The 144,179-nt window shown below is 37.5% G+C and overlaps 4 protein-coding genes, 1 long non-coding RNA gene and 1 pseudogene across 8 annotated transcripts; 4 read left to right on the top strand and 2 right to left on the bottom strand.

The window, feature by feature from the left end:
* The first annotated feature begins 44,459 nt into the window (after positions 1 to 44,459).
* On the top strand, positions 44,460 to 48,133 carry LOC113354447 (protein Brevis radix-like 2). The gene is made up of 7 exons (XM_026597775.1): positions 44,460 to 44,819; positions 44,968 to 45,027; positions 45,124 to 45,271; positions 45,457 to 45,833; positions 47,004 to 47,139; positions 47,404 to 47,792; positions 47,908 to 48,133. Exons 3-7 carry the CDS (start codon positions 45,134 to 45,136, stop codon positions 47,984 to 47,986), a joined length of 1,119 nt encoding a protein of 372 aa, XP_026453560.1. The 5' UTR covers positions 44,460 to 44,819; positions 44,968 to 45,027; positions 45,124 to 45,133; the 3' UTR covers positions 47,987 to 48,133.
* Positions 48,134 to 68,325: 20,192 nt separating this feature from the next.
* Positions 68,326 to 74,632, top strand: LOC113350342. Of its 3 annotated transcripts, none has more exons than XM_026594453.1 (10): positions 68,326 to 68,743; positions 69,674 to 69,717; positions 70,245 to 70,479; positions 70,966 to 71,104; positions 71,195 to 71,772; positions 72,063 to 72,393; positions 72,721 to 72,979; positions 73,146 to 73,235; positions 73,342 to 73,794; positions 74,112 to 74,632. In XM_026594453.1, exons 1-10 carry the CDS (start codon positions 68,530 to 68,532, stop codon positions 74,445 to 74,447), a joined length of 2,679 nt encoding a protein of 892 aa, XP_026450238.1. In that variant the 5' UTR covers positions 68,326 to 68,529; the 3' UTR covers positions 74,448 to 74,632. The 3 variants fall into 3 exon arrangements, with proteins under 3 accessions (XP_026450238.1, XP_026450240.1, XP_026450239.1); XM_026594455.1 differs by having other exon boundaries at positions 70,272 to 70,479; positions 74,112 to 74,510; XM_026594454.1 differs by having other exon boundaries at positions 70,972 to 71,104; positions 74,112 to 74,510.
* LOC113350343 (protein RKD5-like) lies at positions 74,574 to 76,402 on the bottom strand. 2 transcript variants are annotated; one of them, XM_026594456.1, is made up of 6 exons: positions 75,905 to 76,402; positions 75,699 to 75,798; positions 75,453 to 75,607; positions 75,248 to 75,358; positions 75,006 to 75,155; positions 74,574 to 74,917 (listed from the first exon to the last, which is right to left on the bottom strand). In XM_026594456.1, the coding sequence occupies exons 3-6, from the start codon at positions 75,504 to 75,506 to the stop codon at positions 74,735 to 74,737; spliced, it is 498 nt and encodes a 165-aa protein (XP_026450241.1). In that variant the 5' UTR covers positions 75,507 to 75,607; positions 75,699 to 75,798; positions 75,905 to 76,402; the 3' UTR covers positions 74,574 to 74,734. The 2 variants fall into 2 exon arrangements, with proteins under 2 accessions (XP_026450241.1, XP_026450242.1); XM_026594457.1 differs by having other exon boundaries at positions 75,248 to 75,349.
* A 273-nt stretch (positions 76,403 to 76,675) lies between these two features.
* Positions 76,676 to 113,378, top strand: LOC113350341 (annotated as a pseudogene).
* A 1,431-nt stretch (positions 113,379 to 114,809) lies between these two features.
* On the bottom strand, positions 114,810 to 115,163 carry LOC113352668 (cyclin-dependent kinase 12-like). Its single transcript, XM_026596465.1, has one exon. It carries the CDS (start codon positions 115,161 to 115,163, stop codon positions 114,810 to 114,812), a length of 354 nt encoding a protein of 117 aa, XP_026452250.1.
* Positions 115,164 to 116,419: 1,256 nt separating this feature from the next.
* Positions 116,420 to 117,277, top strand: LOC113354445. Its single transcript, XR_003361882.1, has 2 exons — positions 116,420 to 116,711; positions 116,868 to 117,277. It is a non-coding gene; the product is annotated as an uncharacterized LOC113354445 (long non-coding RNA).
* The last annotated feature ends 26,902 nt before the right edge of the window (positions 117,278 to 144,179 follow it).

The raw sequence follows: 144,179 nt of genomic DNA, 5'->3' as shown, positions 1-144,179 counted from the left end.
CTTCAATAAAGGTTTTAATTGAAGATTTTCTTGAAGGACCTCTTTGTTCAAGAAATCGAAAAATCTTTGTGTTAGACTCAACTTCTAAATCAGATTTTGAGTGTATGGAGGTTTCTTCCGCGAGAGCTGTAGATTCACATCCAACAGACGTATTCAAGAAGTCGACACAAAGAGATTTATCTTCCATAGAATCTTTAGAAGCAATAGCTGACAGGGGATGTTTATCACATCTAACGCTCCTCTTTATAAAATCCTTGATCCTTTTTGTTAACAACGGTTTATTGAAACGATAACCAGATGAACAACACTCATCAGCCCAAGATAAGTTAAAGGATTTACTTGTCTCGGAAACAGCGTTGAAAGCAAAGGTTTGAACAGAATTTAGATCACGAATTGTCACCTGTCCATAGGAGGTATTCGTGGAAGGATTGTTGAGGTTGTTTCCTCCATTGATGGCATGTTTCTTAGAAACGTATCTCTTGTCTTCAAATACAGTTTCTAAAATATACCAGGCTTCTTTAGACTTAGTGCAAGTAGCCACATAGTACTGAATATCTGGGGTAACGGCCTGTATGATAGCATTTAATCCAAAAGAGTTTTGCATTCCAACAAGAGATTATTCAGGATTATAACTACCAACATTCTTTGGTATAGATACATCGTCTTTTGTATTAACCGGAGGATTATAGCCTTTAACAATACATACCCAGGTTTGATAATCACATGCTTGAAGATAAGCACACACTGCAACTTTCCATGTTGAGTAGTTTGAGCCATCAAAGACTGGTGGTACGTTAATAGAGATAGCACCTTTGTCCAAGAGTCAGACCGCTACAAGCACGGACTTTTTAGGTCTTAAACGTGCTTGCCTGCTCTGTACCAATTAAAAAAGCGGAGGTCTAATAACACCACCCAATAATTCGCTTAGCAATATGTATGGACTAACTCCGAAATACTTTGCTAGAGAATCAACTAGACAGTAAGACTCAATCTAGATAAAATTATCTGAAGGATTTAATATCTCTCTCTTGTTTTTCATATTACTCAAGCTAATAGAAATCTGCTAGTCCTAATCAACCACAAGAAATACTTGGACGGTACCAAAGACCGATGTCCAAAGATCAATCAATATCAATCAACAACCAAAGGTTGGATTTCCAGTTGATGATCACGAACGCACAACTTGTATTATTTCAATTATATAATATATAATGCGGTAAAGAAGTAACACAGACACCAGAAGTTTTGTTAACGAACCGCAAATGCAGAAAATCCTCGGGACCTAGTCCAGATTGAATACACATTGTATTAAGCCGCTATAGTCATTAGCCTACTCCAAGCTAACTTCGGACTGGACTATATTTGAAACCCAATCAGTCTCCCACCGATCCAAGGTACAGTTGTACTCCTACGCCTCTGATCCCAGCAGGATACTGTGCACTTGATTCCCTTAGCTGATCTTACCCACAACCAAGAGTTGCTGCAACCCAAAATCGCAGACTTGATAATAAACAAATCTATCTCACACAGAAAAGTCTATCAAAGGATAAATTTGTCTCCCACAGATAAACCCTAGGTTTTGTTCTGTCTTAAGATACGAAATTAAGGTGAACAGGAACCAATTAATAATCCGATCTTATATTCCCGAAGAACATCCTAGATTAATCAATCACCTCTCTACAATCCTTCCTGACTACACAGGCAGTTTGTCGAGGAATCACAAACAGTGAGACGAAGATGTTTGTGACTTCTTTATCTTGCCTATCGGAGAACTCTCACGATATCAAGCCAATCAATCGATTGTACTCGTACGATAGAAGATGCAAGATCAGATCACATAACTACGATAAAAGTAGCATCGGTCTGGCTTTACAATCCCAATGAAGTCTTTAAGTCGTTAACCTGGTTTTAGAGAAGAAAACCAAAGGTTAAAGGAGAATCGACTCTAGCGAGCGCACTAGTATCACACAGATGCGTGGGTATTAGTTTTGCACAATGCTAGATGTCTCCTTTATATAGCCTTCAAATCATGGTTTTTCCTTAGTTAGAAAGCAATCCATATTCACCGTTAGATGAAAATCTGATTTAGATTCAAGCTAATATTTCTCAACCGTTAGATCGAAAACTTAGCTTGTCACACACACTTGGGTCGACGTTTACTGGGTTTGTGAAAACCATGCCCAAACGTGTACGTGTATGTTGGTTCAACATAGTAACCTAAAAGGTTAACCATATGAGCATTTCATATTAACCTTGTTCTTCTTCACCATAACTAGTTCAATTGACTCAAATGAACTAGATAAAGAGTTGTTCAATTGCTATGAGATCTTATGTAACTACACAAGACACAATTGAAACAAAGCTTTCGATTCGATTGAATCGGCTCATGAACTTTATAGCCACGGTTTGCATAAAGCATTCCATAGTAATTTAAGTTTCATGTTCAGAGCACATCTTTAGATCATAATCACTTAAGCTCACAAACAAGTTCGTGGACTTAAGACAACCAGTGGAGTTTTCCAAACTCATCAGAAAATCTCGGTAAAGCGACTTTCGCCAGTTCGCGGAATAGGTTCGCGGACTGAGTTCGTGGACTAACACGTAAACGAGTTTTTGGAAAATACCAACAGAAATTCTCGGTACGAAATCAGTTCGCGGACTTGGCAAAGCCAATTCCTCTGGTTTCTCTCAATCAACAAAGTTTGAAAACTTCGGATTAAGGAATACATAGTTATGTAATCTAAACTCTCATTCCAATCATAGAGACATTCTTAGAGGACGTTATATAGCTGTTATTCATAGACTGTTTCGCGTCAGAGCAATTCTCAAAGTAATTGAAACTTTTCATGACTTTCGTCACTAGGTGAAGATAAACTTGATCAAAGCGAAACACTTTACCAACACATGATTTCGAGATATAGATAGGCGAGATATAATCGGCTCGAAATATCAAATGTGTATGATCCAGTCTATATAGCATACGACTTTTGTCTCATAAGAAGTAGGAGATAGAAGTGATAGACTTTTGAGTGATAGATAGGTTCAAGTCTCCACATACCTTTTTGTTGATGAAGTTCCACGGTTCCTTGAGTAGATCTTCGTCGTTGTATGATGAATCGCCATGAAGTCCTTGAGTTCAACTACACTTTTCTATACTAGTCCGAGACTTAGCTATGTAGGCTAGAAATCAAGACTCATAGTTTTGATCACTAACATTGACAAACATGCTTGAAATAGCAACGATTGTACTCGTACGATATCAAGCCAATCAATCGATTGTACTCGTACAATAGAAGATGCAAGATCATATCACATAACTATGATAAAAATAGTATCGGTCTGGCTTCACAATCTCAATGAAGTCTTTAAGTCGTTAACCTGGTTTTAGAGAAGAAAACCAAAGGTTAAAGGAGAGTCGACTCTAGCGAGCGCACTAGTATCACACAGACGTGTGGGGATTAGTTTTGCACAATGCTAGATGTTTCCTTTATATAGCCTTCAAATTAGGGTTTTTCCTTAGTTTGGAAGCAATCCATATTCACCGTTAGATGAAAACCTGATTTAGATTCAAGCTAATATTTCTCAACCGTTAGATCGAAAACTTAGCTTGTCACACACACTTGGGTAGATGTTTACAGGGTTTGTGAAAACCATGCCCAAACGTGTATGTGTATGTTGGTTCAACATAGTAACCCAAAAGGTTAACCATATGAGCATTTCATATTAACCTTGTTCTTCTTCACTATAACTAGTTCATTTGACTCAAATGAACTAGTTAAAGAGTTGTTCAATTGTTATGAGATCTTATGTAACTACACAAGACACAATTGAAACAAAGATGATTTGATTCGATTGAATCGACTCATGAAATTTATAGCCACGTTTTGCATAAAGCATTCCTTAGTAATTTAAGTTTCATGTTCAGAGCACATCTTTAGATCATAACCACTTAAGATCACAAACAAGTTTGCGGACTTAAGACAACCGGTGGAGTTTTCCAAACTTAGCAGAAAATCTCGGCAAAGATACTTTTGCCAGTTCGCGGACTAGGTTCGCGGACTGAGTTCGCGGACTAACACGCAAACGAGGTTTGGGAAATCCCAGCAGAAATTCTCGGTACGGGAACTTCCGTCAGTTCGCGGACTTGGCAAAGCCAATTCCTCCGGTTTCTCTTAATCAACAAAGTTCGAAAACTTCGGATTAAGAAATACATGGTTATGTAATCTAAACTCTCATTCCAATTATTGAGATATTCTCAGAGGACGTTATATAGTTGTTATTCACAGACCGTTTCGCGTCAGAGCAATTCTCAAAGTAATTGAAACTTTTCATGACTTTCGTCACTAGGTGAAGATAAACTTGATCAAAGCGAAACGCTTTACCAACACATGATTTCGAGATGTAGATAGGCGAGATATACTCGTCTCGAAATATCAAATGTGTATGATCCAGTCTATATTGCATACGAATTTTGTCTCATAAGAAGTAGGAGATAGATGAGATATACTTTTGAGTGATAGATAAGTTCAAGTCTCCACATACCTTTTTGTTGACGAAGTTCCGCGGTTCCTTGAGTAGATCTTCGTCGTTGTATGATGAATCGCCATGAAGTCCTTGAGCACAACTGCACTTTTCTATCCTAGTCCGAGACTTAGCTATGTAGGCTATAAATCAAGACTCATAGTTTTGATCACTAACATTGACAAACATGCTTGATATAGCAACGCGTGCTTTGGGTGTAAAGCAACTTTGTTCATCTAATAAGTATTTAGGTCTTCCAGTCCTTCTAGGAAAGTCTAAAACAAGTACTTTTAGCTCTATTCAGGAATCTTTTGGAAACATGCTTCAAGGGTGGAGTTCCAAAACTCTTAATCAAGTTGCTAGAACCACCTTGGTTAAATCATTGTTGAACTCCATTCGTGCACATTACATGAGTCATTTCAGGATTCCTAAACATACCCCTGAAAAAACTTGATAATATCCAAAGAAAATTTTGGTGCGGTCACATAAACAATATAGATCTTAATATAATTGCTTGGAATTCTTTATATGCCTCTAAGAATGAGGGGGGATTGGCTTTTAGGAATCTAGAGAAATTCAATAATTCTCTAATAGTTAAATTTCCTTGTAGGTTGTGTACAGAGAAAAATAAAACTTGGGATCAAATCATGAAATCAAAATACTCTCCATACTGCGATTTTTTTGCATCTTCAGGAAAAGCATAATAGCTCTTCATGAATCTAGAAAGGGATATAAATGCGTCTAGAATATGTTAGGAAATTTCAAAAATGGGATGTTAGATGTGGAACAAAAATTTTGGTCTGGTATGATAAGTGGGATAAATGGCTAGACATTCCTCCCACTCCTAATGCCTCTTTCCCCGAACCAGCAAGAGTAGTGCATGTTTCTGATCTAATTCTTAAAAACCTGAGAAGATGGAATGCTCCTATAATAGAAGCTTTATTTCCAAGTCACATAGCAGATCTTATTCTAAAAATGCACTTAATTCAACATGGAGAAGATAAATTAATTTGGGAACCTAATAGAATGGGGGAATTCTTTGTAAAATCTAACATACGAAGCTTTAACCACTGAGACCTATTTAAGGAATCAGAACAACCAAAAAATTCCAAATTCCATTTGAAAACAATTATGGAAATCAAAAGCTCCTCATAAGATTAAGCTCTTAATTTGGAAATTCATCAAAACAAATGTTCCTATTAGAGAAAAACTGAGCCACTATAAACAAGATATCGAAACAATTTGTCTGAGATGCCTTAGAGACAAGAGACTTTACAATATATGTTTATCCACTGTGATGATGTTAGATCCATCTGGCTAGCTATGAACGTGAATATTGCTAACACACAAGCTCATCACACATATATTATCTTTTGGATTACAAGTTGGTTCACTAATACTGAGAACTTTGATAATGGAAGCAGAAATCTACGGGTCCTAATAATCATGATAATTGCTTGGTTTCTCTGGAAGAATAGGTGCCTAAAAGCTTTTGAAAATAAAAATCAAAACATCTGATTTACAATTAAACCCATCCAGAGCATGGTGCTTCAATGCTCAGCTGAACCTCAACATCAACACATAACATGCACAAAACTTTGGGTTCTTCCAAAGGATAATCAATTGAAAATCAATATAGATGCTTCCTCTGACCATGTTATTAATAATTTTGGTGTTGGACTAATCATTCGAGACTCGGCAGGTTCATGTTGGGGCATCATAGGCAGATACTTCTATGATGGATTAGATGCAGAGCAATAAGAATGCTTGGCCATGAAAGAAGCAATATTGTGGGCCAAAGAAATGGAGTTAGACAACTTAACTTTTGAAGGAGACAGTCAAAACGTAGTTAACTCTATCAAGAATGTCGCGCCATCTGTACATCGGATGAACCAAAGGATTGTAGAAGAAATATGGCATCTTCTTGAATCCATTTCATTTTTTAGTGTGAATCATGTTAAAAGAACAACAAACAATGTAGCTCATGTAATAGCAAAAAGAAACTAAAACTGACAGATCCTCTTTTGATTTTTGGTGTAACATCCCAGATATGTTTATTAAAATAACTAGGGATGATTGGTCTGTCAATCAGAAATTATGTAAGTTAACTCAAGGAACAAATCTGTTCTTCGCATTTAAAAAAAAAAAAACCTCTTATACAAATATGCTAGTTGTTAGTATCACAAAACAACTAAGATGATGCTGTTGAAAAAATAAAAATGCCAACATACTCCTCCAGTTCTCATTTTGGCTGTCAGATAAAAACATTTAAGATAAACAAGTTTAGGCACATAATTAGCTTGGATTTAAATTTTCAAAAAACAGAAAATACAAAACAAAAGAAGCTTTGACGATTGACCATATCACTGTATACAAACTAATCCTCCTCCTATTTGCATTCAATTACTTTCGTTAATTCAACCGTAAATCTTTTATGTTTTAGAAAACAAAATGAAGCAAAGAGAGGAGACGTGTCATTTTTCAAATTTGCCAACTTGGTGGTACCTTTATGCTGGTAAGCATCAAATGAATAATGTGGGACAAGAAGCCTCGACCAACTGCGTAAAAAACTATGCAAAAAAAAAAAGAAATCTATTTTAAGGCATATTCATTTTTTTGAGGCATACTCATTCATTATATTATTTAGGGTGGGTTTATAAACGGTGTCTAAAGGTAGTGTAATTACCTATATATCCCTAAATAATTTCAATTTGTCATAGTTCCCTTATCCTCAAAAACGTAAAATTAAAAATCAAAATAAACTTTAAACTTAAACATCTAGGACTCCAATTCAATAAAGAAACTAATCAAACAAAGGAAACACACGAATCGAAGTGATCAATGTTGGAATGCGAAATCCAAATCTCAATTGCTCTTAGATGTATTTTAGAATGTATGCGTAACAAACCCATATTGTTTTTGATTGATTTTATTTTGTTTGATCGGTAGAATATGATTTCAAAGATGAAATTAGGATTTTCAGAAGATCAGTTCGGATGATCTTGCAGTATCAATTTTGAGCCGAACTTAGTGTATGATTTAGAGAAACACTATGTTAGGCTAATGCGACTTTACAATATTTTCATCCGAACCTCAATTTTCCAGTCGAACCTCAATTTTTCAAGCCGAACCTAGTTGATGATTCAGTTTCTGAGTGAAGTTCGGCTGATAACTTTTGAGCCGAACCTCTGTTTTTTTGAAATTATACCTAGGTTCGGCTGACAACAAAAGTTATCAGCGAATTGTTCATCTGGTCAGCAGATCTGGTTTTAAAAATTCAATTTTTTGGTAGATTCAACTTATAAAAGGAAATTAAACCTCGATAGAAGTTTACCTCTAATTTGAATCACACATTTTGGTCACTTCTAATCACTAAAATCTCAAAAGTCAAAATCCAAGCTTTTTCTCTTCACTTCTTCTTCTTCCTCTCAAAAATCCCAACTCTCTCACATAAATTTGATTTTTCTACTAATTCACCACTAATAATTTAATATTTAATCAATCCTTAAAATTCATAATTAATCAATTTTAATCATAATCATTTACAACAATTATATAAGGGCAGTTATGCCATTATCAAAAATAATGGATGAGGGGTGATGCTGTTTTTTGACATTATCTAGTATGCCTCAAAATAGGTTTCAAGAAAAAACTGCTGGACACAGTACATATGGGCCCTTGCTAAACTCCTGAAGGCGGAGCCCACTGGGACCACAAATTCTATAAACTTGTAAAAGCCGGGTTTTTTTCGCCGTTTTTGTTGCCATTCGTGTAGAAGTAGAACTGCTAAATTTGGGATGGGATCTACTGAAGTTTGTGATTCGATTCCCCTACGAGTGACTTGGGGTAAGTTTGTGTTCATTAGTCCCATCCCATGTAAGCACCAAATCATCTTCGTACATACATACATCATGTCCGTTCACCAGACAAGTCTGGCAGAGCCTCATTCCAATTCCATCCAATGATCTCAAAGGTGTACTACCACAAACAATTTTACTGAGAAAACCAAACCAGCTCAAAGCGTTAATATAGTAAATCTATTTAGGTGACGTTTGGAGAGATGAAAAGTTAAAAGACTGTCCTGTTTTCTTTCTTCACCTCCACGTACCTTGTAGCAATTAATTACATAAAGCGGGACTGAGATCTATTCAGTCTTGCAATGGGATTATCGGAGAAGGATAATTCTTTGATTCCATTCCGCTATGAGTATCTTAGACTTAGGTAGGAATTTGATATGACCAGAGATTTAGCACTATATGGACAATCAAAGATTTCACCAAAGAGGTTTGGATGTACATTTCTATCATTAGAACAAAAAAAAATGAATAAAAGTGATGGCGGCAATGTTTTCTATTACATGGTCTTAGTATGAATTTTGACGGATTGGCACTAGAAAAAACAACACAAAATTGGTTAAAAAGACCAAAATCAATAATTTTTGGATGAAAAAGACATGTAAAATTTTGATACTGTTTAAATGGACGAGAATGTAAAAATAGTCAGGATGTAAACAGTTTTATCCTACCCATTTTCAAATACTTTTTCTTATTTTTAATTTACATCAGGATGCATCCAGTTTCATCCTTGCTAGTTTTTAAGTTAATTAAGTCAGGATGAATCCAGTTGCATCCCTGTTAGTTTTTTGGTGTCCATTTCACCCATACAAATTTTTACTCGTCCATTTAAACTACTATGTTTTAAATATATTTGGACAAATGACCCAATTTCCAAAAAAAAACAATAGCCCAAAACTTACGACAACAACGCTACAAATTAGCAAGTAGCTATCGAGCACGAGTGTCGTAATCAGTTTCGAAGGAAATTCAGATTCAGGACCCGAGCACAAAAGAATTATCACTAAACATACTTTCTTGACCCAACAGCACCATCGGTTCGTACTTCCACCACCGCTCAAAATCTCACACTTCCGCCACCACCAAAACCAAGGCATCATTTTCAAAATCGGAAAATGGGTCATTTATCCAAATATTTTTAAATCACGGTTCAAATGGACGGGTAAAAAATAGTTTGGGTGAAATGGCAAAAGAAAAATAGTAAGGATGAAACTGATTTCATCCTAGCTTAAATTTAAAAAATGACAAGGATGAAACTGGATACATCCTGTTTAAATTAAAAATAAGAAAAAATATTTGAAAATAGGCACGATGAAATTGATTACATCCTGTCTATTTTTACATTTTTGGTCATTCAAACAGTATCAAAATTTAACTGTCCATTTCACCAGGAATTGTTGACTTTGATCTTTTTAACCATTTTATGTTTCAAAATCTGTTCAAGTGGGCCCCAACAAAGACAATAAAGAGGCAAGACAGATAGAGAGGGGGGCGAGCCGGCCCAGTTCCTCTCTCATGGCTTGATATTAGTCATTGTCTATGGGCCATCGTTTGATGCACAAGATAATCAGAGGGAAATGGGCAAGTCTTTTTTTAGCGCAATGACTAATCTCAAGCCAATTTTTTTTTTATGATAGGAAGGAAGATATACCGGAGGAAATGGATATCATATACAAATAGTCTACCAAAGGTGGGGAAAGAAAAAAACATAAAGCAACTAGAATACGTTGTTCCGGCGTAGGACTGTATTAAAAAAATTAACGTGTATCACCATGCGCAAACTAAGGCTCCAGCAGCTTCAACTAAATTGTTTCCGGTCTATCTCTATACAATATAATTTCCAAGAACACCCACAGCACAACTACTGATTGGATTAAAAGGTGGATTACGGAAGCTAATTTGAGCCATCTGCAAGGAAAAATATCCACCATAATTTTGTTCATTTGGAAGTACAAATGCTCGGTAATTTTTGAGAAAATCCACCCAAATCCAGTCAGCTTAATAGAACAAATAAAAAGTCTATTAAATTCAATCCCGTTCGATACCCCTCTCTGAGAACAATGGTTTATTATATTGAATCTGTTAAAGAAGAAATACAGAGAAGGAGTGATACTTATAGTATCAGTTACAGAAACAAGAAAGTAAATACAGCTACGAATGAGCTGTCACAGTACAGCTGTCTCAATATTACAGGTTTAAAAATAACAACTATAACTAACTGACTAAGCTAACTGTCTGAGTTGTAACCTGAGATGGATACTGAGCTGGAGACTTTCTTGTTCTTACAGTCCCCCTCAAACTGAACATTGTCAAAGTGTAAAAGTTTGTCTTGCAATCTGATGAGCAATTGTTTAGATAACCCCTTGGTAAATAAGTCAGAAATATTATGTAATGAAGGGACATATCTAACTATCAGAAAACCAATCATAACCAAACTTCTGACATAGTGATATTCCAACTCTACATGTTTGGTTCTAGCATGACAAATTGGATTTGCAGCTAGACAACCTGCACCAATATTATCACAGAACATAGTGCAAGGGTATCTGATAGGAGCTCCTAATTCATCCATGATATAAGAAATCCATCTAATCTCAGAAGCGGCTACACATAATTCCGTGTATTCAGCTTCAGTAGAAGAATGAGACTGAGTAGGATGTTTTTTTGAAGACCAAGCAACCAGATTCTGACCAAGAAACACAGTAACCAGTAGTAGATTTTCTTGAATCTGGAAAACCTGCCCAATCGCTATCTGTAAAGGAAGTTATGGTATAACAATCCCCTCCAACAAGAGTTATTCCAGTACCCAAAGAACCTTTGATAAATCTCAAAATCCTCTTAGCAAGTTGCAAATGTACATCAGTAGATTGATGCATGAATTGAGCAACATAGTTTACAGCAAAACTCACATCAGACCCGGTAAGTGTGAGATATTGCAGAGCACCTACAAGACTTCTGTAATAAGAAGGATTCTCAAGTAAAGTTCCATCATATAAAGAAGCTCTTCTTCCTTGAGCAACAGGGGATTTGTAGGGTTTACACTCCAGCATATCAAACTTTTTGAGTAACTCAATAGAATATTTGCTTTGAGTAAGAAGTAAAGAATTTGTTGAAGTATCTATTTTAGCCTCAATACCCAGAAAATATGATAGAGTACCTAAGTCCTTCATAGAAAATTGAGTCTTCAAGGATAAAATAAACGAATCCAAATTATTTTCAGTGTTGCCCACCACAATTATATAATCAACATAGACTAGTAAAATCATTTTGACACCTGACTTGTTGAAGAAGAACATTGAGTGATCACGGGCTGATTGAGTAAAACCATAGGATAAAAGATAACCACTAAATTTATAAAACCAAGCCATGGGGGCTTGCTTTAACCCATAAAGAGATTTCTTCAGATGACATACATGAGAAGGAAACTCAAATCCTGGAGGGTATTCCATGTAAATATCCTCAGTAAGAGTACCATGCAAGAAATCATTTGATACATCTAATTGTCTCATGATCCATTTATGTTGTAAAGAAAGACTTAACACACATCTAATGGTTGTAGCCTTAACCACAGGACTAAAAGTATCTTCATAATCCACACCATCAACTTGATAATAACCTTTAGCCACTAATCTTGCTTTAAATCTTTCTAAAGTACCATCAGCTTTCAGTTTTGTCTTATAGACCCACCTACATCCAAGGACATTCATACCAGGTTGATATGGTACATGCTCATAAGTGTTATTCTCATACAAAGCAGTGTGTTCATTTTTCATTGCATGAACCCATTGTGGAAGTTTAGAAGCTTGTTGAAAAGTTTTAGGCTCTTCTAAATATTCTAGAATAGCATTGAAGGAAACATGGATTGGATATTTAATGTGACTATGAGCTACAAAATTTGAGTCTAGAAGTTTGGATTTATTGATGCCAGACTTAGACCTTGTATATATTCTAGTGGAAGCAACACCAGTAGCATTTGTATCAGCAAATAAAGGAAAAAGTGTAGAGATGGATACCTGAGCCGTGGAAGAAGTAGTGATGAGATTACCAGAAGTAGAAGTATCTTCAGTGATAAGCAATGATAATGAATTAGAAGTATCAGATGTTGGAGATGTAGAAGTATCAGTCAAACCATCTTCAGTATGCACAGATTCTGAAATTGTCAATTGATATCCAGTAGAAGTATTATATTGAAAAACAAGTTCATTGAAGATGACATGAACAGTTGTGCGAACCTTATAAGTGTATGGATCATAGCACCTATACCCTTTATGATAGGGACTATATCCTAGAAATACACAAGGAGTTGATTTATGACTCAACTTGTCTTTTCTGTTATGTGCAATGTCGGGAAAACACAGACAACCAAAGACTTTCAGAAAATCATAGTTGGGAAGCTTGCCAAATAAGATTTCATAAGGGCATTTATAATCTAAAAGTTTTGCTGGTGTCCTATTTATAAGATAAGAAGCTGTTAAGAAGGAGTCCAACCAAAATCTCTTTGGAAGGGAAGCTATAAAAGACAAAGTATTGCCCATTTCTATAATATGTATGTGTTTTCTCTCTCTAGCTCCATTCTGCTGATGAACATTAGGACAAGAAATTCTCACAGAAATACCATTTGGGTCAAGAAAAGATTTAAAAACCCCTTTAACCAACTCATAAGCACCATCAGTTTGAAATTCTTTAATTGTTGAATCCAACAGTTTTTCCATTGATTGCTTGAAAAGTTTGAAACAAGACAGACTATCATTCTTACATTTCACTGGATAAATCCAAGTAAACTTGATGTAGTCATCTACAAACAAAATGTAGTACCTATATCCTAGAGTAGACTGAATAGAAGCTGGTCCCTAATTATCACAATGGATCAAAGCCAAAGGTTTATTAGAACTAGAACTGAAAATTCTAAAAGGTAAACATACACTTTTTCCCATCTGACAAGAACCACAAACAGAATCAAATTTCTTGTTGGTGAGTCTGATTATTGCAGAGGATTCAAGTTTCTTAAGAATTTTTGGAGCTGGATGGCCTAACCTTTAATGCCAGATGTCTGGAGTTGCCAAAATGGATGTAAAAGAAAATTTATGAACTGACTGAAGAAGCTTCCTTGTTGATGCTTGTAGTGGATATAAGTTGTTCTGCATCAGTCCTCTAGCTAAAACTTTCTTACTGTGAATTGACTTTATTTCATACCCCCAGGGAAAGAATTCAAAAGAGCATTGATTATCGGCGGTAAATTTTGCAATTGAAAGAAGATTATGCTTGATACTTAGCACAAAAAGAACCTTATCCAACACAAAAGAGTTTGAACTAGTAGTAGGAAGTAATGTAAAAGAACCAGTTAATGAGATTGGTAGTAACTTACCATTACCAATCATAACCTGCTCTTCACCAGTGAATTCCTCTTTTGCAGTGAGGATAGAAGAGTCATTAGTCATATGAATGGTAGCACCTGAGTCAAGGATCCATACAGGACCAACATCATTTGAACTCCAGTGACCTGTTGAAGTAGAACATTCACCAACACCACAAGAAGAAGCATGTGTAGCAACAGTCCATGGATTAAAAGCTGGAGTTGAAAGTTCCATTCCAACAAAGGCTTTTTGAACTGCTAGAGTAGATTGCTTTTTGTTTGTAGAATACCTAAATCGATATCTACTAGCAAAGTGTCCCAACTTGTTGCATATTTGACATGAAATAGATGAATAGTCTACTCTCTGATGTGGATTGAGTTCACCTCTTGGTAATGTGGTACCACCATTACTAGGAGCAGAAGAATGATTGCCAGAGCCTCTGTAAGTTGGTGAGGTGTGTGAATTGCTTGGGGAGGAAGAAGAACTTCCAGTTGAGTGGTGAGAATTAACAAATTTTCTCACAAAGAAAGCAGAATTAGTTGAATCTATGATTAGAGGAGAGTAAGATTCTTGATCTTGATATTTAAGCCATTGTTCATGATTGATGAGTCTAGCTCTAAGTTCAGACAATGTTTACATAACTAAATCTTCATCAATAACCGGTTCACCACTTTCAGCCAAAGAATCAGAAATAAACTTGATTTGTTGAAGAAACTCAAAGATAGAACTGTTACCTCTCTTGATTGTATGGAGCTGAGATCTCAATTGAGATTTTCTTGCAAAAAACTGTTGAGTAAAGATTCTTGAAAGATGATCCCATTTTTCCTTAGCAGTAGTCTTTCCAAGCAATTCAGAAGCAAGACAAGGTAAACCCGTAGCATTGATGCAAGAACTTACAAATTGATCCATCGATCGCCATTCAAGAAACTGCGGATTAAGTGCTTGAAGATTGTTCTGCATCAAAAATTGAGGCGATTGAAGAATAGATCCATCTACAAGACCATATAAGTTGGTACTGATCAAGATTGATGATAGTTGATCTCTCCAAACAAGAAAATTGGATCCATCGAGTTTTGTTGAAACAAAATTTGATATGTTTTGAAACGGAAGTTGTGGACAATGAAAAAGAGATTGAAATTGTGGTGGTTGTGGTGAAATTTGAGATTGTTGTTGTTGATTCATCAAAGGCGAACCAGTAAGAGGTGGAAAACCAAATGAATGTAGGTTGTTGTTGTTTGGATTTGGTGGTTGTGCAGCGGAGGAAGAAGAATTGGTGGTGGTTCTAGGCATGATTGCTCAAGAACAAGGTTGTAAGGATCGATTTAATCAGATTTTAGTGTTGGAAGTTGAAATTGCACTCTTATTATCTGATGCCATATGAGAACGGTGGTTTATTGTATTGAATCTGTTAAAGAAGAAATACAGAGAATGAGTGATACTTATAGTATCAGTTACAGAAACAAGAAAGTAAATACATCTATGAATGAGTTGTCACAATACAGCTGTCTCAATATTACAGGTTTAGAAATAACAACTGTAACTAACTGACTAAGCTAACTGTCTGAGCTGTAACCTGAGCTGGATACTGAGATGGAGACTTTCTTGTTCTTACACCCTCAAAGCAAAAAGCAGACTCATAAAAAAACACCAATTACCAATTCTTGGTCAAATATAAATTCGGATTGGATAGTTTTCGTTGATGCTTCTTATGAGAAAGATAACTCTTCAATGGGATACGCTTTTATCCTTTACTCTGCTGATGAGGAGACCTTTGCATATATCGGCGGCCTCAGAGTGGGAAACGTCAGCCTTCCACGCAGAAGCAAAGGCCCTTCTAAAGGCGGTTACATGGTTAAAAGAAAATATTTTATCAAGTGTGATCATCGTAACAGATTGCAAAGCTCTAGCCGATAGCTTAAACAAAGTTCAATCAGATTCTTCGTGGGCGGCGGAAAATACCTTGCAGGATATAAGGATCAAATTGGGCGACCTTCCGCAAGATAAAGTGAAGTATATAAGAAGAAACAACAATAATGCAGTGGACTACATTGCTAAGGAAGCACGGATTAAAAGACTACAACATATGTCGGAAAATTTATCTAACAAGGTTCAAAAATCTAGCATTGATTCTAGTATCTTTGATAAAAATGATCTTGTAAATCTATTGTACTATATTTGCTAGTTTTAATATATATCTTTTCCATCAAAAAAAATTGTTTCCGGTCTTTGAATTTCTAATTCTCTTCAAAATTACAATAATTCGTTTCTTAGCATATTTTTGCTTTTAATCTAGTCGGTTATGTACTCAACGAGTAGGAGTACTTGAGAATCAGATATATGATCAGTCGTTCGCATATGGTGGTCGACATGAACAAAAATGGAACACCACACGATTTGGCATTTTACTTTGGTGAGACTCGGATCTTAAATCACATCCAAAGAATCACAGCGTCAGCATAGTAAAACGATTTAAGTTTCCTAGTTGAGAAGATGAAAAAATATATAAATGGCAACATTTGAGCTATTGTTGGAAGTTAAACCAATATATGGTGATTTGGTTCGTGGATCAACATATGATGTTGATCCAGTCCAAGTGGATCAACTACTGCAGTTGACGCAGTCAAGTTGGATCAACACACGATGTTGACACACTGTGCGATATTTGAAAGTTCTGGTTAACTAGAAGAGCAAGTTTTGTCGGTTGCTTGTTTTAGAGTTTTACTATGTTTAGAGTTTCTTTGTGTTTCTAGAAGTGTGCTTTATTTAGAGTTTGATTTTATTAGGTAAGTACTTTGAGTGATCATCAAGTTTGTGAGACTATAAGTAGGTTGTTAAGCCATGAGTTAATGTACATCGAATTTTATTATCAATGTAGTCGTGTTTTTGCTTCCGCGTGTGCTCTCCTCTCTCTTTCTCGATCCTACACGTGATATAACTATTTGGTTTAAGAGAGGAAATAATACCAAATTTGATTATCAATGTATTCGTTGCATAACTATTGTGATGGAAGGAGTTTAAGCTCAAACATGTTAAGCTTAATGGTGATTGAAGAGTTTGTGGCAGAAACTTGGAAATCTTACAAAGTGTGGCAGACTTTGTGTTAGTTATTGCTTGTGGAAGAAGCGTAACAAGATAAAGATTGTGAGAGAATATTGAAAAGAAAAGAAGCGTGAAGGTTTCGTAACAATAAGCGTGATTGGAACAAAGAAGCAAAGAAGAAAAGAGAAAAAGAAACAATCGTAAGGTTGTGAAGAAAGAGAAAAGAATAGAAGAGAAGTAATCACCAGAAGGGTGATGAGAGAGTGAAGAGAAGAGACATCACAAGGGTGTGATCGTGAGAAGTGAAGCAATCCCAGTGGGGATTTGACTAGAGAAGTGAAGAAAACATCACCACCCAACATACCTTGTCATTCTAAGTTTCTGAATTCGATCAACTTCATCAAACTATACCAGTCCTTCTTGACTGCAATACCAACTTTGATCTTCTCTTGCGTCTATTTCGAATCCATGACTTAACCCTTCGAATCAACCACTCACCCAAAGCTCCTCCAAACTTCAAAAAATCAAATCTGCTCTCTGCAACTCCTCTGCAAGATACTGTCACACTTCTTTGCTGTTACAACTCTTTTCTCACGCCCCTGTTACAACTGTGACATTTGCTTCTATTACGCATTGTAGCAATTCATCAGTAACACTTAACTGTGACATTGTTTTGTCACACTTCTGTTCACCTGTAACAGTTCTCCTGTAATGGTTAAGTAACAATCTTTCAATAACACTTTCCTTTTTGTTATTTTTATTTTTATTTTTTTTAACGCCGGTTTTTACCTGATCTTAGGGTTGTGAAACCCTAAAGCTCTAGCAAACGTCGCCCCATAACTGAGCAACCACCACCTGCCGTACACCTTCGATAAACACCAACTCCATTACTGGCATTAACAACAGCATCACCACAACGTTGTTATACTCTTCTCTTCATCAGATACTCCTTCTATCAATCACGACATTATCAGTGTCTCATCATCACAATCATGCTCGAGTTCTTTACTTATGATCATCATCGCTGCCGAGAAATCTTCCATTCAATGGAAACAGCTTCGTTAATGGCAGCAACAACCTTTTTTTTAATCTAACACGGGCTCGAGCTTTCCCTGTCAACAATAGGAGCAACCATTCTCTTTGCAACTCATCACTGGCAACAACTCAAACTCCATCACCAAGCTCGTTAATTAAGCTCAAACTGACCAGACTAGTCAGTTAACCTTGGGTTGCAACCAACATATCCCTGTAAACCAGTGGAACCAGTTCTCACCCGATTTTTAGGTCGTCTTGAAAAAACTAAATCGCCAGCAACATCGCACTATTAACTGGCAGCAAATCTTCCTCGCAGTCTACTTACTTTCTTGCTGTCGTACACAGCCTCAAATATATATTACTGCAGCAATCTTCGTCAGCAACAATTTTCGTCTGTCTTTTTTTTTTTTCGAACCTTCTCTGCAACATTATGCAGCAGACTCCACGGCTTTCTTCGTCTTCATCTTCACGTGATAACCCTAACCCTAACGACTTATTTAACTCATCTCGGTTCTCTTCTCATATTAACAGCAATCACCACCTTCCATCAAAGGAATTCAATGGCATCAAGCTAGTTTCAGTCCCTGTTCACCATCTGAGATACATCTCTTCAGCTCAACTACGTACAGCAACACGACTTTGACAAGTCTTCTTTCCCAGTATTCTCTTTCAGGTTAATTAGTCATAACGTCAATCTTCTTTTGCAGCCTTCTTGTTCCGGAAAAAACTCAACTACGTATAGAAATATCAACGTCTCTCTTCTCCACGTAAAACTCCTTATTGCAGCACCAAACAACGATTTTCTCTTAAATCCTAAAACAAAAAACAATAAAACTTCTGTAACTTTCTCCAACTCTTTCTCCTTCTCCTCTCCCCTCCTCTCACCTTGCTCTGATACCAAATGTAAGATCGAGCAAGAGAGAGGAGAGCACAAACGCGGAAGCATAAAACGACTACATTGATAATCAAATTTAGCGTATAATTCTTATGGCTGAATACCCTACTTATAGTCTCATAAACTTGACAATCACTCAAACGATTTTCCTAATAAAACCAAACTCTAAATAAAACATACATTCCTAACATAAAACAAACTCTAAATAGAATTCTTCTATAACTCTCTAGAACTCAAAATACCATATCTTGGTTTAACTTGCAACAACTATCAAATAAATCATTAAAGATGTACGAGTTGAAACACAAAATTGCCTTGGATTCGAATTTTCAAAAGAACTATGCGATCAACCACATCAAACACTATACACAAATTAATCATGCAATTTCAAGCACGGGCACGGCCCTAGTTAATTCTGCAATAACTGTTTTTCTATTTTCTTTAAATAACAGTGTCACAGTAACTTTGATAGGACCTTCGTGTAGGTGATCAGCAAATGAGCTGCTTATTTAAGTAAAAAATGGAAAATCTGAGTTCGTTCGGGGGAAGAAACTGTAGACTCGCCCAATATTAGCATCATCAATCAAATGGTCGGGTGAAGTTAGTTTAACAGCATTCCGTCCCTTTTGCCCGTCTTTTTGACACACTAGTCAACAGCACTTCAAATGGTCAACAGCACTTCCATCTCTTCTGTCCGTCTTTTTGACGATTTGTCCTTAATTTAAGCAAAGAAACACAGACGAATTATTGTCATGAAGAACCTTCACTGCCTGTCAAATCATCGCATCATAATAACTTCCAGGTGACGTTTAAAGAGAGGAAAGTTAAAAGAGTGTCCGCTTCATTTGTCACTTTTCCTCTGTTCACTTTTCCATTTTATTATAGCCACTATAGTGGTATAAAACCACCCACTACATCCAATGGTGTAGAAAATGAATTAAAACTAAGTAAAGATGCGCAAACAAATATACAAAGATATACATGGTTCGGTATGATTACCTACGTCCACGGGGTGAAAGGATGAATGTTATTATTTCTTTTCTTTGATTACAAGGTGTTCTCTCCTTCTCAAATGCTGTAACTCTCAAATGTAGTGTCTTGTTTCTCTGTCTTTCAACCTCCCTCTCTCTCCCGACCAGTCCTTGTATTTATAGACCAAGGTCGAAATACAACAGAATTACAGTGTTGGTCACATTACATTAGTTTAGTTGTTCCCTATCGGGCCTATGTTGGCGCTCGCCCATCTTTCTGGTATGGCCGATAGAGTCTTGGTCTTTGATAGTTCTTCACCCGAGGCCGAGTCATGATCGTCTGGTTGACACGATGTCGCCCTTCTTTCTTATCGTCCCATTATTTTTGACCAGCTTCCTTTGTCTGACCGAGTGCTTTCTGATCGTCCGCCCTACTTGTCATAGGATAAGGGTCACGTCCCATCCGACAACTGTAGGGCCATCACGTCCGACCCACGTGACACCTCGCTCTTTGTGTTATTTGGTTCTATCCTGTGCTTCGCCGCTCTTTCCACTTTGGTGTATCGTAGCTTAGGATCTTGCCACCTACACCTTGGATTATTTACACCTACATTTATGCCCCTTCTTTCGTTCGTGTGCTTGGCACGAGGGAAAGAAAATCGTTTCATCTTCCCACGTCCTTGAGCATGCCGAGAATTCCGCCATGCAGTTCCCCACTAAACATCCCTTTATGACTTGTAACCGCTGCTGTCGGTCAAGACACTTCATCCTATAAATATCTCCCTTTATGTTCTCTTTCCTCTATTCGCCATTTACAGAGAAACCAAGCGCTGCTCTTTCTTATTCTTCACCTTCCTTCCTTGCCGACGCCATTAACTCCGGTGACCTTCTTATCTTATTAGTTTTCATCTTCGATGTTTCTATTGGTGAGGTTTGCGACAGTCGTGGTTGGTTCCTCTTTTTACTTCTCTCTTCATCAGAATTCATATTTCTCTGTTTGCTCTCTGCCATGGCTACTTCTTCTCCGTCAATGACTGGAAAAAGGTGCGTGAGTGATACCTTCTCCGAGAGCGATGTTGTTTCTCTTGATTCCTTATTTTGGCTTGAGAGTCCTTTCCATCACGATTATCGTGCTATAAATTCCCTTTTTCCTGATGATTCTACCTCTTTTCATGTAGGCTGACAAGAGAATCTCCAAAGACTTGTCTGATGATGAGTTTATTGAACCGTTGAAGGAAGAATTCGGTCTTCAAAAATATGAAGTGACCCTAGTCTCGGGCCAAACGGGTGTGTTGAAGAAGACCGATGTCGATAAGCATGAGCAGTCGTCCGAGTCATCGTCACTCGTGGGCAGTTAGAACTTGGCCTTAGTTTTCCTCTATACAACCCTGCCAGCCCTTTCTACTATGAGGTATTGTCGCAGCTTCGTCCGTATCGGGCCTTGACTCAGTGGAACGGCAACACTTTCCGTATGATGAATGAGTGGAGTGATCGAGGCGAGGGTCATGGATCTACGGCCGGTCGACCTATAAGCCTGGAGACGCTCCCGATTACACTTCTGCCAATTTTATCGTGAACTATCGGAGCGGGACAGCTACCAATGGCGACCTTGCTGGTTTTGCTGCTATCCCTCATCGTCAGAAATCTACGCCCGAGGGTGTTGACAGAGTGATGCTAGATGTTGATCCCCTTGGTAAAGGTTCCAACAAGCGTGCTCTGCACACCAATGACCCATACTAGGACTGAGTTCCACTTCTTGTTCGCGGCCAAATTTTGCATGGTAGCTTTCCTCCTCCTCAATTTCCTGCAGAGCCTTATCCATTCTGGGTGATTAACGATGATAAGGTATATTGTTTTCTCTCCATTTTCTTTGATTCCTACTGTATCGGCTTGGGGTACTGATTACTTTCTTGTCGTAGGTTAAGCCTCAGGGCGAGTCTACCAAGGAGGCTGCTATTTCCAAGAAGAGGAGTGCTGGCACAAGGGTCGAAGAAGATCAGGGGAAGGTAACAAACATATAGCTTTTATTCTAAGTACATGTACTTGCCCCTATTTTTTGACTGCACGTGTTCTGACACTGAACCTTGTGCAGAAGTTCCATAGGCGCGAGGATGAAGATGTTGGGGGGGTCCGATACTCGTGGTGGTGAAGGTTCGGCCCCAAGGCGTAATCCTTCTCGGGGGAAGGTAGCGGCAAAGGGCGTGGCACTGAAAAGTTCAAACATTGTGATCGATATCCCCGATCAAGATGATGAGGGCGATATATTTGGGGACGATCCTCTGCTTGATGAGGATGCCGACGGGTCACAAGGAAGCGGAGGTTTATGAGGATACTGTTGTTGTGACTCCTGACGTGCAATCTGGTGCTCAGGGGCCGACCCTAACATCACTCCAAAGGTTTCCCCACATGGTTGTTGGATCTTCATCGGGTGTTCAGACATCCTTTACCATATCGGGACCCGAACTCTGCGGAGTTTGGTTCCTATACTGATGAGCAGATGATTGCTGTCGTGCCCCTGTATCGTGATATCGCGCCGGTCTTTGATAATGTGGTAAGTGATTTGTTTGCAATTTTCTTTTTGATGTTATCGGGCCCTACTAACTTGCCTTGGGATGGAATCTGTAGTCGTTGAACCGGTCGAGGTTAGAGGCTGCTCTTCGCCGACAAGAGATTAGGGATTTGGAGGCTGCTCTTCAGCAGAAGAAGAAACGATCCCGTGATCTGGAGATCAAACTCGCCGATAAGCAAGGTACATTGTTTACAATAGTTGTGTTTATTGAGTTCTTCGTGCCAATATCCTGAGTCAAGTACTATTCTTCTAGCCGAAATATCTAGCATAGATTTAAACGTTGCTTCGGAGTATAGGCTTATAAAGAGAAAGTGGGATATCGAGAAAGATCTTGTGGAGAATCTTCGAAAACGAATTTCTATTAAGGATGGGAAGATAAACCGTCAGGAGGCCGATATCCAACAACTTCAAGAAGAGTTGGACAAATATCGCCTGTGTGAGTATGTTCCCGAAGAGATAGATAACTTACGAGCTCGCCTGGGCATCTTTCAAAGACTTTCTGCTGAGAAAACGTTACTGGCCGATAATCTAGAAAGTCAGAATGGCTCCCTGAAGCTTCAAAATCGAGATATTCACGAGGATTGGCGACGAATTTTGAGGGAAAACGATGTGGCCGAGCAGTTCAACCGAGATCTTCTTGAAATGACTAAGAGTTTCGACAAACTGTCCAGTGACCTAGAGTGGACCCAAGCCCAATTATAAATACTACAGGGGTCTTATAACCATAAGAGGGCCGAGTGGAGTGATCACAAGAAATATTGCCCCTCGAATGAGTTCAACAAACAGTACTATAATGAGTTAACCTTGAAGCTTTCCAAGGCCGAAGACGGGTTGGCCAAGTCCGTGGAGTCGTTAAAATTTGTATTTCCAATTCTTTCAGGTCTCTAGAGAGCATGCTGGGGCGACCTTGGGACTTAGCTAGTTTGTTGCTTTTACTTAGTATTCTGCCATTTTCCGTGTTTAATGTGTTGATGATGTTTTGTTGCATCCGAGCAAGGTCGTGTCAAGGATCTGGAGCGAGATGTGCAAAATCTCAGGCAGGAAGTGGAGAAGTGGAATAAGGCCGAAGGTGATGTGAAGGTTAAGCTCCACGCTGCCGAGGCAAGGTCCCAGCAGCTTTCTCAGCAAATTGAGGAAGAGAGAACTGCTCATGAGAACGAGCTTGCTGAGGCGATCACCGCTGGTGTGAACGATTACATTGATCAGAAGCGTCGGGAGGTCACTCAGAGGAGGGGAGGGGCTGGTGTTGTTCCACCCAGGGGTTGATCGTGTCTTTTGTAGTGTTGCGCCACTAATTCGCCCTTTGTCTTGGGTTGTAATTCGTTTGAATACTTGACCCATTTTTCTTTTAACAACTTCTTTGAATGGGGTGCTGCATCGCCGAGCTTATTTTTTTCCTTGACAATTTCTTCTTTTATCAATGTGTTGACGTTGTTTGGTTTTATGATTACTATCTTGTTGTTTGTGTTCCATACTTGCATTTTATGTCACACGTATTAGTATTAATGCCTTTTCTGTCGAACACACTCAACAAGGAGGGTCATTGGGCCCGATGCCATGTCCCAGCCGAGGTATCTCATCACTATCTTTTATATTCAGTGGAAGGGTAGTAGTCGTCCTAGTTCTAGGCCCGATAATCTCGAGTGGTTATCAACCAACCAACTCGGGCAAGTGGTCACGGCCACCTACGATGGGGGTAACCTTTCAAATGTAAGTAGGTTACCTAGCTGAGAAGAAATTGTATCTTAACAACATTTGGTAACTGTCTTCCAACCACCATTACCCTTAGGCTACCTCGGCACTTGCACACTGCCACTTCCCCGAGTATCAAATAGCCAGTCGACTGTAAGTCACCTCGGCACTTCCACACTGGCTTTGTCCTGAGTACGAATGACCATTCGAGTGTAAGTCACCTCGACACTTCCTCACTGGCTTTGCCCCGAGTACGAATGACCATTCGAGTGTAAGTCACCTCGGCACTTCCTCACTGTCTTTGCCCCGAGTACGAATGACCATTGGTCGCTTATTTCATATTTCCTACCCCTCGCGGTTTTAAATAAATGAATGACAAGTATGTTTACTTGTTTTCCTCGAACCCCTCATGGGTAATAGAGCTTCAGATGTTGAGCGTTCCACGATTTTAACTCGGGTTTGTCGTCTGGATTGAGTAATCGATAAGCTCCCTCGCCCGCTTTAGACACGATTGTGTATGGTCCTCCCCAATTTACCGCTAATTTACTGCCCTTTTTATCACGTTCCCAATCAAATAGATATTTCAACACTAACTGTCCCCGTTGAAACTCTCTTGGTCGAACTCGTTTATTGTATTCTCGTTGTAGTCTCCTTTGGTAGTTCTCCTTTTTTTGTAACACCATCTCCCTTGTTTCCTCCAAATCATCTAGCTTGGCCAATATTAGATCTGCCAATATGTTTCGCCTCCAGGCTTCGGTTCTTGTGGTGGGTATCATCGCTTCAGTTGGTAGTATCACTTCAGTTCCATAGGTTAGCATGAAAGGTGATAGCCTAGTTTCTTCCCTTCGAGTAGTTCGATAGGCCCATAAGACGTTGTAGAGTTCTTCGCACCAATCACCATATTCCCCATCCAATTTTTTCTTCATATTTTCGGCGATGGTTTTGTTTGTGATCTCGACCTGCCCATTGCTTTGACGATATATGGGGGTAGCCTTTCTTTTTCTGATGTTGTAGGTGTTAAATAGTAGATCGATGTTCTCCCCCTGGAGTTGTTTTCCATTATCCGAGACGATGGTCGTCGGTACTCCGAAACGACATATGATGTTCTCCCAAATGAACCTGAAGACGTCCTTATCACGGATATGACTTAATGGTGCCGCCTCCACCCATTTAATGAAGTAATTCGTTGCTACGATCAAGCATTTTCTCTGCCCCGATCCCACATGTAGTGGTCCCACGATATCGATCCCCACTTGGCGAAGGGCCAAGGGCTTACCACCGAGTTTAGAATTACTGATGGCGCATGTATCTTCTTACCAAACTGTTGGCATTCTTCACAAGCTTGTGCATTTGTTTTGCATCACCATTCATATACATCCAGAAGTATCCCATTATTTTTCTCTTGCTGACAGACTTCGTCCCGAGCTGTGATTTACGGTTTCTACATAGTGTAGTTCATTCAAGATTGTATGTCCTTCCTCCTTGCTTAAGCATCTTAAGAGTGGTCCCGGGTACGATTTCCTGTATAGAATTCCATCCCTCAGTTCATAAGCGGCCGATTTTGTTTTGATCTTGTTGATCTCGGGTCGTCCCTTGGGTAACTCGCCTGTATCCAAGTACGAATGAATCGTCTTTCTCCAATCTCCGTCTGGATACCTATAGGCCGTGTTGATAGCCACGTCAATGTGTACCTCGGGCATCTCTGGTACGGATGAGGTGAGGAGTCTCATGACACGAATACCCTCCACACTTGGGTCCGTGAGCTGGGATGCAATGTATGATAATGCGTCCGAGTGTCGATTGTTTTTTCTGCATATGTGGCGAAATTTGATGCTGGGGATCTGGTCGATGTAGAATTGGGCGAGCTCCCAGTACTTTTGCAAAATCCGGTCGTGGATGGCGTATTTGCCCGTAATTTGTCGGATCACCAACTGCGAGTCACTAGTTTTTCTTGCATCTTGTAGGCCCATCTCGACGATTAGCCTCAGGGGGTGAATCGCTGCTTCATATTCGGTGACGTTGATTGTTGCTTTGACTTCCAGTCTGAACGAATGGACTATTTTTCGTCCCTTCGGCGTGGTAAAGACTATTCCAAGTCCTGATCCATCTTTGTTCGACGCTCCATCGACGAATACTTCCCAACGTGTTGGGCTACTTGCTTCAAGTAAGTCGGCCAGATCTTCCCGATCTTCCTCCATTTCGGGTATATCCTCGACCTCATCTTCGTCGCTTAATGGAAAATCCGCCAAGAAATATGCCACTACTTGTTCCTTCGCTGTTGTACTCATTTCGTAGAAAACATTGAACTGTTTAATTTGCGCCCCCCATTTGGAGATCCTTCCATATCGACCTGCATTGTCCAGTACCGCCTCAATAGGTGATTTTGTGAGCACGCGGATCCGATGGTCTTGGAAATACGTCCTTAGCTTCAGGGTGGCGAAAGCTAGCGCTAAAAACATCTGTTCCATCCTTGTATAATTTTTCTCGGCCGGACTTAATGTTTTGCTGATGAAGTAAACAGGCTTTTCCTCGTTCCCTTCATTTCGAACTAAGACTGCACTGATAGCATATGAATTTGCTCCGAGGTATAATGTAAGGACCTCTGATGGCTCGGGTCTTTCTAATACTAGAAGACTTGCAAGATGTAGCTTAATATTCTGAAACGCCTCCTCACAGGCGTCCGTCTATTTGAATTTCTCTCCCTTTTTAAGGGTGCTAAAAAAACCTTGCATTTTTCGGACGACCGAGATATGAATCGCCCCAATGCTGCTATGCTTCCACTAGTAGAAAATGGGGGTTTAGCTACCCACATCCGAGACCCTCATTAATGGTAGTTGGACATCGGACCACACATAGCGGTCTCTGATATAATAAAAAACCGGACCATATCCGAGAGCCTACTAAGCCGTCTCAGAATAACAAATTTTATTTACCCTTGTATTCCTCTTGGAACTCCGATTCAGAGACCATTAGGCATACGCTTCAGTTATGTATGATGAACGGCTGGAGATGTATAAGATTTGAGCCATCGATTGAGATGAGATGGATGGCTGGATCGGGAAGAAGATACCTCGTTATTATCGAGGATAAAGATGTCTTCTCCTTCTGTCTGCGCCTCATCTTTCTCCTCTTCACACTCACTACTCAGTACTCCCTCTCATTCATCTCTTCTCCAACGTCAGCTCGTCCTTCCCTCTCCCTCCAACCACAACGGTCTACCTTCACAGCAATCATCAATATACCGCATCCATGAACAACACCAACACCGATCTTCAGCACACAAACTACACCGATCTTGTTCTTATTCTTCTTTTGGTTTATTTACCAAACAGAAAATAAAATCACCAAATTCCATGAACAAGAATTCATGTCTATATCCCCTAAATCAAAACTCTAATTTCATATGAAAATCTACATTATTTACAGAGGAAACCAATAGATCTCAAATTATGTTTAGATTTGGAATGAAATTAGGGATTTGATTTGGGGGTTTTCTTAGGGTTTCACTAAATTGTGTTGATTTGGTATCAAAATTCTTGGGATTGGGTTTGATTCTGCAAACGAAAGCATTTAATTAGGGTTTTATTTCCTTCATCTACAACTACCAAAACCGTATCTTCGTTTTTTATCATCACAATCAGAAAACCCTTACTTTCTCCCTCGAAAATCAACAGGTATAAACCTTAATTTTTCCCATTTCTCACCTGTCACTACTAACATTCTCTAAATTTTTCACTCTACTATCTATTTTTAGAGATCTAAACTTTAGATATGATTAATTTGTGGTTTTTATTTGCAGATTGTTTAAGAGTTTAAACAATTTTAGATTTTTCTTACAAGATGAGAAGAAAACAACCCCTTTACTTTTCAAATCTAGGGTTTTAATTCTCTTTATTTTGAGGATTTTGATATTTTTGGGGATTTCTTTGTGTTTAGTATTGAGTTCGACTCTGAAGTTAATAAACAGATACCCATTTCTATTTATGCAATTTATTTGTTTGATGAAATGACAAATAGAGTTTTTATGAGTATCTAATATCTTGAAGTTTTGTGTTTTTTTGCTGGATGTATAGGCAAATGCACAGGAGAAAGGATTAGTTGTTGAATTCGGAGTCACTGTGTAAGTATGATTATGGAAGAGGAGCATCTGGTGGTTATTCAACTCGAAAAAATTGATGCAGGAGAGGACAACATGAGGAGTTCCAAGGGTTTGGTAATATCCTTTGCACACTTGTCTTATGCTTGTTTACTTGATTTTTCAATTGATTTGATGTTGTTATATTGGAGATGAGTATCATTATATTGGAGATGAGTATCATTATGCTAGATTATTCGGAGTCACTGTGTAAGTATGATTATGGAAGAGAGCATCTGGTGGTTATTCAACTCCAAAAAATTGATGCAGGAGAGGACTGATTTGATGGTTTTCCAAAAGTTGTTGCAATAGTGGTAAAGAATAGGTTCTTTTCAGACTTGTGAAGGAAATGGAATTTTAGATTTAATAAAAATATACATACAAGTATTAACAATGGGAGAGAGGTACTGGGACTAAGGATTTGGCCGAATTCACTACACAGGGTTCATTCATATATTCTTTGACAATTTAAAACTCAATAAAATTAACTTGGACTCTGATTTTGCCAAGATTGATTCTCAAAACATCGATTCTAAGTCCTAAGCATGATGTATCAAAACACCTAATCTAAGCATACATCATCAAATTAAATAACAACCAATTAATTCAAATCATATTTCAATTTTAAATTAATGCAAAAGTCATAAAATAGAATAAAATAAATTTACCCGTGTATGAAATTCACCCTCCTCCGTCGTCCCAGTGTTGGGTTTAGCTCATCATGATAAAAACACGCTCAAAATATTTATTTATTTCTCAAATGGTGTTTACAATGGAGAGAAAAGGAGAAAATGGTGTAAAACTGTAATCTGCGACGCACAAAAAGCGTCACAGAATGAACGATAAAACACAAGTGCTGCTGTTTAGACTGCACTGCGACCCACGACTGTGCGTCTTAGACACTGTTGATAAACGACTGTCCTTGCGAGTCTGTTCTTCGTGTTCTTGGTGTTCTTCACCAGCAGCAGCAGCACCAGAAACAGAGTTTCATCAACTCTTGGTTTCTGCTTCTCTGGACCTCCTCTCGACCCCAAACTCTCGACACCCTTCTCCTCAACCCCAACAGCCTATTTATACTCAACAAGTCGACCAAATCTTTGTAATAACTTCAATATAATCCGGCAGTGAAGAGAATATTTCCGATATATTTTTTTATTCTTCTGACTTGTTACGGGATTTGTTTCCTGGTTTATCTCTGTCACGCGTCTTATCTGAGCTGTAGAATTTGTTTCCAACCAATACAGTCGACCCATGCACGTATCTTCCATCCAAAAATTCCGAGAATAGAATATCTTCCATGTTTTGCATCCCACGATTATCCAGCCCAAATAACTCGATTTGAACACCCATACCATCCCTGTTAGGCTATAACAGGTCCAACCCAATGAAAACTAGCCGTTGAATCTCCTTATATCACGTCCAAAATTTGCTTCAACAATTACGCAGGTGAAGAACTATTTTTCCCGCCAAAACTCGGTTCGAATGGGGAAGAAACTGGTAGCCCCCTATCCAGAGTAGGGGTGCGAATAGCAGCTGCCTTGGGGGTGACCTGGGGGTGCCCCTTAGTAATTAGGTTACCCCTTATCCAAAAGCGAGAGTTCGAATAACACTTGTCCTCCGGGTGCCAAAATCAACTTTTCGAGCCGAATTTTCCAAAAATGTTTATTTCCTAAAAATACATAAAAACACAATATTAGTACAAAAATAGAGTTCCAACAATACGGACATTGAGGACAAATTAGACACAAAAATGTGTCTATCAAATACCCCCAAACTTATTATTTGCTAGTCCTCGAGCAAAACTAATAAAAAATAAATAAAACCGAGTTAATCTCGGGAGGGTTTACCAGAGGTGTGCCCACAAAACCATTACTCCAGACCCTAGCTATCTATGCAGAACCTTGGAAGGCACTAAAGAATCTCCTTGGTTGGCATACTTATTGACTACAAGAGGAAGTACCCTGATGCGAAATTCCAATTGTTGTACACGAGTTTGCACTCAAGCATACTAAAATTCATATAAAGTGACAGAGCTCTACTCAGATATTTGCACTATGGAAATCATATTCGGAGTCAAACTAATCATATGGATAGAAAAAGGAGATGGAAATAGAAAAATGTAGATGGTTTTGATGTTAACCAAATGATCGATGTTTCACATATCTGTCTGAAGGCCACTGCCAGAATGAACCTATCCTAATGGGCTCAGATACCGGTCTAAATAATATCAACACAACTGGCATATACAAGGGAACCAGTGGTCAATAACTTAAATCTAGATCAACAAACTGGCAAATACAAGGGAACCAGCAGTTGACTACATAGAACAATAACCATTTTTTTTTGATAACTTAACGGCATGAATAGATTTTTTTGATCTAAGCGGATGCTTCTTGTCAGCAGATGACACGATAGTTCCCAAGGGTCCTGCATTCCACGCTTGCTTAGGCGACGGAAACATGGAGAACACACACATATTGCTATCCAAGTGTTAATACTTATTCCGATTGGTCTAACTGGTCCGTTTTTTTTTAGTAACTCACTCACTCTAATTCACCCTAGCAGTGGTAACAACTTGAATCGTGTGCCCCACCTAATCACTTAGAGAAACATAGTTTAAAAAGAAAAGAAAAAAAATGAAAAGGACTCAACGAGATATGGTGCAACTATCATGTTATTTCTAACACCTGAGCTCTGTGCTTTTATGAATAGACTCTATATATGTTTCCATCTAATCAGATTGGTTCCTCAACTCCTACAACCAAGATGCTTCCATCCACTTAGATTAATTAGTGCAATCCTGAATACGTATAAATCTCTAGGCTCTGGAGCGTATTTATTTATTGCAACTAAAAGATTTTCCCATACCCCCAGACTTAAATCTAGCATTGTCCTCAATGTTCTAAAGATGAAACTAAAAGCATGAACAAGGAGAAACTGTTACCATTTGAAGCGAAAGAGTTAAGGAAAGATATTACCGTGTTGCATGAGCATGGGATACCTCCAAATAAGTGCTAAGTTTAAAGTCTTCAGCCAGACATAGGAAAGGATTAGTCAACTCGAACCATAAAGTAACAGTCGAATAACTGTGGGTCTTCAAAACTAAATAGAGCTGACCAAAGTAAACTGCAATGAACAAAGAAAGTGAACAAGACTAGCATGCCCTTACTTAGTTTCCTGATTAAGAAATTTATATCGAACCGTGGTTCAGGTTCAGGTTCTATGAAAGGGTCTAAATAGAAAATTTTCATTGGCTGTGTTTCTTCATAGATGGGATCTGAATCATTAGGTCCTAGAGTCTGGAAAAACTCAAATATGATATTAGAAGCGCACAATAATAACCTAAATAACTGAGGATCCTCTAAGTCAATAAGATTTGACTTACAAAATTGACCACAATGAGAGTAGTGGTCACTCTTAAGCAAATGTGTCGATTATAATTTCCTAAAGCATTTAGGTTTAGTCTCACAACTTAATATTCGACACATTTGAAATATAAACGTTCCCACATTTGGAAGAAAACTATTTGGTGGGAAAACAAAGTCAATCTGGGTATCATAGCCTGGGAAAACCACATCAACCAGAGGATGGGTTTCTAACGACTGAACTTCTTCCGGGACATCATTAGGTTCGGGAAAACAAGTATGAAGGTAATCTTGTAAAATGGTCGAGGCATAGAAATCAAGTCCAAAATGAGGGATCTCTGTAAGAGCTAAAGGTATGGCACAAGGAGAATGATAATCACCGCCAAACTTAGATTTTTGGGTATCTATACATAGACTAGGTACAATTTCCTTAATTTCTAGATCATTGGAATCCTGAAAATAGTCAATTGATTCTTCGAGGTTATACTCAAGTGACGCATCCTCACTCATATTTAATAGCTCTACGAGTTTATCATCTTCTAAGACTAGTGTTTCTAAATCGCTAGATTCTAAAACAGTTTTCTCAGGGTAAACTCTTTCCTCTAAATCATTATCGTCTTTGTAAACAGGAAATACTATATCGTCTAAAACGTGGGTATCTCTAGTCAAATCCTCGTCCTTTTGAATAGGTGAATAATTATTAAAATTATTTGGATTTGAACTAGAAATAATATTATCATTAAAGAGCTCATTGGGAGTAACAGATTCCTCATCACTATGCCTATATATTTCAGATTCTTCATCAATACTATCCTCATCACAGTCCTCATTATAATAACATGAAAAAGGTCGAACCTCATCAAAACAAGTAGTGTTACCAATTCTAACCTCGTCATCTTGATTATGTGAATAAAAACTATCCTTATTTTCGAGGGTGGTATTGGAAAAAGTACACTGGAAATTAAGACTATCCTTAGCAAGTTTTTCCATAATCCTATTTTTATTCTCAGTAAATTGCTTGAGAGCCTCTTCTAGAGACGTCGCAGTAGACTGCTCTATGGGCTCTTTCGGACGCAGAGTATTATAAGTTTTTTCCACTGTTTCATTAAAACTCTTGAGAGCCTCGTCTAGAGAAGGAATAGGAACTGAAGGATCATAAAAAAGACTACTTTTGATTGTATCATCTAAAGACGAAGAACTAGTATTATAATCTTCTTGCTCGTATGACTGATGCACGTGTGGATAGTAATTGGGCTCACCTTGGTATGAACCATAACCTTGAAAAGGTTGGCGTCCCCAGCCACTATTCACACTATGGTCATAAAAAGGATGATGTCCATATTCAAATTCAGGTCGATACTCATTGTATTGGCTTCTGTCATACCAGTTCGACATTCTTAACTACAAGGGAATTCTATACAATCACAAACAAGGCTGACTCGAACAAATCAAACCTACTGATTTCTAGCAAACAAAAAGCATGATGGCTCCACTTAGATTGTTTATAGACCAGCTTCTAATCCTTCGAAAGGGAATTCGTTACAATTTAATCAAACCCCTCTGGAATCAATCCGAGTCAAAGTAAGTTGAATTGAGGCGAGGGAAGCTCAGTGGAGCTTTGATACCCAAGGCCTCACCGCTATCACAAGGAGGCGCAGTCACGCATTCAACTCACAGAAACCATCATGAACTTCAAAGTATGCTAAAAGAGTAACCAATATTTTTCGAACGACTTTCCTACTAATCTCGTTACCCTATAGGTCTCGTTCTAGTCAAAATTTTAAGCTTGGGTTCGCGTTAGGTTTCGTTTTCCTAAGGCGGGCAAGAAGGGAGCGGTGATGAAATCCGAACCCTTATCTTGTATTGGCCAGGCCTTTCCCTTTACTAGGAATTTAAAAACAGTCCAAATTCGTCCTCAATCAATGAATCACCTTAAGGAATACAGTAACTCGCTTACAGGAGATTCGTGAGTGTTTCGATGGACTTACCTCCCGTACCAGATGGGGGATGAACCGTTGAAGTCGACTCGGGCCACGACTCCTATGTCATGTACGAACCCGAGGGGCCGAGACGATATAGAAATCGTCGTCCTTCCCTGCATACAATTTATATATAATTATTTTTTTAATTAATAATACCCTTCCGTAGGGTATGAAAAATAATGTCCCAAAATTTAAATTCCAAATCCATAAAAAAAAAGTGCAAAAGAAAAAATAAAGTCTAAGAAAAAATAAAAGTCTAAAAAAATTAAAAAAAAATACAAATATCGCTCTTTTTTTTCTTTTTTTTTTTGCTTTGTCTTTTTTCCTTCTCTTTTAGCTTTAAGCTTTGATTCCAAGGTCTTGAGTATCCAACTTCAAACCTGTAATACAAAGACATACCAAAGAGACATAAAAAGATCAAATGGAATAATAAAAAAAATAATAATAACCTAAAAATTCTACCTAAACACAAATCCGCGTCGGCGGCGCCAAAATGATTTGATGGTTTTCCAAAAGTTGTTGTGATAGTGGTAAATAATAGGTTCTTTTCAGACTTGTGAAGGAAATAGAATTTTTAGATTTAATAAAAATATATATACAAAAATATTAAACGACTGTCCTTGCGAGTCTGTTGATAAACGACTGTCATTGCGAGTCTGTTCTTCGTGTTCTTGGTGTTCTTCACCAGCAGCAGCAGCAAAAACAGAGTTTCATCAACTCTTGATTTCTGCTTCTCTGGACCTCCTCTCGACCCCAAACTCTCGACACCCTTCTCCTCAACCCTAGCAACCTATTTATACTCAACAGGTCGACCAAACCTTTGTAATAACTTCAATATAATCCGGCAGTGAAGAGAATATTTCCGATATATTTTTTTTATTCTTCTGACTTGTTACGGGATTTGTTTCCTGGTTTATCTCTTTCACGCGTCTTCTCTGAGCTGTAGAATTTGTTTCCAACCAATACAGTCGACCCATGCACGTATCTTCCATCCAAAAATTCCGAGAATAGAATATCTTCCCTGTTTTGAGAATATCTTCCCTGTTTTGCATCCCACGATTATCCTTCCCAAATAACTCGATTCGAACACCCATACCATCCCTGTTAGGCTATAACAGGTCTAACCCAATGAAAACTAGCCCTTGAATCTTCTTATATCACGTCCAAAATTTGCCTCAACAATTACGAAGGTGAAGAACTATTTTTCCCGCCAAAACTCGGTTCAAATGGGGAAGAAACTGGTAGCCACCTATCCAGAGTAGGGGTGCGAATAGCAGCTGCCTTGGGGGTGACCTGGGGGTGCCCCTTAGTAATTAGGTTACCCCTTATCCAAAAGCGAGAGTCCGAATAACACTTGTCCTCCGGGTGCCAAAATCAACTTTTCGAGCCTAATTTTCCAAAAATGTTTATTTCCTAAAAATACATAAAAACACAATATTAGTACAAAAATAGAGTTCCAACAATACGGACATTGAGGACAAATTAGACACAAAAATGTGTATATCAAGGACAACATGAGGAGTTCCAAGGGTTTGGTAATATCCTTTGCACACTTGTCTTATGTTTGTTTACTTGATTTGTCAATTGCTTTGATGTTGTTATATTGGAGATGAGTATCATTATAATAGATTAGTACTAATGCAATATATTTGGAAGATAATTTTGTTTTATGGGACTGTGTTAATGGTGGAGTGGTTTAGTTCTGTCCTTTTCACTTCATACCCTACAGGATGGTGTGATTGTTATAGAATAAGTTTGATAGACAAAAGCTGCACACTTCTTACACTCGATATAATTCGTGATTAGTCCATGTTCCGTATTCCAAGGCCTGGTGTAATTTTGGTGGTGATATTGTTTATGAAGATCTTTAAAGTGATTATAGACAAAAAGATTTTATGGGTTTGCATAATGTCCAGTTATGACAAAGAATATGAAGAGTATGATAATACTTTTTTATATTTTTATTGAAGAGATCTTATTTGTAGATCCATAAAGCACTTTAGGCATCAGTAATGAATATGTTTGGAAGAAAACACGAGTCTGTTTATAATCTTTATGAGTTTCCAGAAATATGTTTTTTTTCCATTTGTTTGTGAGTTTGAAATTATCTTGTCTAATGTTGAATGTCTATTTCCAGACCATCAAGACGTTTACTGCAAGGAGGAAAATCGCAAAAGATAAGGATGTCGAGACAATTGATCAGATTAGTGTTTGTTAGCATCAATGAGAATACAAGGAGATATGCAATAAAAGTACATGGTGAATATATTAGAACCTTGCACCTGAATTATGCAATTAGCATCAATGAGAATACAAGGAGGTGGCAATACTGGAAATGGTTGTGCTGCTCGCCTGGGTATGATCCGCAACTAAAGATATGATATTACTTTATTTTACTTATACCCCCATCTGAGTTCGAAACTAAGGTCTTATGCTGGTATGATTCCTGTGAGTGAAAGCATATAACTTATTTTTGATTTGTGAAATCTAAAGTTTGATAATAATAAATGAGTCCACTTACAATATTTATGACCAGTGTTTACATGCACGTCAACCATCCACCACGCCTTTGCTCCACAACCACCTGCCTTCTTACTTAGAGTGATAGCAAGACGTGAACAGGCTACTGATCCCCATAATATTGCCGAGCGAGTAAGACCGGATTTTATACCAAAACAATAAGCATTTTCTAACTGTTAATTCTTTAGTTTTTGGGTTTGTTTCTTTTTTCTATTTTAACACTCTCCTTTGCGTGTTATACGTACTTGTAGAGTTGGCTGAGCTTCAAGATCGGGGTTGGTCCGACTACATGGGGTTGGTCCTGCTACATGTTCCAAAGCACTATTCGTAAGTTGGTGTTGCACTTATATTCTGTTCGTAAGTTGTTCTGGTATAGTAAAAGCTAAATCCGGTGTGGTTCCTCTGAACTGCAGGACAATAAAGATGCGAGACATGTTAAAACACATGTGGTTGCACTCAAGGAAAAAGACTTCTCGGAGGGTCTATGGTCACAATAATCTTGATAATGGGCTGGCTTGTTAATTCCCATCCCTATGCCTCTTGAGGGTGTTATCATTATTGGAGAGGAAACAATTGTTTATTGTAGTGCCGGCGTATCTAAAGAAATCCCGACTAGACCTGTAAGTTACTAAAAACACCTGCTGATTTGCATCCTAAGCTCTAGCTGGCAGATGGATATTTACACGCTTCTTTCATTTATTGATCTTTTTAATCTGCTTTTGAAGTCGATTACAAGGGACTACAGAAGTGTTGATGCATATAGCTCTTGTTTCTTACTCAGTGGTTATGCAGGTCTTCTTCACTTACTTGTGATTACCCATGAAAAAGAAAGTTGACTGATCTTTCTAACTTGGACAGTCTTAAACGCTAAAATTAGTGACAGGGAAAAAGCTAAGCTCACTGCATAACATTTTCGAGGTTTTTTGAGAATTATTCTCAATTCCTGTAACTGTCATGTAGCTCATTTGGACATAACTTGTCCTGTAGCTCATCTGGTAATGTTGCTTTCTAATACATGGGACCAGCCATTGATCCAAATCTTCCATGGTGATTACTATGGAAGTTTAGTTCTAAAGCCTTGACTTACTTACACCGTACATGTTTTATTTTGATGTTTTTGTTTCATGTTAATCCTGAAAGTATCTTTAGAATGGTAATGCAAGTTTTAACTCTTTTGTGCTGTAGCTTTGAGTGAACTTTCCCGATACCTGATAATTCCACTGGTGGAAATCATGTAGCTCCCCCTGCGAAGATGTGAGTTGACAACATACCCTGAACCTCCTTTTATGATTTTGATACTTATATGGGTCAGATAGCATGCCGAATCTTGGGTTATAATCTGCACCTCTTATATTCCATTATATATATATGTAACATGTTGGATGTTGATACGGGTTTTAACATTATTCCCATGTGATGCTGTTAATCTCCAAAAAATAAAACACACAGAGTTTATGAACTGAACGAAGTCCTTGTACTGTTGTTGATTTGCTTTGCAGGAACGACTATCTTTGTTGATTTTCTATGCTCTACTTGATATCATTCATGAAGAATTGGCTAAGTCCATCGTCATCGGAGGAACTGAACCTGTCGTTTTTTTGTTTAACATTTTGTTGGTAGCACTAGCTAGCTAGCTTGGACATGTATTATTCTGAATCAGAATCATCATTTTTGTATAATTCTAAACCCAATGGAAATGAATGAATGAATATGGAATTCTCAGTTCGAGTTTAAATTTGAATTTCAGGTTGAGTTCCACTTAAGTTAAATTTGGCTTGACTGACTTGACTTGACTGACTTGGATTGACTGACTTGGCTTGACTTGACTGACTATGACTTTAGTGGAGTTCAATTTGACTTGACTATGACTTGACTTCAATTCAGTTTGATTTGACTATGGCTTGACTTCAATTCAATTTGACTTGACTTTGCAGTCAGATCATTTCAGATTCAGCCATTCAGGCATTTCAGCAAATATGAATCTATTCTTTTTTATATTATAATATAAATCTGAGACCCACGGCTGAGAGTCTGCATCTCGGCACACTTAAAATCAGTCGTTATTCTGAAACGCACGGCTGAGAGTCGCCAAAAAAAAACACGCTTTATCAGCGACCCTATCAGAGACTTTTGGGTCTGGTCGTGTAACTCGTATATATGACCTGTCCTGACGGTCGCGGAATTGTTGTTTTCCACTAGTGTTCTGTTCAGCTTTTGTACGTGTTTTATTATGGCTGGTGACGGCATCTCGAGGATGGATCTGACTTTCTCGGGATCTGCTTCTATCCCCTTTGGAGTGATGATATATCCCAAAAATTTGCCCGATGTGACCCAAAAATCGTACTTGGTCGGTTTAACTTTCATTTTATATTCTCTCATCGTCCGGAAAATTTTCTCAACAGGTCTCAGATGTGATTCTTGACTAGGAGACTTTTTACTAGCATATCGTCGACATAGACCTCGATGGTGTTGTGGATCTGGTCTTCAAACATGTCGCCCACCAACATTTGATATGTGGCGCCTACATTTTTCAGCCCAAACGGCATCTTGGTGTAGCAGTATAGGCCCCTTGGTGTGAATAATGAGGTGTGTTCTTGATCCTTGGGGGCCAGCGGGATCTGGTTATACCCCGCGTATCCGTCCATCAACGTTAGTGCCTCGTACCCCACTATAGATTCCACCAGTTAATCGATGCTTGAAAGAGGGAAACTATCATTCGGACAAGCTTTGTTCAGGTCGCTGAAATCGCTGCAGATTCTGACTCCTTCGTTTCTCTTTGGTACCACGACCATGTTAGATATCCACTGTGGATAGTGTGATTTCCTAATTATTCCCGATTCCTGTAACTTATTTAACTCCTTCTCGACGGCCGTCTGTAATTCTGGCGCGACTCGCCTCATCTTTTGTCGGACTGGTTTGAAGCTTGGGTCGATCTTTAAATGGTGACATCATACCTCCGGGTCTATGCCCTCCATATCGTACACGCTCCATGCGAACGCGTCCATGTTCTCCTTTGCACCGCCACGATCTTGTTTATTTGCTCGTCTAATAGTAACGACCTAATCCTCACTATCCTTGGTTCTTCTACAGTTCCCAAATTAATCCCCCGAGTAGGTTCTACGACCGAGAAGTTTGGTTTTGGTTCCTTCATCGGTGTCGTCTCCTTTAATTGCTATGAAGGTTCGCTTCCTTGTGTTTCGTATGCCATGACCGCCTGCGAAATAACTTTTTCCAAGTCCTCTGCCGCTTTGACTTCTTTAGCCTTGTTCTTCTCTCTCCTTTGTCGTGCTCTCCGCTCCTCATTTATTTGTGCATCAACCTGCATGCACTGTCGGGCTGTCTGTGAATCGCCTACGACCTCGGCAATTCCCTTGTACGTTGGAAATCACAGCCTTTGATGATAGGCTGAGGCCACTCCTTTGATTCCAGCGATCCACGGTCTCCCGATAATTGCTTCATAGGGCGAGGCGACATCGACCACACAGAATGTAGTCAATGTGTCTAGGTAACCACCTTCGTCCGATACCCTTAGGGTTACTTCTCCCTTTGGGATGGTTACTGTCCCATTAAAGCCGTAGATACGATATGTTGATGAGACGAGTATATCATCTGATAGCTTCATCCTCTTGAACGTATCATAGAAGAGTACTTCGACTGAGCTCCCACTATCTACCAGTATCCTTCTTACCCGCCATTCCTCAATCAGCAGGGTGATGACCAAGGGATCACTGTGAGCCTGGCTGTTCATTGGGACATCCTGAGCCGAGAAAAAGATAGGTTGCACCATCCAAGGTTCCATCGGCAAAGTCTTTGCTACACTGAAAATTTCTTTCCCATTATGGTCCCTTTGTGGATTCTAGACATGATCTCAGGGTTCAGATTGTTCTCTTGAGTGGCTGAATGCGAAATCGTGTTGACAAACTGAGTGGATCTGTCTATTCGGACCTGATGGACAGGTGCATCGGACGTAGCGGTTGCCTGGGCTGGGTATCGGACGAATTGTCTCGGTGACCATCTCGAATAAGGTGTTGCACGATGTCTTTTACTTGTCGGCAGTTATTTGTAGAGTGGCCTCGATACTGATGATAATGGCAATACTCCGGGTGATCCTTGGTTTCCTCGAACTGTATCCCTCTTGATGCTGGGTATATGATGTCATTCCTTTTTTCGACCTCTTTGAAGATTTCTTCTAGTGGAGCATTCAAAGGAGTGTATGTTCTCGCCTCGTGCCTCGGCCTCTTTCCTTTGGCTACCCATTCCTTCTTCCCATTTCCTCGTGTAAGTGGGCTCGGTCTCTTCTCGGGTCGTCTTTGAACGTCGTCTGATGTCGACTTGGGTGCTTCGCTAGCCGCTTGCACTCCCCTATCCCTTTATTCCTCCTGAATTTCTTCTAGGGCGATGAAATTCTCTTGCATTTTCCTCATTTCTTTCAATGTCTGTGATTTTTCAGTAAACATGGATATCCAGATGGGGTCCGACCTCCCTAATGCGTTTTCGAACCCGAATATCTGCTGGTCGACTGGTACTTTCCCAATTTCTGTGCACAAATTTCTCCATCGATCGGTCAACGACCTGAGTGGTTCTCTAAACCGTCGGGCCAAGATGAATAACCTGTTGACCCTGGGCCGAGGTCTGCTGTTGTGCATGTAAGTTTCGAGGAAGGCTTCGACTAGAGTCTCATAACTGTCGATTGTTCCTAGTGGGAGATTATAGAACCACTTCCTTGCCTCGCCCTCCAGTCTTGAGGGAAGAATTTACACATTACCACCTCATGGTTCTTCCATTGGATTAGGTACATAGTGTACATCTTCAAATGCTGGACTGCGTCTCCCGTACCGTCGAACCTAGATGGAAATATGGGGAGCGTGCACTTGGGTGGGAAGGCCCTTAGTTCTAGCTCTTGGGTGAAAGGGGTCCTCTCCGCCTCGCTTATGACCTCGGCTAGCTTATCTTCTTTGCCGCTTCCTGACAGCTTCCTTATCTTTTCTTCTAACTCCCTTAGCTTGGCTTCGGTTGCATTGTCGGCCCTTGTGTCTCTCTGTTGATGATTCCTCCCGTGCCCTTCGTCTTCTGTTGATGAATCCTCGGGTGGACCGTACCCTCGGATAGGTGGTGTCGAGGGTTGTCCTGATCGGCCGGAATTTCTCGGTCCTGTCGTTGGTGGTACTCGCCCGGCTCGGCCTTGGTGACTCGATGTCCCTCGGATGGAAGACCCTCTCGACCTCGACCTCAAGTTCCGTAGCTGATAGTTCTCAAACTCTAAAGCTAGGTTCCTCTGCTGAAGATCCCTTAAAGCCGCCTCTTGCCTTCTTTGACTTTCTAGAATTGCGAGTAGCGTTGGATCCGTACTCTCATGGCTAGAGTGACCATTTGGATGGCCTAAATGAGCAGGGGTGGCACCGTCATCATTGGTAGGGGAGGTGGTACTGTAAGGGGTATCTGGGTCGATGTCGATGGATCGACTCCGATAGTTGTTTCTCGTCCTAACTGTACTTGCCTAAGTCGTTCTTGCTATCGTCCGAGTGCTTCTTGATACTCAACTTGTCGCCTGGTGTTTCGTCTCTGGGCATGCAGGATTAGCGCCTCATCATCATCTTTTGTGTCTGATGCGGTGAGTCCATCTATTTGATCATCCATCCTATGAGTTGAGACGATTCGCTTCAGAGGTGAGGGGTCATCCTCTTGTCCCAGATCGATTCCCTCATCCACAGTCGGCATACCCCTTACAGCTGCTCGTGATTCCTCAGGTGGAGGATGCCCATCACTTCCCTGCCTCGGCCCCGTTACTCCTCCTTGCATGCTACTTCCGGTGATCGTGCAATTCCTCATAGTTCTCCCCATCCCTAACGTGCTAGTCATCGGACACAATATGTTGTAAGTCCGAGAGTCGTCCCTACCTACGTTAGCAAAAACAGACAACACCTTACTTTGACCTGTTTTTGAAAAGTTTTTCTAGTACGTACGGTTTTAAAGGAAAAAGGTGACTGACACCAAAACTAAGTTTCAAAAGTACGATTCCCTCTACTCTATCATGCTGACCTCGCCAGTCTGCCCTGTTTTGACTCTAAGTGTTTTTTTAGACGGGTATCATGCTACGTCGCTTTCAAGGTTGCACGACGTTGCTTTCAGTACCACGACTCTGCATTAACTACAATTTGTCCTACATTCCCTAGACTCCAAATCATTAACTCCTAGTTCTTTTCGAGTAAAAGATCCAAATTCGTACTTTTTATGAGGTCAGCACACCACGTCAAAATTTGGATCAAAACTTATGAACTTCCTTGGAACTACACAGGGATGTCTTCCCTGAATTCCTTGGGTTCTTTCGCCGGCGACTGATAATCTCGCCGTGCTATTGTTTTGGCATTTTCACAAGCCAACATGGAACCTCAAGCAACTTCAACCACACATCGAAGGTGTTATTTGGGATTTATAGAGGCATTCCGTTGTTGAACTCGTATGACGAAAACTAAGATTGAAATACGGAGATAAGTGAGAAAACTAATACGAAAACGGAGATTGAAACATGAAAACAGACTCGCCTCCGAACATGACTAGTCGATCCGTTATCAGGATCCTTCACTGGCCTCGACCAAATGCTAACAACGTATTTGGGAGCTCTTGAAGGATTCCCTATCAACTCGACTGCTCTGAATTGACCCAACTAAAAATACTTGCTAACGACACGACTTCAACAATGAAAACTCAACCATATCAACAAACTTCAAAACTAAACAAACATAAACAGACCTCACCAAACAGAGCTCATCCCATAACATCAACTAACACACAAGGTGTTCTTAGGAGTTTTTGGATCGTCTTTGTTGGCACACGCAACCAAGGGATCCGAAGAACTTAGACGTTCCCCTTAGTCGGCGCCAGAATGTAGTGGCATAAAACCACACACTACATCCAATGGTGTAGAAGATGAATTAAAACTAAGTAAAGATGCACAAAGAAACATAAACACAAAGATATACGTGGTTCGGTATGATTACCTACGTCCACGGGGCGAAAGGATGAATGTTATTATTTCTTTTCTTTGATTACAAGGTGTTCTCTCCTTCTCAAATGATGTAACTCTCAAACTCTCAAATGTAGTGTCTTGTTTCTCTCTCTTTCAACCTCCCTCTCTCTCGACCAGCCCTTGTATTTACAGGTCAAGGTCGAAATACAACAGAATTACAATGTTGGTCACATTACATCAGTTTAGTTGTTCCCTATCGGGCCTGTGTTGGCGCTCGCCCATTTTTCTGGTATGGGTGATAAAGTCTTGGTCTTTGATAGTTCTTCACCCGAGACCGAGTCTTGATCGTGTGGTGGACACGATGTCTCCCTTCTTTCTTATCGTTCCATTGTTTGACCAGCTTCCTTTGTCTGACCGAGTGCTTTCTGATCGTCCGTCCGACTTGTCAGAGGATAAGGATCACGTCCCATCCGACAACTGTAGGACCGTCACGTCATATCCACGTGACACCTCGCTCTTTGCGCTATTTGATTCAATCCTATGTTTGGACGCTCTTTCCTCTTCGGTGTATCATAGCTTAGGATCCTACAATCACATAAAGTGGAACTGGGATCTATGGAGGTGTCATGGCTGATTAGAGAAGATATTCTTTGATTCCATTCCGCCACAAGATGGTTGGAGAGAAATGCACATGACTTAAATTGTCATCTTAGTCTAGTTGTCAAAACATCAAGAATAACAATAAAAACCAACCACATCGCTATACAGAAATTAATCATGCAATTTGCATTCAAGCACCTTATTTAATTTCTGCAATAACTCTTTTACAAAAGAAGAAAATGAAGCAGGAGAAGAGAAGTGCCATTTTTAAAAATTTTCCCAACTTGATGGACCTTTATGTACGTGAACAGCAAATGGGAACTTAGAAAAAAATGTTACATCGGCCCCTTCGTACTTATGAATGATGCAACTATGAATGATGCAACTGATCGGTACCAAATGAAAACTATTTCCAAATAAAACCATAAAACTACCAATGATTTCATCACTTCGAGTCACGACTAGTTTTCAGTTTACCCCGAAAATGGATGCTACTATTTCTTCCAGTAAGTCCCATCCATTTCGAGGCATTTAGGTCTTGAATGGGATTCATGAATCTCCTAATTAGACACCTTAATCATGTTTAAAGAAAAAAAAATCCAAGTAAATGCAAAGAAAAAGAGAAAAAAATAACTGAAAAAAATGAAAAGGTGTAAAATATACCATGTCCCTATCAGGGAACACAAGTGCCTATCAAACTGCGCCGGTTGCTCAATCATTGCTCTCGAGTGACACTTTCACCCGTACTTCCACCACCCCATAAAATCTCACTTTCGCCACCATCGCCACCACCAAAGCATCATTTTCAAAACCTTTCCAAGAGTGCCCCACAGACCCACAATTCCATCGAAAGGACAATAAAGGGAGACAAAACAGATAGAGAGGAGGGGCCAGCAGCCCCCAGCTCTCACTTCTCTCCATGGACAAATAATTAGGCAGCTCGACTTCCAAAAACACTGTAAAACAAAGCGAGACTGTGAGAGTGTATTTTGATATTCATTTCTTACTCAAATACTGCCTGGCTCTCCCAATAAAATAAAATAAAAAGGTTAAAAAAGCCTTCTTGATCGGGGGCTCAAGCCCTAGCTTAACTTGTTTCCACCATTACCTCCTCTCTGTCTCTTACTGTTATACAGTATACAGTAAGTCTCTTCAGTATCAAGCCTTCTTTAAAAAAAATTCTTGGTTTTTGTTTAATCTGAAGATGAAGAAGAGGCATTCAAGAGTCTGACTGACTGCATTAACACAGCAACAACTGCAGTAGGAGTAAAGGGTTTTGTTCAGAAAACTGTTCTGTGGGGTGGGGTGTTGAAATTCGAGGTTTGGTTAATTAATTTTTTTTATCTTGGAAATAATTTTGTATCCATATTTAGTTGAATCTAATTAAATGAGGTTTTAAATTTTATTTCATTTCTTCCACTAGTAGATCTCTTTTTTACTCGGTTTTTTTTTTCATTGGGTTTTTCAGTGAACTGTCAATTTTGAAGATTTTTGAAGTTGCCCCAGTTCTTGTTTTGCTTGTATAAAGGTTTGATTCTTGAGATTTTGATTGATTTTGATATTGTTTTGAGGATTTCATGGATCTATTGGTCTGAAAGTTGTTGACTGTTGTTTTTGTTGACAGATTGTTGAGGATGTTGACTTGTATAGCTTGTTCAAAACAACAGCTGCCTGGTGGTGGTACTGGATCAACAACACTTCATGAACAAGAGGATGACGATACAACCGAAACGCCGAGAACTAAACAAGCTGTTAAAACACTCAGTGCTCAAGTAAGTGCTGTTTAAGTGTTTGTGTTTTGTTCTTCTTGTCAATTAGAATGATTGTTGGGTGTCGTTTGAATGTAATTTTCGCTGTTGACGGTTTATTGTTCGGGTGGGTTAGAACAATTTTGCAATTTTGAAATGAATGATTGGTGTTATAGTTTGTGATAAGAGATTGGGGTTTTCAATTTTAGATCAAGGACATTGCGTTGAAGGCGTCGGGGGCGTATAAAAACTGCAAACCTTGTTCTGGGTCCTCGAATCAACATGTGAACTATGCAGATTCTGATAATGGTTCTGCTTCTGAGAGGCTTCATGGAACGTATCGTCGTCCAGGAAGTGGAAGCTCAAGTTCTACACCTAGGCAGTGGGGTAAAGAAATGGAAGCAAGGTTGAAGGGGCTTTCGAGTGGAGAAGGAACTCCACCTTCGAGGAGTGGGAGGACGGAGTCGATTGTGTTAATGGACGAGGAAGAGCCTAAGGAATGGGTTGCGCAAGTCGAGCCTGGTGTTCTTATTACCTTTGTTTCTATGCCTGAGGGAGGGAACGATCTCAAGAGAATACGCTTCAGGTACTTTTCTCTCTCAAATATAAGTTCGCATTCATCCCCCTTGCCATTAGCTCATACAATCATTGTAGAGGCATGCACGGTCTATATATCAAATTCACCTTCCGCACTTGGTAGTCCCGAAACTTCACAAAAAGGATAAGGTCACTATTCAAACAATGTTCCAGCCTCTAGGCTTTATGGTTCCATATGAACTCCCCATATGGATTATCATTTTTCGTAATTGGATTTTACTTGTGCTTTACTATGAGCCTTTATAACCTTAGATGCCTATCGAATATGTTCAGAACATGGACAGTTTATCCGTTTGTGGGTAACCAGCAACCAAATGTCTAGTTTGGTTATAACTTGTGACTTGGAAATTGTTTGTATTTCAATGACTAATATATGGGTTGACTTAATACTAGACTGGTCCTGATTGCAAGCATCGTCAAATGTTAGAAAACATATGCCTCTGTCCTGTATTTGATTTGTTAAGCATCGTCAAATATAAGAAAATGTATGCATGTGTCCTGTATTTTATTTACTAAATAAACCTCAACGTCTGTATCTTTGGCTAAAACCTTCAATAACCTATGTTGTTAAATTTTCTTAATAAAAAGTCTTGCCCGATAAGAAGTTCGATGGCTCCGAGGTAATTCTTCATTTCTACTCCAAGGTCCCAAATTCCAGTTAGATTCCAAACAGCTTGATGCTAAAAATAGAAAGATGGATTCAACCTTTGCTAGTGTCAATTGTTCTCTTTAATCTCTTTTGTTTCATTTACTTGTCCCCAAATGTTTTCCTGATTCGTTTGCGTAACTATAATGAACTCAAATGGTATCTTGGGAAAACTCTGTACTGTCTTCAAAAGAGAAAATCTAATTCGTCTCTAGATGAGTGGTGATCTTCTAGTTCCTAGATAAAGACAGAATCATTGGTCACCTTTCAAACATAACTTCCAGTAAATTGATATTCGTAGAAAAACTCACAGATCATGTCAGATGGAAGTTAGATAACATGGTCCATCTATTGGGAACATTTGAATTGGTGTTCTGAACAATGAGCAGGGGATTCCATTATTTGCAAGTGATCAATTAGAAGTTTGTGCCTTTAATTTTGTTAAAACTTCGAGGATTTGGCTATGTGGTGTACTTTTGAGTGCTAAACTAACATTTTATTTTGTTTTGTTAGTCGAGAGATGTTTAATAAATGGCAAGCTCAAAGGTGGTGGTCTGAGAACTATGATAAAGTAATGGAGCTATACAACGTTCAGAAGTTCAACCGAGAGTCAGTACCTCATGCAACCCCACCAAGGTCTGAAGATGAGGTAAGCACCTGTCAGTCTTGCTAGTAATTAATCAATTTACTCAGGGTTCACACAGATATGTACTCACATGGTAATGGTCGGCTTATGTTGGAGGATTTACCTCCTCGGCTGTGACAATGCAAATCCTCACAACAATCACATTGCTCTAAAATTTTCCTGTCAGAAATTAGTTGAATAATTGTATGCGGTGATTTGGGATTCATGAATGAATATGCGTCTTGGTACATTTGTTTACATGTTGAAATTCGCTTTTCCTTCATACAGAGCTCAAAGGTTGAATCAGCTGAAGATAGTCCAGTGACACCACCGTTAAGCAAAGAACGTCCCCCTAGAAATTTCCATCATTTAGCTAGCGGGAAGGGTCATTCGCCATCTGATTCACTTGATCACCAACCCATGCATTCACGCCATTACCAAGACTCAGCTCTCAATTCAACTCCAAAAGTGTCGAATATAAGCTGTTCAAAGACTGAAACATCTTCCATTGATGGCTCTGCGAGAACAAGTTCAGAGGCTGATCGTTCAGGGGAACTTTCTATGAGCAATGCAAGTGATATGGAGAGTGAGTGGGTTGAACAAGATGAACCAGGGGTCTACATTACCATCAGAGCCTTACCAGGTGGCCTTAGGGAGCTCAGACGCGTAAGGTTCAGGTAAATGAATTGCCGTTATCCATCACTAGTATTCTTGACCAAACTCGAGTTACAGTCAATTCATTGTTTAAGTTCCATACGTCTGCTAACTTCGTTTTCTACTTGTTTTGTGTAGCCGAGAAAAGTTCGGTGAGATGCACGCGAGGCTATGGTGGGAAGAGAACCGCGCGAGAATACATGAGCAATACTTATGACAAGTTAACAAGGACTCTCTAATAGTAACTGTAATTTGTGATTCAAGGCACCACAAATTCGTTTCAATTTTTTTATATTTTTGGGTCGGTATTGTGTAGATCATCATATTAATAATCGACAAAGACATTTAACATGGTTAATTTTATTAACTCTTACGCAGAAGTTCCTTTCTATTTTTGTTCAATCGAAAAGGTTAAGATTTTATTATAGTAAAAACATAAGTAACATATTTACATACTCGACTTGAATCCAACATTACCGGGCCTAAATACTTGGGCTTAGTTCGGTGTAGTCGTGCTTTTCATAAAAGCGCTTTTCTGGTGTGCCTGGATTATGTTGTGCTGTGTGAGAAAAGCAGTTGAACATTTCGTAAATAAATTAAAGGTGAAGCTGACTAAAAAAACGATCAAGTTGTGTTTGGTAATATATCAGATTCAAACCGTTGATGTTATAAATTAGGGATTCTAATTCAGAAGGGTGTTGCTAGGATTCCTACCAATTTCTTGTAGTTTGGATTTTTTTTCAAAATAAAGATTAATTTTTTACCACTATTACTATATTATGTCTGTAAAATCGATTAATCAATCTCCTCTTACGGTAAAAAGATTATTACTATATTGTTGTTAGCAAAGATTATTTTAGTTGCACATTTTTTATTATAAATATAATTTTCAAACAAAATATCAAACTAAAATTATTTAACATTTGCTATAGTTTTTATTGTTGATAATTAAAACAAAAGTTTATTTGAAAATAAAAAATTATAATCTTTAAAGAATAAAATATGAGATTTTTTTTTTGTAGGAATTACCTATAAATCCTATTATAATGGTATTAGTTAGTGGCAGGTCCACCCACTACAGCCCAATAACCGGAGGTCCTTTTTTTTATAAAAAGGAAAATTATGGACCCATGTTTTCAACAGGTCCTCGCACAGTGTGAATTTCGGTCGAAATACTAATAATATCCTTAATATGTATGAATATAAGAAAACTTCTTATCATAACCTTCTTTTCATTTCTCTCTGATCATTTTTCGTCTCGAAGGAGCTCTGGCAACTAATGTTTTATTGAGATCATGTGATTTTGCGAAATCAAGCTTCGATTGATTGTAACCTGTAAGTTGATTTACCTATTATTGATCTTTAATTCAGGTTTCTTCTTGATTCAATCTTAATCTGAGATCCAAATCTCTTGATTCCTTGGAGAGAAATTAAGAATTAAGATTTTTGGGTTGCGGAAAAAGGAATTGAACTCGGTTTTTTGTGTGTTTACGATCTTTATTCTTGATTCATTAATTTTTTTACTTCAATTTTTATAAAAATACTTCAGATCTAGATACATAATCATGTTTTAGGTTCATTTCATTAGTAGATCTGATTTTTTTAGTTTCATTTTGTTGGCCTTTGGTTTGTTTTTAGTTTGCTTTTATGTATTAATCATCAGTACGTATATGATGTACTGGTGGTTTTTGATGAAAATAGTCCAGATCTAGTTATAAAATCATGTTTTACGTTCGTTTCATTTGTAGATCTGATATTTTAGTTTCATTTTGTTGGCTTTTGGTTTTGTTTCTGTTTGGTTTTGTGTATTAACCATCAGTACGTATATGACGTACTGATTTTCTGTGTTTATTGTGCATCTATATGTTTTGCTTGTGTATTAACCATCAGTACGTATATGACGTACTGTTTTTATGAATCTTAATCGTAATTATTCGATTTTTTGATTAGATTATGATGTTTTTAGCTTATTTGAACTCTCAATTTGATTTTCTTGTTATTTTCGTTCTTTATTTTCTCAAAATCATGCTTGTTTATTGTTTCAGGGGTATTATCTAGCAGTACATAGGTCCATACTAATACAAACTACTTTTGATTCTGTTTTATTCTTAGTTTTATCATTTGTTGTTGTTTGATCCATAAGTACATATCTTCCATACTGAAATAATACTCTTTCGATTCTGTTTTTTTATAGATTCATTCCATACAGTTGTTTTTTAGTTCATGAATCAGTAGTACATATGTGGCATACTGATACAAACTGCTTTTTGATTATGTTTTATTCTTAGTTTTATCACTTGTTGTTGTTTCATCCATAAGTACATATATGCGATACTGAAATAAGACTCTCTCAATTTAGTTATTTTTCGTCATGGAGTTGTTTTAGACAGTGAATTAACAGTACATATATTGAATACTGAAAAAATTGCTCTTTGAATTTGTTTTATACATAGATTTTAGTCAGTTAATTCTTATGATTTTGGCAGTACATATATGGAATACCGAAATAAAACTGAACCATCGTTAGGTAGTATTATTCTTGATGTTGAATTACTTGTACTGTTCATTTTTGTCTGTTATTCATATATGGATTGTTGTTGTCTTTTAATTGTTACATTTTGGTCACATTTACAGGTTCAATATGTCTGATGTTAAGAGTGTTGTCACTTTTGGGAGGAAGTGGTCCAATGGGAGTGGAGCACTAGAGATATCCTGTTTTTTTAACTTGTAAGCAGTGTAGCAAATATGTACTCAAATTATGTAAGTAGTGTAGCGGATATGTACTCAAATTATGTAAGCAGTGCAGCGGATATGTACTCGAATTTCGTAAACAGTGTAGCAGATATGTACTCGATATAATGAGCATGTAGACACACACGTTTGGTAGTCAGGGTATTGTGGTCATTTCCATGTTTTAATTAATTTTGAACCTTCAGATAAAAGAAAATTCTGGTTGGACCCTACTATAAATATCCCCATGGGCTTAGGACCAAACAAGAAATTTTCCTTTTTTTTTATTGTATTTAAATTTAATGGTAACTTTTGTCATTTATAAAATAAAATTGGGATAAAAATAGATAAATCAAGCATTAAAATTAGGTGGAACAAAGCTTATGCTTTTGTACTTTTAAAAGCTCCTTCTTCCAAGCTTTTCAAAGTTGAGGAATCTTTGGAAGTGCTTTTTACTTTACTTTTCCAAACATAGTAAAAAGAAAAGAAAAAAAAAAAAGAAAAAACTCGAACCCAACCATATTGTTTTCTCGATTCTACCACCATTTTTTCTCACCATGACCCTGTTGTTTCTTTCTTTCCAGGCCCGACTTTCTTTTCCATCTTCTTGTCGTTATTTTAAAACTAGTTCCTTCACATTTTCCTTGTGGGAGCCATGTAATGTTAAATCTTGAGATAGTAACTCCATGTCTCTTGAATATATAGAATGCTGGAGAACAGAGGATCTCGTCTTCTCTATTGTTGCATATAGGATGTAAGTTGTTGTAGATATGTTATATCGTGTTGGCACAATGTTTTGCAACATTGACCTCACGTACAAACACCTGCACTCTAGGGGAATAGCTGATTACAAGACCCTTAACTGAATGTCTAGTGGAAATCGGCATATTAAAACAAAATTTCAGTGTTGATTAAAATACCCTTAACTAGATGTTTAATTAAAAAAATTTCAACTGAAAAGAACATTATAAGTTGAAACAACTTTAAAACTATTTAAATTATAATACGAAAGAATATAATGGCATTTTTACTTTTATAGCATCGCTCGGTCAAACTTACAAATTTTGGTATATCAAGCTTGTAGTCAAATTTAGTTGATCAAAACTACATCTTGATTCAAAGTCTATTAAGGTCAGCCACGGACTTGGAATAGAGCATGGAAGTAGTATCATAATTCACAATTCGACATTGAAAAACAACGGAGACGTCTACATCAACAAAAGTATGTAAATATTGACTATTATATTCATATTATCTACCATTTTGTCTACTGAGACAAATCGTATGACTTTATTATTATGACGACCATTGTAAAGAAGAATTCAAGCAATATAGAACTTGATCTACTGCGACATTATACTCCAACTTATGCTTATCGGTTCCAGAACAACTTAACTACCGTTCTCTGGCTAATCACTTGGTGCACACCGTGTATTTCAACTAATATACGGTTGCATATTTCTTCTTTGTGATTCAAGGAAAACTTCTCTATATAAGAATGAGCTCTTTACCTAACCCAGTTTTCCCCGGTGTTGCATCTTTTATTAACTACTACTCCATCCACTACTCAAACAACACATATCTAATTTCCTATAATCATTAACTAATGAATCTCGAATAAGGTTTTTCTTTCTTGCTGTATCGAGCCTTGAACTCAGCGGATTGCCGCCACTAAGTTTTTACCCTATCTGATTGACTTCATACCTCTACAAGTATGACATTATTTGACCCAGCTGAAAAATTGTTCATAATTAAAGCTTGGCATAATAAAACCCATCATGAAGCGTCTAAGCTGAACGGATTTCACGTGGAACATTTTGGAGGAGGGTATGGAATCAATTTTTGCGAAATTACAAAAAATGCAAAGGTAAGATCTCTGCTACAAAATAGGCACCAAGTTAACCAAAAATGAAATAGTTGATTATGTAGGCATACGAGATAGGATTTACATCCGTAACACTTTTACGATGTTGGTTGCAGAATTTATAAGTAATTTTTGATTATTTTTATGTAAACTAAATTATTGTTGTTTCACTTAAATACTAAAAAAGTTAGTTGGTGTTGTGTTTTTATAGGATAGGCTCTCAAAAAGATACTATTGTACTCCGAGGAAAAAGGAAAGCTATGGATTCATGAAGTCAAAAACTCAAAGATTAACTCGGACTATATGTCATTCAATGATTGGACGAAGAGTCTACTGAAGATTGAGACTTATGGTATCTTTGATTAGATTTTGCGGATAATCACTACGTGATGTCATAAGACACAACTCGTCCACTAGGGTCGTTAGTGGTTAAAAGGCTTATTGCACAATTACGTATAACCGCACAACGTTTTGCAACAACCTAGTGCTATGAGTTTAGGACGGGATTTTACAAGCCTAATCAACCTTGTAGGAGATCCACCTAACTTGGATGATGAAGAAGATTCACTCAACTAGTCTGGTTCCAGCTATTCAACCAAATAAGGGTATCACTAATATACAAGTGACAGTAGGTGAAACATGTGCATCGAGGTTGAATCATCAATTATTTATTATATAAAGGAGAATCCTAGGATCCCATGTGGAATCACAACATTCGTTTTCAGAAATACTCAAAAAATAGAGTGTCAAGTCATATGCCATGTCATGCGAAGAGTAAGTTTCATGCTGACATGGCAGCATAAACCATTTCCTGAAACCCTAGGAGTTTCATAATAACCAGATACGTCTTTTGTCAAAAGACACGTCGTTTGGTTAAGTTCCCCTGAACTTCAGTATCTAAAAAGATGCGTTATATCCGAATCTTATACCAAAAGACATATCGTTTTATTAGTTTCTTAAAGACGTTTTGTTAGTTTCTCTATAAATCTTATGCTCGGAAAATTTGGCTTTGCAGATAACCATGGATACGGTCCTCCTACATCAGCCAATTGGGCCTTATAATCTTGTATTTCAGATAACCAGACCAACAACATGCGACCGAGGAAAATCAAACAATCAGCAAAAAAAGATAATCATATGTTAAAGTTAAAGAACAGAAAAATAGAAATTTAGTTACTTCTTGAAAAAGCATTTAGGTTTCAAATTTCTTCCATCTTTCCGGTGAAAACATCCATTACTGTTAATTTTACCAAAGGGAGATTGTAGTTTCGGGATGCATAACATACTTTTTCCATTATTTCAGTTGTATATGAAAAGAAGAAAATAGAAAATAAAGGACGAAGAGAAAAGATGTCAAAGTTTGCAGTAAAAAAGTCAAAGAGCAGGAAGCACTTTCAATTGTTTACGGGACTGTATCGTCTGACCAAAATGTAGTACTGGCCGTAGGTTGTGCAAGATGAAATATTGGTTTTGACAGAGATGCGGGCACCATGAGAGTATGTTACACGTGTTGTTGTGGCAGACATGAATAAATCTTCTTCGCGATTACAAATCAACCAACCAAAATACATTTAATTTAAGATACATGGATACTGTACGCAAGGTCAGTATTGTTAAGCCAACTTAGTATATATATGAAAAGATATTAATAAAATTATTGTTCCATGAATATGCGTTCAAGGCCAAAAAACTGTTGGTTTGGGTTAAGTTGTGTCTTTTCGACACTAATATTTTGCAGGCATAGAGGCATAAATAGATGACTGTTGTCAAGAATCCAAAAGAAGTTTCAGCCAAAAGATAGTTACAGTATCTAAACTCTCCCGAACAGTCTCTCTATAATCTACGGATAAAGGGTAAGGTACCATGATCCATAATCATAATCAATGATCTTAGATTACGTTTCTTCTCTGTTGTTTCCATACTAATTTGACAATCGTTGTTTCAATACTAATTTGAAAATGTGTACGGATGTAGTCAAAACGATTGCTTTGTTGACCATGTCATGGTTATCATGCAGAGTACGACATATATGACTCTTAGTGAATGAATGATTGGGGTGTGTACAAAAATATATGTTTGAACTTTGAAAGCACGCCTGCTATTTCGATTCATTCACTCTTACTTTTTGTGCAAACTATATGTTTAAGCAGTGGATTTTGATACAGAGCCAAAAAAACACACACAATGGTATTTGATTGATTGTTCAATTATTGGTTTTTGCGTTAGTTAAAGTAATATCCCAGTTTTCACCATCATTATAGTTATCATGTTTCTTCACCAAAACTGTAGTTAGTTAATCAGTTTCACTATCAATGGTGGATTTTATGATCAAGAAAGAAAGCCATTCGGTTGGTATGTTTTTATTTACTTAAAAAAAAAAAATCAAATTTAATTGTTCAATGCAGTGAACTGTGATTTTGTTACACTTGCATATATGTGAATAAAGTGATTTCGGGTTTTGCAGGGTCCTACAAATAAGACTAATTGTTCAAAATGCCATGGCAACATTACAGTTGTGCAAATTGGTTTGTACTAATTTTGTTTTTATAACAGTGATACCGTATGCCACCGGCCGAGAAAGATCTTTTAAATTACAAATTGGAAGTTATGCAAAAGACACTACCTTAGGTATCAAATTAGTGTTAACCCAAAAGATGGAGCAGACGCTGATATACATGAATGGTCTTCCATACATCTTTTTAATATTTTAATATTAATGACACTCTTATGATACTTCTATGTTTCATACAACTTAAAGATGTTTCATACAATGAAGAAAAGAGTATCAAAATACTAATAAATCTGAAATCTTATTGAGTCAAGACATACGGAAACCATGCTTTACCTTCACTATGTGAACATAGTTATGCTTAGTAATGATATATGATATATGATAAGAAAACCTCAACTAAAAGAGTTCAAAAGGTTAGGGCACTAGAAGACGTAATCAATTCATGAACTAGCCCGTGCATTATTGCACGGGCATAAAAGGACCTTGTAAATTATAAATCTCTTAACATAAGAACTTATATCTTGGGAACATGAGATCAATTAAAGAACCATGGAAACATAACTGGCTAGTAGACTCAAAAAATAAATAACAAAAGTGGTACTTGTTTAAATAAAGTGAATTTTTGGTTAAAGATTACCCAATGATCAATTTTTATTAATTCTAACAAATGAATCAAGATATGAGAATATTCTAATAAGTTTCACCTCAAATTTATTAGTTCAAACTTATTACGACTTTAACGTCATAAAATAAGTTTGAAAATCTTTTGGTATTGATCTTTAATCACCTTAAATAAGTTTCAGTAGCTTACTATTCTTAAATTTTAACCGATTCGCAAGTTAAAACAAATATTTATCAAGCCCTAATGTCCTAGTCTTCTCAAACCCTAATTTATAATTATCAACATATTGATGAACCCATATTGAATCAGTTACAAAAAACAAAATCATAAAGGATCTCAATTTATTCTTTTATGATTTTTTGTAAAAAAATATGAAAGAGCTAAGGTTTCCTCATTTGCAAGCACAATGCAAATTCTTTTGGTAAAACTTTGAAGAAGATATCTTATTTTCTAATGAAAATGGGTTCTAAAGGGTATATAAGTTTTTTATTATTGTTTTCTCTCTAATAGGATTCCTTTGCGTCCGATGAATAATGCAATCCAAATTGGGCTTTTGAAGGTAATCCAATTTCTATAAAATCAAATTACGAGATTTTAGCTTGTGTTTGGTCGGGAGAATTAGTCTGATTATATTGTAATCAGATTACTAGACTTTTAATTTCAAAAACAAACACGTTAATATATTGTTAAAGTGTGTGTTGAAAGCTAATGTTGACTTTTAATATGTGGTAATTAGGTTTTAGAGTTATATTTTTCTTTCACCCCAACTAAGATTGCAATATACCTTCCCTAATGATTCAAAATACGAAAAACTTTTTATCATTTCCTATCCATCTTTTTCCCAGTTTAGTTCATTGTGTAAAGCCTAAAATTATAAAGCAATTATAATATAATAACCTTTTCGGGACAAAGACTTTCTCTTTTCTTTTTTTAGAAAACAAAATAGCTATAAATATAAAATTTCACTGAGAATTTTAAATCATAAATTTTTTATGAATAATTTATAGTAAAAGCATTTAGAAGGCAGGTCATGTTCAAGATCTGGGTCTTTGTTATGATAGTAATGTAATAACAGTATTGTGGTCATACTAAGACAAGACACTTCCACAAAGTTGAGATGAAAATCCTGGATATACGTTAATTTTTACTTAGGCGCAGTTTAGGGGTGTCTTTGTCATAGATCTTGACCAACTCGACTAATTCAGTGTATAAGTAACTTCCACAAGTTACAACAAAACAACTGTAAACATAAAAATTTCACTGAGAATTTGGCAAAACAACTGTAAACATAAAAGCATAAATTAATAAAGGTCCAGAAGACCAGTCTTGTTCAGGATCTGGGTCTTTGTTAAGATTAGGTCCCAAATCATGATGCAATCTGGTCACAGTAGCATGGTCATATCAACACAAGAAACCCACAGATGTTTAGTCGATTCCTTGTTATAAAAAAATTGTTTTACATCTTTAAATATTGACCAAACTAGAGTTATGGTCGAATCATTATTTAGGTTCAATTGGTCTGCTAACTTTGTTTTTTATTCGTTGTGTGTGCAGCCGAGATAAGTTTGGAGAAATGCATGCTAAACTCTGGTGGGAAGATAACCGCGCAAGAATACATGAACAATATTTATGACAAGTTAACAAGCATCTTCTACAGTAACTCTAATATTGCTTCTTATACCTCTAACTTTGATTCAAGGTTTCAAAAAAAAATTATATTTATGAGTCATTATTGTGTAGATCATTCTTAATATTATTATAAAAGACATGACATTTTACATGGTTAATATTATTATCTCTTACACATGTTTCTTTCTATTTTCTGTTCAATTTTATTAAAGTTAAAATAGAAGTACCAGATTCAACCTGAACCTGATATATATTACCATGCCTAAATACTTATTATTTGCTTGTCTTTGCCACCCTTTTTTTTACCATGACCATGTTTTTTCTTTTTTTACCATAGATAGGCCCGACTTTCCTTCCTATCTTCTTCATGTTGTTTTCAAACTAGTTCCTTAACATTTGCCTTGTGAGAGCCATGCAATGTTAAATCTTGAGATAAGTATACAATCTGGAGAACGTGTGATCCAAATCTTCATCTCTGTTGTTGCATATGTTGTAAATTATGGTCGATATGATATAATAACCACTTATAATTAGGTTTTTCACTGTTGGCACAACATTTTGCAGCATTCACCAAACAAACACCCACGCTTTAGGGGCACATGTTTCACCCACTGTTTCTTACATACCACTGATACCTTGTTTATTTGAATTGATGGAACCAGAATTGTGGTTGAGTGAATCTTCTTCATCTTCTAAGTTAGGTAGATCCCTTAGAAGTTTGACCGGTTAAAATCCCCAACCTCAACAACATTAGGTTGTTTTTGTAGCTTTATATTTCATCTCCCCAGTTTAGCATATTTGTTGTCTGCAGGTTTGAAAGTCTTCTGATGAGATTGATAGAGAGGGGCTAGAATCAACTATTCGCCAAACCAATATCCTACAACAAGGTTTTTAAATCGTGAATTGAAGGGTAACCGGTTCATCCATCTCTATGCTCAATTGCATTTTTTATTCTGAAAAATTATAGGGAAGACAATCATATCCAATTGTTGATCTTAACGGATTGGTATTTAGTTGTGTTTATGCTACCGGGATCACTGGGCTTTTGCAAACATTTCTAATTTGAGGCGTACTCATTTTGATGCCCACTTTGTAAGTTAGGTCATTTTGAAGTAAGTGTAAAAACCATTTATTATGGCTAACATTTTGAAGTAAGTGTACAAACCATTTATTATGGTTAATGTGCGCCAGATTAATCATTATTAATATCGTGTTAGTTGTTAATTAACTGTGTTAGATGTGAAACTCACTAGTGTTAATTAATCATCAAAACATAAAAAAATATTAGAAAAATTAGGAACAACAATACAATATTGTTGGATATGATGACATACGTATGCTGAATCTGGGTTGGTATTCTTCATTTATCAAATCGATGGATATCAGTTGACATAAATGCGGGTTATAAAAAAATAATCAGTGGATGTGAGAGCTCTTTTTTTAATAGGAATGGAATTCATTAGATGCTCAAAAACCACATAGTGAGTTTGTCCTGTTGTATGAGGACTTCATTCCATGTAGGACCACTATTTGACCAATTAAAACACAATAATTAAGTTCTTGTAAACTTGAAAAGAGAATCTGCCAAGTGATTTGCATCTCTATGCACATATTTGCAACTCCAAAACTCTGTTGAATCTAAAATACTACGAGCATCATTAACTATATTATAAGTTTTCCATTTCACGACACCCACATTTTCATTTAGCGTAGCAATACTATTCAAACAGTCTCCCTTCATCTCAATTATAGACCATCCATTTTCTCTTTTCCCATAGTACTTGTTAGAGCATTGCTCGGTCGAACTGACAAGTATTGGTATCTCAAGCTTGTTGTCAAATTTAGTTGTCAAAACTATATCTTGATTTCTAGTCTACATTTAGTCAAGTCTCGGATTAGGATAAAAGTGTGTAGTTGAGTACTAGAAATCAATGCTTCTACTGTTTGAAGACAAGATCAACCGAAGCTTTTGGAGAACTTCATCAACAAAAGGTAAGCGAAGATTGAACCACTATTACTCAAGTTTTCACCTTTCTATCTATGAGACAATCTCGCATGAATAACTTAGACATTACATGCATATCAGAAATTTCGAGTCAAGTTTATCTTGATCAATCGTTCTCGAAATATGCTAAGCTTAAGAACATTTGTTCATATTTGATGAATTTGGTTAAGAACAATTTATTGTTTATGACCTAAATTATGATTCAAGATTTAATCATTTGAAAGTAGCCTGGAACAGATGTTATTCGGGAATGTTTCGAATTGATTATTAGAGAAATATAAAACTACTGTAAATATGGATACAGAACAATATGGATACCAGTCCACATACTGGGACAACTGTTATAAGTCCAGAGCCGCAGTACATGTACCCAATACACGTACTAGCGTGACTATAGTTCGGCAACAACTTTGTGGTACGCATATCTGGTATCCATACCATAAAAAGTATGTTGATTCGTGAACCAGGAAAGGTACGCATACCTAGTACGCAAACCGAAAAATATTTGTTGGTTTCCAAATCGGAAAGGTATGCATACCCAGTATGCAAACCAAAAAAGATATGTGGATTCTTGAACCCGTTTTTGTCTTAAGGGTATACAAACCCGGTACATGTACCATGACAAAAATAGTCACGAACAGGATTACAATACTCGTACTTTCCATGTCGAATATTTTTAGATGCATCAAAATTATTTTTATGAGATAATCGATATTTGAACAACTCTCTAAAAACACTACCTAGACATGTTTGATCACATTTGTGACTCAAGATTAAAGTCTTGCATATTTGACCACACTGTATTAAACCGCTACACTATCGTACTTCGTAATGGAATGTAGTTGAGACTGATCAATCGACCCTACGATAAATTTAGCTTCAGGTATGCTCCTTAAATCTCTTGGTTTTCGCAAGACCCTACGCAACATGATTCTTATGTTCCTAGAAGTATATTTCAACCTAAGTGAAGATTTTTAATTAATTTGCATCTAACAGATACTCTATTTGATTTTATTTAAAGAGATATTCAATCAAAGTAATGAAAATGTGTTTGCTTATGAGAGATCATCAAGTCAAAGAATATATCAAGGAAAACTCAAAACAATTATGATAACTTACTCTCTTCAAAAGTAGTAGAGATTCCTAATCAATTCTATCTCATAAGAATAATATAAACGAATCAAACCAAAATGTTTTAGATATCCATCTTGTGGAATAACAAATTCTGAGACGAAGAGTACTTTATAATTTATATTTATCTTGTTCCTCATCTATAGTTCGAAAACTATAACAATCAATAAGAACAAGATCCGGATAACAAAGATCTATCTAGTAAAAGATAGTTTGACCGGGCTTCACGAATCCTTTAGTGAATATTTTAAAAGTCGTAATCTAATACAATTTTCTAGAAGTGTCAGGATTGAGATTTAAGTTTGCAGAGAATCATTTATTTATGTTGATGAACATGACTTGGTAGCTTAGAAACAAAGTTATGACCATGAACTAGTTTCCATGTTTACGAATTACTTTGTCACTAAGCAAGCTTAACTTCTCCATATAGGTTGTTCATGTAAGCATGTGAAAATTTTGCCTTGAATCACAAAAAAGAAATGTGCAACCGTATATTAGTTGAAATACACGTTGTGCACCAAGTGGTTAGCCAGAGAACAATATTTAAGTTGTTCTGTAACCGACAAGCATAAATTGGAGTATAATATCACAAGACAGAAACAGTTCGTGAACTGCCCAAAATAGTTCATGAATATTTATAAGTCTTGTAACTTCATTATCTTTTTGTAAGAATGAGTTCTCCAACTTTCCAAAAAAATCGTTTACATGAATAACAAAAATGCTACATGAACTCTTAAAATTAACTAGATATACAAAAAGTACCCACTAGCATCTTAAAATCGATCAATTTGTGAACTGACAAAATTAGTTCATGTACGCGAGTTAATTGAGATGTAATTCATCAAGTTTTTATTATTTATAAGTTCAAGTTTCCGAACTGAGCAAACCAGTTTGTGAACATAAAAACTAACTTGACGAGTCTTTATGAAATGCAAATGCGATATTTCGAGCAATGCATTTCTCAACAAATTATGCAACAAGTTCTATACTGCTTTCATTCTTCTTTGCAATGTTCGTCATAATAATAAAGTCATATGATATGTCTAGATAAAATAGTAGATAATATGAGTAAATAAGATAGTCATTATTTACATACCTTTGTTGATGTGGACGTCTCTGTTGTTCTTCGGTCTTCAATCTTCAAGATCGATTGGTGAATTCTGATGATCAATTACCATGCTCTATTCTACCTTAGTAGACTATAAATCAAGATATAGTTTTGATCAACTAAATTTGACAGCAAGCATGATATATTAAAACTTGTAAGTTCGACCGAGCGATGCCTTACAGTAAAAATGCCATTATATTCTTTCATGTTCTACTTTAAACATTTTTAAAGGTGTTTCAAACTGATAATTATGTAGTAATTGAGATTCGCAATATACCTTCCCTAATAATTCAAATACGAAAAACCTTATATCGATAACTTATCCCTCTTTTTATGGAATTGTTCATATATCTCATGTTAATGTCTAATTATCATACCACACTAAGAAGTGACTCCTATAGAAAGATTCTGAACTAAGAGAGAACAAACCTACTTAGATATTGTAAGGGAGAGGTTTTATCCGCCAACGCTTTGTCACCGGACCAGACGCCTAATTGCTTGACGGTCCATATTTTGTTCCTCTTTCTGATCTTGTGAAATTGATATGTATATTTACTCATGTCTACAGTATATGATAGGTTTATTCCTTTTTTGTGAAATAGATAATGTATTAGCAACATTAATGATTGTGATAGTATGAAATTGATCTGATTAATGTTTGTAAAATAGATGTGATTAGGAAATTATCAAATAGGATTCGTATAGTTAAAGCATCTCTTACACAGATTTTAACCATAGATATCATATATTTAGGGAAATAAATCTCGAAATTGGTGTAGAGAGTAGAGAAAAGTAATAATAGAAATGTTTGTTCCAAAATAAAATAATTAATTATTCTTAACATAAGGGAGAATGATTCTGCTGACGTATCGGAATCACAAACAACCCTGATATTTTCTCAAATATAAGTAAGCCGATTTGTTACTTTTCCGAAGAGATACGACTTCTCATGTTCGTGTACAGAAATATTGCGCACAGACACTACTTTCATGTTAGTTGGACCTGCCTTCACCAATCCCACAAGCAAAGTCTTTTAGTCGTAGACCTAATAATGTTCCACAGAGGAAACCTATGTTAATAGAGGACAAATTTAGAATCAACTAGGACGCAGAGTATCTTGGATTGATTTTCCTAGTTGAAAGAGCATTTCTATTTATAGTTTTCAAATACCAGGTGTTGCTTAGAAGTCAAGCTAACATAAATTGAGAATCAAGTAAACACATTAAATCACATAGGTCCAGTTACGAAATCGTGTATAATAATTGTTTGATCTGCAAGTTAGCCAAAGAACTAAAAGCTATTTGATGTTCATTTAAACACATAATAATTTAAATGATAAACGCACATAAGTAAAATATTAAGTCTTTAAGCATCTGCTAAACATTGTCGGGACAGTTGGAAAAACGATTCATGGAATGCGTAGCTTGTTCACAAGCCAAGGTGTTATGGTTCGGTTTTCAAGGGTGATCTCTGATACTTAACTACAATTCTAACATAGTCCGAGACTTGACTTAGTAGACTAGAAATCAGGATATAAATTTCATCACCTAACATTGACAACAAGCTTGAGATAGCAAAACTTGTGGTTTCAATCGAGCAATAATATAATAACGTCCCATAGTTACCTTGTGAAACATCTAGCCGAACTTCCATTCCCTACAGACATTGAAATACTAAATCTCCTAGTAGAACATTTGTTAGGAGTTGATCTAGTAAAAATCTCTCATATGCTTATCAACCACACAGTTAAAGAGAATTGTATGATAAAATCGATAAAATGGTAGTTTAATCTGAGTCAAGGTTCTTCCATTTAGATTTATGATACCTATACATATTAGATCTGAAACTCATTGAATAAAATCAATTAATGATTATTGAAGCAATCAATCTTGATTCTACAAGATTTTATGGAACTATTTCCTAGCATATTTTGGTATGTTTGGTGTTTGCTCATAATATGTCTACTTTAGAAAATGCCTAATAGAAAGAGTAAGAATATGAAAAAGATATTTTAGGGTTTATTCCATTTGCATTATGGTGGACAGTATGGTGCGAAAGAAATACTCAGTTGTATGGTCATGAAAGAAGAATTGTAAATCAACCTATCATCTTTGTAAAATGTACTCTATTTATTTGGTTATACATACTGAGATCTTTGAGGTCCTAGTTGAATATGCGAGTTTGTTATTATAAGGCATTGACTGGCAATGGCTAATTGCTAGTGGTTTATTTTTCTTTCCTTGGTAAGTTGACACTTCTCTAGTGACCACTTTTTTTTTCTTATAATTTTTCCTTTTCTTTGTCAAACTTTTCTATCTGCCGACCTACTCCATGTCTGGCCATGGCTTGATGAAATGATCTTGATTCTTAGCTTGTTGTGTAATCTTATTCGAATGTTTTTAGTTTGTTGTGTAAGCTTATTCAAAAATATTTAACGTATGACCCATGCATATGGGGTTTCAACAACGCTGAGAGGTTGTCAGCCAAACAACCTATCTGATCAGGCCCACCCATTTTCTTCGGGTTCGTAGGTGACTCGTACATTAATGGGTTGGATGGTGAAATTTTCGAAATTCAACGGATTGTGGATTGAATGTAGATGTTGACTTAAACATCTGGCGGACACTTACACCCACTAGGTCAACTACAATTAAATTTATGTCAATTTGCTTCCATTTAGAGTGTTTAGTACAAGTGTGTGAATGTGATTAGGAATATGCCTTATAAGGATTTCCCATCACAGAAACATGTAACAGTTTGTTATTAATTACACATTAAATTATTTTTAAAGAATATTATATTCCTTAATTATACTTTCATCAATTTTCTGAACAATAACTAAAAGAATCTAACGAATCCACCCACATGCATCTGATACGCCATTTTCTATCGATTAAAACCGGAATATTGGAATGAACACATATGCTAATTTTGTAATCCATCGTATATTGGATTGGATACAGTCTTACAGATAGTGCCATATACGACGAATCCTATCTTTTACTCACCCCTAAACAATTTCCCCAGTCAAATAGTCTCAAATTTTAATACCAAGGGATATTGATATAAGTAGATTATCCTAACCGAAAAACAAAAAATCCCTGAAAACTTGTACTATTAAAAAGTGGTAGTATCAGAATGAAGACACATACTAACTTTATAATCCTGAAAACTTGTTCTATTGAAAAATGGTAGTATCAGAATGAACACACACTTCATAATCCGCCGTATATTGGATTGGATACAGTCCTACGTATAATGCCAAATCCATTCATTCGCTGCTTACCCCAAATAACCTGTTTGGATATATACATATAAAAGTAGTTTTTCGATTTTTAAAAGTCAAAATACAGAAAGTTAGTTTGGGTACAAAATTTCTAAGCAATTTCTAAAAAAAAAAATCAACTTTTATAAAGTAATTTAATTTTTCTTATGATGTCTTCTGCTTTTGGTATCCGAACGCCCCAAAACAACTTCACCCATCAAACTGTCTCAAATTTCAATACCATGGGCCATGGCACAATTGTAAGAGCAGTTCCTATGGAATGTCCAAACACAAAGTTTGTTCCTTTTGATCCCACTATAGGATGAACAAACCAAGAAAATGGATGTTCAAATGAACAGATCTGTTCATTTGAACATCGAGACACTCCACTAGGCGCGCGTCTGCTGGAATGGCGCGCGCCATGTCAAATAACTCTGGCGACATCCTGGATGACGCATGAGTTTTTAACAAAAACGCGCGTTCTGCCGCAAAGCGGCAGCGTCATCTCCCTAAACGCCATCGTCTGGATCGATGTCGCCAACGGCTCCATATGAACGGTTCAATGATTTGGTGCAACGGCTACATTTTTTTAATTGTATAAATACTCCTCATTTCAACTCCAAATTCACACATTCTACACATTCTTCTCTCTCAGATCATCTAAAAATGCCTCCAAGAGTTCGTGCTGTTAGATTCACTCAACAAGAGGATTTAGCTATTTGTAGAGCCTTTGTTTTTCACACAGAAGATGCTGTCATGCGTAATGTAGCCGATTCAATATTCACTTTCTGGGAGAAAGTTTTCAGAATGTTCGCCGCTGTAACGGGGAACATCATGGGCGTGCTTCTCATGGATTGCAGAATCGTTTTAGTGTAATTAGTATGAATGCATTGGAGTTCGTCGCCCAACTAATACATAATCTCCGAAATAAGCTCAACGGTGAAGCCGAACATGAAGTGTTTCCCAGAACTCTAGCGATGTGGCCAGCATCTCACCGCGGTCATCCTTTCGACTTTCATGCTTGTTTCAACATTCTTAGGGTGCTCAACAGATACGATCCCTACATCGCCCTAGGAATTCCACCATCCGTCGAGAATTGACGCCTGTGTAGTAGTTATTTTAATTTGATGTATTTCTTTTATTCTCATGTATGATGTGGTTGTTCAATGCAGTATGTTTTTATTTATGAAATTGATGGTGCAATGTCTAATCAAAGTGAAATTTAAATTACTTGATATTGATGGTTTTAGATAATCGTAATAACACATAATAAACAACAAATTAAATAACATAATATCATAGTGAATTGATTTGTCCTACAACTTCAAACACCTGGGACATTCCCAAAAATGCCTTCCATATGTGTCTTCTTCAGAAGAAGTCCGCAAATGCATAAAAGTCTGGCAACCGGGCTTTGAGCATGAACTGATTCTCTGTGAACAATGTTTGTATTTGTGATTTCCATATCCACAATGCTTGCATTGTAATAACTCCTTCTTCAATTTGGCTTTAAGTTTGAACTTTTTGCACATTGTTGCAATCTTTTCTTCTTCTTCTTATTTTTTAATCTTCATAGCATCATCTAGCATATGTGGTTCCTCTGGACAATTGGGATCATGACATTGCAAATACCTGAGCTTTTCTGGTTGTGATTCAATCACCATTCTGATGCGTGGAAAACCTTCCCGCGGACACTTTGAATACATCCAAGGACATTGCATAAGACTGTGGTTATCCATGAAACATAATGGGCAAACCTCTTTTACTTCGACACATAATATTTGCTTCGCTTTGCCTTTAGAAAACATGGTGGATGATGTGAGAGATATCGGTTGGTTTGGTTTAGAGTAAAATCTAGTGATGTATTTATAATATAATATAGGCATTGGTAATTCAAATGGGCGCTCAAAGGAAATTCTCGGGCGACTTCAGTAATGTCACCCGAGACTTTACTACGAACGTCAACGGCTAAATTTCCATTTCAAACGTCTAAATTTCCATTTCCAACGACAAATTTTTCGTTCACAAATCCTATAAATTTTATTCATTGTACGTCCAAAATCACATCTTCTTCTTGTTCTTCTTTTTTCTTATATCTCTCCTCCTCCTTTGCAGAAATGTCTCTTAGAAATCATGGTTCCAAGTTTACCAAAGAAGAGGATATAACTCTATGCAAAGCATATTTCTTTCATAGGGTAATCACCAGTGTTCTTATTTCTCATGAAAGTTCTTTTGGGAGAACGTGTTTTCAATGTTCGTCTCATTGACTTGAAACCCAGGAAACCGAAATGCTCGTCAATTACGTGCTCGTTTTCCGCGTATTAGGCTTACAGTCCAGCCATTTCTTGTTTTGGTAATAGAAATTGATCGAGAAAAGTTCAGCGGTGTAACTGAAGATCAAGTGATTCAAACAACTCTTGTTAATTGGGAGGAAGCTCACGGTAAGCCTTTTCGTTTGGAAGCGTGTTTCAGAATTTTAAAAGATGGTCCATCTCAAGCACATCGTTACTGCACTCGAATCCCGCTGTCGGAATTTACAATGGAAGAAGATGTTGCTCTAGTTCGATGTTGGTTACATCGAATGGCGAGACCAATGAACCATGACAAATTCTGGGAAAGAGTATTGGGACATTTTGTAGTATCGCGGAACGAATCAATAAGAAACAGTAAGAGCCTAGAACTAAGAATTGCATTCATCAGCAACGAAGTCAAACATTATACATAAATATTGTGGATGGTTCATCGTAGCAATTCTGGATTATCCAACGAAGAACTGAAAACCATCAGTCAGACCAAGTTTACCGAAGAAAGCGGGAGAGAGTTTAGGCATTTCGAATGCTATGAACTTTACAGAGAGAATGTCGCTGGATTTGATGTATTTTGATGTTTTTGTTGTGGTTTATTGTTATTTGCAAGTTTAATAAATTGTAATAAATTTCACTTTTAATCTGAAGTGGAAATCTATTTTAAAATATAAACATTTTCATTCATTGATATTACTGCAAATTCTTTTACAAGATATAAACTTAGACAATAATAAAAACTTCAATAAAACTGGAGCTCTTCTTTGCCTTTTAGCGGAACATTTTCTTGGAGCAAAAATTTCTAAAACTTGCACTTCCCTTTTACAATTTTCAATCTTTTTAAAACCCCCACTTATCTTAGAAACAACAACTTCAAGTTTTGCATCGCAAAAAAGTGTGATCGCCTTTTCAGCCATTTTAGAAGAGAAAATTCAAGTGAACTTTGGTGTGAGTGAATTGTTCGAAGATGATGATAATTTATAGAGGGAAAAAGTAATGTTCGAAAAATTAAAAACTATCCGTTAGCGTCAGCACCAAAAACTCGGGCGATGGCACTGGTGACTCCGCGTCACCCTACCTGACGCCAGCGTTTGCGTGCAGGACGCAAACGTTTTGCCATTGAGCGCCAGCGTATTTATCCAGGTCACGCGCCTATTAGCCTAGCGCCCATTGCTTTTCCAATTTCCATAGTGGAAAACCCAGTTTGGCCATCCACCTGGCTGAACAGATTTTTATGTTTGGCCATTGCCAAGGAATTGCCGTAAGTGCCTAAAAATAGGTCAAAATATAACTAGACTTTCCAAAAACCGAAAAAGGAAAAAACCGTTTTATTGGAGAGTGGTAGTATATACTTTCGGAGTTGAGAGTCTTCCCTGGTAAAATATTTTTCAAAACCCTCGCTGCTTCGTCTTCTCCACCATCTCCCCCTCTTCTCTCAGCCGTTTTTCGCGGTTTATTTTGCCGACGGATGTGATTCCGGAAACCTCTTTCCTTCACTTCATCGTTGGTTTCATATAAAAAAACCTCTTTCCGGATTTTTTTTTTTAGGGTTCAGTTTTTAGTGATTGATTGATTGATTGAAGAAAAAGCCATGGTGGTTTCTGGTAGCTCAAGATTGGAAGAAGGCGGTGAAACAACATCAACAGCAGGAACTCCAATGTTATCGGAAGAAGGCTCAACTATACAGAAAACTATAGAATCAATTAAAGAAATAGTTGGGAATCATTCTGATGCTGATATCTATTCTATGCTTAAAGAAACTAACATGGATCCTAATGAAACTGCACAGAAATTGCTATATCAAGGTAAAACCCTTTATTGTGACCAAGTTTGCATGGTTTTGATTTTGGGTGGGTTTTTTGTATTTGTGCCCTAGAAATTGAAAATTTTGTTTGGGGAAATTTTTTGACCTAGAAAGTTTGTTTTTTTGATCTAAATAGTGCATGCTGGTGTTAGATTTTGAAAACCCATGTTGTAGAAGCTGTGAAAAATGCGATGTTGTGCTGTAATTTTTGGGAAATTAGGGTTTAACTGATTGTGTTTATATTATGCCCTAGAAGTTAGTTTGATAGATTGTGAAGAGTGGGTGTTAGCGTTTGGATTATGAGAATCTTGAGTGGGAGTACATGAAGGGGAAGAGGTTTGTAGGTTTAATGGGGGTTGTTTTATGGATTACATAATGATGCAGGGGCATGTAGGCAGCTGATGTGCGGCAGTCGGCAATCCTTGATGCGTCTTTGCTTAGTTTCTTGGAAATCTAGTTAAAATGTTGAGGTAAAGTCAGTGGGAGTGATTTTTGAGGCACATTCTCATCTGTCGTTACCTACTGACCTCTATGTGAGTGTAAGATGTGGATTCAATGGATTCCCTCTCCTCACAAAGCATAGAACTCGCTCGTGGGCTTATGACATACAATTTTTTTTTTTTTTTTTTTTTTTTTTTTTTTTTTTTTTTGTTTGTGTTTGTTCGACCTGTGATATCTCGGGGATTCCTTGTCTTGGGTTCTTTTGTTCTGCGGCAGATGTTCATGGAACTCCTTTTATACTTCTTTTGTCCTGTTGTGTTACCTTATGATGGATAGGCATGCTTGTGGTTTGTAAATAGTTTTTATCTTTGTTTGCTGAACCCATCTTAATTGGGTAGACCTCATGGAAGTTTTCTTTGTAGAACAATTTTTTTGCGTATTTTTCATGCTTGCTTTTTCACTAATTTTAAATTTATCATATGCTGCACAGATCCATTTCATGTAGTTACGAGGAGAAGAGACAAGAAGAAAGAGGTATGCTGCGTTGAATTATTGTTGTTTTCTCGTTCCAGATTGCTTGATTCGTCGTTAATAGTCATATGATGTGGTTAAGTGTGTGTTTATTATGCAAGCTCATTATTTAAAGGTCCTCAAGAACAGTAACATGGATATTCTGTTTGCTGTTCCCCCTTAAGTATGTACTGCTCAAAGTTATGCGACTTTTGATTGCTTTATAGTCAGCCTTGTGAACTGAGGGGTTGAATGCGAAAGGAAGATACTAGAAAAATAGACGTGGACCAGCACGACTTAGTCATATTGAAATCCATACTACCATTTATACACATTGATAGTAAGCTCGACCATTTGATTGATAAACGTCTTAACTACAAATTTTCGCCTATGGTCACTTCTAGATTGTTGATATTTAGTCATGTTACTTATTTCTAATCTTTCTTTTATAAAAAAACTCCTGTTGTAAAAATATATTCGGTGTTCAAAATAGTTTATTTTGTATATGCAAATAAGCATTTGGCTATAGACTAAAACACATTTGATATCAGAATACAGGTTTCAGGCGTCCTGCAGAGAATACAGGCTTCAGGCGTCCTGCAGAGAATACAGGCTTCAGGCGTCCTGCAGAGAATACAGGCTTCAGGCGTCCTGCAGATAATACAGGTTTCAGGCGTCCTGCAGAGCCAAGAAAAGAGCCTGAGCATAAAGTGGTAGTGACAAGATCTCAACCACCTACAAATCGCAATTCTCGAAGAGGGGGATACAATCATAATATTCAATCTGGTAATGCATAATCAGTATAAAACTGATTACACTCTAACGTTTGTTATTGCACGTGTTTAGTTTGATGCTCATTTGCTTCTACACATGTTCCTTTAATGGTTCCTGTTCTTGCATACTATTAGGCTACGTTTATCCTGCACAATTCGTTTATGGATAATGTTACTCAGAATGTTTTCTTCATCCTTTGGAAATTAGTGACCTAATGGGAAGAGGGTCACTTATTTTATACCCACATCTCAGATTTTCATGAGCTTTTAGATGCTTTTAAGCATGTCACGTGATTGACCTTCACAGTTCTGCATTTATCTTGCTGGTGTGTCACTGATTGTTTACCCTATTTTTATATCATTCAATCTGAAGGTATCCAAAGTGCTCTCATGTGTAAAATATGGTGTCTTTAACAAAGTAATATTGTCTTAAACATGAGGAATATTGACAAACAATCTTGGTTACTGGTGTCTTTACTGATTGACTGAATCTGACTAGATGCAGGAACTAGCCGAGAGTTTCGTATTGTCAGAGATAACAGAGTTAATCAAAACTCACCTACAGAGACAAAGCCGGGATCAGGTCAGTGTTCGACTTCGTCAAACACACAGGTGGCACCTAATGCTTCTGAGAAGAGGTACATCTAGTCTCACTCTTTTCTCTCAGGCTTATATCCGGAAGCGTGTTATATGTTGAGGTCTATTACTGATGGTATCTTATTTTGCAGTATCGGGGTTCGAGTTGATCATAGGGATGCAGCAGGTACTAGAAATAAGGAAGGCTCAAAGCCAACTGCAGCTCATAATGGACCCTCTGGCTCTGGCAGACATGCTCAAGATGCATTTTCAAATGGGACGCAGGGGAAAGAGGTGTTCGCTCAGATTAGAACCCGCAGCCCGGGTTCTCGGGTGCAGAATTCAAAGCCTTACGATTCTCGACCTCGTTCTTCAGCATCAACAACTACAAATTCTGTAGTTGGAGTGTATTCATCATCCTCGGATCCTGTTCATGTGCCTTCTCCTGATTCCCGATCTTCTGGCGCCGTTGGGGCTATCAAACGTGAAGTTGGAGTTGTTGGTGTACGCAAACAGCCTTCTGCAAATATGCCTAAAAATCCACCAATTACACCTTCAAATTCATCTCTGGGAAAAGATGTTACCATGTCAGCTGGCTCAATTGAAACCTCTACTGCACTAAACAAAACTGACCAAGTTAGTCAGCCAACTGTTTCTAGTGGTACCGTTAACAGCAGATCGTTCTCCAGTAGTGGTAAAGCACATCAGCCAGTTGCTGGCCATCAAAAAGGTACGAGTCTAATTTCATCCAGTATTCATTTATCGTTGTATCGTTGAATATTAAAAGGATTCATGGAGTTCATAAGTTATCTAAATGGCCTGAGATGTACTTACTCTATGTTGCACAATTTTGACTTGTGAATTATGAGTTGGCAAATACCTACTAACTTAATATCCCTCGTACCGGTTGTCAAGACTGTTGTCATTACTTTAATGAAGCATGGATATTCAATTTTTATAACAAAAATAAAATAAAATGCCATTTTTTATTCAAGTAATAACCACCGTTCGTGTTTGCAGCTTCCCAGGCCAATAAGGCATGGAAACGAAAAACAAGTCAAAAGTCTAGCGCTGCCAATCCTGGAGTCATTGGGAAAACAAGCACCTCTGTTGCACGTTCCCCCAAGAATTCAGCAGGCTTGACAAAGGAGGCAGTTGATTTGCAGGAGAAGCTCCCAGAAGTGAATATATTTGAGAATCAGCATGTGATCATTCCTGAGCACCTCCGAGTTCCTGAGGCAGATCGATCTCTCCTTACCTTTGGGACCTTCGACTCCAGCAATAGTTTTGTTGCATCTGGGTTTCAGTCATTTGTAGGTGCAGAACAACCAAATGCCGAACCATCTGAAGGGTAAGTTCAAGTCTTCAAGAGCTTTTCTTGTTATGGCATTTCACTGTCATCAGTTTGATACCCCATGGATTGGCTGTTGGTGACATCTTCGGTGGACATAATCACATAATCCTAACCAAAAAGGCGTTTTGGTCTAGTTATAGCTTTTTTACTGCATTTGATTGCAACATATCATCTGACTGGGTTAGCACATGGATTATCGATATTCCCATGTAGGCATACAAACACATGGTTTTCTGGAGATTTTCTGCATGCTATCTGTTTTTTCTCATAATTGAAAAATTTATCTCTTCGAAAACTGCTAAATGTTTAAAACACGAATTGCAGTGCTTCTGCTCCTCCGGCTTCAACTGAAGATGTGAACCAGATTGATATATTAGATGCTCCATCAAGGAATTCCGAATCTGATTCTCCAGCATCGGCTCACGAGTCTGCTGAGCGTCCTTTGGCTGAAAATAACATGTCTACAAGTCCAAGGAATTTAGAAAGCTATGTCGACATTGGATTGGTTCGAAATAGTAGCACGTCATATACACCAGCTGAGCCGCAAGAACATCATGGCCCCTCTGAAGTGTCAAGTTTCCCAGTGAGTCATCTCAAGTTCTTAGCTGCAATTTTTCTCTTAATTAAACCTCCACTTTATTGGAGTATGAAGTACTACCAGGAAAACTGTGGTTCATCGCATTGGTTATTGAGCAAGGATGTTGTGGTTAATACTAGATTCTAAATATTCCTTTCCTTGTCACATTCAGGTGTACGACCCGCAAGCTGCTTATGATATGCGATTCTACAGATCAGCAATGGATGAATCTGCACAAGACCAAGGATTGCCACAACAAGAGGTATTTGAATTGTTTCCTTTACCCTTAGCAAGATCTCCCTTAAAATTTCGTGAAGTTTTTGGACTGCGGTAGTGCGTTAAAATAATGAAGTTTTTTGGATTTGTAGGCCCTGACTTCGCATGTAGCGAATAGCATCCCTGCTTCTACTGTGGCAATGATGCAACAACAACCTGTCCAACAAATGTATCCACAAGTTCATGTTTCCCATTACCCAAATTTCATGCCGTACCGCCAGTTTATCTCTCCCATGTATGTACCTCCTATGGTGCCCAGTTATTCCAGTAACCCTACCTATCCCCATCCTCCAAATGGCAGCAGCTACTTGCTGATGCCAGGAACCAGCTCACACATGGCTGCCACTGGTCTCAAATACGGAACCCAACAATTTAAGCCCATTCCCGCCGGTAATCATCCTTCAGGGTTTGGAAATTTTGCAAATCCAGGCGGATATGCTATTAATGCCCAGGGCCCAATTGGGGTTGGTAGTGGACTTGAGGATTCAGCCAGGCACAAGTACAAAGATGGAAGCCTTGGAAACATTTATATTCCAAATCCCCAGGTATTTTTTCTGTTCTTTCAATGCTGTTAGTTACATTACTCAGCTTGCATTATCTCAGTTATCTGTTGGACTTGACACGGATCAGCTATTTTGGAGAGTGACATTGTTGTTTAATCTAGAATGGAGACACGAGTGTCATAGAATTCACGTGTCCCTAGTAGCCTGTTTTTATCACTAGCATTTTTAGTAGCATATTTTTTTTTCCGGGATGTTGATAGCATCGTCTGTTCTTACGTTATTTCACCAAAAGAATTGTTATTAGGAAAAAAGAAACTTGTATGAAACCTTTCCTAATCCTATTGTGCTAAATATTATAGGCGGAGACATCTGAAATTTGGATTCAGACCCCAAGGGAGATTCCAGGAATGCAGTCAAATCCCTATTTCAACATGCAAGGGCAAGCACCACATGGGCCATACATGCAGACACACACAGGTCATGCTTCTTACAACGGCGCTACACCACAAGCTGCACATGTGCAATTTCCTGGATTGTATCATCCGGCAGCACAACCTGCCCAGATAGGAAACCCCCATCACATGGTTTCAGGAATGGGGGGTAATGTTGGAGTGCCTGGGGCAGCTCCTGGAGGTCAAGTTGGTCCATACCAACAATCTCAAATGAGCCATCTCAATTGGGCAGGTAACTTCTAGGGTGAACAAAAAATGGCAACCTGATCCTCCCCTCCCCCTCCGCGTTAGTAAAGGGAAAAAAAAGTTGGCATATAAAAAAGATATAGCTATGGGTTTTTATTAGTTCTTTGTGAAATGAAAAACAACTCCGGTAATGTTTTTTCTTTTTATTCAAAGCAGCAATGAAAAAATCTGTTACTAACCCATTTCCAGTTGCATCATTCTTACAAGCCATTCACAACGTGCAGAGAAAATTGTAAATGTCATGACATATGAACTGCCAATGTGAAAATTCATGTTATTGCTAACTATGGCGGCGTCCTTCTCCGACCCCTTGCTGCCGGCAACACGCCGTCCCTTTCCGGCCGGCAAGAATAAATGTCGTCAAGCTTTTCTCTTAAATTCTCCATCTCCCTGCTTGCATTTGGTTTACTGGTTCCCTCTCTTATACTTTTTTCCAAGATCAGTATTTTTTTATTGTAGCTCTCTACCTGTTGACACTGAAAACACAGGTTAAGACGATGAAGAGGAAGGGAACATGTTATACTTAACTAAAAGAGATTTTATATTCATTCCGACCGTTCGACTTGGCCATCGTTCCACCCCAAATTCCGGGCATTTATGCTTGATTGCCGTTGGGGACAATTGTAGTTCTTTGGCTGCTTGGACTATGGTAACGTGAAACCATCTGGTCAGGTCGTTTAGCGTTAATGCCTTAACCTTTCGCTTCTGCAACATTAAAAGATGAGTACATTTAGAACACCCAAAGCAGTTTTGCAATCTTACGTGCATGTGTGAGTTCATTCACCCAAAACTGCTACCTGTGTCGCTTGATCAGGCTTAGGGCCTAGGAGTTGTAGCGTCATTGTCATTCGTATCAGCTGGAGTTTGATTTTCTTCCTCTGCTCGAGGTCGATGTGCCTCTGTAGTATCTATCAACAAAAAATATTACACATCCTGTAAAATGCATGTATATATTTCAGAAGAAAAAACAAATTCAAAGTTACTAAACATTTCACAACGTACATGGGGGAGGGTTGGGTTCATCTGGTTGGACGTTATTGAACCAGTTGAGTCCATAGCATAATGGATCTTGCACTAAAACATATCCTTCTTGAGTACGGTTCTGACAGTATTCAATTATGAACTGCTTCACGCTCTCCATGCTTTGCATTGTGAAACTGCAAAACCAAATGTAATAAAATCAATGTCAGGCCGCCGTGGGAGATTATCCATCACACACAAATGCATGGTAGTCGGGTGAAAACTTACTCGACCATTTGATGGTTCACAGTAGGAGGTTCATTGATAGCATTAGTCGTGAATAGCATGGCTTATAATACCAATTCTTCCATGAATCTCAAGCTTCATACTGTTCGTGCTTGGACAGAAACGACCACATCAGAAACGTTATGCACATGGAAGTAAAAATTTTCATAGAAACCACACAACATTCAAAGATATTTCACTGAACATACCATTTTGGTGGATGATTTCTCGTAGAACTTGACAGTAACTACAATTGAACGGAGTCTGGGCAGGAGGCCAAACCGGAATTGGAGCAACAAAATTCGGCTCAACTTCATCACCAGCATACTCGGGATTTTCACCCTCAACACCATTGTCAGGGTTCATAACAGGGTTTTCGTCATCGAGATTCAAAGTTGGGTTATTTTCGTGAAACAACCCCGCAACATCGAGTGGTTCTTCTTCTGCATATGAACAACCCGGCATTGTCACATCCCCCATCGCTGTTACTACAAATTCAAGGCAATTACAGAATCCCTCTCCCACTCTCTTTCTATGCCATTATCGATTTTGCGAGGCGATTGGTGGCACAAACTTGTGCACGCACCAATGGCCTCCGTACAGTCTAGAGAGAAAGAAGCCACAAAAACCCTGTAATCCTCGAGCACCAAATATTTGGTGCTTGAGACGGGCATTCAACAATGGAAGAAAAAAATCAAATGCAAAAAAGAAAAACTTTATGTAAATAGTGAGAAAAAATTGTTTCAACGAGTGTAAAAATGATAACAAAGTGCGGAAAGTGGCGGTTAATTACCGTTGGAGACCAATTGCGGTTATTTTTCAACTTTTTCCAAACGTTGGGATCAAACTTTTAGTAACATCTCGGGTCGGGTCATCAGTGTGGTTTATATACATAGTGAAACCCGTTTGAAAAACCCGAAACATTAAATATCTTCGGATTCTCAGAATCTTAAGGCAGTTCCTCTAGTCCTTTAGTTGACTCATTGTCAATTTCAGTTCTTCTCTTCTAAAACAAAACCACTGATTCTCTTCAGAACCCCTTCGTTCTCAGGAATTCAAAGTAGTAATTTCACCAATAATTTACTCAAATAATCAAATTTCATTAATGGGTTCTTCTGCTGAACAATCCAGGGTTCCTCCAAGTCTGCAATTGCCTATTCCCCCTGTAACCAAGGTAATCTTCTTTGCTTTCATAAATTATTCACATGGGGCAACTGATATTGACAAAAAGGTGTGATCTGGATTAAAATTTTGTCAAAATTTTCCCTGGTTTTGATTCATTTGTATTGGTTATGATTGTTGTTTGTAATGTTTTTCAGTTCAAGATTGCCCTTTGTCAATTATCAGTCACTGCTGATAAGGAGCGCATGCTCGTAAAGCAATTGAGGAAGCAGTGGAGAAAGGGGCTCAACTTTTTGTCTTGCCTGTAAGTTGTCAAAACCATATGACTACTACTATGTGTAAGCTGATTGAATTATGTCTTGACTGAATATGCTGAGGATATTGATGGAGGTAATTTTGGTATTGTTAAGGCTTTTAGTGTAGTCCAATTGTTGGGTGTGTGATTGGGGTTGTAGGAAATATGGAATAGTCCATATGCAAACGATAGCTTCCCGGTATATGCTGAGGATATTGATGCTGGTAGTGATGCGTCTCCTTCAATCGCAATGTTTTCGGAAGTGTCTTGTAACTCTCAAGGTCACAATAGTTACCAGAACGATGTGGTGATAAGTTGTATAATACATGCTGTGTGTTTGGGAAAGACGGAAAGTTGCTGGCTAAGCACAGAAACGTATGTATGCTCGAACAAATTGGACTGCTCAAGTGAAAAGATACCCATTCGAAGGTCTAACTATTTAGAAAGAATTACTACCCCCGATTTTTGATCCATATGCTTTATGATTTCAGGTACATCTATTTGATATTGATATCCCTGGGAAGATTACTTTCACTGGAACTCTGACTGCTGGGGAGAATCCTACTATTGTTGATACAGGTAGGCTTGGAGAACAGTCTCTATTGGTTGCTCTCTGGAACCCCATTGTCCTGAACATTTATTTCTTTTCAATATGTGCTTATAGACAAAACACACATTCTGCGTAACCGATGGAGAATTTGCTTGTTATCAAACTCATTGCTTCCATTTTCCTTCGAAGGATGGATGATGCCGTTCGTTGGTTGGGGATGCATAGGAATCTACCAGTGCATTCATATCTTCCATGTCTTGTGTTTATCGGTGTGTTAGAAAATGACCTTCGATTGTTTCTTTGCAGATGTTGGACGTATTGGTTTAGGTATTTGCTATGGTATTAGGTTCCAAGAACTACAATGCTGTATGCAGCACGAGGTTTGTTCGTTTTCGCTCTTAACTTTTGAAATAACTGATTTATGCTTCTATATTTGTTTTGCTTACTTTTTATGTTCTATTGGTTTATTTGTATTGTCACACTAATCACTGGAATTTAACACTACGAGATCAGGTGCACATTTGATATGCTTTCCTAGAGCATTCAACATGACAACAGGGCCCTTACATTGGGAGTTATTGCAAAGGGCAAGGTATACAATGTTCATTGAATAGAAAACATGATAGATATCGAAACAGCTGGAGGAATATTCACATTTAAAAGGATAATATGATAAAATCAAGACTTGTTGGTTTAGCTCAAGTACTTACGCCTGTTGATATAAGCAGATCTTAACGCAGACCTGTTTATTCAATATGTAAACGGTAGGATTTAGTGCTTTGATAAATAGATATCCTGGCCTTTTGAGTCTCGCCATCTTTAACTCTGCGACTTATTGAATCAGCTTCAGGCTCTCAAGCAAAATAAGCCAGTGTTGTGGAGAACCAATAGACAAACCCAGCCACAGTATTCCTGCATATTTTCACCTTAATGTTACTTGAATTTGTCTCACAGGGCTGTAGATAATCAGTTATATGTAGCGACTTGTTCTCCTGCTCGAGATGCTAGTGCAGGTTACGTTGCTTGTATTCTACCCTTGTTGGTCCAGTAAGAGCAAAACCTGTACGAAGCATATTTTTCTCCGAGCTATATTTTTTGGAAGTGAAGAAAGTTAAAAACTATTGAGATATATGAACACTGCAGTTTGGAGAAGTCCTTGCAAAGACTGAACATGACGAAGTTATAATCATTGGAGAGATCGACTATTCACTGATTGAGCTCAGAAGGTAACGATCCTACAGTTGTTATTTACTTTCTTTCAAAGAATTTGTCACATTTTGTTACTGAGATACTGATGTGGCGAAAAATTGCAGAACAAACCTTCCATTAGAGAAGCAAAGGAGGGGGGATTTGTACCAGTTGGTTGATGTAGAGAGGCAAAATCAACAGTAAGCTCCTTAAAGAATTTCCAGAACCTATGTGAATGTGTTTACACGAATTGGGCATGAAAATAACACCATCTCTTGACTGTTCTGCACTAATATTTTTCTTACAAACATTCAGAAACATATTTCCTTGCACCTTGTGTTGTTTATTCAAAACCGTCTGATCCTCCATTTCCCATCATGCCACCTCTACCAGTATACATAACGTCTTTGAGATACATCTACCAGTATGCATAACGTCTTTGAGATGATGATTTATTGATCATGTACCTCAATGTTAAAGTTCTGTTTTTATCATCCGGAAACGCCCATAGCAGAGACTCGAACTACTGACTCAGTGACTATAAATTAGACTTATTTCCCTTTTCTTTAATGGGATCCAAGCACTGACCAACATATGGGCCGTCACTGCACTGAGTTGGAATGGGCTGAATGCCAATAGGTGAGTCCGTACCCTATCACCAACCTAAAAACTCAACACTAGTGCCAGAATAACACTAGCCCTGGTGGAACTTACTCTTCTCCTATTGGCTGGTTTCCGTAACCACGTTTTATCATTGGCTCGAACAAGAAACATTTGTATTTGTTGGATAGGTTTGATGGAATTTGGTGATATATAGTGCGTTGATCTGGAAACGTCTGGTGTAGATTGGATAGGTGGTTGATATATACTCCACTACTCCACGGACGTCTCTTATTATTTGTGCTCTTGTGAGTCCTCAAAAGAAAAAACTGAGAGCCCTTATAATAGGTTTTATTTAGGGACGTAATTCGTCAGTTAAAAAGCTTCATCCTATAGGTTGGGATAAGGTAATAAAACCAATATCTGAAGGAGGATTATGCATAAGGAAAAGCAGCGATCATAATAAGGCTCTCCTCATGGAAACAATCTGTAATTTGCATGAACAACCTAACTCCATATGTGGAAGTATGATCAGTGGAAAATATCTCGATTAACAACCAATTCTACAAGGCATCAATAACATACCATCTTCCTCCATCGCCCAATAGAGAAACTAGCATCAATTGTCCCTACCATGCAACAGTTGATATTTCATCGTATTGGAAATGGGCTATTAAGACCAATAGAAGCCAATTGGATTCCACATATCTAACCCAATATTACCCGATCCAAACGGTAGATGATATCATGGATCCAATCTCTGATAACTGTAACCAGGAAAAAATAAATACACTCCCCAATCTTGCAGCCCAAAAAATCATAAGCATCCACCTCCTCCAAGATAGGCCCAGCGACAAAATTATCTGGCCACATTCAAAATCCAGAAAATACACTACTTCATCGGGATACAAATGTCTAACCCATAGTCAACCTTATCATACCCCCTCCCACCCACCAAATTCCTGTGGACCTTACCGTGTCCACCAAAAATTCATCTTTTCTTCTGGAAAGCAATGAATGAATGGTTACCAACCTTCTCTCTCCTCCATCACATCCATTTGACCAACTCAGACATTTGCCCCATGTGCAATATAGTTCCGGAATCCGCAACTCACCCGCTAATTCACTGTCCAAAGACAACTACATCTTGGAACACTCTATTCTCTCAACCCCCAAACACATCAAATTCCAATAATGCCTCCTCTTTTGCTTTAACACCTCATACAACCATCTCTCAAATCCTTCAACAATCAGCACCAAAGACAACTACATCTTGGAAAAATCTATTCTCTCAACCCCTAAACACATCAATTTCCAATAATTACTCCTCTTTTGCTTTAACACCTCATACAACCATCTCTCAAATCCTTCAACAATCAACACCAACATGTCTCATTTCCTCTTTCTGTTTTCTATTTTAGATATTATGGTTAGCTAGGAATGATCTAATATACCAACATAATCTTAGCTTGGGTCAAAAACAACAACAAGAATATTCGGAGGCACTACAATCCTTACCTCAAGTTCTACCGGGAGGTTCACCGATACTCAACTATCCAAGAAGCACCAAAAGAAACTCAACAATATCTGTAGGATGGTCCACTCCGAACATGAACTGGATCAAGATCGACACTGATGGAGCGGCCAAGGGTCATCCCTGTTTCGCAAGTGCAGGTTTCATTTGTAGGGACTTCGATGCACAAACAATAGCGGCTCTAGCCCGGCCATTGGGAACTACAATTGCCCTAATTGCAAAAACTTGGGCTATGCTTTTGGCATCAAGAACAACAACATAAAGGCGTGCAATGGCCAAAAGTTTTCTTTGAGACAGACTCAGACAACCTTCTACGCTTTATAACATCTCATATCTCAGGGATGATTGAAGAAATAAAGAATATGATTCAACATATTCCGCAGACTGCTATACGACACAACTACAAAATAGAAATATGCCTTTTTTTATGCTTCAAAATAATAAAATAAAACAAAATTCTCACATCAGGTGTTAGTGTAGGTATCAACTCTTAATGTTTCAATGACTGGGTACCAATGTCCTTACCACCTGGATATAATTGGGTACAAAAAGGACAAATAACCCTGCTGTTAGTTAGACTTTCTACTTTTCTACTCGCTCCGTACCTTTACAAAAAGGAAAAATTACCCTTATTTATTATAGGTAGTTTTCACCAAAATTAAGTTAATGTTTCTAATTTTGGAAATTGTACAAAAGGTAAAACATGAAAGAAGATGGATATGTGTGAAATCAAAAAAATTTCTTATTTTCAGAGAAATTCACTTCTCCGCTTATATATTGGAGACGAACGGAGTAGTATCTTTATAACTTTAAATAAGTTAATAACAAAAAAGCTAATTTTATAGAATTTACTGTTATCAAGCGCAACCAGCAAACAAACCACTATACGAACATGGGTGTATATTAATATATGATATAGTGGAACATAACAAATTAAGATAATAAAATAAAGTACCATCCCACTCACAAGAGTTTATTTTTTTTTCTTCCGAAAAATAGGCATGCCTCATCCATTGATATAACCCCCACAAGAGATCAACTCATCTATGCTTTCAGAATGGAATTCGAAGAATACATCAACAACATCGCAGAATACGAGGTAGTAATACATGGCCTTCACTTTGAAAAGGAGATGGGTCTATCAGAAGTTCTTTTAACTAGTGAATCTCAGTTAGTCATCAGACAAATCGAACTCAAATATCAGACTCTGGACCCAGTGCTATCTGCGTACCTCAAGCCATCCCAGGAGCAGGCATCTCAGTTCGTCAACGTAACATTCAGACACGTTTGCCAGAAAGACAACAGACACGCAGATGCCTTGACGTATATATCCTCTATGCTGAAAGACAGGAGAACCTCATCCGTTCAAATAGGAAGGTTATACGAACCCTCGATCGAAGGACCAATCTCAAGAGGAGAAGAAATGATGGCCCTAGACGCACCAGAAGAAGAAGCAGAGTGGTCGGACAGAGACTACCAACTCATATCGAATAAAGTTCATCCCACGCCAAAAGAAGACGAAGGGAACAAACCGGAAGACGATTGGAGAATTCCAATCCACCAATACCTTGAATAAGGAACCCTGCCAGCGGACGTAAAGGAAGCAAAGAAGACTGTAGAGAAAGTATCCACCTACCAGCTCCGAGATAGAGTATTCTACAAGAAATCGTTTCTTGGACTGCTGATGTGATGTCTCTCTAGAATCGAAGGGAGAAGAAAACAGAGCGACATACACTATGAAGATGCTGGAAACCACATCAGAAGAAGGTTTTTAGCAGTCAAAACCAAAATGCAAGGTTACTATTGGCCTTACATGGATGAAGATTCAAAGAACATGGCTAAGCGCTGCGAAAAATGTCAACGTTTCGCCAAAAAGATAAAAGTTCCAGCAATGGATCTCAACTCAGTAATCATCCCTTGGTCGTTTTTCTAACGGGGGTTTGATATCATATGGCCCTTAGTATAAGGAACATTGAAAAGAATATACCTCATTGTGGCCACTGACTACTTTACCAAGTGGATAGAGGTTGTACCTTTGGCAAGAATTTGAAACAAAGATGTCTTCAAATTTCTATTTGAGCAAATCATATGCAAGTTCGATACCATCCGTGATAGTTTCAGACAATGGCAAACAACTACAAGGGAAAAACATCGACATGTTGTTTCACGCTTACAACATCCAAAAGAACAAGTCAACACTAAAAAAGAAACGGTCAAGCGGAGGCAACTAGCAAGACAATAACATTAAATCTTAAGAAGAAGCTGGATGAACATAATAAGAGTTGGTGCGAACAACTACACAATGTTCTATGGGCATACCGCACTACAAGAAGGTCAGCTATGGAAGAATCTCCACTTCTTCTGACCTACAGATCCGAAGCCGTCATACCTACAAATATAATACTCCCGACTACAAAAACAGAAACATGGGAGGAAAATCTAACGACAGACCTGATGCTGGGAAAACTCGACGACCTCGAAGAAAGAAGAGAGCTAGCTTTTCAAAGAATGGTATACTACCAAAGAAGGTTGGCACGGGAATACAATAAAAAGGTCATCCCCTGCAACTTTGTGGTAGAAGAATACGTGCTGCGACACATACCACCTTTTCAAAGAAAGAAAGAATGGGGAAAGCTCGCATCAACGTGGGATGGACCCTATATCATACGCGACATCACTGGGAAAGGAACTTATTACCTACGAACCGTAAAGAGAGAAGTGCTACAACACCCGTGGAACACGATGTGCCTCAAAAAGTACTACCCGTAAAAGAATGCTGATAACCCAGGAGAAGAAGGGTAACAATGGTAGCCTACCATGTAATGAAAGAAGCTTACTAGTTAAGACCTTACTAATTAATGAAAGACCTGTTAACGCCGCTTCCGTATGCGTAATACACATAGTTTATATGGGGTTAGAACGTACACCCACCATTCGAAGCGACGATGAGGCAGGACAAGGCATAACTGCGGATATGACAATCTCGGATCCTCGAGGAGAAGAAAGAGCCTAACTCATGAGGCATAAGAAATAATAAGATATACCCCATAGAGATACCCTATAGAAGTTAAGCAACCTTTGAGTTTAACGCGTAGGGTTACAAGAAAAGTTTTACCCACGTAGAGACCCTCTCCACCACGATACCTTCTGGCCAAAGGATATCCTGGTAGACGAGGAAAGTTCCACCAAGGTTAATTATACCTTAGTACATAGTAATAACTTGAATGTGCGATAAAATAAATAAGTTACAATAAAAAGATGAACAAAGTTAATACCAAAAGAACACTTAACATTCATTTTTCTTGAAATGCTTAAAAGATATTCAGAAGAGTCTAAGGAGCACCAAATATTGTTTCAAATTCAGAAAGGGAAACATCTCAGCTAAGGAAGATATCTTAGCGGAAGACACAAACAACAAGAAAAGGGTACTACTCAAGTGAAGTACGAGCAAGTCCAATAAGATCAGGGATAAGAAAGACGGTCGAAGACAACACCATAAACTGGTCTCTCAACCTCAGCAAAAGTAGCGTTAATGTGATCAATGATTGCGCGCTCGAACTCCACCTTTAATTGCTTGGCTCTCTAAATCCTGAGATGATTTCCGACGTAGCTCTGTTAATTGGGTACTTAGCTGAGCATTGGCTTCCTGAAGCGACTCCGCCTTAAACGTGGATGTAGCATACTGGCGTTCTCTCTCTAAAACTGAGATATGACCCTCAAGACGAGGTAATTAGGAGTTCAAACCCACCACCTGGTCTTTCAAACCTGCAAGCATGAAAGGAACAAATCAATAAGAAGATCCCCTAGACGAATAAGACGGACAAGAAGGAAAGTCCTAAGCTACCTCCAGCATGATTAAGGGAGTACTCTAAACTATGTTGAGCCTTGACTAATTCTTCCTTATCGGAATTCAGATCCTCAGTCAGGGTCTGAAACTCAGTTCGGAGATCATCAACATCAATCAAGAGTGAAGCATTCTATGAAGATAAGGCTCGATTTACACCTTCTGACTCTTCCAATCTCCGAACCACAAACGCGTGGGAAGTATAAGAATAAGTATGGGAGACCTCAATAAGTTTATCCCTAAGGGTTCGAACTTCTAAGGATACCATGTTGTGCTCAGCAGTCACCTTAGCTAAGGAATCACATGCGTATTCAAAATCATCATGATACTTCTTACGAATAATCTCCTGGGAAGAGAGACGTTTCTCCAACAAAGCAATTCCCTCCTTTTACTTCAATATAAGATGTTCTTTTCGCTTAAGTGTTTCATCACAATCTTTACGAAGGGGGGTCATTTCCCTTCCAAGATCAGAATTATGGGATGACTCAAGGGAAAGTTGGGCGCTCATTGTGAACGGTCACGTTCATTAACCTATCAGATTTTTTTTGATAGTACCATACATCGGAGGTCAACTTACTTACTTGCTTCCGTAGATACTCAATTTCGCCAAGGATACCTACTGGTAAGGCGTAGGCACTCTCTGAACACGAGAACGAGACCAACTAGAAAAAGGCAATTAAAGGAGAAGAAAAGACGAACCTATAACTTGGGAGGATTCAACAACTAGAGCAGTATCAGCCTCCTTGCGAACCTCCTCAGCGATCTTTACAACATCATTAGCCTTCTTAAGGGACAATAAACAGGCTTCAAGCGAAGTCTGAGTCCTCTTCAGCTCAAGCTCCAACGAAGATACCTTGGAGGAAGAAGCAACATCACTAGAACTGGGTTACTTAGCACTAATGAAGGCATAGTCCTGACGAGAACGCTCAAGAAGAGCACTCAAATGAGTGAACTTAGCCTTATAGAACTTGAACAAGGTATATCCAACATCGATATGCTTGATGACCTGAGAACACAAAAAATTCAATTAAGTACGAAGGGTAGATTCGACAACGACAACCAAATAAAAGGAGATACCTACCGAAAACGTAGAAAGACGGGAAGGAAGTCAGCATAACGATCCATAAAAGCCCCCAACTCCTGAATACTGCGCTTACAAATCTCACTGAGACTCTAGCAGGAACGATGACAGTCTAGGTCGAGAAACAAGTCCCTGGACATCTGATACTGAGCCATCATGACATCCAATTTCGAAGCAACCTCAAAAAACTCCATCCAACTGCCTTAGATCAACCTCAATAGTAAGAGGACCTCTCGATTTTTTAGAACAACCTCGAGGATAACGTCTTCTGAAATCCCAAGGGTCAAGTTCTCAGGTACCTTACCTTTTGCACGATCAGTAAATACACCATCAATCGCTTTAACACGAGCGTGGGATACAAGAGATGGGTCCTCATTACGATAAGAAGTCTGCATAATAGAGGAACTCGGCGCAGAAGACTTACTTGGAGTACCACCTAAAGTTATATACCCGGCAGAAGAAAGGTTTCCAAGAACAGTCCAATCAGGAGACAAAGTGGGCGGGCCAACAATTTTTCTTGCAGGAGCCGTAGAAACAGACTGAGCACTTACCAAAGACGCAAGTGCAAAATTAAAATAAAATATGCTAAGATATATCACTACTTTCTTCTACCACAGAGAACCAGAGCTATACCCTTCACAAACGAACTGACAGAATATTGCGAAGTGACAAGAGAAGATGAAGGCCCCTTAGAAGACAAAACCATGGTACTAGTAGCAGCAGATCCAAAAGGCCGGATACCTACGGAGATAGGAGGTGCTAAAGTACTGGACAACGAAAAATGAGCAGTAACAACTTGAGAAGGTAAGGGATTCTCCAACAAAGGGTTAACTTCAACATGAAGGTTATCACCTTCCATAGAACCATCACGAACATGACTACGACCATCCTTCGTAAAATCCTCTTCGATATCATCCAAAGGAGGATTAAAAACAATATCCTCAATGTCTTCAACATCCTTAACATCTTCAAGCTCCTCTCAACATCCTTGACACCTTCTTCGGACTTTTCCAAGTCAATGACATGCCTCAACTTGCCTTTTTTCCTCGAAGACTGCAAAATGTAGAACAACACATGCTAAGGATCAGAGGGCAAAATACATATATACACTAAGGAAGGATTTAGATGTAACCCTGTTATGCTAAGGACTGAAAATGAATCAACATAACTAATACCAGTTATGACAACAATGCAAAGTGATATGATAAAAAAAATAGGCGATCTGTTTTATAGAAAGCTAGTATATTGGTTTTTGTGTTAGAGTGTTATCAATTGCTTCACCAACTACATAATGGTCCCTACCTCAGCTGGTGTAACTTTGGCACATTCGATAGAAGCTCTTCGCTTCCTTCTACGGGTGGCCACGGGATTACTAGCAGAACCAGGAACAGTCCCAACAGAAGAAGTAGGGGCAGTCTTCAGATGGAAACATTAAAACTTTAAGAAAAAGTTTAATGCAAGATGAAAAATAAAGAAGAATAACATGAAGTATACTTCGTCATGAGAAGTATGGTTAAAAACCCAAGGCTGATACATGTCATACTTTGAAGGGAGAGACGAAGCTGGACGAGGAACCTTCGGATCAACAGTGGTAAACCCAGTATCCCAAGGACCAATAAATTTAAGAAAAATACGTGCCCAACGCTTGTCATGATCTAGGAGAAGACGATCAGAAAGGGGCAAGAAAAACTTGGCAGAGTAAGGAATAACAGAGAGCCCAGTCTTATTAATCTCCTCCAGCAAACCAAGGGTGTTACCTTCCCGGATTTGTTTAGAAGTGACATAAATGCAGCGTGGACCAACACTCCAAGGAAGAAGGTTGCTTTTCTGAATAGCGTCAACATACGTAGCATTAAAATTAGCGGAAGTCAAGTCCTCCACCTTATACCTCCCAGGGGAAAAAGGATCGTAAGACTTCAGGGTTGTCTTCTCCTTACTACGAACCCAACACTCACGAAGCACACGCTAGAATTACCCGTGTACTGGATCACTCCTAGAACATGAGTTCGGTTCAACGGATCATCCCTCGTAGATAGGAAGTCATGGTATAAAGGATCTTTTCTACTGTACAGAGGAAGGAGCAAGCCCGTGGCTAATTGACCCACGCTGATCAACAAGTGGTTCTCATCATAAGGAAAATCCCTAATCAGAGACTCAATAAGAACATCAGGAACGTCAACAAAGGATATCTCAAACCTATCCAAACGAAAAGTTCGGGAAATTTCAGTAAGAGACCAACTTCGGTAGGAATGTCAAAACGTGAAATTCGGTAATATCCCGAATAGACAAGGACTTGTATTTTTGTTATAGATACGTTCATGTATAGTATACGAATGCACCGAAGAATTTGGTTAAAGTAGAGGCACGTCTGAAAGTAAACTCATGACTTGTAATGACCTGACTGAGTTGATGATGATTCTGTTGGTTCAGAGGTACATATCGTAGCATTTTTTCCTCACCTGAATCGCGAATCAGACTAACTAAACACACAATTATTGATTAGGATCACAAAACACCATGATGCAAATGAATACAGTATTTGCAGGACCAAACTATAAGCACTTCATATGAAAAAACTTCTTTAATCCCATGACACATGAGTCTAGGGTGTAGGGGTGTCAATGGATCCGGGTCTTCCGGGGTACCATAGGACCCGAAATCGGACCCTGCTCATTTGAATCTGTTCCGGGTACTAACGCTTCCGAGTCAGTTTTCCATGGACCCAGAACCGGACCCAGAACTAGACCAATACCCGTTGATTCCGAATACTTAATAGGTATTTGATAGTTTTATTAAATTTAAAACCAATTTTTCTTATTGCAGTCGGTCCGCGAGTTATAACCCCAAAGGGGTCACTATCCATCCACAAAAAATCAATCAAAACAAAAATAACACAAAAACCCCATCAAAACAAAAGTAACACCAAAATCCCAAAGAATTTGATGAAACCAATTTTGGTTTCATCATAAAATTTGATGAAACCAATTTTGAAATTTGGGGTTTTTGTATCAAGTTTTAAAAATTTGGGATTTTTGTATCAATTTTGTTTAAGATGGAGTTTTAATGGATCCCAACATTTGAATGGGGTTTTTGTACCACAAGTTTAGTCACCTTGGGTTTTAATGACTAGTTCGTTTGAAATTAATGACGGTACAGTGTACAAGTTTGGTTCGTGATTAACAGGGATTAAAGAAAATATCAAATGGTGTCGAGATGGTAAGCAACCGAACTAGATTCCATAGTTTAAGCAAAAAACAAGTTCTTGTAACCATAATACATGCATACTTCCATGAAAGCTTGACTGATAAAGTCACATAACAAAAATGAAACGATTTTAATCTCTTTTATTGTTGGCTATCAGTAGAGTTCAAATGCCATGGTTCCATGAATCATTTCCGCAAAGTCATGGGAAAGTTCAAAAACTCCATAAAAAACTTATTTCACAATGGGAAAACATGCGAAAACAGTTTAGTCTTCACCAAAATCATATGTACCGTTAAAACATACACATTTCATTAAGCAAAAGTTGAACACAAAAATATATAGACCACATTTAAATTCTCTGTCACTAATCCGCCGCAATCCTTATTCAAAGTAGAGCCTTTCGAGTTTGGGGTGGGGGTGGGGGTTGGGGTAGTTATTAGAAATAGTCCCGGATCGCCTAGATCATCCAACCAATCAATGCATGCTGCAATCCGTATTCAAAGTCGGACCTCCTGAGTTTGGTGGTGGGGGGATTGAGTGGTGTCAAAAACTCTCTCGGATCACCTAGGTTCAAAAACTTGTTTATGACGAAGAATAAAGCCTAAGCAAAATATGCATAGTATTTTAATAGTAAGATTCCTAGGTGCAAAATATGCATAGCATTCAGGTGCTAAATGTTCTTTTTAACATTCTAGATTAGAAACTTGGTGATAATTCCTAATAGTAGACGGTAATTATATTTTTCTCAAAACAAAGGATTCCTAATAGCTTGCAGTAGTAATGATTTCCTAATTCGTACAAATGAGTGATAATTACTTTTTTCTCGAATCAACTAGTGATAATTAAAAAAATTTATGATCCACCATTGAGTATAACATATGAAAATTGTGATTTTCAAGCTAGAAATTTACGTCATATAGTTCAAGAATAGAGCATAAGAAAAATTTACGTCATCGGTGTGGGATCAAGTGCAGATCAGAATGGAGCAAAAGTTGGCATCATGGAAGAAACGACAACTTAATAAAGCGGGTAAGTTAATTCTTATTAAGAGCTCTCTGGCAAGTCTACCTATTTATTATCTCTCGCTTTTTTATCTTCCGGTGAGTGTGGAAAAGCAAATGATTAAGATCATGCGCAATTTCATGTGGGGAGCTGCGGAAGGTAGAAGGAAAATGGTTTGGGTCTCTTGGAAGAAAATTTGCATCCCGAAGGAGAATGGGGGGTTAGGCGTGAAGAATCTGAGGAAAACAAATCATTCTTTGTTAATTAAGTGGATTTGGAGATTTTCGAAAAACAAGAATAGTTTATGGAGGAGAATTGTGAATGAAAATTTTTCTTATAATAATAATCTTCTAATTCCCGGTACGGATAATTCTTGTCAAGGAAGGAGTCTTTGGAAGAATGTCACTAATATGGTGCCTCTAATACAAAATATGATGTCTTTCAAGGTAAGGAATGGGAAGGGCATTCGTTTTTGGAAGGATCAATGGTTAGATAAGGGTACACTTCAGGATCTTTTTCCGGTTGTTTTCAAAGCAGCAAGGCTGAAAAACGCTTCAATTTCGGACATGATTGTGAATGGGGAGTTGGTTTGCGATTTTGTGAGACATTTGAACATGAATGAGCAACTTGAATGGGATTTACTTAAGCGGGACTTGCATCAGGTGCCTGTTTTGGTGGACGAGGATGACACAATGGAGATTATGGAAAACTTCAGTTCTTTGAATTGTTATAAGAATCTTATAGGTGACTTGGAGGAGTGCAGCTTCAATCAATTCCTTTGGAAATCCAACATTCCTAACAAGATTAGTTTCATCTTATGGGCTTCCTTTCATGATTCTCTCCCCACTAGAGATATGTTGAGACATGTGGTGTTCAATTAGAAAGTGATCAATGTGTTCTTTGTAACAACGTAAGGGAATATGCAAATCACATGTTCCTTCATTGCACATATGCTTTTGATATTTGGAAGTATTTCATTGCGGCCTTCAGAATTGCTTGGCCTTTCCCAAGCACGTTATTGCAATTGTTTGAAGCGTGGACCACTAATGTGCTGCGTGGTAGGGGTAGACAGGTTTGGCAAGTTTTGCATTACGCGGTTTGTTGGGTTTTGTGGAAGGAACGGAACGGAAGGGTTTTCGGAGGTCGTCATAAGTGTGTGCAAGAAAGTATTGATTTGGTCAAACAAGTAGTAATTTTATGGTCATGTGATAATGATACTTTCAAGTTTGTTGTCCCAAATCTTGTCTGGAGTAATTGGGATACTCTTATGTGTTGTAATTGACCTTGTTGGGTTTTTTTTTTTTTTTCTTTTAATATAACCTTTTGTTTCAAAAAAAGAAAAGAGCGTAAGAAAAATATGTATGATATCCAGGCGCTAATTGTTCTTTCACTGATTTCACGTGTGAAAACTGCAATTTTTACATATTTTGAAAATATATGAGGAACCCAACTTTGGTTCCTCTCACATCCATAAATTAAGAAGATTTATGAAGATGGCACTTTATCGAACTATTACACTTTCATCTCAAGGTGAAAGATCAAACTATCACATGTTTCTCATGTGGAAAATCCATATAGCACCTATTTCTTAGGTGAAAACTCAAACTATGATGATACGTTGATAACTCATTAAGGGTATGGGAATAAGATGATAGAGCTAACACAGCCGTCAATGGAGATCCACCGGGTCCTGAATAGCTTCTTTTCAGGTTCAAGGCCTTACTTATAGTGGCATAGTGAAAAAGAATTGTTTTGCTCCTCCAATTCACTAATAGAAAACAAACTCATGGAAGCATTTTATCGAACAAATAGGATAAACGAACTTAGATTTAGATGTTACAATAATTATACTCCCTGTGTATGGTTAGTAGATGATTTATCCATTTTTAATTTTTTTCCCATTAACAGGTGACTTATACTATTAAACAAGAGAATATTCTAAAATTATCATTTTAATTGATTATTATTAGTATAAGATATATGTATAATTTGATATCCACACTCATATTCGCTATGCAGTTGTTTTAAAATGTTTTTAATAATATAAAGTTTAAGAATATCTGTGATATACTTTGAGAGATATATAATTTCTAAATTTTACTAATTATTATCCGTAATGATATCATTTTCTTGCTTAGGAAGTGTGCAAACTTGAACTAACTTATCTAATGGTTGGACGAAGAATAGTAAGAATGTTTGTGATTAAAAGTAACCAACCGTACAAAACCCAGGAATCCAAAACAACACAAAGAAAAATTGAAGAGAAAAAAAGATGGATTGGTGAAAAAGAAACAAAAAACCGTTGTTAACGAAAGCTAAAAAATAAAAAAATAAAAAAAATTAAAATAAAAAAATAATAGTGTCTCACTTATTCCAAATAAATTACTATTACGATCAAGAACTTCCACCTAAATACATCTCCACCGTAGATAACAACATGTCGAATGAATTGGTTATCAGTCTGGTGACTGACCATTTTCAAATGGATTAATATAGAGATATTCAAATCTGTATGCACTCTTTTAATCACCGCACCGCTTTAAGACAACATGCTATAAATCTATTGACGACAAAAGAAAGCGTTTAATTTTGAATTGATTCACATTTTTAGATGATCGACAAAAAGTAGTTCAAGTGTTAGACATGGTTAGTAAATACATGGATATTTCATTTACCACTTCGTCCTCATAAGTTAACACTATAAATTAAACGAAGTGGCGAACACAAGAAACAGAGCGAGCTATCAACCTAAACTAGTCAGAGAGAAAGAGAAACAGGTAAGTGTATCATGGAGAGAGATAAGATGGTGCTCTTTCTTCTCGTGATCGTAACGATGCATTTTGCAGATCTTACTTACCGCCCTAACTATTTCACTATCCTAGGTGGTGTTGCTGCCCAGGGTTCCGTAGAAACTAGTGATGCCACCCGCACTACTATTAATGCGGCCGGTAACGACAACAACATAGATGGATGTTGTCCTACAACGGAGAATCCCGGTAGCAATGGTAGTAATGGTGACGGTAATGATAATGGTAACAATGGTAACAGTAACAACGGTACTGATGGCAATAATGGTAATGGAAATAACAGTGATGGCGACAATGGTAGTAATGATAACGGTGATGATAATGGTAATGGTGGGAATAACGGTGATGTCAACAATGGTAACGGTAACAATAGTAACAACGGAAATAATGGAGATAATGGTAATAATGGCAACGGTAATGGTAACGGCAACAACGATGGTGATGGCGGTAATGGTAATGGTAACAATGGTAACAGCAACAATAATGGTAATGGTAATGGCGATAATGGTGATGGTAGTGGTAATAATGATAACGGAAACAACGATGGTGATGGTGGCGGTAATGGTAACAGCAACAATAATGATAATGGTAACGGTAACAATGGTAATGGCGATAATGGTGATGGTAGTGGTAACAATGGTAATGGCAACAACAACGGTAATGGAGACGGTAACAATGGTAACGGTAACGGAAACAACAATGGTAATGATAATGGAGACGGTGACAATGGCAACAATGGTAATGATAACTGTAATTGTGATGGTAACAATGGCAATAACGGTATCTCAGGTGAAACCATATCCGCGACATCTATGTAACTGATCATAGTCGCAAAGATGGTTTTCCTTGTTGCCAATTCAGGTTTCAAAATTCACACACGGAGATTTGGGTCATCCTCTGGGCAAGTTCTTGTGAAAATGCAGAAACGATTGCAGCTAGCCTTAGAGGCTGTCCTTTGGGCACGTGAACTATAATTTTATAAACACAAAATTGGTTAAAAAGACCAACATCAACAATTCCCGGGTTAAATGGACAGTTAGATTTTGATACTGTTTAAATGGACAAAAGTGTAAAAATAGACAGGATGTAACCAGTTTCATCGTGCCCATTTTCAAATATTTTTTCTTATTTTTAATTTACACAGGATTTATCCAGTTTCATCCTTGCTATTTTTTAAATTTAAGCTCAGATGAATCCAGTTTCATCATTGCTATTTTTTTTGGCCATTTCACCCAAACTATTTTTTACTCGTGCATTTGAACCGTGATTTAAAAATATTTGGACAAATGACCCATTTTCCGTTTTATAAAGCGATATTTGAGGCGGGCGTGTCAGAGATTGGTAAGAATATTTTTTATAATGAATAAGAGCAACAATCACTTACGGTCATCTGCCTCTCTATTCTACAGTTTTACAAATATTAGAATCATCTGTTAAGGGTCTGATTAGTCTCGATCTGTATCAAGACAGTATATAAAATAAATAAAGTTGCAGAAGGGAACCAGGATCGTGCAAAATATTTTAATCTATGTTGTACTTTTGATGCAAAATAAATAAATGTATTAAGTGAAATTATGTACAAAGGAGAAAAATAAAAATAAAAACTTACTTATACATCCTAAGAATAAGGGCTATGGGGTTGTGAATTTCTTTCAAAGGGAAAGAATCTAAAAAATAAAAGACCTGATTTGATGCTACTACCAGCGGAAAGAAGTTTCCTTTTCCGCCAAACTCAATAATGCACTTGTTTAATTGGACGAGTATCTGATAGTCTCCATTATAGGCCAGTGAAGTGCCATTTGGGGAAACAAACATAATAGCAAAGAAAAGCGGGAAACCAATTGCTATTTGAGTCTAAAATTGTTAAATACAATTAAAAAAATATTAACCAAATGCATTCTATGTATATATAATTTGAGGAGAAATTGATGGCCTCACCTTGAAAATTGAGTTAGAAGTTTGAATTCTAGAACTCTTTGTCCTTGACCAATAGAACTTCAGAATTTTGAGAACTTCTCGGTGTTTATTGTCGAACACAAAATAGGATAAGTGATCAATATCCAGATATCAAATCTAATCGCAAAACCAAACCGATATCCTAATTCTATTATCTTCGTTTTTCTGTTCTCATCTCTTTTCTATTGTGAACAGTGACCAACCAAGATCGAGATCATCTAACAAGTAAACAAGATATATTCTCTTTAGTTTTCTGTTATTTTTCATTGTCCAAAACATAATAACCAAGTTGTAATTCTATTCTCTACCCTTCCTCTCCCTCTCTCTCTCGTATAACGCCCTAATCATTTTTTTCGTTATTCCGGTATACAATTGAGATTGGATATGGCGAAAAAAATATTTATGAGAGTTTTATAACAAAATTCAAAACTTGGGTTTCGTTCAAATGTTAGCTTACACATAATCCAACAACAAAAAGCTCTAATTTCAGTTTGAGATCAAACTATGGCGATGACAAATCCATCCTCCGATCACAGGGAAGGAGTTATGTAGTCCTAATATAGATAACAATTATAATTTTTTGGCATTCCAACAACAAGGTAAACATGCAATTTTTACAGCATTTCATAAAATTAACGTAGAAGAAAATGAGTAATTTTAAGATACTAATTTTATTTTAAAGGTGTTGTATTTTACATTGATCTCCAATATTTCTTATCTTTTTGATGAATTGGAGTATTAGTTATAGGGTGAATTTATAAATACACGCAGTAAAAGGAAATGGTGCTTTAAAATAATTTTTTCAATCACTACATGTAAAACCAGCATTTCACAGAATTAACGTAAAAGAAAAAGAGTAATTTTAAAACACTAATTTTATTTTAAAGGTGTTGCATTTTACATTGATCTCCAATATTTCTTATCTTTTTGATGAATCGGAGTATTAGTTATACGATGAATTTATAAATACATGCAGTAAAAGAACATGGTCCTTTAAAATTATCTTTTCAATCACTACATGTATAACCCGTTTACAGAAACAATGTTGTGGAAGCATTGTGATAGTTTTTTGAAGTAGAAAGGTTAAATTTTATTATAAAGGAAAATAGAAGTTTTTTTTTTTTTTTTAATCGGTAAAGAAGAATGTATTGATCAAAAAAGGAGGGTACAAAAGGCTTGTACCACCCTCAAAGTTACAAGAGAAAGAAAAAAAGAAAGAGTAAGGAAGTTACAAACAACTTCGTGAGTTACAAATGCTCAAAATATAATCTTGGCCAGTTGGTCATATGGTAGGATTTCGGGAAACTCTATATATAATAACCGCAATCGCGCGGTGTCTAACTAGTAGACAGGGGCAAGTACGGGTCGAACCCACAGGGTGCGGTGGAAATACCGATAATTAATATCTGTAATCAGGAACAAAAAGAATATTTTTTAGATTTTTAGAATTTGAAATGAAATAATAAAATTAAAGTAAACTAATAAAATGAATATAAAGGAAAAGTCGGTAACCAGGGCTTATCGTATCCACCACAACTTCTATTCAATTACTGAAATGATACATAACTCATTAATATTTATTTATCGTTTGTTCTATCGACATCACCTATTATATGTTTTAGAGCCGCAAATATCACTGGTATACCCTAAGCATGGCACATCAAAAGACTAAATCCAAGCATGAACCATCAAATTGCATCAGCGAGAAAATTGTACGAAACTAAATTTAGGTTCACAAATTCTATATGGCTTTTCTAAGCATAACCATCAAAGTAATTAACCAAGCATGGATCATCAAATAATAAGACAAACATATTTGTAAAACTAACAACTAGGCACAAAGGTTATATGAAACCGGTTAAGCAACAACTCATATTTCAATTAAATCAATAAACAATGTCGAGAGTTAATTTATTCAAATTATAATAGCCTCTAAAGCATAAATATATATCAAATTAAATTGTTCTTATGCTCAAAGTAATTTCTACCATAAACCCTAATCACAAAGTTTAGCTAAACATGGTTTTCTCAAAAACCATCAAAAATAATTAAGACAAGATAGAGAGATTAAACCCAAAGAATCGCCGTCTCCTCTTCTCTTTGTTACGCTCAGTTCTTAGCCTCAAAAACTCCACAGGGAAACAACAATCTCCTATTTTCTGCTTTGTGTGAACGGCTCTCAAGCCGGCCTCCTCTTCTATTCTTTCCAGAAACCCAAAATATAGGTCAAGACCTGCGAATCCATTTCGGACCTAGAAAATACCAAGGCCCAAGCTCCATCACCGAAATCAATTCAGGCCTTTCTAAAGTCCAACTCCCTTTCTGTTTTCTGTTCGTCCAACTCCAGCACGGACTCTATCTTCTTCTGATCCTTGAAAATCTCGGCCACATCAACTCCTACTGATTCGTTCTTCCCTATCTCCATCAAATCCAACCAACACACTCGGTCATCCTTGACAGCAGCATTCAACCTCAGTTCAAAGCAAATGCCTTCGTCTGCAATAACGCTTCATTGCTACAATTAATGTCGGCTGGGATTCACAACATCATCTGCTCTTCTTCATCTCGGCTACATTAAGACCGTGATTCTCATTGCGGTCTCTGTACAACAATGTACTGCCAAGCTCCATAACAACCAACTCCAGCTGTTCAACAATCCATCGTCCCGTCACCATTAACTTCTGCAAATCTGACCACTGACCGCAGCTTCTTTGGCTGTTTTCACGGCACTCAAAATTCAGGCTAGCTTCTATTCTTGCTTGTAACCACAGCACCAGTACAGAGTTCATCTCAGGCGAACCAAAAACATACTTTCGTATGCAAGAACTTCAGCTTACACCCATCATTCCCTTGAATAGATACCAGCAATTCTAGCCAGATAAATTTACACCATCCGTTCAAAACACACAAGATCAGTCACGGCATTTTTACTTTGTCCCTGTGCATCACCTCCTTTTACAAACCATCCTCACCTGCTTTCTCGATTGAATTCCAGCCATAACTTGAGCTTCTCTGTTCGGTAAATAGTAGAGTAGGTGCTGTCTGGTAACCACGAAAGAAACGTGGTTAGGGAGAAATAGACACATCATCAACTTTGTCCCTCTTTAGTTCCCATTTTAACTAGCAATGGAGTCCACGTACTAGTCACTAATTAATGAACACATAAATGTGCTGCCGTCACATGGAGAAAGTGCGGTGGCTTAGTGGTGCCACTGGCTTTTAACTTGGCAGCCAAATCCTATTAAGCTCCTTCTCATTTTGGTGGTGTGGGTCGCAAATGCTAATTAGCCTCTAATATAGTTGTTTATCCTTGGGTGATCAGAATTGCTCGTATTTCGTGTAAATGATCTAAAACAGTATTATTAGCAGAATAACGGGGCGTAACTAATATTAATATGGGTCTAAAATGTAGCACATAGGTGCTGATCATCATAACTTCCCTAAAGCTAGGAGTTTCTGAACTTTTAAACACCAGACACCAGGTGAAGAGTCGATATTTGATTTTATGTTGAACAACAACTGCACAATGAGATTTTTCTTTGAAAGCTCTCTCATTCCTTTTCTTCCAAATACTCCACAGGATAGCTACAGAAATCATACTCCAAATGAAGTATTGCTGCTTATCTGGCAAGCTAATGTTCCAAGAGAATAACATTGTAATGATGTTGTTTGGCATAGTAAACTGCCACTGCAATTTTTCCTTAAAGTGATTCCAGATTGAGGCCGCAAAATCACAGTGTAAGAAAAGATGATTAATCGTTTCATTCTGAGAGCAAAATAAACATGTTTGAGGAACATCCATACCTCTCCTTAAAAGCATGTCTCTTGTTGGAAGGCTGTCGTGAGCAACAGTCCATAGGAAAAAAGAAATTTTATGAGGAAACTTATGATCCCAGATGTACTTGAAAATATAAGTTGAATCTTCATCTAAAAGTTTCTTGAATAAGAGAATCATAGGCAGATTTAACTGAAAAATCACCTTTTTTCTCGAGACTCCACCCAATTTCATCATTTGCATCTTTGTTGATTGAAATATCATAGAAACTGCAAATAGATTAGGATACTTCAAACTAAGAGGAATATCAAACAACCAATTATCCATCCAGAATCTAACTGAATTGCCAGAATTAAATTTAAATCTCACATGGCTTCCAAAGATTGAGTTGCAGTTCATGATACCTTTCTAAACAGATTTACCATAAGTAATCTTTAGCACCTTTGAGAACCAGTTTAAAGGATCAGCTCCATACTTTTCAAAAACAATTTCCATCCATAGAACACCTTTTTCAGTAGCAAATATCCAATGCCATTTTGTCAGGAGAGCCTTGTTCATCTTTTGAAGACTTTTGATTCCTAATCCTCCAGATTTTCTTCTTTTGTTGAGAGTTGGCCAGTTAACTAAATGCACATTCCTCCTTCATTTGCTGTCACTCCGTAAGAAATTTCTCATGATTCTTTCTAACTTCTTAGCAACAGATGCAGGCATAACAAACAAAGACATGTAATAAACTGGCAAGCGAGCTAAGACACTATTTATAAGAGTTATCTTGTCAGCCCTACTATGAATAGTTATTTGCCAACCTGGTAATACTTTAGTAAAGCTATCAATTACCTTATCCCACTTGGCAACCCCCCTACTTTTATCTCCTATAGGTAAACCCAAGTAAGTAGTTGGCAAAGCTCCAGAGTAGCACCCCAAAATGGAAGAAAATTGACTGAGATCATCATTATAAGCCACACCAAAGATTTTGCTTTTGGCAAAATTAATTTTAAAACCAGTAAGTTTCTCAAAATATAAAATAAGTAATCTCAAAATTTTAACCCGATCAACATTTGCATCAAGAAAAATGAAAGTGTCATCCGCAAATTGAAGATTACTAATGATTTTACCTCTTGAAGCAACTTGAAAACCAGAAATAAGACCCTCCTCTTGAGCTATTTGAATCCTCCTCACCCACCAACAAAAACAAAAAAGGAGATATAGGATCTCCTTGTCTGATGCCTTTCTTAGAGGTAAAGAAGCCTGTAGCTGAGCCATTCACAAGAATTTAAAATTTGACAAATTGAACACAACTTCTTACCAATTTTCTCCAACTATCACCAAAGCCCATAAGACCAAGAATTTCATCAATGAAGTCCCAATTAACATGATCAAATATTTTTTCAAAATCTACCTTAACCAAAATGCCTGCCTTTCTACTTCTTTCTCTAGAATATATCAGCTCATTAGTAACTAAAACACCATCCAAGGTTTGTCTCATTTTGATGAAAGCTGTTTGATGAGAAGAAATGATATCAGGAAGAACTGATTTATTTATCTGCCAAAACTTCAGAAACAATCTTATAAATACCATGCCCCAAACTAATAGGCCTTAAATCTTTGATTTTCTCAATTGTATCCTTCTTTGGAATCAAAGCAATGAAAGTATTCTTAAATCTCCAATCCAAGAAGTTTTTCTCCTGCAATTCTTTAAAAACAACCATAATATCATTCTTAAGAGCATCCCAACAAAGAACATAAAAGCTTATTGGAAACCCGTATGGACCTGGAGCTTTTGATTGTCCTAATTTTTTCATAGCAGCCAAACATTCATCTTCTGTAAATTCAGCTTACACACTGACCTTCATCTCATCTGAGATTCTATTGAAATATATGTAGTCCATTGAAACAGTTCTTATGGTTTGATTCATGAAGATATTCTTAAAGAAATCAACTATGCCTTCTTTAATCTCCTTTTCTTCCCAAATCATTTCACCCATGACTTTAGTAGCTCCTATGTAACTTCTTCTTCTTTTATCTGAGGCTAATCTATGAAATAATTTGGTATTGGCATCCTAATTTTTAATGTAATCTACCCTTGATCCTTTCTTGAAGTCTGTAATCTAAGAACAGACAAACTACAAAACACCTTTCTTGCTTGAAGTATTGCATCCCATTGCTCCTCAGAAAAACCATTGTTGAGATTCTCCTCAGCATCCAGAGAAACAAAGATATCCTCCAATTCATCCAGTCTTCTGTCTAGATCACCAAATTCTTGTTTGCTCCAAAGTCTTAAAATTGGCTTTGATAACTGAACTTTCTTGCAGATTGAAAAACCATCTCCACCTGCAACATCAAAAGAAGACCAAGTAGTACTGATAAAAGAAAAAAAATCAGGATGATGAAACCAGTAAGACTCACATCTAAATGGACGTGGACATGTTTTCACACCTTCACAGATAAGAGCAATAAGGTTATGATCAAAGCAAGGTCTTGATAAAGCTTGCTGAATAACTCTTTGAAATTGCTGCTCCCAATCTAATGAAATAAGAATTCTGTCCAGCCTACTTCTGATACTTTGATTTTGATTGTTAGTCCAAGTATAGGAAGCTCCATTGAGTGGCAAATCAATTAGTTCATGCCTAGCTATGAAGTTATTGAATCTTCTCATACCAGCAGAACTTTCATCACCTGAAAATCTTTCATAAAAAAACCTAATTTCATTGAAATCTCCTCCAATGACCCAAGGTAAAGACCAATAACTTCTGAATTCTTCTATCTCTCTCCAAAACAACTTGAGCTCACTAATATTGTTTGAATTAGGAGTATAGATACGAGTAAAGATCCACTCAAAATTAGAGTCAATCATCTTACACAACAATGTTATTGAATAATGTCCCACCAAATAATCCAAAACCTGAACTTTAGACTCATCCCAACAACATAAAATCCCTCCTGAGCTACCTACATAAGGAGCATCTAGCCATTTAACATGTCTATTACCCCAAACTTTCCAAACTAACAAATCATTACATTGATGAATTTTTGTTTCTTGCAACAGCAGAATGCTAGGTTTCCAATCTCTAGCTTTCTTTTTAATAATGTCTGTACGATTGAGGTCATTTATACCTCTCACATTCCAACAAACAATTTTGAAATCCATACAGAAAAGAAAACCCAAAAGAAAGGAAATAAGAAAGGTATCAAATAGGTTTACCTTTCTCAGCCCTAAAGTTCTTCCAATTTCAATGTATCCATCATTGAGTCAACATTTTCACCTTCACTTCCATTGAAAATAATCCCAACTTCGGACCCAATTGAATCATTTGAGTGGCTAAGTCCTCAAAGTGCTTCCTGAGATTTGGATTAATGTTATTTTTAACCTCATTCCAATGTTTTGCTGGAGCAATATGAGAGCTAGTGTGAACCACTTCTATATCTGAACCCAATTTTTGAAGATACGGAATTGAAACAACTTCTTTTAAGTAGTCATCAATATTTTCTTCTGAAATAACAGTTGGTACTATAGCAGTTGTAAAGTTATTGCTTGAACTGAGAGAATTTGAATTTGAATTTATTGGTGGTGCCCTTATCAACGAAATTGAAGTATTTTTGAAATTTGAATTTGAGGTGCCCGAATCCAAAATTTGAATGCGCCTAGCCGTTCTTTTCGCTTCAACGGTAAAACTTGAGTTTAAAGTAACCTTTGAAAAATCAAAGAATAATTTGTTTCCTGAATCAGCGCGCAAAGAATTTTCCTTGCGAATATTCTGGTTGGAAACAACCAAAGTCCGAGATTCTTGCGAATTCGAATTCCCAAAATGGAAAGAAGAAATATTCTCCAAAGGGATTTTCTCCGATGTATCCTCCATTTCCATTGTTGTAGGATTAGAAACTGAAACCCTAATTCTTTTGAATGATTGATCAGGATTTCCATTAATAAAATTAGTCGGACTAATCTTAATTGGAAAACTCTTATCATTGAAATGAAAGAGGAAAGAAAAATCCAGCTTCTGAAAATTATGAACCTTCAAGTGAATTGCTGAAGCATCTTCCCAGGACAAAGTAGAAGAATGAACTTCAATTATACCTCCAAACATAACGTCAATACTTTGGAAAATATCCATACATCAATCCAATGACCTTCAGAGTGTATGGATGATATTGTTATTGTGTTGACTGATGACCACCATGGACATAATCTTATTGTTGCACCATCAAAAGTCCACATTTCTTCACCTAACATTAGTTTCTTATGATCTAAAGAAGTAAAATAGAATGCCTCCCTTTCTTCAAATGGAAAAACATCAAAGTCAGAAACTAAAGAGAATCTTGAAGAGATACCTTTACTGAGGCGACTCCAAGAACCAACAAAATGCGAAGATTCTATTACAATAGCTTGCTCCCAGTCAAGATCGCAGTGAGAAGCAATCTTTGAACAATCTTGAGAAGTATTGTTTTTGTTAATAACCACCGTTGTTGAGTCTTGTAAAACTGAAACAGATGGATGCACAGATGTAATATTCTTTTCATAGGTGTTTTTACTTGATAAAAACTTATCAAAACCTATAGTAGTAGGAGTTTTCCTTGATAAATACTTATAAAAACCTATAACAAAGCGTTTCCATCTGTTCACTCCTTTTTCGGCTGGAAGAATTGTTGATTGTTTGGATTTGTTTGCAGAGATAGTTAAGCGAAGAAATTCTCCATACTTATTTTTATCTCTGACTAGAAGCATGTTTTCAGAAATAGTTAAGGAAAATAGAAGTTACAACAGGAGAAACACACTAGGTGTACTAAGACTTAAGAAAAAGCTAGCCAAAACAACCAAACCCCAAGGAAAAAAGCCTCCATGAACAACAAAATCAAAGCTAAAACAAGCAACAAAAAAGTGCCAACGCCTATGACTATTTTTTTTAGCAGAAGTTCTCTTACCTCTGCCTAGATTCTCATTTGACTGCTCGCCTTTCCAACCTAGCTTAGCAAGTTCTCTATCAGTTGCTGGTTTGTAATTCTTATGCTTCTCAACGATTTCAGTAAAGATGTTGTTAGTTTCATCTTCATTAGTGTCTTGAACTCCAAATAATGCACATACATTCAAGAACTTCTCCACATGTTGCTTCTTTGTCATTGGTTAGCTAAGTGGAATATCCTTAAGAGTCTTCAATTTTCTAGATAAATAAGAATCTTATAAATTTTCTAAAAAAATATTAAAAAAGTAAAGTTTGGGTATGGAAGGCTAATCAAGTGTCGTCTGTAATTTTCGTCGTTTTCAACCCTAGGTTAATAGTTGGTTTTGGCCTATATATCCATTAGGTTAATGGACGGTTTGGTCGACAATTTTACTTGAAAACTGGACTGGTCGTCCGATTTGCAGCCCTAATCACTCCCATCTATCGGTACCATTTAATTTTTCGATTGGCTTACCCGTGCTTGCGTCCAAATTGACATTTCTTCCTTTTCTTCTTAGAACCAGTGGCCAAGGTATAAATATCACAGACTGATGTACATCTTGTATAATTGTGAATGATCATTCTTTTCAACTAAATGATAATCATATATTTAAGATGATCTTGGGTAAAAAAATTTTTTGTTTGTGATTTAGACATTTCATTAGAAAGCTAACTTAAGGCGTTAGCAGCCGTGATTACAATACAATTACAGATAACAGATTAAGGGAAATACATAAAAAGTAAAACACAAACAATAAAAGGTAAATGATAAAATCACCGAAAGGTGTTGGACACACATTTGTTGTCTCGTTAAAAACTTTGACCGGGAAAATCCAAACTCAAAGGGATAAAATCCTGACGAAGGAAAAGAGCACAACGCGATGAGTCCTACAGAAGATTCTAAAACTATAGTGACAAAGATAACCAAAATTTTTGTAATTTTTCAAAAACCTAGAAAGTACTCTTTCTCCATCGATATCCAATGAGTAGTCTTCTAATACTGGCGGTGTGTATGATTTGAGCATATTGGCTAATTCATATAAGTGATAATCATATATTTAAGATGATCTTAGATATATTTCAGTAATATCTACATACCCAAATTATCACACAGTTGATCCATTAGGTTAATGGTCGGTTCGGTCTATCACTAATATCTTCATATCCAAAAACTATTTCTCGTAATGGGAACCCACTCTATCACTCAGTCTCTCAACCATTTTGAAAAATGTAGAGTGTTTTAACTCGATATCTCATAGCCCTTGCACTATGAGCATTCCCACTAGATGGTGTTAAAAATCCTACGTAGAAGTTTTATTAAGACTCTTATTCAGAGGAAATTGTATGTATAGTAAATATAGGATCGCATAACTAATAAACTATCTTTAATAGTATAGAGGTTTAACCCTTAGAAAATCTTATACGATGAAATCTTAATCGTTTAGTTGTATTATAACAAATATGACATGGAGGTTATTCCAAAGGTCCATATTAGTATTTAAAATTAGTATTTATTCCTCCTATTTTGTAGGACCTATTATTGGGGATGTTTATTTAAATGCAAATCTAAAATCCTACGTGTAACTGAATAATAAATATTCATGTTAAAGTTTGCAAGCATCCAACTCACAACCAATTGGTAATGAGTGGTTCGACCCTTTCATATTATATTTAAGTTTATTAAGCGGATTCTAGCGATGTGGGACTATTGTTCTTGCACACAACCCCCCACGTATAAGGCCAGTCACTCGGACAAACATGTGGATCCACCTATGAGTGACCAGTCAATCGGTAACAGGTGTACATGTGACTAAATCGGTACACCTCGACCAGTAATTCGGCCTAAACCTCGGGTGTACAAGTGACAAAATCGGTACACTTTGGCCAGTAGCTCGGCCTACACCCGACGTACATCAGATCTGGGTCTGGGGCTTAAGATGTTAAAAATGCGGGTAATGATTTAGCTCAAACTACATATCAAATCTGTCGGTTAGCTGGATGTGGCGTCGTATTTCGGAATAGTAATTGTGTAAAAGTTGGGAGCTTGACACAATCAATTGGTGTGGATTACCCGATTTCTGTTGAATTTTGGGGAGCCATTGTTGCATTTAGGATTGCATGTTGCAGAGGCATGATCAGTATATGATTTGAATGTGATTTCATAAATGTCATTGGTGCTTTATCTGATCAATCTTTGGTGCCATAGAATTTAGCTGTTTATAGAGAGGTTAATGTTGTAGCGGGTTTACTAGCTAAGTTGGGAGCATCTACAAGCTCGCAATGGTTGGAATGAACAACCACATTTTATTCGATCAGCTGTGGGTAGTGACAGATCAAATCTGCCGGTTGACCGTTTTAGATAATTTGTATTATGTTCTTTTACCTTTATTTTATCTTCTTTTCTCCTGTCTTTGGGTCTTGGCTTAGTCCCCTTATTCTTTTTGTTAGCATTTTTAATAAATGCTCCTAGACAGATCTGCCGAAATGAAGAAAAAAAGTGTGCTCAGTTTATGATAGACATATAGAGCCCCTTTCCACCAGTAGGTTCTGGATGTTTAAGCTGTGAGCAAGGTGGAGACCTTCTCTAATAGCCAGGAGTTCAACCATACATTGTTCCCATTTTTTTGTAGGAAAGTGTCATCGGCCCCACCATCCCTGATAACTCCGCCTGACCCTGCAAAATTATCCTCATTGAAGCTCGGTCGTATTGAGCAGGCTTCTCATAACCAGAAGCAGGATGGTCTCGTTGGATATTAAGACAATGTTTCCTACAAAGATTTGAGCCTGGAATGCTCTAACTTTGAAGTAAGTATTAGCACAATTAACCTTAACTTCCTCGAAAATATATTTGTTTCTCTGAACCCTTATCCGACAAAGTAAGTTTGGAAAGAAATCACACCAATTTAAGCCTTCAGAATTAGCCGTGATATTGTGCATGTCATATTTTCTCAAGCTGTCAGATTTTACTTGATTAAATAATTGAAATTGTTTATTCTTTTCTTTTCATCTGAGTGCTGTATAAAAGACACGTCCTGGTGGTTGTACAATTCAGGAAAACATACATTGATTACATTTTGAGTATTGCAGTCGACTTCGAATTCAATTATAACGACAATTCCAATTCATACAGAAATGGGCAGAATACGGATGAAATTGGTAGAGTTGAGAGCAAAATGAATGACTTGGAGACCTGTTCCCCTTTTTTATTCTCCTTAAAGAAGTTACGTACTTTCACTTAATACATTTATTTTGCATCAAAAGTACAACAACGTAAATTAAGATTTTTTTTGCACGATCCGTTTTCCCTTCCTCTGCAACCTTATTTATTTAATATACTGTCTTGATATAGGTCGAGACTAATCAGACCCTTAATTGATGATTCTTTAGAATAGAGACCCTGAGTGATTGTGGCTCTTATTTATTACTCCATCTAGGGCTGCAATCGTTCCTGCCCAGATGATGACCCAGAATCGCTGTGTGTAAATTTTGAAACCTGAAATGGGAACCAAGGAAAGCCAAATCTGCGGTACGGTGCGTATATGGTGTTAGCTGGGTTACCATTGTTCCCATTATTGCCATTGTTACCATTGTTCCCATTATTACCATTATTATTGGGGTTGTTACCGTTACCATTGTTACCATTATCATTATTACCATTACCATTATCACCGTTGTTACCATTGCCATTGTTACCATTATCACCATTATTACCATTGTTATCATTTCCATTATTACCATTGCCATTGTTACCATTGTTACCATTTCCATTATCACCATTATTACCATTTCCATTATTACCATTACCATTGTTACCATTTCCATTATCACCATTGTTACCATTTCCATTATCACCATTTCCATTATCACCATTGTTTCCATTGTTACCATTGTTACCATTATCACCATTATTACCATTATTACCATTGCCATTGTTACCATTATCACCATTGTTTCCATTGTCACCATTATCACCATTGTTTCCATTTCCATTATTACCATTGCCATTGTTACCATTATCACCATTGTTTCCATTATTACCATTATCACCATTGTTTCCATTACCATTATCATCATTATCATTGCCATTGTTACCGTTATCGTTACCATTATTATTACCATTGCTGCCGTTACCATTAGTAGAACATCCATTTATGTTGTTGTCGTTACCTGCCGCATTAATAATATTGCCAGTGGTGTTACCATTGTTATCAGCATCATCCGTTGTAGGGAAACATCCACTCACGTTGTTTCTGTCACCTGCCATGTTAATAGTAGTTCCGGTGGCATCACTAGTTTCTACGGAACCCTGGGCAGCAACACCACCTATGATAGTGAAATACTCAGGGCTGTAAGTAAGATCTGCAAAATGCATTGTTACGATCACGAGAAGAAAGAGCACCATCTTATCTCTCTCCATGATACACTTAACTGTTTCTCTTTCTCTCTGACTAGTTTAGGTTGATAGCTCGCTCTGTTTCTTGTGTTCGCCACTTCGTTTAATTTATAGTGTTAACTTATGAGGACAAAATGGTAAATGAAATATCCATGTATTTACTAACCATGTCTAACACTTGAACTACTTTTTGTCGATCATCTAAAAATGTGAATCAATTCAAAATTAAACGCTTTCTTTTGTTGTCAATAGATTTATAGCATGTTGTCTTAAAGCGGTATGATTAAAAGAGTGCATACAGATTTGAATATCTCTATATTAATCCATTTGAAAATGGTCGGTCACCAGACAAATAACCAATCCATTCGAGATGTTGTTATCTATGGTGGAGATGTATTTAGGTGGAAGTTCGTGATCATGATGGTAAATAATCTTTCAATCACAAACGTTATTTGAAGGATGATATTAATATGAGTAAAAAAACTACCGCTGGTTCAGTTAAATTGCAAGTGCGTTGTGTTTACTTTGTAAATAATTGCCATCACATATCCAATATATGCCCATCTTTTTTTCTTTTTTAATTGGATGAAGAATTTGCAAAAACAACAAGTATATACGGCTGCCATGTGCTTATAATCCTCCTTCCACCAACTGTAATTACATGGTATTGCCGCACCTCTTGCCATATATCTAATTTAGCCTCACCAGATAATAAGTGTGGCATGAAGGAAGACATCCTGCCACAATTGTGAATAGTCGAAGCAAATATCAGTTTTTTGCGGAATGTATTTTCATGTCGCGGCAAAAAATGATGCTTTTGCCGCGTCGCGGTGATAAGTGATAACAGTTGGAGAAAATGATCATTGAGCTTATAAAGATTGATGAATTAAGAAATTAATATTAAAAATTCTACCAACTATTACAATTCCGGAAAATAATGTAATGTCGCAGAGCGGAAGCAAAATTAGATCCGTAGCTTCACAATCGTGGATGACGAAGATCTGACATTATCTAACTGTCGACTTAACTACAATTAAATATCCGAATTTAATTTAATATACAAATTAATCATACCATATAATCAGATCAAGACAATAGAGTTTACTATAAATACAAGTAGATCTAGAAAACCCACAAGTAAATTATATCCAAAACATATTCTAACAATGAGCCAAAAATTTAAAATGATCATAGAGTTCATGAGGACTCAGAGAAACCATGTTCCTGAAAACTGAATAATAGATTCATCATGTATACAAGATATCAAAAAAATTGAAATAATCCCTTGAAAAATTAACATAGAATTAAAAACTCACCAGGGAAAACCAAGATTAAACAGTGTAATTTTAGAATAGGCTAATACATGACGTTTGAATGAATATCCCAATGAGAAACAAAAAAAGCCATAAAACAAGAAATCTTAACTAAAAAAAAAGATCAAAGAAAGTTATTCTGGCGCCAAATAGATTTTTTACATCTCTTTATGTTAAATACCTAGTTTTTATCGTCAGTCAAAGTAAATCCTCGATCAATAATTACTTAAAATCACCAAAATAAGGAGGTCCGCAACGGACCCAGTCCTTCAATGAAATTTTCGCGTAGAAAATAAATCAGAAAAGTGAATAGTACTATAGGTAAATTCTCCCTTAAGCTTTGATTTGGTTTCAATGAGAACGCTTAATATCTTTATTGATTAGTAACTATGCTTTAATGTTATTGCAATCAAGAGCAGCACAACAGTCTCCAGTCACGTTTTTTCATCTATTAGTAATTAATTAATATACCAACTAATAATATTGTGTTTATAAAGTGATGAAAAATATACAAAATTCATTACGAGAAAACTTAGGTAGGATAAAAACTAGTCCGAAAGAAAAAGAGCAGAACCGTTAAGAATTCTCTCCTACTTAAACCTATGTTAGGAAAACTACCTAGGACAAAATCTGAAACCTTGAAGCTCGGAATAAGGTGGCCACCTCCAAAAATTCCCTTCTTTGTCAAAATTATGTTACAGGAAATCCATTTGGGACGAAACCTGATTACTTGCGCGCCTGGGAAATCACTTTAGACAATCTTAACGCCAAAAATTCATAATTTACAATGTCGACATCCATGTTAATATTGTCTGGTTAAAAAACTCGCGTAGAAAACCACAAAGGACATAACCAGATCAATAGAAAAAGAATACAACGGACGCCACTATTATTTGACTTACTAATGCTAGAATTAAACGCTACATAAGCTAAAATCCCATTTGTTTACTTGGGATACTGTTTCTACTGTTAGTACGATGAAATCAACTTTTTTTTTTTAATGATTTTTAGCTATGGATTCTATTGGCTGTTTACCATATCGAGAGTATGGTCGTTTAATATTGTTGCTGTTTAATGTTAACTCCAAATCTTTTTATCAAGTGTTTTTCTATGTCAAAACGCAGGTTAATCTATTCAGTATTTAAAGATACAGAACGGATCTTTTCTGCAAGTTTATTAATTATCTATTTTCGGTGTTCTTAGAAACCCAAAGGCCTAACTATCATCGAAAAAAAGGATTGCAAGGCTTTGCAATTCGCAATATCAGATGATCTAGGTGATATATGACTATTTTTAACATCCCCTCAAACTCGACCATAGGCTTAGCTATCATCGAAAACCCGCTTGCAAGGATTCGCAATATTAGATGATCTAGGTGATGTGAGATTTTTTGTAATACCCAATGTAGTTAATATCGGATATCGGTTCATCTCGGCCGGGACCGATACACTGGTACGGTTTATATCGGGGATATTATCGTTGAAATATCGGTTCTAGATTTAGAGACTATAATTTTATATTAAACATTTCTCCACACATTTTCGAATAAGATATAATAGATAACATCAATTTTATCAAAAAAACAAAAGAGTAACTTTAGTAGACTTGTCTCGAGAGCTACATGCACCTCTACTACCACCCGGAAGACTTTCTTCGCCAAAATTACCCTTAAACTTTATAGAAAACGACCAATACCGTCTCATATCAGGAAATGTAGGAAAATTTCGTATCGACCGATACGTCCGATATTTGACCGAAACGGCCGATATTATCGGGCGAATATCGTATTCCCGATATCCTTCTTATCGTATCGTTCTGGGCCGATATCCGAAATATCCCCGATATATCGGTCGATACGGCCGATATTGACTCATTGGTAACACCCCCCTAAACTCGAGAAGGTCGAGTTTGAATACAGGATTAACACTGGACAAGGCGAGCGGATTGCATCATACAGATTGTGGCGCGCCAACTGCTTCACGCGGATTGTGGCCCATAGATACGGATTGTGGCCTACAGATTGCGTCCCATACATGGGACACTGAAAGCATACGGATTGCGGCACTCCAACTTCTTCACGTGGATTGTGGCATATGGATGGCCGCCCTTATACGAACACTGAAACATGGAGTTGACACACCACTCGAACCCTAATCGGGTACCATCTTAGAAACCTATAGGCCTAACTACCCTCGAAGACCGGCTTATAAGGGTAGGGTCTCCTAAGACTTATAAGTTCGCAATTTGGATGATCAAGGGTGACTGCAAATATCTTTTCATGAACAACATATTTCTAGAAAAGATTTTATATACTTTGGATGATCAAGGGTGACTGCAATTTGGATGCATTTGTACAAATTGATTTTGATGTGCGTACTTTTTCTGCAAGATTTTATATACTTTGCATAGTTTATTTGTAATGTCACAGCAATCACTGGAATTTAACTCTGTGAATTCAGGTGCACATTTGATATGCTATCCTGGGGCATTCAACATGACAACAGGGCCCTTACATTGGGAGTTATTGCAAAGGGCAAGGTAATGACTGTTTTTCTTAGGACTGTTTACAATCATTATCCATCAAATGTTGGTAGCGGGGATGAGGATGAGGAATGGGAAACATGATACATACCGAAACCGTTGGAGGTTTATTAACATTAAAAAGAAAAATATGATTAAATTAAGACGTGATGGTCTAGTTCAAGTGTTTATGACCTTTGAATTAAGCACATGCTTTAGTAGTTAATACCAACCCGTATATTACATATATAAAGGGTAGGATTTGTTTCAAGCGTTTGATGAGTAAATATCCTGGCCTTTGAGTCTCACAATCTTGGGTTATGACGTTCGGTAATGGCACGTTCTTCAGTTCTTTCTGTGTGACCTTGTTTTTGTTGTGAAGAACCAATAGAAATGCCAGCCACAATATTACTGCATGTTATTACCTTCTTAAACTGATGTTACTTGAATTTTCTCCTGACTCTTAACTGGGAATGATATGTTGTGGTAATGTCTCACAGGGCTGTAGATAATCAGTTATATGTAGCGACTTGTTCTCCTGCTCGAGATGCTGGTGCAGGTTACGTTGCTTGGGGTCATTCTACCCTTGTTGGTCCGGTAAGTCCAAAACCCACATGAAGCATATATCTCTCCATGTTACTCTTGTTTGGAGAGTAATCAAAGGAAAATCAAAAGTATTGAAATGAATGAATTTTGCATGCAGTTTGGAGAAATCCTTGCAACGACCGAACATGACGAAGCTACAATTATTGGAGAGATCGACTATTCACTGATTGAGCTCAGAAGGTAAGGATCCTATAGCTGTTGCATGTTTCTTATTTTCTTTCAAAGAATTTGTCACATCTTATACAGAGATATTTATGTGGCGGAACATTGCAGAAACCTTCCATTGGAGAAGCAAAGGAGGGGGGATTTGTACCAATTGGTTGATGTACAGAGGCAGAATCAACAGTAAACTCCTTGATGAATTTTCGAAACCAATGTGAATGTGTCAGATGAATTGTGCATGGAAATAACACCACATGTGGACTGTTTAGCACTAGTATTTTCTTACAAACTTTCAGTAACATTTTTTCCTGATACAAGTATTGCAAGATGGGATTTCTTAATTATCTGCTCTTTCTAACGAGGTTTATTCAAAACGGTCTGAGCCGCCGTTTCCTGCCACGTCATGTCACACCAGTATACATAATGGTTTTGAGATGATGATCTTTTGATCATGTAGATCAAGATTAAAGTTATTTTTATTATTTGGAAAAGGCCACAGCAGAGACTCGAACCAGTGACCTCTAGGTTAGACTTATTTCCCCCCTTATCGAACCATTTATCAATATATGGGCCCTGCTGGATTGGGTTGGAATGAGCTGAATGCCAATAGGTGCGTCCGTAGATTCCGTACCCTAATAATCCTAGAATGTTCATTGATTTTCTTTTTCTTGTTTGGTAGCTTATCAGGAAATCGTTATTTAAGCGATGAAAACTGTTGCCAATCATACTGGTTTGAAGTAAGATGGTGATAGATTCTTCTACTTGTTCGAGTTCATCGCGAAAGCGATTGAATTCGTCTGATTATGGTAAATACATCCCAGAAGAAGTTATGATGAATATACTTGTTCGTGTTCCAGTAAAGTCCATAATGAAGTCCAGAAGAAGTTATCAAATTTAATGGTTTTGCGGAATGCATATTGTTTTACGACCTTGAACAGCCAATTCAGGACGGAAATAAGATTGTACCACTTGATCCCAACTCAAATATGTGTTGTAATCATAGTGGGTTTCTTTTTAATTTTGTTTCCCGGAAGAAGTTATACCTTTTGGCTTCGAGAGATGGTTTAATCCTTTGTTTAACAAAACCTAATATGATGTTTTATGTCTGTAATCCATTAACTAACGAGTTAGATGAACTTGTTTGGCCTAGTACTTCAAAGCGTGACATCCTAATTTGTGGTTTTGTGAAGAAAACCACAAATTCTTTATTAACAAGAAATTACATGGTAGTGCTTATGTACAGATGTATCTATTCTGATTCCTCCTTCAGAATTAAAATCTTCCTTTCAAGTTTAGGTGCATGGAAAACTTATTTTCTTACATGTCCTGAACGTGTGATTATGTTGCACGCTTCGTCAAACAATGTGGTTAGCCGTAATGGAGGAGTCTTGTATTGGATGGATGGAGAAAGACGTAAAATCATAAGTGTTGATCTTTTACAGTCATTGCTATAATGGAGAATTGAGTGTTTGGTTACTTGAAGACAATGATTTGAATACACAAGGAGCTTCAAACTGGCGCTTGACGCACAAGGTCAAAACAAAAGATATGCAATTACGCTCATCTAAATGCCGGGTTGCAAATTGCGAATTCAGGTCCATATTGAAACTCTGTAACATTGTTTTCAAGCCATTAGCTTTCAACCCGGTGGATCGAAACATTCTCATATTGGCTTATTTCTCTGTTGGTTACTGGTTAGCTCGTGACGAAAGGATTATTTTTACTTACAACATTAAAGCTAAAACCATCGAACAGCTTACTAGGATTGATGATATGTCTGCAAGAGAAGTGAAATCATTTGTGCTGGTGCCATCCCTAGCACGTTGATCGTCGGTTAGTTTGGTTTGTTCAGTTTTTTTACTTCTGTTCTTAAATTGTGCTGGCGGAAAAAATTCTAAATAACTTAAAAAGTTTTGTTTGAAGTTTTTGTTAATTCATCCGATATTTATTATAGGATATCACAAATCACATTTTAGTATATAACATTAGTATTAACAATAAGTAACACAATACATGAATGATGGATATGAGAGTAAAAACCAGACAAATAAATCCTCCAGCAGGATGAGGATGATCAAGGACATCTACTCCTGCTAGCTACTAGAAAATAACAGAAACTAGCTAGTGATAATGTATCATGAGAACATCCAAACATATACATGATACTATCTCCTTCAAATGAGAATGGTATAGTCCATAAATACTGGATCAAGTTATGCTTTGAATCAAGGGCTACCAGTAGAGGTAGCCGTCGCAGTTGTAGTCGAAGAAGGGGTAAGGAAAGGAATTCCATTAGGGAACATAGAAGAAATTGACGACGTAATGCTAGTTGGAATTCCGTTTGGTAATGTGAATTTTGGAATACTAGGCATTGGTGGTAATGGAGGCAGTTTAGTAGTACTTGGTATTGGTGGAATTTTGGGATAGCTTGGGATTGATGGAATTGCAGGAATTGGTGGAATTGCGGGTATTGTGGTTGATGTTTGCAAAAGTTGACGAGCTGCCGAGCTGAACTCGATATTTATCGACGAAAGCACAATGAGCAAAGACAATGCAAAGAAGATTTTAGAAGAACCCATGGTTTATACTTTGGTGATAATAAGATATTACGATTAGACTAATGAAGAAGTACTTGTCTTTGTGGTGGATTTAACTTGTTCATGCTGGAGCTTATTTATAGTGGAGAATCTTAAAATGGTTGAAAGAAGTAATCTACGGGAAATTCATTATGTTGGATGAGATGTAGTTGCGTTTTGAGAGGAAGTGTGTGAACAAAAGAAAAAGTTAGTTGTCATTAGTTGATCACCTTACCATGTATGCATTTTAGTCTTCCAATTTAGGCGAATTCCCAACTGTGTTCCTTCCTTTTAACTTAAATAATACTAGGTTTTGGGTGCACGCAATCTGATGTCAATTAACTTCTACAATGTGGCAGGAAATGGGATGTAAATGTTAGATGCCATATCTATCAAGTTTTGGGTTCATGTTCATGTCCCAACCTTGTACTGACCTTGGTTCGTTGGCAAATTTGACGGTAGGTGTACTAATATGCTGATTGAGGATGTATCAAAATCCATAGATAAAACACCTCTTCCTCACGGAAGGGTACACCCACAAACAAATTAGCACTCCTATTAACAATATTTGGAGAATTAGTACCATGATTTATGGTATAGAACACTATAATTTTACATAATTCCTAATTAGCGAGGCTGGTATGTTTGAGTGATCCCACTGCCGATATCGCTTATAAAGTTTTTGTCTTGTATAAAATGATATATAATGCTGGTACCCACCTTCAATAATGGTGATAATTCTGTGGCAATATGATCTTTGACACTATTTGATCGCCAATTAGTAGTTATCCACCGAGCTGTTGCTGACTTCTCAATTATATGAAAACAAGGATAGGGCAGTAGTTACGTACGGGCCCTATTATTTTATCATTTTGCAATAATACTCCTTCGGTGCCTAATAAGATCACTTATTTGGTTTTAAACTTTGTCCCATAAATAGATGACATATTTCACTAATTAAGGGATATTTCTAAAATTACCCTTTTAATTGATTATCTTTTCTATAAGAAATATGTATAATTTGATAGTCATGTTTATATTCGTTGCGTAGGTGTTTTAAAATGCTTTTCAACGGTATAAAGTTTATAAAAAACCGTGGTATAGTTTAAGAGATAAATCGTTTCTAAATTTTACTAATTATTGTTCATAAGGATATAATTGTAAAAAATAGTTAAATATACTCCACTTTCCTCCTTATCTTAAAATTTGTGCAAACTACAACTAGGTCATCTTATTAGGAACGGAGGTAGTACTTTCCACTGAATGTCAGTGAACTTTGATAAGTAGGGTACTACTCTCTTCAATATGCCCTTCTTTTTCTCCCTTCTTAAATAGGGCTTCAAATTTCAAGAACTACATAGCTTCCTCTTCCTCGCCCTTCTCTCCTCGAAATTTCAGTACGTACTTTTTATTTTTCCCTTGGAAAGAGCAAGAGTGCTTAGAAAATGGGTTCAAAAAATGTTAAGGTTTTCATTTGGCTGGCTCTGGTTGTTGCCCTCCTTCTAATGTCTTATCAGGTTTTCACTGTTAAGGGCTTGACCGAGAAGAAACGTGAGTTTTAAATCATTATTTTTTAACGCTATTACTGTCTGTTCGTCGTGTACAATTTCAGTATGTTATTTGATTTGATTTTGTTCTGAGATTGGTTAATCTTTTAATTGTTTTCTTATGCTATATTTTTGTTTCCATCATTTTGTTCTACAACAGAGGTGGAGGCAACCGAAAAAAATGGAGTGGAAAACCTTACATATGAGGCATCTCTAGCAGTAGCAGGAGGCGCCCAATGTGGTTCACGTGGTTGTTGTAGATTCAGGTCGGTCAGCACTTGCTTAAGATGTTGCTCAAACTAAAACCTCAAATTGTTTGTTGAAATACTACTGCTACTACTGGTTCCACTCGAAAATAATCTTAAGCCTAAGAATTGGCTAATGAATATTATTGTGATTTGTACGTAATGATTATTGGAAAAAATCAGCGGCCCATGATTATCATCATCTAAAGTATTTATGTATTAAGTTTATTATTTTACCCTTGCATCTGTATGTGTTAATTTAAATTCCTTTGCAAAATAATAATGGAAGTGCAATAACAGTATATTAAGTAACACGTTTGAATTATTGATTTATTTGTATTTCATATGTATGATATGAATCGGTCATCGGATACTACAACATTATATTGACAAAAGGATTTCAACAAATCAAAACCTGTAAAACCGTTCCATTTTAGAAGACTACTTCGTCATTTTTTTTCGTTAACCACTAAGTTTTTTACCCGTTTTCTGCTCTTCTTCAAATGAAAGAAACAAATATACGACTTTTGTTCTTTGTGCTAGGATCGTGGAAATAAATACAAAACATGAGTTTGACGAATCCTACAAAACGTTAGATTATAATTGAAATCTTTCTTACAGGGTTTGGTGCATGAAAAAATTATTTCGTTTCATGTCCTGAACGTGTTACGTGTGATTATATCGCAGGCTTTGTCAAGCCATGTATAAGGATTATTTATATGCACAAATTTAGAGCTAAAACTATCAAAAAGCTATCTGTGATACTGATACCTATACGGGAGAAGTGAAATCTTTTAGAATTAATTAGTGTTTGGGTCCTGAATTTTGGTATGGTAGAGGATTTGGGTCCTAAGTTTGTCCAATTTTGAGTTTGGGTCCTTAAAAAACCGGTTACTAGTTCTTCTAAGTTTCTAGATCCCTCCAAAATCATAATAGCATCGACTCTTATATCACATGATAGGTTTTATATTTTATTTTTCCCTAATATAACCCCTAATATATAATAGTGTTGTTTAATGATTTTGGAATTTTGAGTTTTTGTTTAGTGATTTGATGAAATCGATTACTTGTTTGTGTGTTGATCTTTTATGCTGCTGCCATCCATACACGTTGATTGTCAATTGATTTGGGTGTTTACTATTTTGCTTCTTGCATTATGCCCCATTGTATATCTTCCATGGTGTTAATGGAAATCGATCAGCAATTCATTATTTAGTCCTTTTTTTTTCTTCTATGGTTTAGTCTTACGTACGTTTTTTCTTAATCATCAACCACTATTTATCTGATTTATTTGTGTAGGAAATCACTAATCACATCATAACATTGGTATTAATAATGAGTGACACGACACATAAATGATGGATGCACATAGGAATATAAACAACAAACAAATCCTATATAGCAGGATGAGGATGATCAAGGACATCTGTTCCTGCTAGCTATAGAGTAATGCGAAGCACTGCAAGTATTTGAAGAATATTCATACATATACATGACACTATCTCCCTCTAATGGGAATGGTGGTGTAGTCCATAAACTATGGAACTAAGTTATGCTGTGAATTCAAGGGCTAGTAGTCGTTGTAGTTGTTGTCGAAGGAGGGGCAAGGAAAGGAATTCCATTAGGGAACATAGAAGAAATTGACGACGTAATGCTAGTTGGAATTCCGTTTGGTAAAGTGAATTTCGGAATACTAGGCACTGGTGGTAATGGAGGCAGTTTAGTAGTACTTGGTATAGGTGGAATTTTGGGATAGCTTGGGATTGATGGAATTGCAGGAATTGGTGGAATTGAAGGTATTGTGGTTGATGTTTGCTAAAGTTGACGTGCTGCCGAGCTGAACTCGGTAATTGTCGATGAAAGCACAATGAGCAAAGACAACGCAATGAAGATTTTAGAAGAACCCATGGTTTCTTCTTTGGTGATTAGATTAATGAAGAAGTACTTGCTTTTGTTGTGGATCTAACTTGTTCATGCTGAGATGATTATTTATAGCCGAGAATCTTAAAATGGTTGAAAGAAGTAATCGACGGGACATTCATTATGTTGGATGGGATGTAGTTGTGGTTTGAAAGGAAGTGTGTAAAGAAAAGAAAAAGTAGTTGTTATACGTTGATCAGCTTACTATGTATGTATCTTAGTCTTCCAGTTTAGGCAAACTCCCAACTGTTTTCCTTCCCAAAATACTACAGATTTTGGGTGCACGCAATCTGATTATAATTAACTTCTAAGATGTGGCGGTAAATGTTAGATGCCATATCTACCAAATTTTAGGTTTATGTTCATGTCAACCTTTTAGTGACCTCAATTCCTTGGCAAAATTGATAGTATGTGGCAGCCAGACATGAAGAGCACTTTCGTTAATGGGACGACTGCTAATGGGGTGTACTAATTTGATTAGGGGTGTACCAAAATTCGTATAAGACAAAGCATCTATCTCACCTATGGATTGGTACACCCCTAAATAAATTAGAAATCCTATTAGTAGCAGTTAGACAAACTGGCACCGTTATTTTTGGTTTTAAAACTCTATAATTTTTTTTATGGAAGCAGGATTTTGACACAATTTAATCACAGTTTGGAAACCGATTTTGTTTGGGAAATAAATTAAAAGTCGATTAGAATTTGGAAGCATATTTGGTTTAGGAAACTAATATACCATCTTCTAAGGGTTAACCTATATAAGTGCTGTATCCATCTTCTGAGAAGCAGTAATTTTTTTTAGAGATGAATAGAACTGGAGAGGAGGATGTTTTAGTGCCAAATAATCTAGCAACACAGGGTCCCAACTACACAGCCCTCGCCTATGATTACTTGGAGGCTGTGAAGAGCAGATTTCAGGATCATGCGCCGGAGAAATATGAAGAATTTCTTGAAGTCTTGAGAAACATTAAATCCCGGAGTGTGGTGCGCGCAGCTGTTGCTAGAGTTAAAGTTTTGCTTGAAGGTCATCCAGATCTTATTGTGGGATTCAACTACTTCATGCCGCCAGGATATGAAATTGCAACGACAGATGGTGAGTGCGAGCGCCATACTAGAAGTCGAGAAGTCACCAATATGCAAGGGCATCATGTATTAGAACCTTCACGAGCGATCGGAGATACTAGTACTGAAGCGTTACATCAAGATGACTATCATCCAGAATTCATTTTCTGTCAAGAAGTCAAGAAGAAGTTAGGAAATTCTTATGATTACCGGGAATTCTTGAAGTGCCTTTATATTTATAGCGAAAAGATCATTTCACGCGATGAATTGAAAGGTATGGTTGTTTCTTTGGTGGGAGATGATGAATATCTTATCGGCTTTATTGATAGGAAGAAAATCTTTGGAAACCAAAATTCACCTTTACCGGCATATAGTCAGGGTCGTAGTATAGATAATCCAAGTTATAGGTTATGGCCCAAGAATCGTCCCATACCTTTGACTAGCCATAGGACGGAGCTTGGGTGTGAAGTGTTGAATGACATTTTTATATCAGAAAGTACTTTGAGAGACGAGGATTACCATTTCAAGCATACACAGAACAAACAAATACGAAGAACGTATATTTAGATGTGAAGATAATTGGTACGAACTGGATATGCTATCAGAATTGGTAAAAGAGACCATTATGCATGCTGAGGAACTGTTAAACAACATTGAAATCAACCCAACTAAATCAGAAAGGCCTAACCTTATCGAGGCTCATTTGACTAATCGATATCTATGGTGCATTGAACTTTTATACGGATGTAGGAGTGAAATATCGCACATTGCGAAGTAAAGGTCATTTGCGTGAAGCGAGGACCATCGCATATGTTAAAATTAGGATGACGTATTTAATGGTTCAACATAGTCACGAGTAAAATGTGATGATCTGTGCGAAGGAGGAAAGTGTGCGAGATTGAGTGTATGTACATGAGAGATTGTAACGCACAGTGATTCCGAAAATAGGGGATCTATTAGCTATCATCCACTATGTAGTACCTGTATAAGGGGAATGTATCTGTGCATTGAGAGAGAGATCTCAGATGAGTGTTAGACAAGAAATTAAGAGAGAGAAAGTCTATTTAGAGAGCAAGTAAAGTCATTATATTATCTTGTGACCAATTATAGATCTTGATAAATAATAAAAGAATTTCATTATGATTACTTAGAATCTTGTATAAATTCATATGCGATGTGGTTGTAGGATTTCCTGCCACTACAACGGTGACCATGGACCGGAGGTGACTGACCTATTAAAAGACAACCCCAACGCTGCATTGCCTGTCATATTACGTTGCTTGAAGCAAAAAGAGAACGAATTGTCCACATATCGTTTCGAATATGCCAAAGTTTTGTCTGAAATTCGCTCCAGGAACTATAAAAAAATCTCTGGATCATCGCAGCTTCGAACTCCAGAAACAGCATACACAAGAGAAAAACAATAACAACCGCAGGGAAGCAGCGGAGCAGCAAAGCAAAATAACTCAGGTTTGATGTCTTTTATCATTAAAAACAAGATTTCAGGAATATGAGTTCTAAGTTATGATTAAGTGTTAGTTTTTTTATTACTGAGTACTTCTTTCTTGAACATCATTCCCTTTTGAATCGTCCAATTCAACCTCTTGGTAAGTTTGCTCATTGTTTGACAAAGATAGCACCTTGACCGCTAAACTTGATCTACTTCTCGTGCTATTAACAAGTTTGAACCACTAGCTTGAAGGATCACACATTTTATCTCTACTCAAACATTTGCAAGAATTAGTTACGATGATATTGTTAGAATCAACATCCAAACAAATAGCGGTATTGTTTTTATCCGTGAGCTTAGATTGAAGATGCATTTTGGATTCGGATATCGTTTCCCATTGCGAATTAGTATCTGTACATACATTCCCAAGCTTAACTGGCTTCCCTACTCCATCAGCTTGTAGACATAAACCATTTAGTGATACATGTTTTTGTGGGGTGTAATCCCATCGTTCAGTTGTCGAACAAGATCCCAACTCCAATGGTTCGAACAACAATTTTCTGTGGACGCAAAGTCCTGTCGATGGATGAAACATTATTTTGTATTGAGTTCTTTCAGAAATACCAGGACCTTGAAATGGAGGTTGAATTGAAGAAATTATTTCAATGAAACTAGAATTCCTAGCCCCACACCAGTCATAATCTAAAATTCCATAAAATTCCTCCCTTCCTACCACACCTTGTCTTAAGTAATAACTCCCAACTAATGTCCATTGAGCCCAATCCAAATCAAGTTCAGCAGCAACACCCATCATGCAACTGATATACCTATTGTCATTCACATTAGTACCTCTTTGATCTATTCCATACTAGTATAACACGCTGATGGAGGATTAGATGCTTGATACCAAGTGACCTCAACACTTGCCTATAGGATTAGATGCTTGATAAAATTAAATCAATAAATAGAGAAGAAAAATGACCTGTTAGAGATGGGTTGTATCGGTAAAAGGCAAAACAATCAACACCTGCAGAAAGAAAGACTGAAATTACGGAAGAATGTCGGTAAAACAAAATGTGAAGAAATAAATATGGGCGATAAGTTGGATTGAAAATTTCTCATACCGCTCACTTTATAAAGAGAACGAAATGAGAAGAGGCAAAATGTAGGAATGAAATATCGCACATTCATTATGTATGTGAGGTAAAGGTCATCTAAGGTATGCGAAGACCATCACACATGTTAAAATTAAGATGACGTATTTAATGATGTCAACATAGTCACGATTAAAGTGTGATGATCTGTGCGAAGATGTAAAGTGTGCGAGATTGAGCAAAAGTACATGAGCAATTATAACGCATAGTGATTCCGAAAATAGGGGATCTATTAGCTGTCATCCACTATGTAGTACCCTATATAAGGGGAAGGAATCGGTGTATTGAGAGAGATCTTTAAGGTGAGTGTTAGACAAGATCTTTGTAGTATTTTGTATTCGATCCCAAGATCTTGATTAATAAACGAGTGATTTCCATTATGATTACTTAGAAAATTATATAATATTGAATGAATGTGGTTGTAGGATTTCCTGCAACTACAAGATCCGAGAAAGAGCAGCGCTGTTTTAGGATTTGAGAGGGAGATAGATGTACGACTCCTTCTCCAAAAACCACAAGTTTTTCCTTCACACGCCAGCGTCTGAAATGAATCCTCTAGCGTGTGACACAAAATCTCCAACGGCTACATCTGGACGATTGAAAAATCTTGTCATCCAACGGCTAGAATTTTGAATTCTATAAATACTCCTCATTTCAACTCCAAATTCACACATTCTAAATCTCTTCACTCTCAAATCATCTACAAAAATGCCTCCCAGAGTTCGTGGTACTAGATACACTCAACAAGAGGATTTAGCTATTTGTCCCATACTAGTACTAATTCTCTAACCATACTCTTTCTTTGGAGAAACACTATTTTCTAAAGAAAGAAGCAATGTTTTGGCATCAATACTTAATTCTCCAGAAAGTAAATGATGATATAGAAAAAGCCCTTCGCTCACTAGAATTTCAGTATGAAGCATCATTTAAAGAATTAAGTACTCAGAACGAGAAAATCATCCAAAGTAAAATAAACTTGACTGTGAAGATGAACCAGCTTCAAGAACAATATGATCAACTGAAGCATTATCATGATGACCTTAAGAAAAAGAATAATTCCCTCTCTGCTGATAAAAGGAAGATTCGATATAGTCTCAATGGTTTAGTTGGTGACGATTTCGATAAAGCTATGGAAAGTATGAAGAATAACACTCTTGCCTTTTCTAAATTCTGCAATGATAGTCAGCCTAAGTTGAATGCCTTATATTTCTAATCCTTTTATTTATTTATTTGAATTTTTGCTCTCAAATTATGCTTCCATAATAATTTTTGCAGAGACCGAAAAGTCGAATCAATCCGTTATATCCCAGTTGAGATCTGACTTAGCTAAAGCTTTCCAGGACCGTGCGAACCTGGAGATTGCTTACACGAAACTTGAAGTTTCTCTTACTGATTCTCGAGACCGTTCGCGAAGACGGTTCACATATCTTCAAAATTTCGCAGAAATCGATGCCAGAAATATTGAGAAAGAAGTTATTCGCAAAGGTAATGCTCAGACTTTAGTTAATCAAATCCTTCTGAGCAACTCTCTTTCTCCAGTAACTGTTCCTCCTCTTAATATAAGCGAAGACGAGAAGTATCCAGAATCGGATAATGACTATGAATTTGTAAGCGATAATGAAAAAGATCATGAAGATGATATTGATGCTTCTGTATCAGAGGATCAACTTGAGAAGAACAAATCTGGCAATGGTGATTCTGTTGATAAGACTACTGTCGAAGTTATGGACCGAAATCCAAGCCACAAGATTGATGCTGAAAAGTCTTTAATTGAAAATGATATTCCCTCCAACAATGCTTAGTCTTCGCACTCCTTAATTATCTGAATTCCCATCTTATGTTTTGATACATTTTCAACTTGTTTCTTAATCAAGAGAGATAATATCTTTTTATTTTAACTCCCCTACTTGCCTCTTATTATATGTTTGTAAGAAACAAGTATACGAATTTTGCAGATCTTTTATTATCCCTGCAAAACAACATTAGTTTACATATATCTTTTCTCACAAGGTCTTATGTTGGCTTCCTAAGTAAAGGTCTTATCTTGCCTTAATTTATCTTTTATTTTTCTGCGACGAGATCGCAGGCCGTCATTACATCTAAATGTAAGGAACCCTTGATCTCGCCTTATCATATTCTTGTATTATTGCCTCTTCAGGTGTTTCTCGTGCGTAAATATAATATGCCTTAATACTCCCTTGAGTAAAAAGCCTCATGACATTAACGTCTTTTGACACAATTCAGCTCCCTAATGGAGGGTGCCGTCCTTATATTCCCCCTGGTTTTCCCTTCAAGGAAGCTTACCTCTACCGGGTTAAGGTTGGCTCCTCCCATCCGGTACTGCAACAACCAGCTGATTTCGCAGTCTCTTATCCCTCTACCGATAAGGTTTATGGTTACGAGACCGTACCCTAAGTAGGGTTTCTTCGGACTGAATGCATCATAGTCAGGACTTGTCAAGAGTGGCAAGGTACGCTCCAGACGCCCCGGGTACTCTTGACTCAATCGTGTACCTCGGCGCCCTAATCGAGTTTTTGCACTCCTTAGGAGAGACTTTCTTACCTTAGTCTCTCAATCTAAGGAAATGAGCTTAGATTGAAAATTTAAGGCACTTCTCCTAGATGGAATTTTTCGTTTTTTCTCACCCCAAATCTCCATGAATCAAGTTCCAGGTTCGATGTAGCTTTCCCTTGAGTCATGCTTATCAGGCTTCCCCAAATGTGACGTGCGATAGGTCTTACTTGTTGCCTCTTGCATCTATGCGAACTAGAGTGCACGCCACAGTTGGATTCCTCTCTTCTGTGGTTATATATTCTGCTATTAAGGTCTTATTATAAGGACTTATATTTGTATTTTTCTGATTTGAGAACGACGAAATCTCCAAACTTGTTTATTGAATTGAATGTTACATCCATGTTTAAAAAATAAGAACTCACATTTTTGATTTCGCATTGTTTTACTTGTGCGATTTATATCGCATATCTTTATGGATAATATTTCTTCAAATATAATCTATTCCAAGGACGATCTAATTTTCGTCCTACATTTCTTCCTTCAGGATCTCCCAACTCATAAGATCCATTTCCGACTATTCTTTTTATTATATATGGTCCGTCCCACTTGTTTTCCAACTTCCCATCACCTCTTCTTTGATAAACCGGTATTTCTCGCAACACTAATTCTCTTGGTTGAAATTCTCGTATCTTAACCCGCTTATTGTATTCTCGAGCTAATCTTCTTTGATAATTTACCATATGTTGCAAAGCGACCTCTCGAACTTCTTCAAGATCATCAAGTTTTGTTAAAATTAAATCTGTACTTAGATTCTTATCCCAAGCTTCTGTCTTTGTAGTAGGGATAATGACTTCTGTTGGTAACACTGCTTCTACCCCATATGTTAAACAGAAAAGGGACATTCCTGTCGCTTCCCTTCTTGTTGTTCTATATTCCCATACTACATTATGTACTTGTTCGCACCAACCTTTATTATGCCCTTCCAACTTCTTCTTTAATGTGTCTGCGATCGTTTTGTTGGTTGCTTCTACTTGTCCATTACTCTGCGGATAGAGGGGGGTAGACTTTCCACTTTGAATTTTGAATGCATTTAGTAGCATTTCTATATTCTCACCTTCAAATTGTTTTCCATTATCAGATACTAACTGCGCAAGGATGCCAAATCTGCATATGATATTTTCAAAAATAAACGTGAATATGTCTTTATCACGAATATGTTGTATTGCTTTCATTTCTGCCCACTTTGTGAAATAATCTGTTGCGACAATTAGGTATATTCTTTGCCCTGTCCCTGGTATAAACGGACCAACGATGTCAATTCCCCATTTTCCGAATGGCCATGCGTTTGCTGACTTGTTTAGCATTTCCCCCAGTGCGTGTATTTTCTACCCATGACGCTGACACTCTTCGCATCGTCTTGATACTTGCTTTGCATCTTCGTGCGTGTAAGGACAATAATATCCCCGTATTTTCGCTCTGTATGCGAGTGATCTTCCACCACTGTGGTTTCCAGCATCCCCATAATGTAACTCCTTTAAGATTTCCATTCCTTCTTTTCGCGTAAGACATCTAACTGAAGGTCCGAGAAATGATCTTCTATACAAAATACCATCCCTTAATTCATAATTTGTTGCACGAATTTTTAATTTATGTGCTTCTAATCTTTTTCTAGGTAACTCTCCCTTATCTAGATATAAATGAAGCTCAATTCTCCAATCTTTGTCTTCATTCATTTGTTCTCCTTCTTTGTCTTCTACTATCATCACTTATGCTTCTGTTTCGTCTTCCTTATTTATAGATGGTAAATAAAGCCAATGCATCTGCGAGTCTGTTATCTTTTCTGCCTATATGTCTCCAACTTATATTTGGAATTCTCTCTGCTAATTCCATGACCAATTTCTTGTATTTCTGTAAAGATGGTTCATTTGTACAATATTTTCCTTCTATCCGTCGAATTACTAATTGGGAGTCACTAGTTATTCGCGCTTCCTTTATCTCCACTTCAATTGCTAACTTTAATGCATGTACAACTTCCTCATATTCGGTTTCATTGTTTGTGGATGCGAACTCCAACCTGAATTAGTAAACCATTCGCGCTCCTTCTGGTGAAATAAATACAACACCTATACCATTTCCTTCTCCATTAGACAATCCATCCACTAGTATCTCCCATATGTTTGAATTTCGATCTGTTAATAAATCTTTAAGATTTCCATGTTCCTCATCCACGTCCATCATATCTTCTACATATTCATCTTCCTCCAAAGGAAATTCTCCCAGGAACTCTGCAATGATTTGTGACTTTGGCGAAGATAATACTTCAAAGCCGATTTCAAAATATCCCAATTGTGCATTGCAGGCTCAATTGGTACCTTTGTTAATACCTTAATCTTATGAGCCTGAAAATAAATGAGAAGTTTAAAGGACGCATACACGAGTGCGAGAATTAGTTTTTCAATCTTTGAATAATTTTTCTCTAAAGAATTGTATGTTTTGCTTATATAATATATTGGTTTTTTACCCCTTGATCCGAACGTAACAAGACCGCGCTTAATGCATATGGTGTTGATGCCAAATATAACATCAATTCTTCTCATGGCTTTGCCTTTTGCATAATGTATAAATTCATTAAGTAATTTTTGATTCTTTGTAATGCCTTGTCACATTCCTCTGTCCACTCAAATTTTGCTCCCTTCTTTAATATGTTGAAGAAGTGTTTACATTTGTCCGAAGAACGTGAAATAAATCTTCCCATTGAAGCTAGTAATCCATTTAACTTTTGAACATCCTTCACCGTTGCTGGAAGTGGCATATCTCTAATCGCTTGTACCTTGTTTGGATCAACTTATATTCCCTTCTTAGAGACTATATAACCCAAAAAATTTCCTGATGATACTCCGAAAACACATTTTTCTAGATTCACTTTGATATTGAATTTTCGCATTTGCTCAAAGATTTCTCTCAAATCATCAACATGATCTTCCGCCTCTTTGCTCTTTACTAACATGTCATCGACATAAACCTGTACTGTTTTATGTATCCATTTCTCAAACACTTTTTCTACCATTCGATGATACGTCGCACCCGCATTCTTCAATCCAAACGACATTTTTGTATAACAGTATAATCCTCTGGGTGTGAAAAAGAGGTATGTTCTTGATCTTCTTCAGCCAAAGGAATTTGATTATAACCTTTATATCCATCTAACAATGAGATTCTACCATTTCCTGAAGCCGATTCTACCATTTGTGGAATATCTGGTAAAGGATAACTGTCTTTCGGACATGCTTTATTTAAATCATTGAAGTCTATGCAAATTCTTATCCCCTTTTTTTCTTTGGCACCACCACCATGTTTGCTATCCATTCTGGATATTTTTGCTGGTTTTATAATCCCTGCCTCTAACATTTTTTGTAACTCTATTTCTATTTGAGGATGATATGTTTTTGCGATCTTTTGTATTCTTTGTTTAAATGGATTTGCATTCTTTTTAATATCCAATTTATGGAATGCAATAGACGGATCTATTCCTGGCATTTCTTCCATACTCCATGCGAAGATATCATTATAATCGCGCAAGATGTTTATTGTTTTTTCTTCTTCTTCTTTATCCATCTTAGTTCCAATTTTCAGTGTTTTTGGTTCTTCTTCTATACCAATATTTACTTCTTTCGTTGGCTCTGCTGCTGTGAAATTTTCTCTTGGTTCTCCCACTGGTGTTGACTCCTTAATCTATTGAATTGGTTCACCTTCCTTCTCTGGTATCTCGCTCGGTATTCCTTTTCCTTCCTTCGCTCTAATCATATATATCCGGAATTCTTCTTCTTTTCTTAATTCCTTTTCTTTTCTCCAGCGATCCTTATGCTTCTTTGCACGTCCTTCGTAATTTTTTACATCTACCTGATGACAGATCTTCGCACTTGGAATATCTCCTCTAATTTTACCTATTCCGCTTGGAATTGGGAATCTAATGCATTGATGTAGTGTAGACGCTACGGCTTTTATCGTATGCACCCATGGTCTCCCCAATAACATGTTGTATGGTGATTCTATATCAACCACACATAATGTTGTCTTCACTTCTACTTCTCCGAGCAGTATTCGCATTATAATCTTTCCTTTTGGTTTTGTGATTGTTCTGTTAAATCCATGTATATTGTAAGATGAACATGTCATGTCCGTATCTTTGTATCCCATGGCTCTGAACGTACGATAAAATAAGATATCAACAACACTTCCAGTATCCACCAATGTTCTATTAATCGCCTATTCTTCTGAGTTTTCCTCCTTTTGACCAACTTTACTTCGCTCAACCGTTATTGTAATAACCAATGGATATGTTCGCATTAAATTTCCTTTCGGAATTTCATCTGCTGCAAACGTTATCTTCGTCCTTTCCCACTCCTTTAGAGGAGATTCTTTTTCCACCGTCGTCACCTTCTTTCCTTTATAATCTCGTTTATGTATTTTTCCTGTGATTCCTGCTTGAAAATAAGCATCAGAGAGTGGTGTCTTAGTTATAGAATTACACTGTATGCCTCTGCCTCTTCCTTGTATCGTCCTGATTTTTATTTTTCCTATAGGTCTATAGATTCTTCGCTTTTCATCTTTATCTGCTCCAAAATCTTCAGATCCAATTTTTTCAAGATTCTACAATCTCGTTGACAGGATTTATCACTCCTCCCTGTTTCTAGCGCCAAAATGTATGTTGCAGGAAATCCTACAACCACATTCATTCAATATTATATAATTTTCTAAGTAATCATAATGGAAATCACTCGTTTATTAGTCAAGATCTTGGGATCGAATACAAAATATTACAAAGATTTTATTTGTTTTCCAAATAAACTTTATCTCTCCTAATTGCTTGTTTAACACTCACCTTAAAGATCTCTCTCAATACAGAGATTCCTTCCCCTTATATAGGGTACTACATAGTGGATGACAACTAATAGATCCCCTATTTTCGGAATCACTGTACGTTACAATCGCTCATGTACATTCTCTCAATCTCGCACACTTTACATATTCTCACAGATCATCACACTTTAATCGTGACTATGTTGACATCATTAAATACATCATCTTAATTTTAACATGTGTGATGGTCTTCGCTTACCTTAGATCACCTTTACCTCGCATACATAATGAATGTGCGATATTTCATTCCTACAGATCTAGTCTAAACAAACTTGATCCGAGCAAGAATTTCAGTTCTCGTTGGTTACTTTAGTTGCAGTTTTAGTTATTTAGTCACCGGATATCTCTGGGTTGTCGTAGAATGTTCAGGTAGACATTGATGCTTGAGTCTCTATCTCTCTGCTTCAATTCCTATCTCTCTGCTTCAATTCTATGGGTTGAAGAGTTTATTCCTTTTTCCCTCTATCAGTCTCATCTCATCTTAGTTTCTGGTGGTGTATTTACAGACTGCCTCCTTACCTCACCTACCCAATTAGTGAAATCCCATATTAATTTTTATCGACCGAGTTCGATACATGTAAATACTTAATCTCAACCTAAACCTAACCTCCATCAAACACTTCCTATACACCCATCTCATACAATTTCAGTTCTAAATCAACAAGGGTGTTGGTTTCTGATAAAGGTATCTCATTCAATTTCAGTTCTTAATCAACAAAGGTGTTGATTTCTGATATAACCATCTCATACGTCTTCAATGCCTAACCAGTAAAGGTGTTGGTTTTTGGCGATAATTTGGCTTTCGATCATCAGTTCTTAATCGGTAATTATGCCAGTTGATGATGATACTTAGGCTAACAAAATCAAGGGGAGGTTTAGCAATGGTTTGTGAAGGTGAAGGCAGTGGTGGATGCGCAGCTGTGGTAGGCAGGTTTGAGATGTGAATTATAATTGAACCCTGATTTTGGGCATACTGAAATCTTACTAGGCATACAACATAAAGACAAAAAAGGTTGTGAAATAGCAAAATCAGATTACACTTTAACCCAAAATTTTTAATGGAAAATCTGCCCTTTACGCATTAGTGTTAGTAATATTGATTAGTGATTAAATATTTTGTTTAGTGATTAAGATAATTTTCAGAATTATAAAGGTTGTTTAGATGATTTTTTGGATCATAGGTCAGCGAAACAGGTTGAGGTTCGGCTCACATCTATGAGCCGAATCTACCAATTGATGAATGGTTCGGCTCACTGAATCTGTTTACTGCATGCGCCGAACCTATAATTTTCAATTCCAACCCTTTTGCTAGACACTAGTTAGGCTTATATGAAAGTTTCATAGTAAGCCGAACAACATCCTGAATAGCTCGGAAAAAAAAAAAAATTACTGGTTCGGCTTATATTTCGAAAATCGTATGAGTCGAACATCAATTTGTTATTTTTTGGGTTAAAATATTGTTATTGGTTTGGCACATACTGAGAATATCGTAATAGCCGAACCTCGTAAATGTGCTAGGTTCGGCACATATTATGATTATCGAATACGCCGAACCCCTATGCATCTCTATCTGTGACTAGGTTCGGCATGAAATTTCATGAAATTTCATGCCGAACTGTTCATATACACTTACAGGAATCTTTTGTGAAGAACAGTTCGGCTAAAAACGCAACTGAATTTTGAGCCAAACCCAACACTGTAACCGTCATTTAATCGATGAAAAACAAAAAATAGGAGATCGGGTTTGTAGAACTTGTTTTCTTATCCTCATTTCTGGAGTTGGAGATGCAGTTGGTTCAATTGGTGGTTGATTTTCAGTTTCTACACATTCATCTTCAATTGGTTCTTCTTCTTCAATTGATGGATTAGAAGACGATTTGGTTTGCCTAGTCCCTGCTTTTCTTTGTACTAGTCATTATGTGGTTGAGTTTAATCGACGATCAAATTTTTATGAATCGACAATTAATCACGATGATGAATTTATTTTTTTACAGGAGGGGGAAGAGTTCGGCTAGAGGAGGAGGAAGAAGAAGAGATGGTAAGGGAAACTGATTTTGATTTTTAAAAAAACTGATTTTAGATTTTTGTATTAAGGGTATATAGGTAATTTAACTACCCATAGGGTACCCCTTATAAGGTCACCCAAGATGGGACTATTGTTTTGTATGCCTAGAAAGATTTAGGTATGCCCAAAATCAGGATTCTTATAATTAGGGTTGTATCTAGGGCAGTTCTCCTAACGTCATTTGGACCTTTATATTGGTTTGTAATGGGCTTTTTGGGCTTTGATGAGGTTGTGTCTGTTGGAATTATTTTATAGTTAGTCTGGGTTATTTTTTCAGGTGTAATATCTTTGAATGATTTTTTGGGACCATGGTTTTTTTGAGGGGACCATGGTTTTATAAGGCCACCTTCCCTATAGTGATAAGGGATGTCCTAAAACGTTGAAATGACTAGCCTACCCTTAACCTAATTTAATTTAAAACTAACCTAATAACCACCTATATATAACCACCACCTCCTCCCACCTCCTCCCACCACCACCGCCCACCACCGCAGATTACCACCACCACCACCTCCGATTATTACCACCACCAACCACCGATTACCACCACCACCACCGCCGATTACCACCACCAACACCTCCGATTATCATCAGCACCAACCACCGATTACCACCACCACCTCCTCCCACCACCAGCGCCACCGCCTATTTAAGAAATGTAACAACATCAATGAAATCACAATTAAGTTCGGTTACATAATAATTTTATCGAGTATAAAAGACGCCAGCCGCAACCTGATTCTGCCATGGGACCACTCCGCAGGTATTTTCCAACAAACCCTTCACTTGAATTTGATTTTGATTGCTTCAATCGAATAGAAATCATCAAAATATGGTTTTAATAGGAGTTACAGAGCCATGTTCGGTTAGGCCGATTTTCCAAAAAACCCTAGTTTACTAACCGAACTTCTTGAACACGAAGAACAGTTCGGTTCTATTGGATTTAAAACTAAGTCACCGAACCCTCTGTTCGGTTGTTTCGCAAAAAATTTTAAAACTACAAAGTAACTGAACTCCACCCTTATAACCGAAAAAAACAAATCCAGTCTAACCGAACTGTGTTGTTGTGGCCACTATGTTGAGTTCTAAAATAACCGAACTTAGCCAGTAGAGTTCGGTTTGTTCGCAAAAACTTTTAAAACTACAAAGTAACCGAACTTAGCCAATAGACGCTGGAACTTCACATTTGTTTTGTTTGTTAAGTTCGACAACTTCACAATTTTATCGCGGAAGTTCGGTTGGTTAGCTGTTAGGTTCAAGTTTGCGAAAGAACCGAACTTTGTAAACTTAAATACTCTTATATTACGTAAAGTTCGGTTAGAACAAAAGTGCATGCAGTTTGCGAACCAACCGAACTTTGTACACCAAAGTTCGGTTAGTTGAGAACCAACCGAACATAACGCTGTAACTCCTAGAAATTATATTATTTGAGAGTTCGGTAACCTGCATGTTTGGAACAAGTAACCGAACTACACTTTCAGATGAGTTCGGTTACTTGTTCATCTCACGGGGCAACCGAACTACAACTTCAGATGAGTTCGGTTACTTGTTCTTCATATAAAGTAACCGAAATGTTCAAAATCCAGTTCAAATCCGGATCATTTTGAAGATTAACAAATATTCTAGGAGAGGATGGAGATGAAGAATCAGATGAGTTTTCATCATTTGAATACTCAAACTTAGTGATGGAATTTTTTTTTATTTTCCATATTTTTCTCCTTCATCTTCTCTAACTCTACTCTCTCAATAATTCTACTCAACTAATAATAAACCCATCTTTTAATTTAATCTCACTAATTGTTTTTAACTAAATCATTCACTAATCATAACCTAAAATTAGTTAAGAGGGTAGATTTGGTATTAAATAAATAACTAGATATGGGGTGACCTAAAATTACTTCTAATGCCTTTACCCAAAATAAAACCATGGTTCCCCAAAAAAAACCATGGTCCCCAAAAAATCGTTCATATCTTTACTCTTTCAAGTTTCATTGGAAAGTTGAAAGTTGTATCTCATTGTAATGATTCTTATTTCTCTTCAATATAATCTTATTTCACGATCAAAAAAAAAAAAAACACGCCAGCGTTTCTGGGGCACACGCCAGCGTGTTTGATTCAACCGCCCGGTGTTTTATCTAGCGTGCGTTTGTTCTACTACTTCACTCAACAAACCCTCAAATTTGTTGGTTTGCCCATCCATTTTTCATGTTTGTTGAGTGCATAGTGGGAGCAAATGAACAAACTACAAGTTTGTTGAGTCCATAGGAACTGCTCTAAGTAGTTATAGTAATTGGACTAAAATGGAGGAATAATAATGTCAAGTGAAAAAGACTAACCATGGACACCAAATCCAATCTTTTTATCAAATTGCACATTTGGGTCACACTTCATTTTACATAAAAAAAAAAACCCATAAAAGGGACTCTTCCCTTCGGACACTCCAGTCGGTCGGCTCAATAACTTTGGCTGACGTGGTGGTCGACCAGAATCTTAAGGAAGTCGATCAGAACTAATTTTGGGACGTTTACCAGTTCCCAACTTTCTTTTGTTTTACACCACAGATATAACTCTATCTTAGACCGCGATTTTTCAATTTCGTTTTAATCAGAAGCAACTGAAGACCAATTCCATATTTTCAGATTGAGTTGATCGGGTTAAACAATAATCGGGGACTGCCAAACTTTGACTACCAAATATTAATAACAATGGGGAATCTATCACTTTTGAAAAAGATCGATCATTTGCTTGTTCAATTCGATTGAATTGCAATGAAATTTAAAGAAAAAAAAGCCATTTCTAGATTGTCCAATTAATAGTTTTTCTCAGTAATTCTAAAATACTAAGGTGCACCATGAAACGAAGACCCATGGTTAATTAAGTTTATGGTTAATTTTCTTGTACTGAAAACCAGTCCACTTAAACAAACAGAATTTACAATTGAATACATATTCGAGAGAAGTTTTTTATTTTTTTCTTATTCAAGCAAGCCAATGATAAAATGACTGCAAACTAGGATCCATTGTAAACCGATTGCTGTTTCTTGGAAAGGAAAATAATACAGAAGGAAATTTACTAGAGAAACTACTAAACGTCACTCAACATCTATCAGTCTAGCACTGCATTACAGGCTAAGGCCCGGAAGTGATGATGACGGTGTTGATACTTTGACATCGCCACCTGATTTTACTGATACTTGAATGTTAATGTCCATGGGGCAACATCCACAACAAGGTGGTGGGAGCACATCTCCACAACAACACTGTTCATACCAAGTAAATGAACCTGCAACGAAATCTCTACTGGATCCCCAACACTCTGATCTTGCACTAGATCTGCCTACTTCCTTGCATTTGGCCTCACATTGAGGATTCCATGGGCAATCTCTGGCTTGTTCACGTGAAATTAGTATCGATTTTTATTCAGCAGTGCATACATCATGTGGCTTACCTGAATCTTCGGTAAACGGAGGTGCTGACGGTGGTGGAGCGGGTCCAGTTGGTGCTTCTTTAGCGCAGCAACACTGACAATCCATATCTGCACCAACTAGTCGACAGTCATTTTGGACCATGAAGAGACCAATGCTTTTACATTCACTAGTACACCAAGTTGGGCAAGAGCCACACTTGTCTCCAGGTATTGGATGGTAGTTTCTCTCAATATAATCAACACCAGGAGCACATACACTCTGCCAGGCTGACACCATCTCTGCAAAATATATACACAGTAGATCATCAATCTTGGATCACTCTTTTCATGCAGTTGTAGTTCATCGAAGAAAACCATTTTTTTTTGGCCGGAAAGAAATACGAGTACTATACTTATTCACAAACAAAACCATACATAATAGGCTTAAGGAACTTACCGGTGAAGGCAGAGATGCAAATTAGTGCTGCAAAGAGATGATTAATCCTACTTGTTTTCATGTTTACAGGCTTTTGTGTTTTTGAAAAGTGACAAAGTCCTAGTTATATATAAGAGAATAAGGGGATTTCGATTTAAAATTGAGAACTTTCACAGGGACTCTCATTTGAAAGGACAAAATTATAACAGTCAAACTTCGATATTACAGAAACGCCATTATTTCAACATTTGTATCTTGAAAATTAAAAAATCTGATTATTTTTTTTGAAGCACTGAAATCTAGGGCCTTCAATAAAATTCCAGACATTCAAAAACATAAAATAAAAAAAAATACTCCATCTAAGTTCAAAACACTAACTCATGGAAACTAAAGTCATAATAATATTATTATTCGACTATAAGAATCGTTTATAATCATCTGTACCACGTATATAGACGGATGGCTAAAATCTCTTAAATTAAAAATTGTTTCTTGATTTTATAAGTATCCATGTTTTTTCATGTCTTACCCTTTATTATATTTCCTATGTTAGAGACATAAACTCAATTGTGAGGATAGCCAAGCAATATAAATAAGAGTAAAATAGTTAAAAATCATTTTAAAATTGCCATTCCGCCTATCTAATGGTACAAAAGAAATGCAATATTTCACCAATGAAAGAGGTATGGAGGGAGTATGAGACAACAAGGGCCGATCAACAACATCACAAGGACTTAATGCATTTCGAGTTCCATATCATTAAGCACCGAAAGTTTATAAATATTTTCCATCATGTGTTATACTCCTGCCGTCCAAGTTATATAACCGGAGAACCTAAAAAAACAAAGGGAAAAGAGCTGAACGGGTGGTGTATTTCCTGGACAAAACAACACATTGCCTTGGTAAGAGTTAGATATGGTGATGGACATGGGCATTTTGGATCTTAACCTCCTCGTGGCCATTGACCTTGGCAAGATTTTATGGTCGATAATAAGTGATGTTGAACATGGGTTTTGTCACAGTTTACCCCATTATTTGTGGATCACATAAGATCATCAATCAAGAAAGGATTGCTTTGGTTTTGGAACCTGTAAATTAATGTGATCACTTTTCCAACGTTGTTAACATTTTGCCACTTCAATACACGTATCCACCAATCTAGAAACAATTAGTTTATTTACTTCCAATAATATAAATTGAGCACTTCTATAACACACAGTACATCATCATCATACATATAATTAATATCTGTGCAGAAGTTGCATTAATGCTTTGTCTAATTAATGACTGAAGATGATAAGCACGGGGTTGTCCAGTTGACCCTTTTATTGTGGATCAGATCATAAAAGCTGATGATTTAGTTTTGAAGCCCGTAACCTTTTTCCAGGCTATATCAGCAAACGTGCCCACCGTCTATGGCATCTCTTAAATGAACAAATGAGCATGTGCTTTAGCCTAGGGGCATTTGTATTTGGAAAGAAAACAGAGAAGATTGCATCATATGATTCATATCTCAGTTGGTCTTGTTTGCATTTAGAAATATTTCCAGGCACTAAACACGATGATTTTGATGTTATAAATAAAACATGGCTAATAACAGGAAATAATCAGGAATGTCTAACACACGGAATTAACGTGGTTCGGCATGGTTTGCCTACTTCCACGGATGAATCCTCTTGGGGAGTGATATTTCATTGATATTTGAATTACAGTGTATCTTTTTCCATATTAGCTACCTCTCTCCTCCTTTTCCCCCTCTATCAGGATTACATTCCCTCTATTTATACAATTGAATACCTAATTTCAATATAAACTTAAATGGCATTAACGGCTCATTTGTGCCTCCTTGTTTAATTCTGCATGAAACTGCTCATTCATGCCTCCATGTTAAATTCTGCATGAAACTGGTCATTCATGCCTCCCTGTTTAATTCGCATGAAACTGTCTTTGCATGCCTCTTTAATTAATTCGCATGCTGGCAGACCGGATTGATGGTTGACAGGCATAATGGGCTGGCAACATGGATGGAGACTGGCTGACAGCGCATCTGACATGGCTGGAAACTGGCTAGCAATACATCCGGCAGCATGGCTAGAAACTGGTTGGCAGTGCGGAAGAGTACTTGGTTGGAAATTGGTTAGCAGCATTGCTGGAAACATGACTGAAAATTGGCTAGAGGTGCGACGTGCGACCTAACTTTGACAGTTGACGAACGGTTGACTTTGACCGTTGACCGATTGTTGACTTTGACCGGTCATTGTAATACTGGGCAGGCTGGTGGGCTGCTTCGGTTGACTGGTTATCAGGCTTGGATGACAACTGAACAGTGGCCCAGGCAACATTCTGGCCTGTATGTGGCAATTTTCCTCATGGTACAAACATCGTCCCCTCTTAACCTCCAACTTGTTGTGGGGTTAAGAAGTTAGTTTTCCATTTCGTATTAACAGACTATGATAAAATTCACCTTCAAGTGTGGATTATTGTCGTTTGAAGTAAATGACAACCTTCGTTGTTCTTTTGCAGAAATCGAGATGCCCTCAAGAGTAAGTTATTGTTGTTGAAGCGCAAAGAAAACTGCCTTCGTTGATTGTGGAAGTCGTAATCAAGTCGCCCCCCAAGTGAGGCTATTGCGATTGGAAGATCGGCGGGAAACAATTGAGTATGAACCATTGTTGTATGCAAAAACACGACTGAAGGCTGAACAGGACTGCAACGGAAGCATGATGCTGGACTGGAGTGGTGTTGAAAGTAGGTTGTAACTGTTGATGTAAAACTGAACTATGGTAGTTGCGCAGAACTTGACTAGTAACTGTGTTTGGAAAAGATGAGTTATTTTTGACGTCACTCGGCTGGAATCTGTGTGAGCTGTTGTTGTAAACGATATTTGAATTTGCAGACTGTCGGTAATTTCCGACCAAACTAGGTAGTAGTACCTGTTGGTATTAAACTGCTGTCAATTATGGACCGAGCTGCGGTAGTTGCGAGCGAAGGGGTGTGACCCTTTAGTAGTTGAGATGGTAACAAATTTTGTGTGTTGTTGTACCTCCGATGGTCTTGGCTGTGCTACTGGATGTGACATCGATCTTTATATGTCTTCAATAGTTATATGAATCAGGATGGCAGCAGCGATGTCGACAAGTTCACAATAGTTGCTGCGAAACTGGATTGCAGTGATTGAGGTAAACTGGACTGCGAAGGTCATAAGAAACTGTCCTCTGCAATAATATGAAAAACTGGGTGGTAACAGCTTTGAGCAAAGCTGGTCTGCAGCAGATGCGATTAGCTGCACTGCAGGATATGCGAACATAGCTGGACTGTAGTAGCTTCGATCAGCTAAACTGTAGCAACGACGAGCGAAGTTGCACTACAGCAGCTGCGATTAGTTGGACTGAAGGAGCAACGAGCATAGCTGGACTACAACAGCTGCGATCAGCTGGACTGCAGCAGCGACGAGTAAAGTTATACTGCAGTAGATGCGATCAGCTGGACTGCAGGAGCTGCGAACAGAGCTGGACTGCAGCAGCTTCGATCAGCTGGACTGCAGCAGCGACGAGCAAAGTTGTACTGTAGTAGCTGCAACTAGCTAGATTGCAGGAGCTGCGAACAAAGATGGACTGCAGCAGCTTCGATCAGCTGAACTGTAGCAGCAACGAGCAAAGATGCACTGCAGCGGCTGCGATCAGCTGGACTGCAGGAGATGCGAACATTGCTGTACTGCAGCAGCTTCGATCAGCTGGACTACAACAGCAACGAGCAAAGTTGCACTGCAGCATCCGCGATTAGATGGACTGTAGGAACTGCGAACATAGCTGGACTGCAGCATCTTCAATCAGCTGGATTGCAGCAGCGACGAGCAAAGATGCACTACAGCAGCTGTGATCAGCTGGACTGCAGGAGATGCGAAGTACTGCAGCAGCTTCGATCAGCTAGACTACAACAGCAATGAGCAAAGTTTCACTGCAGCAACTGCGATCATCTGGACTGTAGGAACTGCGAACATAGCTGGACTACAGCAACTTCGATCGGCTGGATTGCAGCAGCGACGAGCAAAGATGCACTACAACAGCTGCGAACATAGCTGTACTGTATCAGCTTCGATCTATTGGAATGCAACAACAACGAGCAAAGCTGCACATCAGCAGCTGCGATCAGCTGGACTACAGGAGCGACGAACATAACTGGATTGCAGTAGCTTCGATCAGCTATACTGCAACAGTTGCTGAGGAACTGTATTAAAAAGTTCGATAAACCTGAGTGTAACAGTTACAAATAAAACTAGACTGCATCAGTTGCGTCCAACTGAGTACAAAATTGATGAGCAAAACTGGATTGCATCAGTTGCTTCCAACTGAATGCAGCAGTTGCTTTTGAACTAGACTACAACAGTTCGATCAACTTAACTATAGAAGTTATTAATGATACTGTTTGAAATAATTACGTCAAAATATTAGGGTGTATGCTCGTCACCTCTTAATCCTGTAACTCGTTGGAGGATTAAGAAGTTCGGGTTACCCTTTGTTTCGATTACCAACAACTGAATTTCGCATCGCATTTACATGCTACATAACTCGCCCCCAAGCGTGTGGAATGTTACGCAGCTTGCCTTAGAAGAGTTACTTTAGACCATGAGGTGTTACATATCTCGCCCCCAAGTGATGTTAGTCACGTTAAAGTGATATGAAACTCTCCCCCAGAAGATGTTGATTATCATGATGCTCAATGCTCGCACAAGGGTGTACTGCCTCGCTGCATCTTGCTCGCGCATGAGGTTTTGAAGCTGTCTGCTATCAGGAATTCGCGCGGGAGTGGGGGGCAATCCCACTATTACAGATATGTGCAGAATTGAAATGTGTGCATCTCCTGTTGAGAAAATGCTCACCAGATTGTAGGTGTCCCATTGAATAAAATTATGAATGACTATATGAAAAGATGTGAAAATATGTAAATTGTATACGTACCATATTAAAAGTGTTTGCCACTTAGTTTATGAGGTGATTAGGATGTCCACTGGCTATGTTGATGTTTTCCAGCGACGATGACTAGTGTAGTTTCTTTAGCGTCTCGGATTGACTCGACAACTAGATTTTTCTGCGGTACTAGAATGCACCAGTTGAATCAAAGCTGGATTGAAGACAATTGTCGTGGAACTGTATTTCAGCAGCTGTGATTATCTGAACTGTGACAGCTATAAGTAAAACTGGACTTAAGTAGTTGCTGAGAAAAACTATACTGAAACGGTTTTGAGGAAAACCGGACTACAGCAGTTCTATCAACCGGACTGCAGTAATTATACGAAAAAGGATTGAGGCAGTTAGATCAACTGGACTGTAGAAATTATGCGAAAAAGGAATGTAGTATTGTTGAGGAACTGGACTACAACAACTCGATCAACTGGACTGTAGCAGTTATGATCATCACCGAACATAAGTATCTTGAGATTTGAAAATCTACACAACAAGCACGCACTTTCCATGTTGTGGACTTAAATCGACACAACATCAATCTATCAGGATTTCGTTATGGCTTCGTATGGTGATTTAAAATGAGCCCCTCTTTGATGTCTCCGCTCCAATCTCAAAAAATAATTTCTTTCTATAAACGTTGAAATATCTCCCTCATGTGTTGGAAATTGACATGCGATCGCAACGAGCCGAAAATCGCTCAATTCGGATGCACGATGAAGAAGTTATCGAACAACCAAATTTGCATGTGAAGTAAGACGAGAAATAGATTGTTGTAGGGGAAAGAGCAGCTGATGTGGCGCAACTTCTTATAATATGATGGTAAGTTGCTAATGTGGAAAATTTTATGGAAAGAAGTTAGCTGACGTGGCACCTGGCTGAAGACGCGGTATTAACATGTTGATGACGTGATCCATCTTTTAATGACTTTTTCGGTGAGCATCTTGCTCCAAAAATGTTGATGATATGGTTGGTAAAAAAATATTCATCTCCAAGTGTAAAAATTTTACCTTCATGATGTAGGATATCGAGATACCATCGCAACGAGCCAAAAATCATCCAATCGGACGTCATATGAAGTAGATATCAAAGAAAGAAAATCGATGATCAAGCCCAAAAATGAGTGTATTTGGCTAAGACCAAGGAATAGTGTAAAATGCCAAGCCCAACTAAGGAATTTTAGCTCAAGCCCACAGAGGGGCATACAAATCCGCAAGGCTAACAGTATGGGGCGGAATGATCCAAGGGGTATAGAATTAAACTGCATCGTGATTCGCTGAATCAGAACTACATAATTAAGTTGATGCGCGCTACACAGAAACGAGACTACGGAATTAGGTTACTTCGCGATACAATAGAACATAACCAACATGCCGGCCGGGGTAGGTTGCCAGCAATGGCCGCCGGTGACCTGTTGTTGCTACTATTGTCGGATAAGAGGACCGTCGTCGGTGACTTGCTACTCACCGCGACCGGATAAGTTATGGAGATCCTAAAGTGGGTGATGATAAGTTGACGCGGGTGAACGGGACCCCTGACGTGGGTGATGTGCCACCAGCTCGACCCTCCGGCTGTGTCCGCCGTCCTTGTCCGTCGTTTTTTTTTAAGCTTTCGCAACGGTTTCCTGATCTGTTGCCTTTGTTTTTGTAATTTCTGCAACGGCTAGTGGAAGTGTTATCTTTGTTGTCTTCCCATTTGCAACAATTTTGAGTACTATTTTCCTTTCTCCTTGAACTTTCTGCAACAGTATTCCTAGACCGTTGCCTTTTCTCATGAACTTTTTTGTAATCGTTTTCTGTAACGGTTATTTGAGATGGGTTTGTGGACTTTTTCAGGAAAATTTTGTGATGCTCCGCCGGAGGTTTTTCCCCAGGGTTTGTAAGTGCCTAGAGATGTGGGCAACTAGACAAACCCGCGAACTTGACAGCAGTGATTTGTGTTGAGCATCTTAATGATTTGTTATTAGAAGCAATATTTTCCAACTTTGGACTTGAACATGTTGTGGATCGAATATCCTGCCAACAGTTTTATCAATCTTCGCAGTGAGTCATTTTTGATGGCTTCCAACTGTGAAGCTGGACTACAGCAGTTACGATCAACTGGACTGTAGTAACTGCGATTAATTGGGCAGCAGCAGCTGCGATCAGCTGGACTGCAACAATCAAAACTGAACTGTAGCAGTTAGGATCAACTAGTCAGCAGTAGTGGTTGTTAAAAACGTCCAAACTGGAAACTGCTGGATGTTTTCCCTAGGTTTTTCGCCTCCCATCTCCGTCATACGTGCAGCTGGTGCAAGTATTTTGATCCCTGTAACGTGATGCAGATCGAACATCCTACAACAGTTTTAATGGTGTTTTCATTCCATCTTTTGTCGCGGACCGAACGTCCTGGCAACATATTCGTCGGACTTTGTAGTGATGAAATTTCTGTGGTTTCAGAAGGTAATAGCTTCAGCAAATGTCGAACCGCGAATCTGAATTGCAGCAATTGCGATCAACTGGACTGCAGTATCTACAATTAATGGTCAGCAGCAGCTGCGATCATCTGGACTGCAGCAATTACGATCAAACTGAACTGCAACAGTTACGTTCAACTGGACTGCAACAGTGATTTTTGAGACGTTCAAACTTCTTTTTGACAGACACAATTTTGAAGTATTTTGCACAACTTTTCTCAATTGGAAAACACAATTTCTTTTCTCGTATTCCCGTTAGTCTACGCCAATGTTTGCACCCAAAAATATTTCAAGGCACTAAACACGATGATTTTGGTGTTGTTGATGAAAACAGGGCTAATAACAGGAAATAATCAGGAATGACAGACACACGGATTTAACGCGGTTCGGCATGGTTTTCCTACGTCCACGGATGAATCCCCTTGGGGAGTGATATTTCATTGATATTTGAATTACAATATATCTTTTTCTGTATTAGCTATCTCTCTCCTCCTTTTCCTCCTCTATCAGGATTCATTCCCTATATTTATACAATTGAATACCTAATTTCGATATAAAGTTAAATGGAATTAATTTCTCATTTATGCCTCCTTGTTTAATTCTGCATGAAACTTCTCATTTATGCCTCCATGTTAAATTATGCATGAAACTGCTCATTCATGCCTCCCTGTTTAATTCGCATGAAACTGTCTTTGCATGCCTCCTGAATTAATTCGCATACTGGCAGACTGGATTGATGGTTGGAAGGCATAATGGGCTGGCAGCATGGATGAAGACTGGCTGACAGCGCATCTGGCAACACGGTTGGAAACTGGTTAGCAGCACATCTGGTAGCATGGCTAGATTCATGAGGCAGTGCGGTAGAGTATTTGGATGAAAATT

The sequence above is a fragment of the Papaver somniferum genome, chromosome 2, assembly GCF_003573695.1.
Source record: "Papaver somniferum cultivar HN1 chromosome 2, ASM357369v1, whole genome shotgun sequence".
Classification (NCBI taxonomy): Eukaryota; Viridiplantae; Streptophyta; class Magnoliopsida; order Ranunculales; family Papaveraceae; genus Papaver; species Papaver somniferum.
Note: the sequence above shows the minus strand (reverse complement) of the source record. Positions and strands in the feature narration are given on the sequence as shown.

Bases quoted from the DNA above. Each gene is read 5' to 3' on its own strand.
- LOC113350342 (XM_026594453.1), top strand. From the start codon at position 68,530: ATGGTGGTTTCTGGTAGCTCAAGATTGGAAGAAGGCGGTGAAACAACA. The intron at 71,773-72,062 runs GTACGAGTCTAA...TCGTGTTTGCAG, and splicing joins AGTTGCTGGCCATCAAAAAG to CTTCCCAGGCCAATAAGGCA. The intron at 72,394-72,720 runs GTAAGTTCAAGT...CACGAATTGCAG, and splicing joins AATGCCGAACCATCTGAAGG to TGCTTCTGCTCCTCCGGCTT.
- LOC113354447 (XM_026597775.1), top strand. From the start codon at position 45,134: ATGTTGACTTGTATAGCTTGTTCAAAACAACAGCTGCCTGGTGGTGGT. The intron at 45,272-45,456 runs GTAAGTGCTGTT...TTTCAATTTTAG, and splicing joins TTAAAACACTCAGTGCTCAA to ATCAAGGACATTGCGTTGAA. The intron at 47,793-47,907 runs GTAAATGAATTG...TGTTTTGTGTAG, and splicing joins CTCAGACGCGTAAGGTTCAG to CCGAGAAAAGTTCGGTGAGA.
- LOC113350343 (XM_026594456.1), bottom strand. From the start codon at position 75,506: ATGGACTCAACTGGTTCAATAACGTCCAACCAGATGAACCCAACCCTC. The intron at 75,359-75,452 runs GTACGTTGTGAA...TTTTGTTGATAG, and splicing joins TGAACCCAACCCTCCCCCAT to ATACTACAGAGGCACATCGA. The intron at 75,156-75,247 runs GTAGCAGTTTTG...TTAATGTTGCAG, and splicing joins AGCCTGATCAAGCGACACAG to AAGCGAAAGGTTAAGGCATT.
- LOC113352668 (XM_026596465.1), bottom strand. From the start codon at position 115,163: ATGGGTTCTTCTAAAATCTTCTTTGCATTGTCTTTGCTCATTGTGCTT.